Below are 144,179 nucleotides of genomic sequence, written 5' to 3'. Positions count from 1 at the left end.
GTCCGAGAGCGAAGGAGGGAGAAGCAATGGGTTCCGTCCAATCGATCAGCTTCTCAGGTTCCAGTCGGGTCGGGGATTGGACCAGAATACGTCGATCATCGTCCACCACACAGGATTAGTGGAGAGGTCCTGTCTCCCGATTCTGAACCAATGCAAGTAGGGCGGCACGGGTTAACCAAGGAGGAACGCCAACTCAGACGTAGGACTAACTGTTGCCTCTACTGTGGTGGTTCGGGACATTACCTCGCCACCTGTTCCCGGCGGTCGTCAAACTGCGCGGCTCGCTAAAGTTGGGAGGACTTTTAGCGAGCCAGTTTCGACCTCTCAATACCTCTGTCAGACCCCGTTTCCCGGCTACCCTTATGAACAGGAATCAGAGCTTAGCGATTAACGCTTTTATCGATTCAGGTGCCGATGGAAGCTTTCTTGATGCCGAGTTGGTGGAACAGCTGGGGCTTTCCAAGGAGCAATTGCCGGAAGCCATTGAAGCGACCACTCTGAACGGCAGTAGTCTGGCACGTATCACGATGAGGACTGAACCGGTTAAGATGCTGTTGTCGGGAATCATTCGGAGATGATTTCATTCTTCATTCTGCCGTCTTCCCATGTTCCTCTGGTCCTTGGATACCCCTGGCTGAAGGAACACAATCCCACGTTCGATTGGGTGACGGGCAAGGTAACGAGTTGGAGCCTTGATTGTCATGCTAACTGTCTCAAGACTGCCTGTCCCCATTCGGTTCCCAGTCAGGTGATTGAGGCTAAACCCCCAGATTTGTCCCTGGTTCCCGAGACATATCACGATTTGGGGGAAGTGTTCAGTAAGCAGAAGGCTCTGTCACTCCCTCCCCACCGACCATATGATTGTGCCATCAACCTGTTCCCTGGAGCTGTCTACCCCAAGGGAAGGTTATACAGTATCTCCCGACCTGAACGTGAGGCTTTGGAGACCTACATCAAGGAGTCCCTAGCTGCTGGTCTCGTTCGTCCCTCGTCATCACCCCTGGGGGCAGGATTCTTCTTTGTGGGTAAGAAGGATGGCTCTCTTCGACCGTGTATTGATTATCGGGGGTTGAATGACATCACGGTCAAGAACAAGTATCCCCTGCCCTTGATGAGTTCTGCCTTCGACTCCTTACAGGGTGCTACGGTGTTCACCAAGCTAGACCTACGCAATGCGTATCACATGGTCCGGATCAGAGAGGGGGACGAGTGGTTGACGGGTTTCAATACACGATGGCGTTTCTTCGCAGACGTTTTTGGTGGCCTGCCATGGCCGAGGATACTCGGGGTTATGTTGCTGCCTGTCCAGTGTGTGCGCAGAATAAGAGTACCAATCGGCCCAGCTCTGGACTACTTCACCCCCTTCCTATTCCCCGGCGACCATGGTCGCATCTGGCCCTGGACTTTGTCACTGGGTTGCCCGTTTCTGAGGGAAACACGGTCGTTCTGACTATCGTGGACAGATTCAGCAAGTTCGCCCACTTTGTGCCTATTGCCAAGCTTCCCTCTGCCTCGGAGACGTCCGAGATCCTGGTTAGGGAGGTTTTCAGGGTCCACGGTTTGCCCAGTGATATCGTTTCCGACCGTGGCCCTCAGTTTACCTCTGCTGTCTGGAAGTCCTTCTGTTTGGCCATTGGAGCTACAGTCAGCCTCACATCTGGTTTTCACCCCCAATCTAATGGTCAGGCGGAGAGAGCCAACCAGAAGATGGAATCCACGCTACGCTGCCTTGTCTCCTCCAACCCCACCTCCTGGGTCTCTCAGTTGCCTTGGGTTGAGTATGCCCACAATACTCTCCCTACATCTGCCACTGGGATGTCTCCCTTCCAGTGCCTGTATGGCTACCAACCTCCCTTGTTCCCTTCTCAGGAGAAGGAGCTCTCAGTGCCCTCTGTTCAGGCCCATATTCGTCGTTGCCACCGGACCTGGCATCGGGCCAGAAAGGCACTCCTTAGAGTTTCGGACCGGTATCAGCTCCAGGCGAATCGTCGCCGGGTCCCCGCTCCCACCTATACCATCGGAGATAGGGTCTGGTTGGCCACACGGGATCTTCCGTTACGGACTGAGTCTAGGAAGTTGTTACCGAAGTTCATTGGTCCGTTTGTGGTGGAGAAGGTGATCAATCCGGTGGCAGTTCGACTCAAACTACCGAGGACGCTCAGAGTCCATCCCACCTTTCATGTCTCCTGCCTCAAGCCTGTTCTCCTCAGTCCTCTGTTGCCTCCTCCGCCTCCTCCTCCTCCTCCTCGGATGATCGGAGGTGGTCCTGCCTACACGGTGCGACGCATCATGGATTCCAGACGGCGGGGCCGGGGTTTCCAGTATCTCGTGGACTGGGAGGGGTATGGTCCTGAGGAGAGGAGTTGGATTCGCGGCGACAGATCCTAGATGCTGACCTCATTCGTGACTTCTACCGCCTCCATCCTGGCGCTCCGGGAGTCCGCCCGGTGGCGTTCGTCGGAGGGGGGTACTGTAACGATCCCTGCAGTCTGAGTCGGTTTCTGTCTGGGTATTAGTTTTTCTGCTCGGGATCTCCAGTTTCCCGAGGGTTCTGGAACGCTCCCTGCCTGGTTGCCGGGCAACGTTGCTAGGCGGGAGCTCTCTTGATTTCCGCACCTGCATCCCATCAGCAATCTGCACACCTGGTCCTGATCATCACCCTTCTTAGGCTCTGTCCTAACATCCATTCCCTGCCGGATCGTTAGCCATGAACAGTATGTTTGTCCGTGTATCAGCCTTGGAACTTCTAGCGTTAGTTTTGTTGTTTTGCACCTTTTTGACTTGCTGTATACTTACCTCCGTTTTGTTCTATCTGCAGTCACTCACCCGGAACCTTCACCCAACCTCTGCCTGATGGTCGGCGGCTGCCGAGCCATTACTGGACCTACCACTGCACCCTCAACAACCCATCCACGCCACCCGCTCTGTTCCCTGGATTATTCAGCCTCACTCGTGGATCTATTAAATAAACACTCACCTTTGTTTCAATTTACCTTGTCCTGGTCTGCTTCTGGGTTCTGGCTTAGTAAACCGTGACAGGAGTGGCTTCCGTCTGGCCACTCTACCATAAAGGCCTGATTGGTGGAGTGCTGCAGAAATGGTTGTCCTTCTGGAAGGTTCTCCCATCTCCACATAGGAACTCTGGAGCTCTGTCAGAGTGACTATCGGGTTCTTGGTCAAGGCCCTTCTCCCCCGATTACTCAGTTTGCCCAGGCAGCCAGCTCTAGGAAGAGTCTTGGTGGTTCCAAACTTCTTCCATTTAAGAATGATGGCCACTGTGTTCTTGGGGACCTTCAATGCTGCAGACATTTTTTGGTACCCTTCCCCAGATCTGTGCCTCAAACACAATAATGTCTCGGAGCTCTACGGACAATTCCTTCGACCTCATGACTTGGTTTTTGCTCTGACATGCACTGTCAACTGTGGCACCTTATATAGACAGGTGTGTGCCTTTCCAAATCATGTCCAATCAATTGAATTTACCACAGGTGGACTCCAATCAATTTGCAGAAACATGTCAAGGATGATCAATGGAAACAGGAAGTACCTGAGCTGAATTTCGAGTCTCATTTCAAAGGGTCTGAATACTTATGTAAATAAGGTATTTCAGTTTCTTTTTTTATACATTTGCAAAAAATTCTAAAAACCTGTTTTTGCTTTGTCATTATGGGGCATTGTGTGTAGATTGATGAGAATTTGTATTTATATAATCCATTTGAGAAAAAGGCTATAACGTAACAAAATGTGGAAAAAGGGAAGGGGTCTGAATACTTTCTTAATGCACTGTGTATAACTAGCTAAGTATTGCAGACGGGGTAAGCACAGAGTGTATGAGCTGTCAGTGACATGGAGGTCTGGCTGGCCATCGCCCCTCCACTCCTCCCCACCATGCTGTGTTTGTCCCTTGTCCCTTTGTGTCCCTGTCAAAGGCCTGATCCCCCCATCATTATTTTCTCCTTTATCTCCCTGTCTGCCCGCTCTGATTAGGGTCAGTGGAGTCTGACCAGCAGTGTTCTGGGGGATGCTATCCATTACCGTGTCACTGTGGATAGGCCCAGCATGGGTGAGGTGTGGTGTCAACACAAGCCTCCCAGACAAAATCACCAACCCGTCTCCAGCTAATTATACCAGTCCAAGATAATTAAATAGGGGTCGGAGGGAGGCAGCGCGCGCGCGTGTGTGTGTGTGTGTGCACGGGTGCGTGCGGCTTATTAAGCAGGTCTCGTACTTATTTACATTTTAGTGATTTAGCAGACACTCTTATCTAGAGCAACTTCCAGTTAGTGTATTCATCTTCAGATAGCTAGGTGGGACAACCACACATCAGTCATAGTAAGTACATGTTTCCTCAATAAAGGAGCTATCAGCAAAGTCAGAGCTGGTAAATGGGGGAAAAAGTAAAGTGCTAGTGTTAGTTCACGAAAGGCTTTTTAAAAAGATTTTCAAGAGACCAGAGGTGGCCGAACGGCATGCTCAGGTCTTGTAGGGTTTGAGCATAGCCTGAAGGTAGGGAGGGGCAGTGCCTCTTGCTGCTCTCTTGGCAAGCACCATGGTCTTGTAGTGGATGCGAGCTTCGACTGGAAGTCAGTGGCGTGTGTGTAGGAGCGGGGTGACTTGGGAAAACTTGGGAAGGTTGAACACCAGGCAGTCTGCAGCATTCTGGATAAGTTGCAGGGGTTTGATGTCACAAGTAGGAAGCCCAGCCAACAGAGAGTTGCAGTAGTCCAGACGGGAGATGACAGTGGAGTTGTCAACCATGATGGAAAGGTCTTGGAGCGGGCAGGCCTTCCCTGGGAGGAAGAGCAGCTCCGTCTTGTTGAGGTTGAGCTTGAGGTGGTGGGCCGACATCCAAGCTGAGATATCTGCCAGGCACGCAGTGATGCGTGTCACCTGGGTGTCAGAATAATTTATATTGAATTTATTATCACTTAAACTCTGTATGTATTTCTTACTGTTCTTTTGAGTGGCAGCCTACAGGTACATGTTTTATAACCTTATAATTTGTAACCCCCCCCAAAAATTTTTTTTTTGCTGAGTGTCATCTGCATAGCAATGATAGGATAGACCATGTGAGGATATGACAGAGAAAGTGACTATGGGATCAAACTGAATTTCCAGGCTCTAAATATGTTATGGACAATCTCACTGGCCACACCACACCATTTCAACGTGGAGAATTGGGTAATATTTGGTAGATATGTTGATCAATGAGATTCCAACCTATTTTCACCCACTCAAAAAGACAGCCAAAAGTTTGTTCAACTCCGAGTGTGTTATCACAATGCTTTCAACCATCTAAAAGCACAACCAAATTCCAATGGAAAATCCATGTCTGATTTTTGGTTTAGTTGTCACCTAAATGTGTTATCACTGTGCATTCAACCATTTAAAAGCATACCCAAATTATAATGGGAATACAATGTCAGATATTTTGTTTATTGGTACAACAACTTAATGTGTTATCACTGTGCTTGATCTAATAGCGCAAACAAATGATCTGGATTACAGTTAGTTGAGATAACATTACAAGTACATGGTGCGAGTGATCAATGCCGTTAGAGATTCTGTGCAGATTATTACAGCAATTGTGAAGATGTCCACAGACCTGCGAACTTGAACATGCACACTTTCCATGATTACATAAGAAGACATAGTTACAGTAACCTCAATGTTACCATGGATGTGTTACTCATTTTAAGGTTGAATAAATACTGTGACATTCATTTGGAAGATAGCTTTACCATTAGGCTATTTACTTTCTTGCAAAAGTAATATTGAATTGTGTTTGTTTGACAACTCAACCAAATATCAACATTTTAAAGGAGATGTATCTTCTTATAGTGGATATTACGTTGACGATCTGGCGTTGTTTCAAAGGTAAAATTCAACATGTTTTATACAAGGTTTGTCTATGTTGAAAATTGGTAACTATGATGACATAATCCTGTGCTTGGAATTGTACCCTCAAAACAACAGTTTACGTTGATTACTTTTTTTCAAATCCAATGTATTTTCCACTTAGATTCCATGTCACAATACGTTGACAAATTAGGTTGAAGCAAAGTTGATTTAACCCGTTTGTGCCCAGTGGGATGTCTCTGTTATAGTGGGACCTGAACTACATCAGTATTACAGTATAAGACAATAGCAATAAAACATTGCATTGTGATAATTGAGCCCAAATTAATTCAGTGGGGGAACTAAAGCCCATTAGGTGGAACTCAGTGTCCCTGGACCATGGAGCTGTAGAGACATTTACAACATGTTGCACAGCACGTTTAATGATAGGAGTTCAACGAGAATGATCCTTGATGGAAAATGGAGAGAGTGAGGGAGAGAGAGAAATGGAGTGAGAGAGGGAGAGAATGAGTAAGAGTGAGAGACAACGTGAGAGAGAGAGAGGGATATAGGGATAGAAAGGTGGAGTGAGAGAGAGATGCATATCAAGAGACCTATGTCAGGAAGGTTCAGAGCGAGAGAGCCCTGGAAAGTGAATGACCAAGAAAACCGATAGAATGAATGAGAAGAGAATGAAGGGTGGTGATATTTTGCGGTCATACATATTCCCACTGAGCCAGGGGTTTGGCCTGCTCCTGCTTCTGTGTGCTTCTGTGCTGACCTGTTGCTGTGTGGGTGAATGCAGTGTGACCGAGCTCTGGCTATTGCTGCGGCAGCACTCACATCAAGCCTTTCTCTCTGCCTCTCTGCACTCCCCATTGTCTCACCGGGAGAAAGAAAAAACACTAGCCAGAGGAAACCAACAGAGAATCGCTTATGTCGTCGATTCTGGAAAACAAACAACATCCTGCAACTCATCTGTGGGCATTATTTGTCACCAAGTTTGACCTTCCCTTAACTTCATACTGTGTGTTCAGCTGTTAACCTCTGACTCTGGCCATTAAATCATTACATTTTATATTACATTTACATTTTAGTCATTTAGCAGACGCTCTTATCCAGAGCGACTTAGAGTTAGTGAATGCATACATGTTTTTTTGTTTGTTTTGTTTGTTTTGTTTTTAGTTATTTTTTCATACTGGCCCCCCGTGGGAAACGAACCCACATCCCTGCCGGCCAAACCCTCCCCTACCTTGGACGACGCTGGACCAATTGTGCGCCGCCCATGGGTCTCCCGGTCGCGGCCGGCTGCGACAGAGCCTGGACTCGAACCAGGATCTCTAGTGGCACAGCTAGCACTGCGATGCAATGAAGTTGTATTTAATGTGGGGTGGCATTATATCTCTTAACTCAGTTGTGCTCTTTGTGAGATCGAATTTAAAATGGTAATTCTATCAATTGTGAAGAGAAATTAAACAAGAGCAAAATATAGAGATTAAAATATGTATTTAAAGTGAATATGTTCGCCTTAGATATCTATAAGGTCAAAGGTCAAAATGATAGACTAGAATAATAACAGAAATAGCAAGTTATAGGGATCTACATTGACTCTGCCTGCGTTTCATAACAGTTGTGAAACGCAATGGACAGTACCTGATTCAAAATCCACATTTAGATCATTGTTTAAACTTCACACAGCATGTTGACCCAATGTCTTTTTAACACCCTAACAATAAGAAGTACTTTACATGATATCTAGTATACTGACTCTATACAAGGTATTGGAGGAGGAAAATGGATGTTCAATTACATGTTCCACAGTGTTTCATATGAAAATAAAAGGTTTTCCTATTAAGAAAAACTGATTTAAAATACAATTCTCCTGGAAAGCGTCTGAATATCACGTACAGATCCAGTTTGTTCCTCATTTCACGCGTCTCACAGTAGGTTACAATACAAGGTTTGGACAGTAAACCTCTTCTCTCACCCCTATGCATTTATTGTACATTATTCCTGGCATGATGATCTGTGCCTGAATGGAAGCGTAGGGCCTGAGCGCTCTCAGACTGTGGAGAATGGACCTGTGCCATTGTACTCTGGTAATGATCTGCTTTTCTCTGGCCGCCATGGGCTTATTTGTTTAGCCCCCCGTTCTCAAGGCTGCTGCCACAGCGGTGTGAGGATAATGGAGGAGTGTTTTTGTTCCGTCCCTGCGTTCGGGGAATATAATCTAGTGTAAACAGTAGCGTGTCTCTCAGGTTGAGAGAGGATGAATGGAGCGGTGTGGTTGATATTGACAGTGGAGAGAGGAGCGGTGTGTGGCTAGAAGAGAGAGAAAGGATGGGGGAGGAGAGGAGAGGATGAAAGTGGAGGGAGAGAGATGCAGATAGAGAGAGGAAATAGAGAGGGAGAGGTGCAGTGTGTGTGTGAGAGAGAGAGAGAGAGAGAGAGAGAGAGAGAGAGAGAGAGAGAGAGAGAGAGAGAGAGAGAGAGAGAGAGAGAGAGAGAGAGAGAGAGAGAGAGAGAGAGAGAAAAAAAAACAGGGAGGAAAAGTGAACAAGGGGCAGGTTGTAGGTTACACCCCAAATTAAACCAGGCCAACCCTATCATTTGGAGTGGCTCTTCCCTTGTGTGTGTCCGTGCGCGCGCAATGAAACATGATACACATCCACAGAGCAATGAATACACATATTGTCCCTGTCAGCTATTACACAATTAATTATGTCACCAAAACAAATCATTTATCTTCCTCTATTTCCTCTTAGCCAAAGTAGAAAACACTTTACAGATTAATTTATACTTATGTCACCCCATAGTGCGTAATAAGGGATGTTATAAGTATTCAGAACAGCCCATGACTTCTAATTACAGCATACTAAATGGAAGTATTCCTACTCATTATGCAGTACCCCCAAGTGGTTGAGAGAAAATATCCCCCCCAAAAAAAGAAAATTGCATGCATGCTGCTTTTCTTAAAATGAAAATTACAGAAGAATACTTTATTGTCGATTTATGGAAAAATATATATTTTCGATTTGTAAAAAAAAATAGGACAATGATTTTTCCCCACCTCCCTCCTGCTTGCTGCTCTGTGTCTGGCATGCAGCAGTGCACCCTGGGAGAACAAAAATAACAAAAGAAACAGACCCAGAGCCCCAGTGATAATGGTTCAACTGGGAGAATAAAGCTCCTCTCTGTTTCCCACATGCCATCCAGCTCCCAGCGTCCGCTCTGTTGACACTGGCAGCACAATGAGCCCTATAGTCCCCTCCAATACATCTTTTATAGGAGCATTCTGGCCCCTGAATGTACAACCGGGGCTGCCCTGTCTGTATAAGCCATGTGAATATTGGCCAAGACTGCCTCTGCTTTGTTCAGCATTATTCCCCATTATTCTCCACAATAGATATCAACACTTTGGAAGTAATTTAAAATAGTGGTACTTTAAGGCTTTTTGTTTCTCTTTTACACACACGCCCTTGCACTGCATACTCTCCCCCCACCCATCCATGGATCATTCAGCTCCAGCCACCTCTATTATTCGGACAAATTAAATAAACCACTCTATCAGGCTAAGAGGATCCACCGGTGGCCAGGGGCAGGCTAGTGTGGAAGAGCAGAGCAGAGAGCCAGGCAGGCAGGCAGGATAGGGAGGCAGGGAGAGGAGGCAGGCAGGCAGGCAGGCAGGGAGAGGAGGCAAGCAGGCAGGCATTTAAGGCTGGGAAAGAGAGTCAGCGAGGCAGGCAGGCAGGCATGGAAGGCTGGGGAGGAGAGCCAGTGAGGCAGGCAGGCATGGAGGCTGGGGAGGAGAGCCAGCGAGGCAGGCAGGCGGAGACGGGAGAGCAGGTATGCAGGGACGATAACCAGGTGAGCAGGGTTGGGAAGGCAGGCAGGCACTGTGAGGAGAGAGAGGCAGGTAAGGATGTAGGTAGGTAGATGGGAGAAATAAGGAAAGGCAGGCTGGCTCCCATTCCATAGCCCCCTGTCCAGCCGTCTCCAGGGTTACTGGGAAGAAGTGATGGAGGACTAGAAAGTACCTGGAAGTACCTGGATGAAGACAAGGAGCGGATGTCACACTCCTCCTCTTCTTTCTTAATTTCCTGTGATGAAGGAGCCCCATGGAAAGGAACCCCTCCCCCCAAAGAGCAGCAGGTACATGTTTTTCCTTTCCTCTGGGGTGGGGTGGGGGTAATGGCAGTCTTGGGGGTGAGGAGAGGAGGGGTAGGGTAATTGGGAGTGTGTCGAACGAACAGGGAGAGTGTGACAAGGTCTTGACAGGTTTGGTTAAGGGAGACTGTGTCTTCAAAGTTAATCAAGTTATCTCTGTGAGATTGGATTAGGTGCTTCTGTGGACCTTCTGGATGAGGAAAAGTGCATGGTTTCAACAAGGAAGAATATCTCCTTTCTATCACTCTATATGTTTGTGATGGTTAACGATATTTGACTAATATCTCTGTAAATCTTTTATTCCATATTTCTATGGGTAAATCACAAACCCCTAACGTACTACATTCTTATAGCCGCTCTGTGTAGGTGCAGTCTTCATGTTCGCAGTATTTATTGTCACTTGATTTATAATGATTCAAAGAAAGAGAACTGTTTAAGTTCTGAGTGATTTCTTGCATGAAGTGGCTGCTAGGAGCCAACTAGGATTTGATTGAAAATTAAACAAATTATAAAAATGTATAAAATTATTTAATCAATCTTGTATTTACTGAAATGAGGTATAGGTTAACTGAAACTAACTATATTATTATTATTATATCTGTAAGTCTCTTGTTCTTCCGTTTTGCTTCAATAATAGATACTCTACTTACTGTTACTCCAGTCTATTATTTTCAGAGGATGCATTTTGATCATGTGGATAAAAAAGAACCTAGAGATGAATCAGTGCATATCTTGATTTCCAAATGAGTTAAAAGGTTACATTATGAGAATGGCAACCAGAGGTCATGCTTTCTTCCTTCCCGGCTTCTGAAGGCATCCTAGAGGCAGTAAGGGTCTCTCATGAAAAAATAAAGGAGTGCAGAGAGAAAGAAAGGGGTTGTGAGGATGGGAAGGAAAGGGCAGGTGTAAAAGAAGGAGCTTTGAAACCAGCGGGTCTTGGCTGGAAGGATGACCTCATTTAGAATGCTGGAAGTATGACCTCATTTAGAATGAGAGGAGTCTGGAGTGGCGAGAGCAAGAGAGCCACCCAGCTGGGCCTGCTCAGCGAGCTCCGCTCTGAGGCCCACCACAGGGAACCCTCCGAAAATACACACACACACAAGCACACATACACCAGTCCCCTGCAGCCCCACGCCCCAGCCTCCCAGGCCCTTTATTTACCCAAAGAAAGGGCCCACAGCGGCCACCACACAGACGGGGGGCTGGGACTTCACATCCACTACAACAGGATGGAGTGAAGGGGAAAGGAGGAATGGAGGAGGGCAAAAATAAAGAAAGAAAGAAAGAAAGGTGAGTTTGGGTCCCTAATTTGGCCCAGGGGATATAGGGAGAGAAGGAGAGAGGGAGAGACGCCCAGGTCCAATGTTCAGGCTGGGGGACAGAGTTAGACACAGAGCTCCAGCAGCCTCCCAGGCACCAGGGGAAGCGGAGTAGGCTGAGTGGGCTGACGGAGGAGGAAGCGGAGGTCAGGGGGAAATGCAGCTTGACTTGACTTTCTAGCTAAAGAGCTTTTTATTTGTGTTGTTACCGTGTCAGATCCCATTTGCAGCGCTGTCAGGAGGGGGTTAAATGAGATTACCAGCTTTGGACACTGTCACCAGACTCTGCTGTCCCTACTGTTGCTAGCTGCTGGGCATGCTAAATGACTATTTAATAGTCAGCTGTTTTAGCCCTGCTGGGCTAGCCAGGCTGGCAGAAGGGCTGGGAAAAGCACTGTTCAGCAACAGTTTGGAACTGGGGGATTTTGTTTTGTTCATATTCTGCTACTTTTCACTTTTTTGTAACCTGTTTTGTCTCAAATGAATAAAGATAGTTCAAATGGATCATCATTGGCCTTGGTTGAATAAACAGACATTTTCTCAATCCCATTTTATGTTTGGGTTTGAATTGCAGCCCTGTTGATACCCCTGATGCATTTACCCTTGTGGGTAGTGAGTAGTATATTCACGTTCTCTCAGTGTCCATTAAGATTCTAAATCTCATACCAATTTTGCTGTATACTTTGACTCTGTAGTTCAGGTTACAGTAGGTTTGAGGTATATAGGTGGGGTTGTGATAGCATGGTTTGGGGAGGAGGTGGTGGTGGTTGGGGAGACAGGATGGAAAGGGGGAAAGGGGAAAGGGGGCAGTGGGATTGACATAAATCCTGTCGGGGGTGTATCATCTCTCATAATCCCTTCATGCTCCGTTAATCCCCCTTCCGCCAGGGTCGCCCTCGCCACAGCCCTCGTCCTAATAACCATAGTCTCATTACACAACAAATCAAAACGTTCCTATTTATCTGCAGATTTCAAATGAAACTAATAAGGCTTTACCATAGAGTCCCCCCCCCCCCCACCCCCGTAACCACCACCACCCCGCCGCCCTCCCAAAACCCTAATCATATTTCTGCCTATCTAAAAGCAATCAGTGATTGTGTTAGCTACGGAGTATGGAGCGCTACTGACAATACCAGGGGAAAGGAAAGAGCCCAGCTGGACTAATTAAATTAAATGCTAGGCTGCCAGAGCTTCGTCTCTCCTATCGCTAGCTCTCCCTCTCCGTCTCTCTCTCTCTCTCTCGCTCTAGCTTGTAGCTCGTACGGTGCGGGCCTGTTGAGAAGGGGTGCAGAATTAATAAGCATTACGGCGCGATGCGGGAGATGATATCATAATGGAAGCAGAGCTTTGATGTGAAGAGTCCCTCATTGAAATTCAATGTACCATAATGTACCATAGTGACAGATGCCGTGGAGATGTGTGGTAGCCGCTGGGCCAACCAGAGAGAGGTCTTTTGGAGTATCTGTCTCTGGTTGGGGGTTTTGGTTTTAATGTGTGCGTGAATGGGCACAGGTGTGGTAGCACAGGCAGTGTTGAGTTGTGGGTTGTGGTTTGTGTGTGCGAGGCTGGAAACAGGTATGATAGCACAGAGTGCTAGTGTTGAGTTGTGGGTTTGGGTGTGTGTGTCTGGACACAGGTCTGGTTGGTAAGACAGGTAGTGTTGACTGGTGATTCACACTCAACTTTGAGATGTCTGTGTTTCTTAAGTTAAGATAAGTCCGCCAACAATCTTCAACTGAGAGTGGCACAGCAGTCAGGGAGTAAACGGCACTTCCCTATAGCAGTTACAGTTCCCTTTCTCATGACATACATAAACTGTGTTTTCCTAAACGTATATGTCCATATATAATGACAGAAATATATGTTCTCCAAAACTGGACCTTCTGGCAATTTATCCTGAGACGACTCTGAGAGATCCGCCGTGCATTTTTACTTTTGGTGCTCCAACAATCCCGCTGAGCGAGAACCGAACCGCCGAGCAGTGGTCGGACTAATAGATGTCGCAAAAGTGCATTAGCTAATAAGCATGTAAGCAGCAAAGTGGTTAACAGGGATACTTTCTCTCTCTCCCCTCCAGACTGGCACATAGCAACCATTATGCCTTCTCTCTCTGAGTGCAAAGAGCTTTTAATATAGCCTCTGACCCAGGGTGACGAGACGTCGACAGAAAGACACTCGTCCTAGTTTGGGGCTTCGTGCTCTGCCCATTATGGACGGGGCCTATTACTTGAGTAATGAGTGACATGAGGTCTAATTATAAATGTGCTTGGAGATGCTGGGTTATTAAATGTAAAGAGCTAGCTGGCAGTGCCATTAACAGGGCCCCGCTAAGTGATGTCTGTGAACTGCTAAAAAGCCCTCACATTCATTACATATCAATCAAAGAAGGTGTAGTGATTAATTGATGAACGACTGAGACAATACTTAACAGCCCCTCAAAAAGCACTTCTGTAACGACATTAGAAAATTAGTAAAAATTAGAGGGGAAAATTAATATTCTGTAGGGGAGAGTGGGGTAAATTGAGCCATTTTTCACATTCAGCATCACTCCACCAAGGGAAATATAGTATTCTTTCTAACAAAGATATCTATATATATTTCAGGATGTTGTGTGTCCCTGGAAATAATCAGAATTCATGTAAAAAATTACAGTTTTGAAAAGCTTGTCCAAAAAAAGTGGTCTCTTGGCACAACTTACTCCGGGTATGGGGTAAATTGAGCATAAGGACAAGGTAGGTTGAGCCACCTTGGGGTAAGTGGTTGATGGTGTCCTGTGACAGTGGGTGATGGTGCTGGTAGTTCAAAGTTTAATTCATGGAATGGGGATGTGGTATATTGTATATCTTAAATGTATGCCTACATTCTGATATAGATCTCTCTGTTCAATATCACTTACCCTTCCATTTTTTGACCAGTTGTCTGGGACAGGGATGTTGTTGTATCGATGTGCTAATTTGCAGGCAAGTTCTCCGCATTTGAGGCTACTAAGCCCATGAAACTGGTCCGCGAATTTCTTGATATGTTTAGCAAGCTCAGACTCCATGTCATCAGATAATACCTTATGTGCCTCTGCTACTTTATCATTGCCTCTCTTTCACACAGGTACATGTTCATTTTCCTTTTCGTCAATGTACCTCTTCAGTGTCATTCAGTCTATGTTTTCATCCCTTGTTGCTGCTCTAATGGACTTCTTCCCTTCTCTCACTTCCTTGACTGCTCCCTCAAGGGGGGCTAGACCCTTGCTTGTTTTACGTTTGTATACACATATGCATGACACATTGCAAAAATACTACGCATATTATGCATAAAGCTGACAAAACATAATCATGATTTGTAGGGGTATGGTGGGTCATTGGCTCAACTTACCCCATGGTCACTGGCTCAACTTACCCCAAGGCAAACATTTTGAATATATTAGCCCACACAGCTACAAGGATGCACTTTCATGCTAGGTTTAGGACCTCATATTGTAGCTTATAGAGACCCAAACTGTTGTATAAAACAATCTTAAAACGATCTACTTTGGTTTAGATACAAGCGTCATGAAACCTATAACACAATAAATTAATTTGACTTTGTCACAATCCGTTTTTGGACCTAACTTGCTTACGCCTTTTTCCATGTAGTTTCTTCCTTCACAGACTCCATGAAATGATGACCTCATCCTAAACATTTGGTCAAATGATTCATTTTGTGTATGGTTTCCTGGAATAAAGGGGTGGCTCAACTAACCCTTTGGCTCAACTTACCCCACTCTCCCCTATCATATCCATACTTAATGTATCTGTGCATTCTGAATGTATGGTGTCAGATTATTATAGAAATAACACCTGAAGCTCCTTTTGAAGGCTGGATCTTTCTGCACTCTCAGGGTATGTATATGGTATTAATGGACAACCATCAAATAATAGCTCATTAATAAATATACATTTTAAAATTACTAGTGGCCATACTATAGTACCCTTAAACTCAACTCTGGACCTCGAATCCAGTTCCACTGCATTTGTTCATTGTTCCCTTCTAATTATGGACTGATTTAGACCTGGGACACCAGGTGGGTGTAATTCATTATCAGGTAGAACAGAAAACCAGCAGGCTCGTAGGGTAAGAGTTGAGTACCCCTGCTATAGTACAATATCTATTTAGTAATTCAGTTATATTATATGAAACTCTTAGGTGAAAATTGTACAATGTATGGGTTGCAAAACGGGCTGAGTTGGAAACCCAGTATACCGGTATATTCAGTGTATATACTGTATTAATATACTGATGTACTTATACAGTATATTAACAAGACCTTCAGTTACGTAGATAACATAGTCTATTCATCTAAACAATTAAAAAGCCATAGAATGACATTGACCTTACTGGATATTGAGTTCAATAAACAAGGAGAGAAAGCTCAATATGAAGAATGAAGCAGTGGGATTTAAAAAAATTATTGACAATGTTTTCGGATACATTACGTGCACTTTGACAGTATATGGAGAGTTGACCTTGAATCAGGAAGAGAAGAGCTTCTGTCCTGTTTTTAGTGGACAGCACTAGGTTCAGGAGCCACTGTTGCACTGGTTAAACCCCGTTTTTTATGTGCTTTGTTAAACTTTTTTCTTCAGATTTTTACAGTTAACTTTTTCATAAATGGACCAGATCACTTTGAGTTCAATTCACACTCACAATTTGCCACACATCACATTCAGTTGCTCCAACACCATGTAGTGAATTTTAAGGTCCTTATCCAAAAACAAATGTGGAACAAGTCATGTGTTAATCTGTATAGATTACTGTGTGATACAAAGTGTATGGATTATTGGTTACCCAAGTACTGCAGATAGACAGACAGACAGACAGAATCCATCTAGGCTGTATCTCAGTAGTAGTGTCAAGAAACCTCATCTCCTCTTCTATTTTGCTCTATCAGCACTGATCTGAAACCACGGAATGGTTCAAAAGTAATATGCTGGAAGTTTACCTTGGGGAATTGCTTTCACTAATTCAACTGTGAACCGGATTCATATGAGCCTTTGGCAGTATTTCAAACAAATTCCCAAATATTTATATATACTGTATATACAGTACCAGTCAAAAGTTTGGACACTACCAGTCAAAAGTTTTAGAATACCTACTCATTCAAGGATTTTTCTTAATTTTTACTATTTTCTACATTGTAGAATAATAGTGAAGACATCAAAACTATGAAATAACACATATGGAATCATGTAGTAACCCAAAAAGTGTTAAACAAATCAAAAGATAATATTTTATATTTGAGATTCTTCAAAGTAGCCACCCTTTGCCTTGATGACAGCCTTGCACACTCTAGTAAAAATAAAGAAAAACCCTTGAATGAGTAGGTGTGACCAAACTTTTGACTGGCAGTGTATGCAGTGTAGCTCTATACAGTAACCACATAGTACAGTATGAGAGAAATTTCATATAAAGTGTTGCCAAGAATTCAATTAAACCTATAAAAAACACAGGTTAAAGATCAGAGAGCCGTGTCCATGACAACAATGTGTCTTCTGGCTACGGGCCTACGTGTTCTAACTCCCAGCCCTGTCAATGCTCTTAAATCCAGCAGGAGCTGACATCTGCTGCGACAGCAAGCTTACACAAACTGCTCTGCGAATTCGGCCTTTGATGCCATTAGCCCCTGCCGGGCGCTAACATGTTGTTTCTAGGAGCTTCAGCTGATGCTACAAAACAGGGGAGAGACAGGGGAGGGAAAGGCTGTGTAGGGTGCTGGGGCTGTGGGCTTAGAGATTCCACAGCTAACAGGGGGGTGAAGCCAGAGAGGCAGAAGAGAGCTGTGAACATCCCCCGTGTGCTTATCTATCCAGGATGCTTTGATCCTCCAATGAGAGCCGGGGGTGGTGGTGGGGTGGGTGGGTGGGGGGGGTGGGGGGGGCTAAATAGTTATCACTCTCAGAACATAGAAATACACTTCATAGAATGGACCTTCACATTTTTTTACAAATGTCCTGTTGTAGATTTTGAAACTTTTGATGGATTTATTCTTATTACATCATGTCTCAGAATCCAGTGGATTTCTAGGTGTTCTTCACTTGCAGTAACTTCACCATGTTGGGTTAACAGTGAAACATGATGTTGTTAGAGCTATGTCTTTTCTATTTGTTTCGTACTACATATGTTGACACATATTGATAGTACCACGGAGAGGAACCTTTAGCAATAGCTTCAATTGTGGCTTTTTCTCTGGCCCTAATAGCAGGGGTGGCTCCCCTGTTTGATTTACGGTGCCCTTGAACACCATTTATTCAATGGCTTTTAGAGGGGGCTCGTGAGGGTTGATGTGTCTGAATATGGTTGGGGATGAAACAGGCCACTCCTCCTTTTATACGTTTGTCTCCCTCTTTTCTAGATGCCCCCAGGCCTGACCCCGAATGTCCTGCCTCTTAGCAACAAAGCGGTAGATAGGGGCTGGATAGGGGACCATTACACTGAGCACCGTGAACAGCGACAATGCAAGCCTTGATCGAGAGAGGAAAGTGGCGCAACAGACATAAAAGCAGAACTATGTAATTTAGCCTACATGGACCAGCTCTCTGATAGAAATGTATTTTATCTCAGGGAGACTAACCTGGCTAAATTAAGATTACATGGAAATATGAGTATTATGATCAATGCTCTTCAGCACAACATTGACGGTACTCAAAGATGTACTCAAACTAAAGACTCATACTGGTACCTGTATATAGGCTCGGCGGCATGAGAAAAGGCTTCGAAACCAGAGAATGCCAATGTCACCAACTGAGTTTGAGCAGTCCATCCTAAAAATTGTCTAAAAGTAATTGGCCATATTATAAAGTGATGATTCACTTGAATTTCGTATGGTGTTAAACACAACCTCTCATTGTGAGTAGTCTGAAGTGAAACTATCCCTTCAACATGAGGCATGTTGGGTAAAAGGTACTTCAGTGAGTGGACTGTAAACTCACTGAAGTACCTTGAAGGCTTGAGATAAACTTATATTGGTGATATTTCTATATCTCTGTCTCCTGTGTGAAATGGACAAATGCCAAACAAGGCTAAATTAGGTGAATGAAGTAGGACTCTATAAATGTCTATGGATAATGGGATACACATTCAGTCTGCTTCAGTTCAGAATGTGATAGAGACATCAGACTTTTAGCCCCCAAGGCAATAGCATATGACTGTCATCTTCACAAGGGGCAATATTTAAAAACAGATTGCAGACATGTTAAACCCAACTGCCATCACCTACCCTGGGTTGGCAATGGCAACAACAAGATGGGGGTTGATTAGACCGGAAATAAACACTTATCAAGAAAGAGTAAGCAAACATTTATCAACAAAGAGGAAACCCTATAGAGCTGGAATTGTTGATTAATAAACCCAATGAAGACTGAAAACAACACAACAATAATGAGGTTGGAATATGTCTTAAACAGGTATAACCTAGGCCTAACTACAGGGGGTACCAAGAAAACAGTTATTGGATCTCAAGAATGTTGAGACAAGAGGCTCCAATAAAGTTGTCTCTTGATATTCTCAGAGCATGTAACAATGACATAAAATAATACAAGGTTACTGAAATATCGGGTTTTATTTTTGCAGGTGCAAACCTGAAAATTACGTTGAAATTATGGAAAAACCCCTGTCACAAAATATAGAATGACTGTAGCCCATATGGTCTAGCCCACAACAGCCTGAGGTTATGTTATGATCATAAGATCGTACAAATTCCCAACAGGGACGAAACAGACGAATAGCCTAACAGTCGAGCTATATAGGATGAAAAAGCAGATTTCTTACCGTGAAAAGAATGGTGTATACAGTCGGTATTCCGCCTCCCCTGTCGAGCTTCCCAACTCCCAGCTGTCTTCACACCAGTGATTTGTTTTCATTCATCCGTCCGCAGGGAAGGAACCAAGAAGGAAGACACAAAAAGCTGTCAGATATATTTGAATACCCACGGAAATTCAATTTCGAGAGAAATAGCTATTTTAAATTGTCCATTAGATATTTCAATTATCTTATTTGCTTCTCGTGTTCTGTCAGTATGTGGTGTGAGTGAATTTGCGTTGGGCATGCCCATCAAGGCCACTGATGAATAGTGGGATTAGATTTGTTTATTTTCTTGTAAAGATAAAATAAAAAAGATGGGGATATTTTCTAAAATTCTTTAGAGTGAGACTATAGAGCTAGAATTCACATTACTTGGATCCCATTGAAAATACACTTTTATTTCATCCAGTTTATTATGTCCAATGAATAATGACGTTGCCCCATGACAGACAAACCGCCTCAAATAATGACGTCATGTGTGTGTGTGTAACATTATGTTTCGCGTGAATGTGTATTGTGTAGACCTTGCTGCTTGGAGTAATATAGTCATAATGGTTGTATAATGTGTAATTGTAATAACATACTGTAAGTGCCCAGACAGGATAAATTCCAACAATAAAGTTGGTCATAATACCGGCTTTAAATGCATAGATAACTCTGATAAAGACAAACATGTTCATTTCTAAAATATGGAAATTAATTTACAAAAAATACAGATGCATTTAAAGTTCTAATAATATCAAAATGTCTAGATCTATCCTATAATGTGAGTCTTCATGATGCGCGCTGTGTTGGAGGGAATAGAGCAACAAACACAGTTGTAGGCTAAAACTCGCAACATAGCATGCGCCGCTGTTATCCACGCCCGCCCCCACGTGCCAATTATCTTCCCAAAGCGCGCTGAGAGGCGACAGAAGCACCTGACAGATGTTGACCGTTTAAAGCCGCGCATTCTCGCGAGTTCAAGAGACACTCCACGTGCACTTTAGGGACGGGATGAAACGGAGAGACGGCACTTTAGCAGCATCGGATGAAGGTTTTGGAACAAGCTCTTGTCAATGGTTAAATACTGACAGAAGAAGTAAAGCATTCAGCAATATGATGAGGATTTTTCCTACACAGTCTATTTCCAAATGCTGATGCCAAAGATTATTTTTTTTTTAAACAGACTTTGGTTTTGGAGAAATACTTGGAAAATACTTTTGAAAATAATTTACCAAAGTGATGTTTTCAGCCCGAACAGGAACACAGACATTAATTAACATGACCTTTTAATTTACATTTGAATCAATTAAAAGCACAGAAATCATTAATTTAATCATTATTCAATAGTGTTCGTAGGCCATAGTAATATGATAACAATAGCCTAATAATAATAGCCCATTAATAACATAATAATCATAATAATCATAATCAAAATGATCATGATCATAATCATAATCATAATCATAATCATATTAATTGGGTATAAAATGCATCTGTGTTTTGTATGCTTTATTTTTGGTTTTTGATCGATTGTTCAATGTTTACAGTAACACTAGCAGGAAAGCACATTTAATGGAAAGCACATTTAAGGCGGCAGTCAGCCTAGAGGTTAAGAGCATCGGGCCAGTAACCGAAAGGTCGCTGGTTCGAATCCCAGAGCCGACTAGGTGAAAAATCTCTAGACGTGCCCTTGAGCAAGGCACATAACCCTAATTGCTCAGGATAAGAGCGTCTGCTAAATGACTATAATGTAAATGATGCCTTTTATTATTAATAACCATTATTATATTAACTATGTCTGTGATAGTGTGTACTGACAACAAGCATCATGTATGGTAGCAGGGTTGAGTCAAATCCGTTTTCAATTCAGTCAATGCAGGTGAATTCAAATTAAATTCCTGATTTGACCTATTTATTGTCATTGGTGGCGATGGAATTGAGAGTGCCAAATTGCCATAGCCGTGGCAGTTGCATGGAGGCCTGCCTATTCATTGCAACGTATATTTTACATCTCCTTAGATAACATGTAATTTACCCAAGCTTACAATGCTGAATGTCAGGTTGAAACGGGAATGGATAGGCAAATAGTCAGCGAATCGCACCTGACATTTGTCACTTTGATAAATCATGAATTTCCTATGTAAACCTGAGCTACATCTAGAATATAAATAACACCATCAAGTGCCTTACAGAATTCGACAAATTAAGAATAATGTTTTTGACATATCAGCTTTCTTTATTTAAAGACTCTGGCACTGTGTTTTAAGGGCTTTAATATAAAAAGGAGTATTTCGATTTGAGTTTGTATTTCGTTTTTTTCATATAGTTCTGTCTCAATGAATACAAATAAAAATAAATACTACAAACAAACACACACCAAAAAGCAGGCTATTTAGTGAGTGTTTGTTTGTAGTATGGACTCTTCATGACGCAGGCCTATAAGTAGCCTGCATGTGAGAGAGACCACTGAGAGCGAGTGCGGTGTGGTAGCCTACTGTGGGCTTCAGTTCTGTGAGCGCTGTCTTTCAGCACCACGGCGCGCGTTCATGGAATGAGCGCACCCGCCGAATTGAGTCTCCAGTAGACGGCGATCAAGCTCTGCCGCTATAGAACGGAGCCTTTTACCTGAAGATGTCCTTTCATACTCGGTGTCAATTGTGACCTTCTCTGTTTGGCAACGATAATAAAAATGTATTGGTGCAGCAAGGTATTGGCCAATAGGACTCTATACTTGTTTTGCAATCATTCGCCCTTTGAATTTACATTTAAGTCATTTAGCAGACGCTCTTATCCAGAGCAACTTACAGTTAGTGAATACATATATATTTATTTTTTTTGGCCCCCCGTGGGAATTGAACCCACAACCGCCATGCTCTATCAACGGCTACATCCCTGCCGGCCATTCCCTCCCCTACCCTGGCCCAATTGTGCGCCGCCCATGAGTCTCCCGGTCGCGGCCGGCTGCGACAGAGCATGGATTCGAACCAGGATAGTGGCACAGTTAGCACTGCGATGCAGTGCCTTAGACCACTGCGCCACTCAGGAGTTAGGTGAATTTGTGAATAACCACTCAAGGCCTGGTTCGGAAAACCTATTTTAGATAATTAATTGTGCATTAATGTTTTATGTTGAATAGTTTATACAATTCACAAGCATATTTTGAATGTAAAATATTAGATTACTGGTTGAGTTTCTTTCTGTCATTAATTCATTGATTGAAGTGGAATTGGTTTGGTGGACTGCCAACCCTTGAATAGACTATAGACAGACTGTGCTATGGGGCTATGGAAATACACAAACAAAATATATAGCCTTAATGAAATTAGGGGCATTTGAATCGACATAATCCACAATTACAATGTAAATGTACTTTTAATCGGTATGTCTGCATATTTCAAGACATGTCATATGAGGGTGCAGTGAGATACCCGATGGGTTGGACAATACTCTTCTCGTCAATTATCTTGAAATAAAACGTATACTTAAAAACGGGAAATCAACCAATCCTCCATCTTTAAGACAATGGAAAAATCATATGCTTCATTATCTAAATATTGAAAGAGCGTGGGCGACGGAGAGGAACAAAATGGTGCATTTGAGGACATGTGGCAGAGAGTAGCGTAGGCACTGAAAATAGGGGTGAGAACAGGTGGATATGGGCAGGTGTGATGTGGTTTATGTTTGTGTGCGTCTGTATGTTGTATTTTGTATGTGCATGCTTTGTATTGTAAAAAAAAAAAACGTACAAAAAGAAATGAATTAACATTATCTAAATGTAAAGTGATAGCATAGTTTTAAGTCTTGTTTTGTTTATTGAAGCCATATGTTTAGTAAAACCATGAGGCAGGTCACTCAGAATTGCATGTTGCAAAGTTTGACCTCAATTTATCTGTATTTACCCTGCTTGGCCTATAAACGCCCAGAGATTGCAGGGGGAGTAATGTCTCCCGCAGAATAGTACATCGAGGAGAAATACTATATGGCTTTCTCTCATCATGGGTGACTCCCATGTGGTTCTAGCACAATGCCAATTGTAGCAACCCCCCTACCCCCCCCACCCCCCCACCCCCCACCTCCACCTCCACCGCCACAGCTTTTGGACAAAAGGGGTTTGGCTGGCACGTGCTCTGGGCGTCAGTCACCTGTTTCTTAGCAACCAGCACAACAGGAAAACACCTGTGGCTCCAAATAGGCTGTTATTGAGAATGGGACTAGGCCTATCCTTTCTCTTATTTGCAGATACCCCAAACAAATTATCACTGAGAAATCCAAATTAAACCACATATAGATGTATTGTTGATTTCTCCAAGCAAGGGTTGTGTTTTATTTGTTCTCTTCTCGTGCTTTATTGTGCCTTTTTCTTGTCCTTGGTTATTATTGTCCATGGGCATTATCCTATTTCATTTCAATCTTGTGCTGATTCCAAAATAATTAGAATTGCTTTAAAACAACATAGAAGATTATTGAAGATTATTTCCTTGTTTTGACTATAGATAGCCAGACTACCAATTATAATTATGTAATCACCTGGCTATGAAATGCATATGTAACCTACATTCATTTTTGTATAACCAATCAATGTTATTCTCGACATAAGCTTTGTTTTGGAAGGGGGGGTCACACTGTAGACCGCGTGCATCTGTTTGGGAGCATTTTGGTCTAAAACTGTCCCTTTCCTTAAATGTATTATCATCACGACCATAATCTTTCTATAAGAGCCAAACTTGTCAAAGTAGGTTGTTATTATTTACGTTCCCTTTTGGGAGGTGGAGGTAACCCACTGCTTGGGGGTGAGTAGCTCTAGCCCTCCTATGTCACCTGACCGCGAGCCTGCATGCAAATCACGCCTTTCCTAAAGCGCCATTGGCCATCTCTACCTCATTTAGTCGCTGTCAAAGCGCATCATATGGGTATGCTCGGTTAACTTTACTACTATAGGCACAGAAAGTAGCTCAAAGAGACTCTTTTCATCGAGCTGGATGTGGAAAAAACAAGAGAGGAGAAAACGACTAATACAGAGAAGGAAGGAAAAGTTTATTGAAGTACCTTTTACTTTGGATTGTATTTCTTCGTTCCTTTTTTAATTTTTTTCCGGGAAGGTTGCTTTGCGCAACTGACGGTGTGTGCCAGCAGTGTGGAGGTGCCGTGACTGAATGTTTCCGTGTATTGGTTGAAAAAGTTAACGCCAGGTGAATGTATAGTATGATGATGGAGACTGACCTACACTCCCCAGTGCCCCAAACGAACACGAATTCGGGGCACACGGGAGGATCAAACAATGGGAACAAAGTCAACCAAGACCGCGTAAAGAGACCGATGAACGCCTTCATGGTTTGGTCCCGGGGCCAGCGGCGGAAGATGGCTCAGGAGAACCCGAAAATGCACAACTCCGAGATCAGCAAGCGGCTCGGCGCGGAGTGGAAGGTGATGTCCGAGGCGGAGAAGAGACCCTTCATCGACGAGGCGAAGCGGCTACGAGCTATGCACATGAAGGAGCATCCGGATTATAAATACAGACCGAGACGGAAGACCAAGACGCTGTTAAAAAAGGACAAATACTCTTTGGCCGGTGGGCTGCTCACCGGGACAGGGGGTGGGGGTGTCGGTCTGGGGATGAGCCCTGGGGTCGGACAGAGGTTAGACAGTCCCGGGGGTCACGGTGGTTCGTCTGCTGCCAGCTACGCGCACATGAACGGCTGGGCGAATGGTGCGTACTCGGGGCAGGTGGCTGCAGCTGCGGCGGCCGCGGCCATGATGCAGGAGGCTCAGCTTGCCTACAGCCAGCACCCGGGCAGCGGGCACCACCACCACTCACACCACCACCACCCGCACAACCCCCAGCCCATGCACCGCTATGACATGTCGGCCCTCCAGTACAGCCCCATCTCGAACTCTCAGAGCTACATGAGCGCCTCTCCGTCCGGCTACGGCGGGATCACCTACACGCAGCACCAGAGCTCTGGTGTCGCCTCGTCCGGATCGATCGGCACGCTGGGCTCTCTGGTGAAATCGGAACCGAGTGTGAGCCCTCCCGTCTCTACTCACTCGCGCGCCCCGTGTCCCGGGGACTTGAGGGACATGATAAGCATGTATTTACCGACGGGGGAAGCTGCAGGTGACCCGTCAGTTCAAAGTAGACTTCACGCGCTGCCGCAGCACTACCAGAGCTCCACGACAGGGGTAAACGGAACTGTTCCATTGACACATATTTAGCAAAAGAGAGAGAGAAAAACAACATGACTGTGAGATAGCGCAACAAAATCACATAACCAAATATTTACCTCTTTTAGATTGTTGCGACCTTTTTTGTACAGGCTATTGGTTATTGTACATTGAACGCGAATATCTTAATTTAAAAACAATAAGAATACATTAGACAAAAGGAAGTTTTTCAGTGGGGTATTGTCTGTCCACGTTTATGAAACGCGAGTAGGCCTAATTGCGCATTGGCTTTACTTGCTTTCTAACGGATGGGGATGCCAAGTTTTGAGACGATTTAGGTTATCTTGTGAAGGCTGGTGATTTTGAAGTATTTAAATTTTATTTGGAAACATAACCGTTAATAAGGACATTTCAATGAGATAACCGTGTGATTAGAATGAATGTGGAAAATGTTTTTAAAAGTTTATAAGATTTCCATTCATTTCACGTTTTATCTTGTTTGTAAACACGTGAGTTGCTGTATCTGAACCATTTGTTTTTGTTGTTGTAAAAAAATAAATGTAAATTGTGAATAAATGCTAGATGAGATTGATAAGCAACTGTAAATAATTTACTAAATGCAATTCTGGCAGGAAAGAAAATAATTTTGCGTTGAAGTATGAGTTAAATAAATTTCCCAGATGTTTCACTGGTTATGGAAAAACGTGTTAGTTTCGTTACTTTGGATTGTATAGGTTTTCTACTTGACACAGTTTGAGTTAACATAATGTTTAGGCTAATTAATATTTATATAATTGATGGGAGATCAATTGCTTGCTCAACGAGATGCTGGCTCTATTGGTTGTCTATCTAAACCAAAACCGGGTTAAAACGCATAGTGACCCAAATCGAGTAGATTACACATGGCAAATATGCGTAAGTAAGGATTAATTAGTAATGGTGGACGTAATTACTTGTCTCACAACCTTGACGGTTTGATGCTCGGTTTAAGCACGAGACAGGACATCAGACAGGGTTATATGCCTATACATTAATTTATTTGGAAGTGCAGCTGCCAATAGCTTTAATGATAATATAATATATTATATCAGTATTCAGCATGTTTGGAATAAATATGCTTCAATATGTGATAACTGGTTTGGCCTACTGAATTAAGATAGAATGCTCATAAATTGTTTATTTTCCTTGTACCAATGAAAAGGGAAATATAATGTAGCATATCATTATTATTAGCATGTCATTACTAGCATTATGCTATTGTTATTAATATTACTGATTAATTAAATAGCTGTAAAATATCTATCAAATGCTCTTTGAATGTAATTTAATAATATATCATATATCTTTCGTTTTAGTACCTAAAGAAAAGGACGACGTTGTGGTAGTCGCGTGGAAGGGAACAAGACAGGCTCGAGTCACAACACCTGTTGAGTTGACTAATGTCTCGTGGGAGGAACTTCGTCTCGTTTGACTAATGTTTTGATTTTCTTTTTTGAACGGGCTTCTTTTGATTATCTGTCAGGTCACATCTTTTTTGACCAACAGGAAGACGCTCACGCCATCGGTCAACACTAGTTAGGCCTACTGATGACAGAATCACCACTTTTAAAATAAGTTATTTGACTGTCTGTTTTTGCTCTTATAATATCCCATATAATTTGCCTAATAATGTAAACTTAATTGTGGACCAATTGTGATGATTTGACATGTGCGTTCTGGCTATTTGTTGATCATGCAATATAACTATGAATACTTTTTTTCACATTCCCTTTTTCATGTTTGTCATTATATTCATAAGTTAACACACAGTATTTCAGTCATTTCCAAATCTCGTGATGGGTGTAAAGATTTTACTTTTCATGGACATAATTATAATTTTCAAGAAGGTACAAAACACGTGTATTGGTCTAAAAAAAACTCATAAACTATAATATTCAAATGAGGGAATAAACAAAATGAGGGAATAATCTCTGCTCTCATTTTATTTCATTGAACATTCAGAAAGCGTTGTTATTCAAACTTTTCCAGCACTTGTTGCAATTTTGATGAAGATGACAGACACAAACTGGAAGAATAAGTCCGCCAGGATGGAGAAACATAGGCCCAATATGTCTCATTAACTACTGGTGCAATCTGCAATGGCATTCTTTTAACATGTTGTTTGTAGAGATATTTTCAGACGTGCGTCATATTGACCTTTCATACTCGTTTCCCCCATGATTTTTGTTCGCCGTCCAATAAAGTAAATTCATTGAAAAGTGAGAGGATTAAAAGTTAGAAGTAAAGATGCTTATTTTATCACGGTTGCTTGCTTTAGAGACGGGGATCTTGGCCGCAAGACTTGATCCCAAACTAAAGCAAATTCAATGAAATGTGAATGGATGCAGAAACAAAGAATATCACATTATTCATTGGTCAATAAATTTACATTCTCAATTTATTCTTGCTCACTGCTTCAGCGTATAGAGTAGAGACGCTATAAAGGCGCACATGGATAAAATCCTTTCAACTTCAGCTAAATCTGTCTGGAGACCTGGTGTGCCATTGACATGTCTTGGCCTATAGGTCTACCTCGGCAATGAAGTGTGAAGTTTTAAGGGGATAGACTTAACAAGTTAACAATCGATTAGAGTGGAGTAACTGATCAATAATCGGTGTGTATTTCTTCATTTACTCCGTGCGTACTCATTTTATTTCATTTTGCAAACACAATTGACTGAAGTTGATGATTGAATCAGTTTGCCGTCAAGACACCATCGCACAGGGCCTGTTTGGGTGTCATGGGGGATTAGTGTTACTGAGCGGAGTAGTGGAGAGTGTTTTGTGTCAGGGAGACAAGGATTAGACCACCAGAAAAACTAACCCCAGGGCCAGGGGCAAGTCTAAGTCTCCCACAATTACGCAAGCACCGGAAGTCCGGAACCATGACGTCAGTCCGGTTCCTCAAGCTTCGCCAGCCATGAAGCAAGTCGCACAGGTCCTAAACAAAATACAATATAGAAATGTGGGCAATTTATCAAAGAAAGTATTTCAGATCGCCTTTTATCGTTTCTATCATGGTCTTTGGACCTTCACGCTTCAGTCCTTTCGCGTCCGTGCTCTATAGGCTAATAACAGTTCAATAGCCAGGCATATAACGGTAACCTCTGGCCTTTGCCTTATGGTCAATACCGAACTGTTCATTAAAAATGATGGCTGAGAGTGGGAAAATCAAAAAGTGTGTATAAACTATTTTAGTGTAGCCTACATCCCACTTCTTATACAGTGATATTTTAGATTGGATTCCTATATATGGTGTGCAAATTGGATTGTTACTCTGACTAAACATACTTAAGAAATATTCAACCAGCCCTAGTCTAAATTCAAATAATAGTTTATAGAGCACTGTTCTATTCAATTACCATAGGCCATCAAACTGTTTATCCTCAACATTTGTACTCCTCTTGTCTAAGAGTTGTTCTCAGGAATCCAATCTTTAACGTAATAGAGGTAAAATGCCTTATTAAAAGCATCATCAGATAGAAATTACATTTATCGATTTAAATGTTGTTCTAACCTACCCTACTACACACAATGGAATCCCCACTACATTTGATTTGAGTCTTATCATGTTTCTAAAGTAGAGACGCACAAAGACTGGAGCAAGTCCATGGACCATTTCCAAATCCAAAATAAACGTTCTGCAAAAGTTCACCCACAATAATTACCCCATTCTTTGTGAAAAGTGTGTGTGTGAGAGCGAGAGCGAGAGCGAGAGAGAGAGAGGCAGTGGAGGCCCCTGACCACTAAATCTCCCCACCACGCGGTATTCTTATCTTGTAGACACCGATACATTCAGCACCAGGAAGCCTCCACCGCGCGCTAGTATTTGCCATCCAGTAAACCCCCGATCTCTTGCACTCGGTGTCCTAAATGTGGATAATTAGCATCACTTTATCACGCCTCCGCATATTTTCTTTTCCATCCTAAAAACCTCTTCGCTGCCATTGGTTGCCTTTCTGTCACAGGAGATTATGGAGACAGATTGCAAAAAAACGAATGTGCTGAAACCAGATTAGCGCGGAATAGAAATAGCAACCGGGCCAATAAATTCCTCACGAGGGCCTTATCGTGCAATTACACGTTGACATGTTTAACAATTTTTCAGCCTCTTAATCCTCCGCCCCTTCCAAGAGTCGATGTTTTGTTCCGTGTGTGTGTGCGCGCGTGCTGTTTTTCCACCCCAAATCGAATCCTCTAAATGTGAAAGAAAACTGCTAAAACTTGGGAAACATTTGATAACAACATTTAGGTAGGGTAGACCAGTTTAGATAATACATATTACTTATTTGAAGACGATTCACGCAATGGACGCATTCCAAAATAATCTGGGCCAATAGAGCACATGAGACCCAACAAGACACTTGATATGGGCATGAATATTGGACATCAACTCAGGTTTGCATATTGTCAGTTGACAATCTATTACATTTCAATATATAATATCACTAAAGCCCGTACAAAAAGTTTCAGTCAATATTCACTTTCTTCATCGTCGGCTTGACTGACTGGTATAGCCAGATACCCTTATTCAAGCAACACTGACAGATAAAATTTAAACAGAAGTATTTTAATGCGAACATTTTATGGACGGCTCTATGTAGTGATTTTTGGTGTTTTATAGTTTGCCCCCGTCTGCAGCGGGTCTTCCGCTCTTGTGAAGCCTGGGTAGAGGTGATTGTGAGCGGCTCTGCTGGAATTTGGCTGGGCATGGTCTTGGAGCGCTGCCCCATGCTGACTCCCCATGCATTGAACGGGGCCCTGTGTGTGTGAGTGTGTGTGTGTGTGTGTGTGTGTGTGTGGTGCGTGCGGTTGGAAAGTTTCACTCAGTCAACCGTGCTCTCATTGGCTTCACAAAGCAGATTACAGGCCTCAGCGAATTCCTGAAGGCAGCGAGATGCGAGGCAGGTGCAAGGGAGACCAGGAACCCCTCATTGGCATAGCGGGGCAACCATTGGGGACAATCCACGGGACCACACAAAACCCCTCACACTCTGTCCGAGCACAGCCGAGAGCTTGAAATGCAATGCATGGAAAGAAAAGCAACTAGAGAAACAGGGTAACACTTTGAGCATCCAGGAAAAAAACGTTAGTTACAGTTTATAATTGACCATTTTTATAGATGTGTCATCTTTCTTGCTTTTATTTTGATGTTAGACTACATCTCTTACCTCACCTGAACTGACTCATGAAATTAATGATTTCGATAATTATATATTATTGATAGGCATGTACTCAAGTCCATCACGCTGACAATAGTTTTATACATTTTCACCAAGCTATTTGCAAATTCCAAAATCATTATTTTACACAGAACTTGACAATTCATGACTAGGTTCTAGTTCCATTCCAATAGTGTTTTTTTGGAAATTGTGAATGTCAATTCAAAACCTTCAAAACCTTTAAATGATTTAAATCTCTTTATTTCTTTCTTTCTTTCTTTCTTTCTTTCTTTCTTTCTTTCTTTCTTTCTTTCTTTCTTTCTTTCTTTCTTTCTTTCTTTTTTTCTTTCTTTCTTTCTTTCTTTCTTTCTTTCTTTCTTTCTTTCTTTCTTTCTTTCTTTCTTTCTTTCTTTCTTTCTTTCTTTCTTTCTTTCTTTCTTTCTGTTTATCTTCCCCCACAAAAAGCTCCCATGCAGTCAGCCGGCGATGGAAAGCAAAGAGCGCTAGACCTATGCCATCATGATTTTATATTCAATTAGAACAATTTCTTATTATCAATTACCGACGAAAGCCACAAAATCCCCCGGGGACCGGTAATTACCGTGACCGGTCTCAGTCTGTCCACAGAGCCATTGAAAAGTGCGGCAGGGGGACTGGGCATAATTAGGATTCTCAGCGCGTAGCCCTCCCTGGTGGAAGAATGACTGACTGTTGCCTTCTATTTGATTTTACAAGAGTCCTCTCTCTAAATGATCAAGCTATTATAGGCCTACCACGATTTCATTGCTCATTTTTCTTAATTTTTAATTTAAAATGTGTTTATTATCGTTGTTGTCTCTCTCTCTCTTCTGCATTTGAATTATATCTACATTTCAGAAAAGTTCGTTTTCTTTCATTCCACAAATCTCGTGGATGTGATTGAAGTAACACGCTGCTGCATTTGCCTTTATTGCATAATAAGCCTTTATGGACTCAGTAACGGTTTGAAATCAGAGGTAAGGGAGAACTCCCCACTCTAACAATCTGAAGTGTCCGGATCAAGTCTGGGTGGTGGGGGGGTCTGGGAGTGTTTGAAAACGCCCCAATGGGACTCCATGGCAGCGGCGGCTTTTGTGAGTTCCCATGTTCATTCCGCTAAGGGAATCTGCCGAGTCCATCACCTGAGTTCTGAGCTCCAAGCCTCTGTCACCCAGCAAAACCCCCGCCATCCTCGGGTGATTAGCGGACAAAAGAGGTTCCCCTGGACCGGTTATGGTAGTCAGTCAAGCAGAGCGGGCTATGCAAATGACTAAGAAAGGCGAGAAGATGGCGAACAGTGCTCCCAATTGTTCGGCACATTTCACAGCACCACGCAGCTGCACCTCTGCGGTTGTCCGGGATTTAAGTGCTCCTACTAGGATACCCCCTCCATCCTCCCCGGTCCCCACCCCAATTTGGAAGAAAGAATTCAACTAATCAACGTTTGATACAATGCAAAAATGCAAAAAATTATAGGACCTATTTATCAAAATAACTACAATCAGAGAAGGCTGTATAACACGTTAATGTTACTTATTAGTACTTAAAAAAAAAAAAAGTTTAATGGACAATATTCTCTATTGTTGCCTGCGTTTCAATAAACAATATGTTTAGGCCTACATGTAATTTCCCCATTCTTCAAGCACAACAACTGCATTTTTTCAGCATGCAGCACAGAAAACAACGGAAATGTTAAGGTAGCCTAATGACCACTTAGGTGCTGTTCTATACAATTGCCACTAAGTAGATACTGTTCTCTCAGTTCATGTCACTCCAGGCGTAAATACCCCCTTTACTCCAAGCTGGGAGACCCACGGCCAGCAGGGTAAGCTCATAGAATTAATTCTATTTCTATGGTTTTAGCCCACATCTAACCTTACATGGAGCTGTCCAGGTGCTGAAATCATGTACAAGCAGCGATCCCTGCAGGTGCATTGTTTTAAGACCTTACCTTAAACAACATACAGTAGGTGACTGGCAATGACATTTTCAAATTCTGATTCTGATTTAGATTCTAATTCTATGAACTGTGAACTAAGAGCTTTTGGGTTATTATTTCTTTATGGAAAGGCAAACCTTTGCTTCGAAAAGTAGATTATGATAAGAAACGTATTTAATCTGTCAAATAAAATAATTATATAATGAGGGGTAGGCGTGGAAGATTGAAACATTCAATGTGGAGTTCATTAAAATCAAACCAACTGCTGCTCCAAGTGCCTATAGGCCAGGCCCAGCCAGCATGAGGCTCTCAGAAAAGTTGATCCACTTTTCAAAAAACTATACCTGACCAAAAGAGTAGAGCATTTATCCCAACGTGAGCACAACTTTGACTCACTCAGTAACCACTAATCACCCAGTCATAGGTGCTAGTGAGATGACTCTTTCTCTTTCCCGCTGGAGCAGGAGCTGCAGCTGGGTAATTTGCAGATAGCAGGTGGGTCAAACTTCACACATTTCCACGTCTTGGCCTTTTTTCTACCATCGAGCTGCCAAAAAATAAACGGCTGCAAATTAGCGTCAATTATGACGCTGGCTGTGTAATTTAGTGCCGTTTTGACATGGAAAGCCGGCAGATGTGGGGAAGTCAGAGGGAGCTGGTTCCCCTGGGGCCCTTAATTAACTCATAATAATCCACTGACCTGAGGGTTAAGGCACAGGGCAGAACTGCCTTAGTCTGCTGGAGACACTGGGAGAGGACAGGGTGAGAGAATGAGGGGGGGTGCTGTACTGTGTGTGTCTGTGTGTCTGTATGTGTGTGTGTGTGTGTGTGTCTGTGAGTATGTACGTGTATTTGCCTGTGTCTGAGCTTGTAAGTGTATTTGTCTGTGTGTGTGAGCCTGTAAGTGTATTTGCCTGTGTGTGTGTGTGTGTGTGTGTGAGCTTGTAAGTGTATTTGTCTGTGTGTGAGCCTGTGAGTGTGTGTATTAGCCTGTGTGTACCCTTAACATATGTTTATGTATGTGCCTACAGTGTATTGGTGTTTGTGTGTTGAGACTGAGGCAATATGCAAATCTCAGGGAGGGGATTTGCCTAACCAGAGAACCATGCTTGTTAGTGATACCCTGGCTAAAGATTTTCACAAACACCCACCTCCTTGATCCACTTTCATAGTTATTATTACACTGTCCGCACAGCGCAGAGGGAATCTTTATTGGCACCACTACACCATGGATCCATCCGGGATTAAACATGTTGGTGGGAACAGTCAGGAGGTATTTACGTTTTCTCATTATAGCTTTATAATCTGACTCCTCGCCGTATAAACAACACACACATAGGCTTAGTCAGCCCATGCAGCGCCCTGATACCGTTCCACATCCTCTTCCTCTTCCATCTAGTTCATTTCTGACTTGTAGAGGATCACATGTGATTTTACTATTCATTCTGGATTTCTTCTTGTACGGACATAAGTATAGAACAATATATTTTAGCGCAAATCGTGGCTAAAAAGGAAATCATAAATGAATGTAATATGTGATCTGTGAGTTTTTACCCACTCCTCTTTTGCAGAACTAAACAAATGACTGATCTTGAAATGTTGCTACAATGGAAGATGTGTAATCCATGTTGTTGCAGTCAACAGCTACAGTAACTTTACACTGTTGTGAGTGCGACTATGTTATAAAAGCCCATATATCAAAGAGTAAAGGAATGTGTTATAATTGTCTTATTCAGTATTGTTTTTATCCAAATGCAAACTAATAAATTAAACGAAATAACTAAATAAAATAAATGTATTCATTCTTTGCCTGTATTTTATTACATTTGACTGTGTATATTAAATTCTCAAATGTGTGTGTGTGTGTGTGCCATGTTTGCATGTGTGTCTGTGTGTGTTTGTTGAGGAAAAGCCATCCAGTGCATCAGCATATGCAGAGAATGTACATAACTACATAACACAGCAGAAGGCTGTCTGGACCTCTTTAAAGTCAGCTATTACATCATTACACTCAGTTTGTTTACAAAGCCCTGCTCCACAGGCTTCCAACTTACCTAACTTCACTGTTAAGATTTAAAATGGCAAGTTATCAAACCCATTCACAGGGTTGGTTAACTCTGGAGGCTCTTTTGGTGTAAATCATCTTTTAACTTCCTTGCACCCTATGTTTGGAATAATCCCCAAAATAAGTTTTGATTGGATGCTTTGGTGTCCCTAGGGCAATTCAGACAGCTGACAGAGGATTTTTCTAATGACGAATGTGTTTGTTTTAACTGACTGTGTTTTGTAACTTAATGTGTATTTAATCTGTATATTGTGTATATTTGTGTATCTATAGTTGCCTATTGATGTCTTCATTTTTGTATTGTGCAGGGCTCATTTGCAAAATAGACTTTAGTATCAATATGACTTCCCTGTTGAAATAAAGGTATGTAAAATACACATTGACACTGAAATTGTCACAATTGATCCACATTCTAGTAAGCAAAACAACACAACTATAGCCAGCAAATGAAATCCAAGGTGAGTGTATGGTGAGAGATTGAAAGGGACATACACAAGGCTACCCATCCCTGTAGCTGTGGGGAGTTATCACACAACAGCAGAGTGTTTAGAAATGCCTTAAAAAACATTTGAAGATGTATTAGTGGTTCCTCCATTGCTGCCAATGGGAGCCCAATGAGAAGTACATGGGTGTTTTTTTAGCGTCTCCAAATTCCCAGCGTTGCTAAGGTGCTTTGGGGAAAGGATTAGACAGTGCTGGCAGAGAGGAGCAAGCCTTGCTGATTTCCTACCAGCAAGAGGAGACAAAGAAGGAAGGAGAGAGGGGAGGAAGAGGAGAGGTGAGGGGGAAGAAGGGAGTAAGAAGAACAGGTTGTATAAACATGACTGGAGAAGAGAGGACAGAGTGGCTCTAAACAGTAATTAACACAGAGGAAAGGAAGGTTTCACCGTCTCACCACCAACGGTGTGAGACCTGTCACCACACGCACACACACACACAGACACACACACACACACACACAGACACACACACACACACACACACACACACACACACACACACAGACACACACACACACACACAGACACACACACACACACACACACACAGACACACACACACAGACACACACACACACACACACAGACACACACACACACACACAGACACACACACACACACACACACACACACACACACACACACACACACACACACACACACACACACACACACACCTGCTCTTTCTACCTCTTCAGGTACTCTTACTCAAGACAATCGCACAACTAATTCCCTTGCAGTGACATCACAATAAGGTAAGGTCATGTAAACTGTTAGAGGTAACATCACAATAAGGTAAGGTCATGTAAATTGTTACAGAGGTGACATCACAATAAGGTAAGGTCATGTAAACTGTTAGAGGTGACATCCCAATAAGATAAGGTCATGTAAACTGTTACAGAGGTGACATCACAATAAGGTAAGGTCATGTAAACTGTTAGAGGTGACATCCCAATAAGGTAAGGTCATGTAAATTGTTACAGAGGTGACATCACAATAAGGTAAGGTCATGTAAACTGTTAGAGGTGACATCACAATAAGATAAGGTCATGTAAACTGTTACAGAGGTGACATCACAATAAGGTAAGGTCATGTACACTGTTAGAGGTGACATCCCAATAAGGTAAGGTCATGTAAATTGTTACAGAGGTGACATCACAATAAGGTAAGGTCATGTAAACTGTTAGAGGTGACATCACAATAAGGTAAGGTCATGTAAATTGTTACAGAGGTGACATCACAATAAGGTAAGAACATGTAAACTGTTAGAGGTGACATCACAATAAGATAAGGTCATGTAAACTGTTACAGAGGTGACATCACAATAAGGTAAGGTCATGTAAACTGTTAGAGGTGACATCACAATAAGATAAGGTCATGTAAACTGTTACAGAGGTGACATCACAATAAGGTAAGGTCATGTAAACTGTTAGAGGTGACATCCCAATAAGGTAAGGTCATGTAAATTGTTACAGAGGTGACATCACAATAAGGTAAGGTCATGTAAACTGTTAGAGGTGACATCACAATAAGATAAGGTCATGTAAACTGTTACAGAGGTGACATCACAATAAGGTAAGGTCATGTAAACTGTTAGAGGTGACATCACAATAAGATAAGGTCATGTAAACTGTTACAGAGGTGACATCACAATAAGGTAAGGTCATGTAAACTGTTAGAGGTGACATCACAATAAGATAAGGTCATGTAAACTGTTACAGAGGTGACATCACAATAAGGTAAGGTCATGTAAACTGTTAGAGGTGACATCACAATAAGATAAGGTCATGTAAACTGTTGCAGAGTCATCTAGTTCATCATTCATCCGTTTTCTCAACAGGTTAACAGAAAGCACAAGTCAGAGAGCTTGTCCAGGGCCAAGGGGGTCAGACCAAGCCAGCAGGCCTCTTTGATAGGTGGAGCCCTCTCTCTCTGCGGCGTCCTATTACAGCCAGGAAGGAACTGGATATGGCCCTGTTTGTAAAACTTGACACAATGAACTTGACAGACAGACAGATTTCTCCTCTCTCCCCGCCCGTTTAGGGTTACTGTGATCTCATTATGGGGCTTGAAAGGGGACTGGTAATGCTAGCTGGGGTGGCATGGTGTGGCTCTATCAGGGCCCCGGCCCCAATACTTTATTCTCCAACCCAAGCCTTGATTACCTGAACCGCCCAGGCTCCATTTCAACCACTTATCTCATCCAGAAATAATCATCTGATCAGCCACTGCCAGGGCCACAGGGGGCCACAGAGAGAGACAGGCTGCAGGGGCAGTTAAATACTAGCCAGCCTCAGAACCATACTGTGTGGTGATAGACAACTCATATATACATGTATGGAGCATGGCAATAACAGAGTTGGCTTAAGCATATACAGAATGAATACATAGTGTACATACAACAACTGATCTGTTTTGGATCAAAATATTGCCTTGTAATTAAGTGTCAGAGCATTTCAGAGTGTATGCCCTAAATACTACACCCTTATGCCCTAAATACTACACCCTAATGCCCTAAATACTACACCTTATGCCCTAAATACTACACCCTAATGCCCTAAATACTACACCCTTATGCCCTAAATACTACACCTTGATGCCCTAAATACTACACCTTGATGCCCTAAATACTACACCCTAATGCCCTAAATACTACACCCTAATGCCCTAAATACTACACCCTAATGCCCTAAATACTACACCCTAATGCCCTAAATACTACACCTTATGCCCTAAATACTACACCTTGATGCCCTAAATACTACACCCTAATGCCCTAAATACTACACCCTAATGCCCTAAATACTACACCCTAATGCCCTAAATACTACACCCTAATGCCCTAAATACTACACCCTAATGCCCTAAATACTACACCCTAATGCCCTAAATACTACACCCTAATGCCCTAAATACTACACCTTATGCCCTAAATACTACACCTTGATGCCCTAAATACTACACCCTAATGCCCTAAATACTACACCCTTATGCCCTAAATACTACACCCTAATGCCCTAAATACTACACCCTTATGCCCTAAATACTACACCCTAATGCCCTAAATACTACACCCTAATGCCCTAAATACTACACCCTTATGCCCTAAATACTACACCCTTATGCTCTAAATACTACACCATTATGCCCTAAATACTACACCCTAATGCCCTAAATAATACACCCTAATGCCCTAAATACTACACCCTAATGCCCTAAATACTACACCCTAATGCCCTAAATACTACACCCTTTATGCCGTCCTTACTGGCACCATATAAATATAATTCAAATTATGTGACTGGCACCCTTACTGAAAGATAACTGTGCTTTCTTAAATAGATTTGTTATCCATTTTCCAGCCACTGTAAGTGGTGTGTGTGTACTGTAACGTTCAATTGGCCGGGATGCGAAAATATCGAACAAAAACGCTACACGGAAACCACCATAACAGACATGGAAAAAAGCATACTGCATGAAAGGAAGGAGTGAAGCAGGCTTCGGGAGGGAGCATTTGAGTGTATTTTTGACCTCCCTGAGGAAAGTGGCTGAAACTCCAACCTCTCGATCGCTACAGTCCTATTCTCCTGTACCAATTTAGCGGGGCCCCCTGCGTCCCTGCCTAGCCTCGAACACAGAGGCAGGGACAATAGGCCCCCACTGTGCTGGTTTGCCTGGCTCTCAGCTGCCAGGAGAAGTGCATGCTGGAGCCACAGGGACACATTATGGACATATTATTCTGCCCCACAGTCTACCAGGGCCTGGCCCAGTGGCCCCTCACGGCCTCCAGTGGCCCTCCAGCCACACTAAGTGCAGAGAAGGGAATTAAGTGACATTTTCTCCAAAGTTGTGACCTTTGTTTTTGCATTGACTGTGAGCGACATTAAAAATACACAGGCACACACATATATTTACAAGTACACACACTCTCTTGCGCGCATACACACACATTTTGCAAGTACAGTGGCTTGCGAAAGTATTCACCCCCCTTGGAATTTTTCCTATTTTGTTGCCTTACAACCTGGAATTAAAAGGGATTTTTTGGGAGGTTTGTATCATTTGATTTACACGACATGCCTACCACTTTGAAGATACAAAATATTTTTTATTGTGAAACAAACAAGAAATAAGAAAAAATAAACAGAAAACTTGAGCGTGCATAACTATTCAACCCCCCCCATCCTTCAAGGCAAAACTGCTCCAGCACCTTCAAGTTGGATGGGTTCCGCTGGTGTACAGCTATCTTTAAGTCATACCACAGATTCTCAATTGGATTGAGGTCTGGGCTTTGACTAGGCCATTCCAAGACATTTAAATGTTTCCCCTTAAACCACTCAAGTGTTGCTTTAGCAGTATGCTTAGGGTCAATGTCCTGCTGGAAAGTGAACCTCCATCCCAGTTTCAAATCTCTGGAAGATTGAAACTGTCACGGTTTCGGCCGAGGCTGCTCCTCCTCCTCGTTCGGGCAGGCTTCGGCGGTCGTCGTCCCCGGAGTACTAGCTGCCACCGATCTATGTTTCATGTTCGTTTGGTTTTGTCTGGATGTTGTACACCTGTGTCTTGTTAGTCCTCGTTAGTGTCCTATTTAGTTCTCGTTGTGTGTGTTTGTCGTTGTGTGTGATTGCGCTTCTGTTTCGTGTTTGGAGCTACTTTTTTCCCTCCAGTGTTTTGGAGAGGTTATGTTGCACATGTTTGTGCGCCGTTTGTTTTGTCGCCTGTGTGCGCCGTGTATTCGCCTTCGGGCTTATTGTGCTTCCGTCTTTGATATATATTGCACTAAAGCCTTTGGACTGAGCCTCTGCGTCCTGCGCATGATTCATACACCACACCCACCTTCAGCACGCCTTGACAGAAACAGGTTTCCCTCAAGAATTTCCCTGTATTTAGCGCCATTCATCATTCCTTCAATTCTGACCAGTTTCCCAGTCCCTGCCGATGAAAAACATCCCCACAGCATGATGCTGCCACCACCATGCTTCACTGTGGGGATGCTGTTCTCGGGGTGATGAGAGGTGTTGGGTTTGCGCCAGACATAGCGTTTTCCTTGATGGCCAAAAAGCTCAATTTTAGTCTCATCTGACCAGAGTACCTTCTTCCATATGTTTGGGGAGTCTCCCACATGGCTTTTGGCGAACACCAAACGTGTTTGCTTATTTTTTTCTTTAAGCAATGGCTTTTTTCTGGCCACTCTTCCGTAAAGCCCAGCTTTGTGGAGTGTACGGCTTAAAGTGGTCCTATGGACAGATACTCCAATCTCCGCTGTGGAGCTTTGCAGTTCCTTCAGGGTTATCTTTGGTCTCTTTGTTGCCTCTGATTAATGCCCTCCTTGCCTGGGCCGTGAGTGGATTTAATGGTGCTCCGTGGGATGTTCAAAGTTTCTGAAATTTTTTTATAAGCCAACCCATATCTGTACTTCTCCACAACTTTGTCCCTGACCTGTTTGGAGAGCTCCTTGGTCTTCATGGTGCCGCTTGCTTGGTGGTGCCCCTTGCTTAGTGGTGTTGCAGACTCTGGGGCCTTTCAGAACAGGTGTATATATACTGAGATCATGTGACAGATCATGTGACACTTAGATTGCACACAGGTGGACTTTATTTAACAAATTATGTGACTTCTGAAGGTAATTGGTTGCACCAGATCTTATTTAGGGGCTTCATAGCAAAGGGGGTGAATACATATGCACGCACCACTTTTCCGTTATTTATTTTTTAGAATTTTCTGAAACAAGTTATTTTTTTCATTTCACTTCACCAATTTGGACTATTTTGTGTATGTCCATTACATGAAATCCAAATAAAAATCAATTTAAATTACAGGTTGTAAATAGGAAAAACGCCAAGGGGGATTAATACTTTTGCAAGGCACTGTATACAAGAACAGGGAGTACAAATGAAATATCTGATGTGCTTATGTCTTTCTCTGTACACACACACGCGCGCACGCACGCACGCACACACACACACACGCACACACGCACACACGCACACACACACGCACACACACACACACACACACACACACTACTCCGGCACATGTTGAGCAGATTAATAAGGGGTGTATCTGCAGCATGCTGCACAGAGAGATGAAGTTAATGAACACAGCTTAGTTATTCTCTGTCTGTCTGTCAAATCAAATCAAATCAAATCAAATTTTATTGGTCACATGCGCCGAATACAACAGGTGCAGACATTACAGTGAAATGCTTACTTACAGCCCTTAACCAACAGTGCATTTATTTTAAACAAAAAAAGTAAGAATAAAACAACAACAAAAAAGTGTTGAGAAAAAAAGAGCAGAAGTAAAAATAAAGTGACAGTAGGGAGGCTATATATACAATAGAATAAAGTGACAGTAGGGAGGCTATATATACAGGGGGGTACCGTTGCATAGTCAATGTGCGGGGGCACCGGCTAGTTGAGGTAGTTGAGGTAATATGTACATGTGGGTAGAGTTAAAGTGACTATGCATAAATACTTAACAGAGTAGCAGCAGCGTAAAAAGTATGGGGTGGGGGGGGCAGTGCAAATAGTCCGGGTAGCCATGATTAGCTGTTCAGGAGTCTTATGGCTTGGGGGTAGAAGCTGTTGAGAAGTCTTTTGGACCTAGACTTGGCACTCCGGTACCGCTTGCCGTGCGGTAGCAGAGAGAACAGTCTATGACTAGGGTGACTGGAGTCTTTGACAATTTTGAGGGCCTTCCTCTGACACCGCCTGGTATAGAGGTCCTGGATGGCAGGGAGCTTTGCCCCTGTGATGTACTGGGCCGTACGCACTACCCTCTGTAGTGCCTTGCGGTCAGAGGCCAAGCAGTTGCCATACCAGGCGGTGATGCAACCAGTCAGGATGCTCTCGATGGTGCAGCTGTAGAATTTTTTGAGGATCTGAGGACCCATGCCAAATCTTTTTAGTCTCCTGAGGGGGAATAGGCTTTGTCGTGCCCTCTTCACGACTGTCTTGGTGTGTTTGGACCATGATAGTTCGTTGGTGATGTGGACACCAAGGAACTTGAAGCTCTCAACCTGTTCCACTACAGCCCCGTCGATGAGAATGGGGGCGTGCTCAGTCCTCTTTTTTTTCCTGTAGTCCACAATCATCTCCTTTGTCTTGGTCACGTTGAGGGAGAGGTTGTTGTCCTGGCACCACACGGCCAGATCTCTGACCTCCTCCCTATAGGCTGTCTCATCGTTGTCGGTGATCAGGCCTACCACTGTTGTGTCGTCGGCAAACTTAATGATGGTGTTGGAGTCGTGCCTGGCCATGCAGTCATGGGTGAACAGAGAGTACAGGAGGGGACTGAGCACGCACCCCTGAGGGGCCCCCGTGTTGAGGATCAGTGTGGCAGATGTGTTGTTACCTACCCTTACCACCTGGGGGCGGCCCGTCAGGAAGTCCAGGATCCAGTTGCAGAGGGAGGTGTTTAGTCCCTCTGTGTTTAGTCGTGCACCAATGAGATCCCAACTCCTCCACTCAGCACCGCTTTGCTTCCGCTGCTGCAGCCCAGATTCTGTGCCTCTCCTTGGGCTTGGCTCCCATCCATCTGGGGGGGGATTCTGGAAGCTGTCTGGCTGTGAAACGATTTCCACAGGAGCATTCCTTCCTTCACTGGGGTGGGGGAGACAATGTTCCTCTTAGTGTGAGATACAGTCACCTCCGTCACAGTTCCGCAACCAAAACATTCTGGATAAACCTGGGTGTCGGAGTCATGCCAGGGCCAGGAGTTCAGATCAGATCTGAGGGTACCCAGAGTTTGTGAAAATCTGAAAAATATTCTCTGAGTTGTTTCATCTACTTTTATCACAGAGCTCAGAATGGTTGTATAGAGAACATTCAGAACGTTCTGGAAACTATAGCAAAGTGGCCTGATGAAGAAGAGGGATTTGTAGTGTTAGTTTGTTTTACAACTGTTTGACACCGTCAGAATGTCACCCTGAAAGTCTGTTGTGACCAGACTGAGAGCCAGTCTGTGTGGTAGGATTCAGACCTTCAAAGGGCCTCTATTACCTCTGTCCATCTGCCTACTACTTGGCTATGGTACACAGCTGTGTCCAGGGAATCCTCATAGGCTCAAGGTGGATACAAAGGATCAAATAAATGACATATATGATCTTCTTTCATTTCACCCCAATGCCTCTTTCCCTAAGATTGCCTTCTGATCAATCTGTCCCACAAAGACAGACAGCCAGACAGACACACAGACAGAAGACTCACAGATAAGTCAGTCAAGACAAGACAAGACTTGATTCACACAGACTCGCTCTTCACAGCTATAAAACTCCTCCAAACCAGAGAGCAGCTCATGTACTCTTCACCGTAAGCTAAACGGGCGTCATTATCATAGGGACCGTCTTCTCTCTGCAATTGGTAGATCAGCAATCAGCCCCTGAACAATCGGCTCCCCTCCGGCTCCGGATCATTTTGTACCTTTTAACCTTGGAGCAGAGCAGAGCAGCCCCAGCTTTTAGTTTGACAAGCAGTAAGAGCCAGGAGAGTCAGTGTAATGGGATGCTCACAGCAGGGTGGATCTGCCTGAGTCTGCCTGACTGTAGCAGGGGAACAGGAGAGAGGAGAGAGGTAGAGGAGAGAGGGAGAAAGGGAGAGAGGGCCCTGGCTGCATAATGTCATCTCACTGCAGGAGAATATGGATCAGAGGGAAGATGATAGAGTGGACAGGTTGAGAGCTTCAAACTGGCTCCTGTGGATGGTGAATATAAAGGATAGATGAGATGGAGGGAGGGAGGGGAGATGGGGAGAGAGAGAGAGAGAGGCTGTCTCACCTCAACTCAACTGTGGGGCCTCCAAGACCAGAGATGACAAGGCTTTTTTGTAGTTGAAAATAAAAAGTGAGAGTGTACACTAACCTGTCTTAATTTTATTCATTCTTTCTCTCTTTCTCTCTTTCTCTCTTTCTTTCTTTCTTTCTTTCTTTCTTTCTTTCTTTCTTTCTTTCTTTCTGTTCTTTCTGAAGGAAAGGAGATAATCAGAGGGATCAGTTTCATACTATTGAGATGAACCGTGTGTAGAGAGAAAGCACTGTAAATGTTCCCATGTGCTGTGAAGTAACACTGCCCTCTCTTGAGTGAAGAACTCATGAACTGTACTTTAGGAGAACCATGACACAGGATGTCACGTAAAGTATTCAAACAGGGCAGGGAGTTGGAGACAGCACAGATATGGAAACGTGTATAGATCAACCAATGCCAAGACTGAGGTGGTACTCTACAAATGGCATCTTCATAGTGTAGTGACTCTGACTGGGTGGAACTCCCAGCCACCGGCTTTCTCTCTCTCTACACAACACTGGATCTGAGAAAAAACAACAACAGATAAATATCTTTGTTTTGAATCTGATGATAATTGTATATTTTCCGAGCTGTCGAGACAAAACGTCTCCCACCTGACTTCCTCTGGTTTTTTTCTATGCACTCCTAAAGCGGTACAATAAAACAATGCCTCACTTTCCTCTCATCACGCCGCTAGTAACACACAGCTTGACACTAATGTATGTGTATGCTGGTGTTAAAACATAAAGCCTCCCTGTACTCCCCTGTGACTTCCTGGGTAACACAGACAGCCAGAAGAGTCACTTTCCACAGAACGCTATGAATAAAATAATTTATTCTGCTTCTATTTTTCTACTCCTATGTGATTTCCTAAGAAGATAAAAGAAAGTTCATTCAATAGATTTACCTTCTAGATATAAATTAAGACTTCTAAAAGGTACTTGAGCACATGCATCCATTCTATTTCAGAAAAACAAAAGGTTGGACCAACCAACAAAGAGGACTTAGTTACGGACTACTTGGACCTGCAGTAGGCCTAGGTCCTACATCGATACATTAACACAAAGGAGTGGTCATTACATTAACTTTGATTAGGACCACTTCCTAATTAGTGATAAATAAGACCAATGTGTCTGTACGCTAAGTACCCATAAAGCCTTCTAATCAAGCGCTCCCAGTTGATGGTGTTATTGTTCGATGGTAGGACCACCACTTGGCTTCTCTGGGATCTGTTGTTCCACCACGACTAATTGCCTGATTGACGGCTCAGATAAACTCACGTTATCGGGACGTCAGGGGTGGCTAGGCTAACTACGGCCCACTCCATCTAATGAGCTAGAGGCCAGATTGCAAAGAGCGAGTGAAAGAGGTTTTATACTCCTAGGCTTTGTTTAGTGTGGTTATCAATTCCAATACTTACAAGGGGACAAAGACCTCCTCACTAATGTTTACAGTGGCTTGCAAAAGTATTTACCCCCCTTGGCATTTTTCCTATTTTGTTGCCTTCCAACCTTGAATTAAAATTTATTTTGTATCATTTGATTTACACAACATGCCGACCACTGAAGATGCAACATATTTTTTATTGCGAAACAATCAAGAAATAAGACAAAAAAACAGAAAACTTGAGCGTGCATAACTATTCAAACCCCCCCAATGTCAATACTTTGTAGAGCCACCTTTTGCAGCAATTATAGCTGCAAGTCTCTTGGGGTGTGTCTCTATCAGCTTGGCACATCTAGCCACTGGTATTTTTGCCCATTCTTCAAGGCAAAACTGCTCCAGCTCCTTCAAGTTGGATGGGTTCCACTGGTGTACAGCAATCTTTAAGTCATACCACAGATTCTCAATTGGATTGAGGTCTGGGCTTTGACTAGGCCATTCCAAGACGTTTAAATGTTTCCCCTTAAACCACTCAAGTGTTGCTTTAGCAGTATGCTTAGGGTCATTGTCCTGCTCGAAGGTGAACCTCCGTCCCAGTCTCAAATCTCTGGAAGACTGAAACAGGTTTCCCTCAAGAACTTCCCTGTATTTAGCGCCATCCATCATTCCTTCAATTCTGACCAGTTTCCCAGTCCCTGCCGATGAAAAACATCCCCACAGCATGATGCTGCCACCACCATGCTTCACTGTGGAGATGGTGTTCTCGGGTGATGAGAGGTGTTGGGTTTGCACCAGACATAGCATTTTCCTTGATGGCCAAAAAGCTCAATTTTAGTCACATCTGACCAAAGTACCTTCTTCCATATGTTTGGGGAGTCTCCCACATGCCTTTTGGCGAACACCAAACGTGTTTGCTTATTTCTTTCTTTAAGCAATGGCTTTTTTCTGGCCACTCTTCTGTAAAGCCCAGCTCTGTGGAGTGTACGGCTTAAAGTGGCCCTATGGACAGATACTCCAATCTCCGGTGTGGAGCTTTGCAGCTCCTTCAGGGTTATCTTTGGTCTCTTTGTTGCCTCTCTGATTAATGCCCTCCTTGCCTGGTCCGTGAGTTTTGGTGGGTGGCCCTCTCTTGGCAGGTTTGTTGTGGTGCCATATTCTTTCCATTTTTTAAATAATGGATTTAATGGTGCTCCGTGGGATGTTCAAAGTTTCAGATATTTTTTTATAACCCACCCCTGATCTGTACTTCTCCACAACTTTGTCACTGACCTGTTTGGAGAGCTCCTTGGTCTTCATGGTGCCGTTTGCTTGGTGGTGCCCCTTGCTTAGTGGTGTTGCAGACTCTGGGGCCTTTCAGAACAGGTGTATATATACTGAGATAATGTGACAGATCATGTGACACTTAGAATGCACACAGGTGGACTTTATTTAACTAATTATGTGATTTCTGAAGGTAATTGGTTGCACCAGATCTTATTTAGGGGCTTCATAGCAAAGGAGGTGAATACATATGCACGCACCACATTTAAATTACAGGTTGTAATGCAACAAAATCGGAAAAACGCCAAGGGGGATGAATACTTTTGCAAGGCACTGTAGTTGACCCTTTTATGTTAGGATATATCGCAGGTTAATTAACTTGGATTTGTTTATTTAGTCACTCTTCAACTACAGTATGTATTTGTGTAATAAACTTAATTTAAAACGTTGTGTTGTTTCAGGTGGGTTGTTTATTCTGAGGTTTACCTGCCTGACTTACATGACATTTGATGGTGATTGGCCTCACCTGTCCAGGTATCCCAGAGTTCCTGCTGTGGACCTGGGACCGAGGCCAATGCCTGTCAATCAGCTGTAAGCCAATCCTGTGGGCTGGGGCCGGGTGGGGGATCATGTTCAAGCTGATGGGGATCTGCGCAGGGATCGGCGTGGCACCAAACCGCCGACACTATTTACAAGGCCAAACTTCAACAGGCTCATGTTCACCGTGCAGCCGATGGGACTAGATAAAGCTGCTTTCCCTCCCAGCAGCCCAGCAGGCCAGCACTGAGACACCCAGCTGCCCTGCAGGAAACTGACCCTCTTAGATCCTGTTGCTCCACAACATACTGTATACCCCACTCAGTGTTTTTCTATCTCGCTCACACACCCTACTTCTCGCTATATCGCTCTCTCTGTCATCTCTCTCCTTTATCTTTCGCCTCGCTCTCTCTCTCTCTCCCTTTCTTTCTCACTCACTCTTGAATCGTTTTATTTTAATTGCTGCCACTATTTAGTTTCCATACTAAAGACTCCCAGTCAGCTTCTGTTCAGGGGTGATGGATGGTTCCTAACCACCACTGGGGCGTTGTTGTCTGGTGGGGAGTGGAGAGGGGAGACCACACCATGATGATCTGGTCCCAGATGAAAATATACTACTAATCCTTTAACTACCATGTAGAGGAACAGTCCACTGTCACTGTCCCCCTGGAGGGTAACATGAGAACCAAACTGGGACTCAACATGTAGCTGACGCTAACAGGACCTGTGTTTACCCTAGCTGTGTCCCAGATGGCACCCTATTGCCTATGGGCCCTGGTCAACTGTAGTGCACCACATAGGGAATAGGGTGCCATTTGGAATGCAGCGCCTCAGTGTTTCTAGATGTGATTTGGGTTCATTGTTAACAAGGTGTTGTTGATGATTTGGTTCAGAGGGACGTAATGGAAATACGTATTTGGACATTCATTCTTGGTTATTGGGCATGATTGTATCTTTTTGATCATAAACAGGAGCTAACTGATATAGCGGTGTGTGTAATATTTCTAAATGACACTAAAGTGAACTAGCTAACTAACTACACTGTCTAACCATAGACCTGGTGTAGTTCCATGCCCCAGGTCAGCCCTTGACCTCCTGTTCTGAACAACTCCAGCCTCACATTCACCTGTGTTTAGTGTCGCAGTGAACCACCATGGCAACTTAAAGTCTCCGCTAGTGGGCGTGGGCCGTATCAATGGTCCCGAGTCAAAACCTTTAATTCAGCTGTATTATTCTCCTAATCCTCTCCTGTCCATCATGGCTCAGTAAGTGTCTTTGCTGCTGGCCGCCCACAAGAAAAGGAGGAGGAGGAACTTTCATCTCGGATCGAGTGACGGGGAATGGAGGAATGCTCGGCCAATGTACGGTGGGTGTGTGGCTGTCCCTGGGCTATAGGCACCCTTGGGACCCTCCTCCCCTCCCCCCTCATCCCTCCCCTCCTCCTCCCCTTCTCCTCCTCTCCTCCCTTTATTCCTTCCTTATTCCCCAGCGCTGGCTGCCTGCTGCCTGCTGCCCAAACAGACAACAAACTGAATTATCAGAGGTATCAGTGACTGCCGTCTGGATAATAGCCTGTGACCCCTCACCACCACCACAACTACAACAATCACAATCACAATCACCACCACACACACACACACACACACACACACACACACACACACACGAAAACACAGTCTACAGGGGAATAAAACAATTTGAGTTGATGCAGGTAATGTTATTTGATAGTCTCCAATTCTATATACTAATGTCATAGCTGATCTATTCCCTAAAACACTATGTACAGTAGAGCTAAATCTTTACAGCATCATAGCCATGGATATAGAGCCCTGATATATTGTCTAAGATGGTAACAAACTAGATGGTAGGATAACCTCTACTGGGTCTCAGCTGCATTCAGCCATTGTGTCTCTAGACTGAACCATCTTAAGTCCTCCAAAGCTCTATAAAGTCTCTCTCTCTCGCTCTCTCTCTCCCTCTCTTTCTCTCTCTCCCCCCTCTCGTTCTCACCCTCTCTCTTCCCCCTCTCTCCCTCTCTCCCTCTCTTTCTCTCTCTCTCTCCACATCCTCGCTACATCACTCAAGAGACTATTGGATCGATGAGTGGATACTGAATGCACTGTCCAAGGCTGCTAGCAGATCAATCGATAGAGACCTTCTCTGGTTTGGCATCTCCTCCAGTACAAACAGAAGTCTTTATGATATTGTGGGTGTGGAGAGAAATGTTGGCTGTGTGTGGGAGGGTGTTGGGGAACGTTCATCCTCGACAGACGCAGAGATTCAACCTTGAGAAGGCCGAGACACGAAAGAGCGAGGGAGCGATAGAGAGAGATAGAGAAAAAAAAACAGGTCCAGGTCTTTGTCTTCAATTAAAAGCGGCGGAGCACTAGCTGAAACCTGGCATGAATAGAGGGAAATAGCTCAACATGTCTCTCCAATCACAACAACTAGATATGAATGTAAAATATGTGCACAGTTAGTAAACAGTGTCAAAGTGACTGGGCCTTGAATGTCTTGTATTATGCCCCTAAAGCCTGGATCTCCTTGCTAATGAGTTCAGAACCTCTCCTCCACCTCCACCTCTCCTCGATCCTCTCCGTCGCTCCTGTTGCTCTTCAGCCACTTCTTCTTTCAGGGCCACAGGAGGGAGAGAGAGAAGGTTGTGGCAGCCTTAGACACCGTGGCCTTGCTCTTTGTTCCTGTCTCTTTCTAGATGTTTCTCTTTCTGAAACTAACACATGGACGGATAAGGGGCCCTTTGGCAAACAACGCACAACATTGAATATTCAATAAAGACTGACTGCTTTGAGATTAAAAATACCCATGATGATTAAAAGAAAGAAGATATTGTACAGTATATCTTCGAGGTCCAGACAGACTGCATATAGAGCTAACTAACCTCTCAACCTGGCCACTGTTCTAGGTTGTCAGTCAAAAAGGGTGCTTTCAATAAGGTCCTCCTGGATTCCACTGCAATTATGTTTTTGTCAAATGTCTGTCATCTCAAAGGTTGAATAAAGGTTAAATGAAACAGAATTGAAATACAGCATATGCCGCAAAACTGTTCTTCCTAAACACACCAATATCCACTCAGGTCAGATGTCAACTGCTACAGGATGTGATGGAAAGACAAGAAAAACATTAAATAGGAGGGTGGAAGAGAGGGGTGATGGAGGGGGTGGGGGAATTGGGAGTGCTGGAGAGGGGTGTTGGGGGAAGGGGGGTTACTCTCAGCACCTGGTAATTAAAATGTCTAATCACAAGCAATTAGCGCCGCCAGAGAGACGTCCCTGTGCCCTGACTGGTCGCCCCAACAACCCTTCATTTTGGGGAGGTGAAGAAGAAGAATAGACAGGAGAATAATTGTGGTTATCTCCTGAGGAGGAGCGTTCAGGAGGAGAGAAGCCACCCAGTGTTTTTGTCCTGAGGAGGAGCGCAGCCACAAAGGAAGCAGAACATCTGCTGGAGGTGGTTGGAGGAGTGTGCCAAGAGAGCACCGGGGCCAGTGCAAATGTTTAGGCGGGGGGAATACTCTGTACTGGGAGGGAGGTTGTTTTTCTGTCTGTCTCTCTCCTGCTCTCTCTCTCTCTCTCTCTCTCTCTCTCTCTCTGTGTCTCTCTCTCCGTGTCTCTCTCTCTCTCTCTCTCTCTATCCTCTCCTCTCTCTCTCTCTCTCTCTCCAGCTCTGTCTCTCTCTCTCTCTCTCTCTCTCTCTCTCTCTCTCTCTCTCTCTCTCTCTCTCTCTCTCTCTCTCATTCTCTCCTATCTCTGTCACTCTCTCTCTCTCTTTCCTCTCTCCTCTCTCTCGCTCTCTCTCTCTCTCTCTCTCTCTCTCTCTCTCTCTCTCTCTCTCTCTCTCTCTCTCTCTCTCTCTCTCTCTCTCTCTCTCTCTCTCTCTCTCTCTCTCTCTCTCTCTCTCTCTCTCTCTCTCTCTCTCTCTCTCTCTCTCTCTCTCTCTCTCTCTCTCTCAGCACAGGAAACACATTCTCATCATCACCTATTTCTTTGTTTCAGTCAGACTGAGCATACAGGCAGTCCAGGTGGGACATGTATCCTGTCTGTCCTCAACAGCGTGCCTGGCATCCTGTCTGTCCTGTCCTCAACAGCGTGCCTGGCATCCTGTCTGTCCTCAACAGCGTTCCTGGCATCCTGTCTGTCCTCAACAGCGTGCCTGGCATCCTGTCTGTCCTCAACAGCGTGCCTGGCACAATGGTAAGTCATTTCATACATTTATGAATAGTTATTTTTTCAAGAATATTGCTAGCAACGACAGATTAAACCAGTTTTGGACACTGGATCCGTGGAAAAAGATTAGAAGGTGCAATGTAATATTATTAATGGGCCTGGGAGGCTCACAGGGATATTGGTATCCAAAGTACTACATTTTTGTATTCCCCCAAAATGTTGTTTTGAACATAAATGCACTGTAATTTAAGCTTCAAATCTGCAAATGGTACACTACCCCATGGAAAAATGTATATAATTGCAAGAAATGTGCTTTAAAACTGCAACATTTTCTCTCTGCCCAAGGCAAAATGTGTAGAATTGCAGGAAATTCACTTTAAAACTGCAACAACAACAAAAACATTCTGATGCCAAGAGGAGGGGCTTTAAAATGTTATTTCCAAGGGCCCAATGATTGATTGTTCCATCCATGCACTGCACAAGTCATAGTAAAACTGCTTGTATGCTATTTGTATCGCATGTAAGAGTTGTGTTCTGACAATGAGGAGGTCCCTGATGGATTTGCTATCACAAAAGGGGACGCCGACACAAACAAGTTTGGCCCTGGCCTAGTGGACCTTCAGGTTGTCATGCATTCAGTGCAGTTTTAAATTGGTGCAAAGTAGCCAAACACACAACAAAGCAACAGAAGTAGCCTGTGTAGTTGTACGCAGACATGAACAGACAGTTTGGAGATGTAAGAGGAGGTTGGAAGTGTCTTGAGTAAGGCTTGAGTAAGGGTTGAGTAAGGGTTGAGTAAGTAGCATTTGGGGGGCGTAACGGAGCTAGACTGGGTAACAATCACTCCCGCTGTCCCTCTGAGCCCCAGCCCGTTGACCTGGCTTAATTAGCCGTGTAATGATCTCGACCCGAGGGGGCCCGCGAGAGAGAGAAAGAGAGAGACAGAGAAAGAGAGAGACAGAGAGAGAGAGAGAGAGAGAGAGCGAGAGACAGATAGATAGAGAGAGAGAGAGAGAGAGAGAGAGAGAGAGAGAGAGAGAGAGAGAGAGAGAGAGAGAGAGAGAGAGAGAGAGAGAGAGAGAGAGAGAGAAAGCTGTCCCGGTTCCCACAGACGCGAGAGGACAGCGCCAATCTAGCCTCTCGCTGAAAGACTGGCGTAAAGAAAAGCGACACCAGGCACAATAGTATGGAGAGCCGTGGGTAACATATTTCACCCACTAATTAGGCAAGACCCGTTTCCATAGCTACACACGGCCCAGCGGGCAGCCAGGACCAGAAGAGAGGGGTGGAGAGAGAGAAAGGTGGAGGTGGAGAGAGAGAGAGGTTGAGAGCGACTGAGGCCTGGCTCGACCAAACTGTGCATGGTGCCGATTACGGCATTGTTCCTCAATTTCTCTCTCTCTCTCTCTCTCTCTCTCTCTCTCTCTCTCTCTCTCTCTCTCTCTCTCTCTCTCTCTCTCTCTCTCTCTCTCTCTCTCTCTCTCTCTCTCTCTCTCTCTCTCTCTCTCTCTCTCTCTCTCATCATTTGTTTCCATGGCAGATATTATTTATTAATGAGTTATAAGATCCAGTTTGTGATGGACATACTAATGAGTTGTTTGGTCCTGACTTTGGAAAGAGGTTGGTAGAACAGTGAGGGTGATGAACTGTACTGGGAGGTCAAGGCTACTTTTAGATGGGGGATTATGTTCCCATCAATCAACTGCACTTTATATTAGAATTGCATAGTAAATGGTGATTTACCAATTAATTACACAATATTTGCATAGTAATAACAGTCATCATTTGTTTCTTAGAAATTAATTGGAACAAGCACCACTCTGGTATATACCAGATTTCACTAAACTGGGTTTGCCAAAATAGTTATTTCCCTCTCCCTTCTGAACTACTGTGCTGGTTTGGCTCTATCTGCCATCCAGTGAAACAACGGCCCCCACTGGCAGAGGAGAGAAGGCAGTCTTCCCTCCATCCATCATCAGGCCTTTGACGGCCCAGGGCTTTGAACAGTGAGGCGAGGAGGACGAGGCAATTACCTGTGATCGATAGCAGTAAATATGAAACCACACAAGGCAAGGCCCCTGAGCCATCCAGCCATGCACCCAGCCACCCAGCCCTTTAGCTACAGGGCCACCCAGTTACCCAGCCACCCAGGCACCCAGCCCTCTAGCTACAGAGCCACCCAGTTACCCAGCCACCCAGGCACCCAGCCCTCTAGCTACAGAGCCACCCAGTTACCCAGCCACCCAGGCACCCAGCCTTCTAGCTACAGAGCCACCCAGTTACCCAGCAACCCAGCCCTCTAGCTACAGAGCCACCCAGCCACCCAGCCCTCTAGCTACAGAGCCACCCAGCCACCCAGCCCTCTAGCTACAGAGCCAGCCAGCCACCCACCCACCCAGCCCTCTAGCTACAGAGCCACCCAGTTACCCAGAAACCCAGCCACCCAGCCACCCAGCCCTCTAGCTACAGAGCCACCCAGCCACCCAGCCCTCTAGCTACAGAGCCACCCAGTTACCCAGCCACCCAGCCCTCTAGCTACAGAGCCACCCAGCCACCCAGCCACCCAGCCCTCTAGCTACAGAGCGACCCAGTTACCCAGCCACCCAGCCCTCTAGCTACAGAGCCACCCAGTTACCCAGCCACCCAGCCCTCTAGCTACAGAGCCACCCAGCCACCCAGCCCTCTAGCTACAGAGCCACCCAGTTACCCAGCAACCCAGCCACCCAGCCCTCTAGCTACAGAGCCACCCAGCCACCCAGCCCTCTAGCTACAGAGCCACCCAGTTTCCCAGCCACCCAGCCCTCTAGCTACAGAGCCACCCAGCCACCCAGCCCTCTAGCTACAGAGCCACCCAGCCACCCAGCCACCCAGCCCTCTAGCTACAGAGCCACCCAGCCCTCTAGCTACAGAGCCACCCAGCCACCCAGCCCTCTAGCTACAGAGACACCCAGCCACCCAGCCCTCTCGCTACAGAGCCACCCAGCCACCCAGCCCTCTAGCTACAGAGCCACCCAGCCACCCAGCCCTCTAGCTACAGAGCCACCCAGCCACCCAGCCCTCTCGCTACAGAGCCACCCAGCCACCCAGCCCTCTAGCTACAGAGCCACCCAGCCACCCAGCCCTCTCGCTACAGAGCCACCCAGCCACCCAGCCCTCTAGCTACAGAGCCACCCAGCCACCCAGCAACAGCAGGACCAGGATAGAGAGAGGAATGACATGCCGAATAACCCAGGCAAATGAGACCCATGTTAACCTATACCATGATGGCAGGAGGGACGTATACAGACATCTCTAATGAATTGTTGAGCAAAACCATTGTGGCGTGTTAACATTGAGCTATAACTTGTGTGCGTGTGTGTGCGTGTGTGTGTGTGTGTGTGTGTGGTTAGCATTGAGACATAATGTGTGTGTGTGTGCGTGTGTGCATTTGTGCATGTTCACAAATGCCAAAATGGTCTAACTAACCTGGATAAATAACAGTTAAACATATGGCACCCTTTTGTTCCCCCTTCTTTGAGTTGTTGATCTGAGGAACACCCTGCAGGTCTTCCCTTTTTGTTCCCTCCTGTCTGCTGTCTGTACACTGTCTGATCCCTGCCTGTCTGTCTGTCTGATCCCTGCTGTCTGTCTGTCTGATCCCTGCCTGTCTGTCTCTCTGATCCCTGCTGTATGTCTGTCTGATCCCTGCCTGTCTGTCTGTCTGTCTGATCCCTGCCTGTCTGTCTGTCTGATCCCTGCCTGTCTGTCTGTCTGTCTGTCTGTCTGTCTGATCCCTGCCTGTCTGTCTGTCTGATCCCTGCCTGTCTGTCTGATCCCTACTGTCTGTCTGTCTGATCCCTGCTGTCTGTCTGATCCCTGCCTGCCTGTCTTTCTGTCTGTATGTCTGTCTGTCTGATCCCTACTGTCTCTCTGTCTGATCCCTGCTGTCTGTCTGTCTGATCCCTGCCTGTCTGTCTGTGTGATCCCTAACTGTCTGTCTGTGTGATCCCTGCCTGTCTGTCTGTCTGTTTGATCCCTGCCTGTCTGTGTCACAAGCCGGGCTAGAAACTCCGGTCTCAGATGTGGAGAGCTGGGGGTACTACCCCTTAGCCACAGAGGAGGTGTTGTAGGACCCAAATGAAACACCCAAGGCAATACTCCAGGCAAGTAGATTTAATGTTCCAAAACAGGAGGCAAAACAAAACAACTCCACGAGGGGAGAAAAACAAACTAAAGATAACTTTGAACAACTTACTAGGACAGACACGGTGGGACAAAGCAGGAGACACATAGTCAGGACGCAATAACCAAGTGAGAAACAAGGGGAAAACACACAGCTAAAATACACAAGGGGAAACAAGGCACAGGTGACCTGGATCAAGCTAATTAGGACACATGAGGAAGAACTAAGGCAGAGGGGAACACAGATGACCTCTAGAGGCCCGGAGACAAACAGGAGGCAGGAAGCTGACACACACGAGGAAGAACTAAGGCAGAGGGGAACACAGATGACCTCTAGAGGCCCGGAGACAAACAGGAGGCAGGAAGCTGACAGGACCCCCTCCTCTAGGAACGACTCCTGACGTTCCTTCCAGAACACCCTGGCCCCAGGGTGCGAAAATCTCGGATCAAACCTGGGTCCAGGATGTCCCTGGCTGGAACCCAGGAGCGCTCCTCCGGCCCATAGCCCTCCCAGTCCACCAGATACTGCAGAGAGTTCTGGACCCTCCGGGAGTCCAGTATCCGGCGGACTGTGTAGGCTGGCTGGCCGTCAATGATCCTGGGAGGTGGCGGGGGTCTGCGTGGGGGGGCAAAGGGAGAAGACAAGACAGGTTTAAGGAGTGAAACATGGAAAGTGGGGTTAACTCTAAGGGAGCGAGGGAGAACCAAACGATACGACACAGGGTTAACCTTTCTAGCAATGCGGAACGGCCCGATGTATCTCTGGGAAAGCTTCCTGGATTCGACCCGGAGGGGCAGGTTCTTAGTGGCCAACCAAACTCTCTGACCAGCTCGGAAACTAGGGGCCGTCCGGCGGTGGCGATTAGCCTGACTTTGGTATCTCTGGGAGGTCCGAAGGAGGGCACGCCTGGCCTTCTTCCAGGTCCGCCTACAGCGTTGGACAAAGCGCTGGGCCGAGGGAACCCCAACTTGCGCCTCCTCCTCTGGAAACAATGGAGGGTTGTAACCGAACTGGCATTCGAAGGGGGACAATCCGGTGGCTGAGGACTGGAGGGTGTTGTGGGCATATTCAGCCCAAATGATATAGGTGGCCCAAGACGTGGGATTACTGGCCGCCATACACCGCAGGGTGGTCTCCAGATCCTGATTAATCCGTTCCGTTTGGCCATTAGACTCTGGATGGAACCCCGACGATAGGCTGGCTGTGGCCCCAACAAGCCTGCAGAAGGCCCCCCAAAACCGGGACGAGAATTGGGGACCTCGGTCAGAGACCACGTCCAGGGGAATACCAAATATCCGGAAGACATGGTTCATGAGGAGCTCAGCAGTCTCCTTAGCCGAGGGCAGCTTGGGCAGGGGAATAAACCGGGCAGCCTTAGAGAACCGGTCTACCACCACTAGGATGACGGTGTTGCCCTGGGATAGAGGAAGTCCCGTAACAAAGTCCAGAGAAAGGTGTGACCATGGCCTACGAGGAACAGGTAAGGGATGGAGCAGTCCCTGAGGTCGCTGGCGTGTCGACTTTCCCTGGTTGCACACAGGGCAGGCCTCAACATAGACCTGCACGTCCTTCTTGATGGACGGCCACCAAAACCGCCGTCGGAGGAACTCCAGTGTGCGAGCACTGCCTGGATGGCATGTCAAGGGCGACTCATGACCCCACTGCAAGACGCGGCCCCGAACAGAGAGAGGAACGTACAGGCGACCGGCAGGACCACCGCCTGGATCGGGCTCCTGGACAAGAGCTTCTCGTACCCCTCTTTCTAGTTCCCACTGAAGAGGTGCGACGATCCTAGACCTCGGAATAATCGATGCCAAGGGCTTCTCTTGTAACTCGGGAGAATAGACTCGAGACAGAGCATCCGGCTTGACGTTCTTGGTGCCAGGTCGGTAAGTCAGGAGGAACTGGAATCGATTAAAGAAAAGGGACCATCGTGCTTGCCGAGGGTTCATCCGCTTAGCCTGTTGGAGATATTCCAGGTTCTTGTGGTCTGTGAGAACCTGGAAAGGGTGCTGAGCCCCCTCAAGCCAATGGCGCCACTCTTCCAATGCCAGTTTTACCGCAAGCAACTCTAGATCCCCCACGTGGTAGTTGCGCTCGGCCTCAGACAGGCGGCGAGACATGAAGGCACAAGGGTGTAATCTCCCATCCGCACCCCTCTGTGACAGGACGGCTCCCACCCCCACCTCTGAGGCGTCCACCTCCACCACGAAAGGTCTCTCTGGGTCAGGGGTCACCAGAATCGGAGCAGACGTGAAGCGGCGCTTGAGATCCTCGAAGGCCCCTGCTGCTTCCGGACCCCAGTGAATCTTGGTCCCTCCTCCCTTGGTAAGCGTCGTCAAGGGGGCTACCACCGAGCTAAAATTCTTAATGAACTTCCGATAGAAGTTAGAAAAGCCAATGAACCGTTGAACCTCCTTGACCGTGGCAGGTGTGGGCCAATCGTGGACCGCCTTGACCTTCTTGGGATCCATCTCTAGGTGCCCGGGAGTGACAATAAACCCGAGAAACTGAGTCTGAGAAACATGAAATTCACACTTCTCAGGCTTAACGTAGAGGTGATTGTCAAGGAGTCTCTGGAGAACCCTGCTAACATGCCCCTCATGCTCCTTCAGTGACCTCGAGAAGATGAGGATATCGTCCAGGTACACGAAGACGAACAGATTAAGCATATCCCGGAGAACATCATTAATCAGGGCTTGGAATACTGCGGGGGCATTGGTGAGCCCGAACGGCATCACCCGATATTCATAGTGCCCCGTGGGCGTGTTGAACGCCGTCTTCCATTCGTCTCCTTGCCGGATCCGCACGAGATGGTAAGCATTGCGGAGATCCAGCTTAGTAAAAATGGAAGCCCCTTGAAGCAGCTCAAAAGCAGTGGCCATGAGAGGAAGGGGGTATCGATTCCGAACCGTGATCTTGTTGAGTCCCCGGTAATCAATACAAGGCCTAAGACCCCCGTCTTTCTTTTCAACAAAAAAGAAGCCCGCCCCAGCCGGGGAAGTAGAGGCATAGATGAGGCCGGCTGCCAAGGACTCCTTAATGTAGGTGTCCATAGCTGCGTGCTCGGGGAGGACAAGGAAAAGATCCGACCTCTAGGAGGGCAGCACCCAGGGAGTAGATCAATGGCACAGTCATACGTGCGATGAGGCGGTAAGGAAGTAGCCCGGGCCTTGCTGAACACTGCCTTGAACCGATGGTAAACACTGGGGACTCGGGAGACGTCAACAGACTCTTGAAACTGGGTACTAGGGGCTGAGGGACTCTGAAGCATGCAGGTGAGTTGGCAGGCGGGACCCCAGCTTAGAATGGTGCCCGTAGGCCAGTCGATCTGGGGATTATGTCTGCATAGCCAAGGGTGACCCAGGATAATAGGATACTCGGGAGAGTCAATGAGATAGAAGGTCTCCTCCTGCTGGTGTTGAGAGATGGTAAGTCGCAGGGACTGAGTCGCCTCGGTAACCTTTCCTGGTTCCAGAGGTCTGCCATCTAAGGCTGTAACTGCCTGGGGTTGAGGAAGTAGTTGGGTAGGGATCTTAAGTTCCTTAGCCAAGGTTACATCCAGGAAATCACCTGCGGCACCGGAATCGATCATAGCCTGGACCCGATGCTGGTGGCCCCCCAGGACAGAGTGGCTGGAATAGCCAGGACAGCGTTAGTAGGAGGCGCTCTAACTCTCCCCATCACAGCCCTCCTGTAGCTGGGCGGGGACAGGCGTTTCCCAGCTCGGGGCAAGTGGAGCGGAAGTGGCCGGCAACCCCGCAGTAGAGGCACCGACGTTCCCTCATGCGACGTTCCCTTTCGTTGGGAGAAAGCCTGGAACGGCCTAACTGCATGCTCTCCGGGGAATCCTGGAGCAGTTCAGGAGCCGGGAAGCTCTGAATGACGGAGTCCAAACAGGAGAAACAGAGCTGCTCAGAGGAACTTGGGAATGAGACACCTGACGGCGAGCCGTTCTCCGCTCTCTTAGACGATTGTCCAGGCGGATGGCCAAGGCTATGAGGGACTCGAGATCACCAGCTGGTTCTTGGGTGGCTAACTCATCTTGAAGGGGCTCAGATAACCCTCCCTGAAAGCAGACCCTCAGCGCTTCATCATTCCATCCGCTCCTTGCTGCTATGGTCCGGAAATCAATGGCAAAATCTGCCGTGCTTCGGGGCCCCTGACGGAGAGACAGTAGGCGCTTGGAAGCCTCCCGCCCACTGACAGGATGATCGAACACCCGCTTGAACTCTTCTACAAATGCAGCGTGGGAGTCACAACAGGCCTCCTGGGACTGCCACACCGCAGAAGCCCAGGCGAGCGCCTTGTCTGAAAGAAGAGTAATGATGTAGGCAATCTTGGAACGGTCTGTGGGAAAACTTGAGGGTTGGAGCTCGAAGGTGAGGGAGCATTGGGTGAGGAAACCCTGGCAAGAGCTTGGATCCCCAGAAAAGGGCTTGGGAGGTGGTAGTCGGGGCTCCGCCAACCGAGACGACCTGTCGTCACTGGGGGGTGACCTGGGGGAAGGGAGAGGACCAGGGAGGCGTTCAAAGAGCTGGTGGAGGGAACTCATCATTTCGGCCAGGAGTTGAGAATGACTAGCCATCAGCTCCTCTTGTCGGCTGAGAACGGCTTCATGGCGCTGGAAAGAAGCCTCATGTCGAGTGATCACCGCCAACAGGTCCGGGGAACTGAGTGTTTCTGGGTCCATGATTGACTTGGTTATTCTGTCACAAGCCGGGCTAGAAACTCCGGTCTCAGATGTGGAGAGCTGGGGGTACTACCCCTTAGCCACAGAGGAGGTGTTGTAGGACCCAAATGAAACACCCAAGGCAATACTCCAGGCAAGTAGATTTAATGTTCCAAAACAGGAGGCAAAACAAAACAACTCCACGAGGGGATAAAAACAAACTATAGATAACTTTGAACAACTTACTAGGACAGACACGGTGGGACAAAGCAGGAGACACATAGTCAGGACGCAATAACCAAGTGAGAAACAAGGGGAAAACACACAGCTAAAATACACAAGGGGAAACAAGGCACAGGTGACCTGGATCAAGCTAATTAGGACACATGAGGAAGAACTAAGGCAGAGGGGAACACAGATGACCTCTAGAGGCCCGGAGACAAACAGGAGGCAGGAAGCTGACACACACGAGGAAGAACTAAGGCAGAGGGGAACACAGATGACCTCTAGAGGCCCGGAGACAAACAGGAGGCAGGAAGCTGACAGTCTGTCTGTGTGATCCCTGCCTGTCTGTCTGAGCCCTGCCTGCCTGTCTGATGCCTGCCTGTCTGATCCCTGCCTGTCTGTCTGATCCCTACTGTCTGTCTGTCTGATCCCTGCTGTCTGTCTGTCTGTCTGATCCCTGCCTGTCTGTCTGTCTGATCCCTGCCTTTCTGTCTGTGTGATCCTGCCTTTCTGTCTGTCTGTCTGATCCCTGCCTGTCTGTCTGTCTGTCTTATCCCTGCCTGTCTGTCTGATCCCTACTGTCTGTCTGTCTGATCCCTGCTGTCTGTCTGTCTGATCCCTGCCTGTCTGTCTTTGTGATCCCTGCCAGTCTGTCTGATCCCTGCCTGCCTGTCTGATCCCTACCTGCCTGTCTGATCCCTGCTGTCTGTCTGTCTGATCCCTGCTGTCTGTCTGTCTGATCCCTGCCTGTCTGTCTGATCCCTGCCTGTCTGTCTGTCTGTCTGTCTGTCTGATCCCTGCCTGTCTGTCTGATCCCTGCCTTTCTGTCTGTGTGATCCCTGCCAGTCTATCTGATCCCTGCCTGCCTGTCTGATCCCTGCCTGCCTGTCTGATCCCTGCTGTCTGTCTGTCTGATCCCTGCTGTCTGTCTGTCTGATCCCTGCCTGTCTGTCTGATCCCTGCCTGTCTGTCTGTCTGTCTGTCTGTCTGATCCCTGCCTGTCTGTCTGATCCCTGCCTGCCTGCCTGTCTGTCTGTTTGTCTGTCTGTCTGATCCCTGCCTGTCTGTCTGTCTGATCTCTGCCTGTCTGTCTGATCCCTGCCTGTCTGTCTGTCTGATCCCTGCCTGTATGTCTGATCCATGCCTGTCTGTCTGTCTGATCCCTGCCTGTCTGTCTGTCTGTCTTATCCCTGCCTGTCTGTCTGATCCCTGCTGTATGTCTGTCTGATCCCTGCTGTCTGTCTGTCTGATCCCTGCCTGTCTGTCTTTGTGATCCCTGCCAGTCTGTCTGATCCCTGCCTGCCTGTCTGATCCCTGCCTGTCTGTCTGATCCCTGCCTGCCTGTCTGATCCCTGCTGTCTGTCTGTCTTATCCCTGCCTGCCTGCCTGTCTGTCTGATCCCTGCTGTCTGTCTGATCCCTGCCTGTCTGTCTGATCCCTGCCTGTCTGTCTGTCTGATCCCTGCCTGCCTGTCTGTCTGATCCCTGCCTGCCTGTCTGTCTGTTTGTCTGTCTGTCTGATCCCTGCCTGTCTGTCTGTCTGATCTCTGCCTGCGTGTCTGATCCCTGCCTGTCTGTCTGATCCCTGCCTGTATGTCTGATCCATGCCTGTCTGTCTGTCTGTCTGTCTGTCTCTGTCTCTGTCTTTGACTGTGAGAGGGGAGGCATAGCCCCTCTAAGACAACATTGTTATTGACGATGCCTGCTCCTCTTGATAAGAGGAGGCGTAAAATCAATCAACTTGATTGGGGGCCAAGAGGGAGCGGGAAGAGAAGAGAGAAAGAGGAGGGAGAGGGTTGGAGACAGAGGGAAGAGAAGAGAGGAAGAGGAGGGAGAGGGTTGGAGACGGAGGGAAGAGAAGAGAGGAAGAGGAGGGAGAGAGTTGGAGACGGAGGGAAGAGAAGAGAGGAAGAGGAGGGAGAGGGTTGGAGACAGAGGGAAGAGAAGAGAGGAAGAGGAGGGAGAGGGTTGGAGACAGAGGGAAGAGAAGAGAGGAAGAGGAGGGAGAGGGTTGGAGACAGAGGGAAGAGAAGAGAGGAAGAGGAGGGAGAGGGTTGGAGACGGGGGAAGAGAAGAGAGGAAGAAGAGGGAGAGGGTTGGAGACAGAGGGAAGAGAAGAGAGGAAGAGGAGGGAGAGGGTTGGAGACAGAGGGAAGAGAAGAGAGGAAGAGGAGGGAGAGGGTTGGAGACGGAGGGAAGAGAAGAGAGGAAGAGGAGGGAGAGTGTTGGAGACAGAGGGAAGAGAAGAGAGGAAGAGGAGGGAGAGGGTTGGAGACAGAGGGAAGAGAAGAGAGGAAGAGGAGGGAGAGGGTTGGAAACGGAGGGAAGAGGAGAGAGGGCTGTCCTTGTTCCTGGCAGACAGCCTCACTCTAATCTGGGAAGAGGGAGAGAACAGGGAGGAGAAAGAAGAGAGGGAGGAGAGAGAAGAGAGGAGAGAGGAGAGAGCAGAGAGCAGAGAGCAGAGAGCAGAGAGCAGAGAGAAGAGAGCAGAGAGGAGACCGCTAGCACACTTAAGATGCTGAAGTGACAGTGATGTGAAAAAAAGAGATACGTTCTAAATGGTTGATAGCTCCTGTCTTGACCTGGTCTCACTTCAAAAACACATGATAAAAACACATTCTTTACCACATTTAGCCTGGAAATATCACTTGAGATAAAGGCTAAGTGAATATAAATCCATAGGTCTCCCATATGCAGAAGTCTGTCATCATTTATTTAATATTCAGGTCTGGTTCTTCTGATTTCAAAGTGTCCTTTCTGATCGGTGTGATTAGAACTGAATTGGCATATTATATTTTAAACGTAGTCTCATAACTGAAGAGCTTATGAAAATAATGCTTTCAAATCGTGTAGGCTTTCATCTCCATTCTCCCTGTCTTCTTACATTGCAGTAAAATAGTCCCCTAACATGATTTACAATATCAATTGCATGTCTTTTTCTCCTTATTAGAATGGGAATAAATAGAAATACGTTGCCACTGGCACTTGGAAGCCATTCAACATTCTGGAATGGAACTGAATCCTAATTGGATTGAGAGTTGTGATTCTAATAGAACACTTAGATGTGGTGAACAAACTCCTTGTTGGGTAGATTTGAGGGAATATTGTCATCCTGGATTTTCCATGTATACCCCACATGGTTCTTAACATTCAATCAACCCACTGATCTAACTTTGAATAGAACCACAGTAAGCAGCCTCCTGTCTTCTTTCCCGTAAGGCAAATACCAGTCGTATTGAAATACAGCTTATTTCATTCTGATCATAATATCTTTCATAATGTATAATAATGATGTCATACTGATATACAAAACAATAGGGCTGTGTTTTGTATAAACATGTGTTTTGTCCAGCATTGTAGAACTGATGCGGCTAAATCACATGTAAAATAATAAAAGCTCTGTATGGTTATCGCTAGTCTAATTTTATTAGTCCTCATACAGTACATGCTTGTCTCTCGCATGAATGTTGAGACAAAGGGGTTGTCGTGGTATAATATACCATAATATAATTAATGCACAGCATGGATGTATCTATAGACTTACATAGAGTACGATGCATGCACAGTACATTGAGTATGTTTGTACTGTAATTGTGCTGTTTTGCTCTCAACGATTCCCTCTTAAATTGCTCCTTATAGGGGAATAATAAAGTTGTATTGTGTTGTGTAGTCACATCGAGATGCGCTCGCAAGGCTATGGAATGGAATTTCTGCACAATTGACTCCATTAAGGCGAGAGGTTAGGGGTGTTGTGAAGCTTTCTGCTCCTGCTCCCATTCTAGTCACTTCCTGATTTGAGTAAGCGTTCAGAGGCCATCGTGCCGGGCCCTCAGAGTCACAGGTGTCATAGTAACTGTCACAGGCTCAACCTTAATGGCTCCTGGGGTGAGGCGGGTCATGCAGCTTAATCTAGAGCCAACACACCCAGGCTTCTTCAGGTCACAGTCATTTGGGTGCAGGTAGAGACTTGGAATTCGGATGGAGTGATTTTATTCAAATGCAAATCATTACTGCGATATACTATTGTGCTGCTTGCCAGGTGTCATGGGAGTGTATGTACTGGATACCTATTTTTATATAGAGTGTAATTTAACCTTATCTCAATGATTTATGTGTGTTTTATTTACTGAATCATGTGTTATGCTTGCTTCACAGAGACTCAATCAGTCAATCATGTTTGCATTGAATAAAAATTCTACCCCCCACCTAAATAGAACATTTTAAAAATGTATCTCGTAGCTGAAAGTCCTATAACAACTGCATGTAGAGGGATAACTCCTAACAAAAAGTAGAGTTGAGTTCTGGTAAAACCCACCCTCCACCTCTACTCGACTCAGTGTGAACTGATCCATTATTAAAACACCATTAGAAGTCAGTAATGAACAGGCAATTCCACAGACAAAGAAAAAAAGTGTAATGATTCATAAACAATCTTAGCAAATAACAGCAATTTCAGACCTAATTCTGAGATTTCACGTCTGAATGCCTCGGCAGTACACACTCCATTAAACATTGTGAATAGCAGCCTTACTTTGAGATTACTACCTCAGCGAACCTCTAGAACTGAGATAACACTGTAGATGGTCCTTGAGTGCTTATTAGGATTAATTACTTTAATCCAGTATGTTACAGAATAATCAAGTCTACCTGCGGTGAATGGTGTGTTTTTACAACAGGTGACAAAATGTTTGTCAAAGACAGCTGAGAATTAATTAATCAAATGCCTGGCTTGTCAAGTCAGTTTGACTCCGTTATTAGCATGGAATCACACGGACTGACAACAGGGTAGAAAATGTTCTGTATTATAATGCACCCATTAAACTTTTAAAGGCTATAAAGGCTCCATTAGTGATATTTGAAGATGGGTATTTGGATAGATGCTAAAAGATGCCATGGTTTTGTACTAACAAACGTCAGACAAAAAGCAGAGACGTATATAAATGAAAGCCACCAATCGTTCATTACTGCCTTAATTCTGCTGGACCCAGGAAGAGTAGCTGCTGCCTTGGCAGCAACTAATGGGGATCCTTAATAAATACAAATACAAATACATGACATCTCTATGTTGCAATTCATCTGGGTTTATTCTCATGTACTGCAGCAGGAGGTTTCTCCCTTCGACCTGAAGATCTCCTAAGGCTCAGGCTGTTCTTTACCCCTCCACACACACACACACACACACACACACACACACACACACACACACACACACACACACACACACACACACACACACACACACACACACACACACACACACACACACACACACACACACACACACACACACACACACACACACACACACACACGTGTGGGCATCATACACACATACGCATGTAGGCAAGTATGCACACACGCATGCACACACACAAACACACACGTGCATACACACACGATCACACACACACACACACTCCTTTAATCAGAGACATTCCACCATGTATACCAGGACATGGGAACCACTCCAAACACCCCCTGATCATGATCCACACACCCTGATTAAATGTCATATTATCACAGACATCTGATGCTGTTTCAATACAGGGGTGTGTGTGAATGTGTGTGTCAGTAATGATGAAGCTGGACTATTCCTTAGTGTTGTTGAGATCAGAGCTCCTGTCTCGTTATTGGGGTCAGCACTAAACACACCTGGCAGCCTCTACTCTTAATTGTTTTGTTTAGAAATTATCTTTATTCAAGTTATTTACATTTTACAATAATAATAGTTCATGTAAATAGAATGTAGCTTTCACATCAATACATGGGTCCATAATTACATAACATGGTTTACAGATTTAATAATACTACTCTTTCCATCTCTCCGCTATCGTTCTATCTCTCCTCTATTTATCCATCACTCCTCTATCTTTCTGTCTCCGTCTCCTTCTCCCTTACTCGGGCTTTCTCTCCCTCCACATCCCTCCCTTCTATCTCTCCTTCTCCATCTCCAACTCTCAGTTCTGGGTAAATCCTATTTTCTGCTGCCAGACATCCATCCTCAGGGATGTGAGGAGCGGAGAGCGTTTTTAAGTGTACGTTAAAACCTTCTCCTGGCACACAGCGGAGCAGGGACCGCTCTAAAGAGGACAATCCCTCTGCATGCACATGGCCGTGTTCATGTTCAGCACATTCAAAAATACCATAAGTGTTTCTCCCAATACCACTTTTACAAGGGAGGAAATATGAGGGTCCTAGGAATAATGTGCTGGCTAATCAACGTTTGAAGTGTGAAAATAAATGTATGTTTACGGATATAGACTTAGTTCACTGTGTGTCTTTTTCCTCTTTAAATTAATATGAGAGCCCAACAATAATTCATTTTCAACAGCATAAATTCTGGAAGTCTTAAATTCTGCCATAAAGAGCGCTGGCCTAGATATTCTTTATCCGTGACAGACAGATTGACAGATCTTGGATCCAGAAGCCTGAGGACGGTAGAGGATACAGAGTTGACGGAAACTAAAAAGGATGTCCAAATCAAATCATCTCACACAGTCGTTCTAATCATTATGACATCTTGAACATTAATGAGTTATCACAGTCTCTGTTCAACGCTAAGGGTGGTCTTGGGCATACGCCTCACAATAAAGCATACTGCAGCACCACCTTCTGGCTGTTGTGTGAAGTGCAGCTCTATTGTGCATGATGGAAAAATGTCTGAAAATGGAATATAATATGACTAAATATTATAATAGTAAGGCTAATAGCACTGCAATAATAATGGTTCTTTCATAATCTTCTTTCAAAAACAACAAACTAATGTTGTTTTATTTTTGGTTTTATTACAAGCACATGTACAGTTGTTTGCCATTGATAGCTACAGAAAGGCTGGCAAAAATCCACATGTATCTACAGATATCAATCTGTTAAAAAAACTGTATAGAAAAAGACCCCAAAACTGTACATTAATTACCTTTACTACATACAGTATATATATATATATATATATCTTAAAGAGTGTACAGAAGTATACATATATTTAAATATAGTCAAAGTTATGAGTGATGTCATAACGCTATGTGCTGATGCATTGTTAAAGAGAAATACACATTCTGTTAAACTGTAAAGGCTGGCTGTAAAGTCCAAGCCCTACTAAGTCAGTATAGCTATATATTAGAACAATAAACATCTACTATAGTTATTCATCTGATCACACCTTAACCCATAGTCAATGGCTTTCAAAATGTCTTTAAAAACAAACCCATATTTCATGCGAGAAACATGTGTTATTTCAGTGCAGGAACACAGAAGAGACAATTGTACTTGGATTTCTTAGTATATTAACTGACACAAAGCAGAATTGTAAAGCTATATCGTTCATTTGCATGATGTCTCTTCTCGTGACAGTTGCAACGATGGTAGATCAATTAAGATAGTTCACGCAGGCTGTTTACCGTTTAATAAAATGATAAGTTCCGGTCTACTTAACTGGGTGTGTCTCCCATAGACACCAATGCAAAAGCAGCTGGGTCTGGTCTACTTAGTTCATTGACTTTATTGAACCTGAAAAAAAATACAGTGAGTGGGGTATCTTGTTTCCTCTTCCGTCTCTGACAGTTCCTCTCTAGCTGTTTTGGTTATTAGAAAACGGAATATTAATTCTCTAAATTAATACAAGTCAGCGAACAGGTCTTCTCTTCTGAATACAAAAGTAGCAAAACAGGATTGTTCTAAGATATACAAAAATACCTACATCTGAGTATTCTGATCAGAACAGGGTTGCTGCTTGAAAAACCCTTCTACATTACTACATGTCAGTATTTGGTGATCATTTCCGTTATGGATCATGGAAACGTTCTGATGCACTGAAGTGGTTTGTCCAACCAAATTCTAACAGCAACAAGCCAGCTCACAGTTGAACACGTGGGACTTTTGTTCAATAGCATCCATCCATGTTTGCTGATATTATTATAATCATAAAACACAGATATATGATGTCATGTCTTCTTATACATTCAATATTCTGTAGCATATTCAGCAACACTTACAGGACTAAAACTGTCAAATGCACATACTCTCTCTTTCTGAGAGTTTGTTGGTCTCAAAACCAACATTTCTCTCCAAACCAATTGACTATTGAGTTGAGATCTAGGCCTTTTCAAACAGGAAATCTAACAGAGACAAAATGTTACACAGAATATCAAAAAAAGAATCTCAATACAATCAATTCTAGACAATACAGTCAACTTATAATAGTGTAGTTTGTTTCAAGTTTCCAAGCTTTTATCGAATAGGTATTTTACTGGACTAGACATCAGAGCAATAAAAAGAGAGACGTCATATTTCAGTTTGGAGAGTTTTGAACTGTCAGAGAAAGATAGGTTATGCCTGTTCGATTCATAAACCCACTGAGAAACTCAGTACATCCAGTGGTATGACAGAGACAGAGCATGCAAACAGTCCATGTCAATCAACATTAGACACCCTAAACAACTGCCTAAGTACCAGTGTCATTCATCCTCTAACTAATTAACAGATGACCACAGAAGTGCTGATAAAAACACTAGTTCTCACTATTTTTGTAGTCATCCATTTCCTTACAGTCGGTCACTCATCATTTATTCATCCATTGTCATAATTCATTCATGAAACATTCACTAAGTCGTTTATTATTTGTAAACGTTGTCATAGCAATGTCCAGTGTTATAGTTCTGATTGTGGCGTAATGTGAAGATTTCAGTATCTTTACATTTCAGTGAAGATTCATAATACCACCTAATAACAGATGACCATCTTAAATATCATTACCGCTTTCAATGAAAAAGACATCTGCACACACACACACACACACACACACACACACACACCACACACATACACACATACACACACACACACAAATACAATGTGTATAACAACATCCTTATCTATATATGGGACATCCATATACTTTTGTTCCTCTCGGTTTGAACAGATCCCACAATGCACCACAGGACCACAAGCCATCTACTATCAAGCAGCTAAATGTGTCTAGAAAAACCTTGGTTTTGGTACAGTCCTCCCTCCCTCCCTCCCTCCATCTCCCTTTCCTCGTTCTCTCTCTCCTTACACCCACCACACAGACTGTGTTCTTATGAGACGGATGGAGGGATGCGTGACCAGACGAAGGAGTGAATGGATGAATGGATGAGAGGATGAGCGGAGGATGAGAGGAGGTGTAGTGAGGCTCGAGAGGACAGATCCACACGAGCATCACTTCAACAGGAACAAGAGAGGAGAAAGGTTATAGGTTAAAAAAAAAACATGAAGAAAGAGGAGGAAATGGAACATAGAAGCATTAGAGAATATCTGAGGGAGAGAGAGAGCACACAGTGACAGATGAAATGCTAAGACCCCTGCCAGACTCTTGTGAGACAATTATAACACTCTTATAACACCTTCATAAGGCTCTCACGCATCGTGAGACTTCTATGGGTATGTTCTATATGCTTTATGCCAAGGGACAGAGCAAAGCAGCTAAACATAACGTCTACATTCTACACGTTTCTGTGACAGAGATCCACTGCTCCCTTAAGGCTTCAGGTCTGAGTGAGAGAGATGTCAGATATCTGCATGGACAATGTTAAAGCCCAGAAACACAGTAGGTTCTCTCTATCTAATACAGTCCACCAATCCTGGTGTGGTGTAAGGCAGAATGTATCTTCCTCTGTCCCACCCAGTCTCAGTGTAAGGCAATAACCAGTAAGGCAAGCCATTGAAAAGGTATTTTCTGATGCTTTGGTTCCAGACTACTGTGTATTTCAAAGGAAACACTGTGTAGATGTTAAGGCGGAAAAGGATTCCCATGCATACTAGTTTCCCACTGTAGTTCCTTAGCACTAGGTGCGGCAGGATGCCTTAGCTTCCATGTCAGGAAATGGGACGGTTACAAGGGGGAATGGGGGTTTAATCACACCACTCTACAGTAGACACAAGGACAGTCTATGACACGGCATACCACACACACACACACACACACACACACACACACACACACACACACACAGAACTGTGTCTAGTCCAGCAGAGATAAATCACTATCACGGCCTAGCCACTTACAACTGAATCGGAAAAGACTATAGTGTCTTATGGAGTGTTCCTGGATAAGAGATTTGCACAGAGGCAACACCAGTTTGTTCTATAAAAAGCAGGACAGGAAGAGAGGAAGAGAAGAGACAAAACAAAGACAGGAAGGTGTGGTCAGTTAAAACATGCCTCTGAACATCCTCCATTCACATTGGACCACTGCTTTATGACAAACACTTGAAATGACATCATCACTGACAGACAGTTGACAGTTGACAGGGAGATACGGGGGAGTGACATACTCTATGACAAATACTTTAAATGACACCATCATTGACAGACAGTTGACAGGGAGATACGGGGGAGTGACATACTCTATGACAAACACTTGAAATTACATCATCACTGACAGACAGTTGACAGGGAGATATGGGGGAGTGGCATACACACGTACTCTCACACATACTCACACACACTCACACACACACACACACACACACACACACACACACACACACACACACACACACACACACACACTGCAGGGTGGGTCTGAGGGGTCGGACCCACAGTAGACATCATTGGGTGGAGCCAAGGGCCTTTCCACCAATCCACAGCCACTGCTAGTCTGGAGCCAAGTCTGTTTAGTTCACTCAGCTCCTTGTGCTAACACAACACAGCCCTAGGATCGTCCTCCTGTGTGTATTTGGTGTTTGTATGCTTTTTCACAAAGACATTGGTAACTGTAAGCATCTAGATTAGGTATCTATTGTCTAGAGGACAGATTGTTCCAGTGGTCAATTGCTCTACACTGCAATCTTGGTCTAGACTTGCAGTCTTTAAGAGATGGTCTAGACTTGCAGTCTAAATCAGACTAAACTCCACTCTAGACTACACCGAGGTCTCAGGCCCTGCCCCATTGTGGGCGTAGCCTCCCCCAGAGTGACGGGAGTTGCCGGCGAATCGGAGGAGGGGGGTGAAAGTGCAGTAGTTGGGCCCGCCCCTCCAGTGGGTGAACATGAGTTTTTTGGTGAAGGGTTCAGACCTTCTGGGAATGGGGTTTTGGTGGTCGGCCCTCCTGCGCGTGGGCGCGTGGAGAGATGCCAGCGGGGTGAACTCCGACAGCTGGCCGTTATACAGCTTGTCTGCATTCTGTAAAGGAGGGATGGAGAGATGGGAGGAGAGAGAGGAGATATAGAGAGAATATAGGAGTTATTATCTGGATCAAGGTAAGTGGTAGCCAATTCAGGTCCTCGAGGGTGTGGTGCGTGCAGGGTTTTGTTCCAGCCCAGCATTAACCTGATTCAACCAATTCAACTATTTCAACTTATCGTGGTCTTTAATTAAAAAACATATTTTATTTAATCCAGTGAGTCTAAGCAGGGTAGGAACAAAAGCCTGCACTTCCTGCTGTCCCCCAGAACCAGGATTGACCACATGGTGGACCCAGAAGACGACAAACCACGCCACAACCCCTACCCCAAAACCACATCAACACAAACACACCAGACCCTGTTAGCAAAATATGTCAAGGAGCAAAACATGAGCAAACTGAAGAAGTGAACGGTCGGTCAAAGCATGCAGCAGGGGGAGGGAGATTCTAGCAGTATGAGCCTTCTGATTAACTCAGATGGGACTTTGGGATAGATCGAGAATACGTCTGGTCAGGACAGGAGTCTAGCCTCGCAGTCTCAACAGACACACTACATTGTTTAATTAAGGAGAGGTCTGGCCCAGAGACTTAATCCACTACATGGGGAGCCACCTACTCATTTCATCTGATGCCCATTGTGTTATCTTGAGCTCATTATTAAACACAGGCTGCAGTACCTTTTGTAGACACTGGAGGGGGTAAGTGCTCTACTTTAAAATAGTACTTGTTCTGCTGTCACTAAACAATTGCTATGGCACTGAAGATAAACGTATTCAGCATTCAAAAGGAGAATGACGCCTATTTGATATGTTCAACTAGTTGTCATAACTTTACCAGGAAATATATTACATTAATTAGGTTTAATTAGGGTAACGAATAACTCTTAGACTGATGGCATAATAAATCAACTTCATCTGGGACTGGACAGCCTGTCAGTGTGTCACACACACACACACACACACACACACACACACACACACACACACACACACACACCCTGTGTTAGTGCACCCGTTCATCTAAGGAAACCCCAGACGGAAGGACAACCTGTAAAAATCTGTGTATGTTTATATGTGTGTATCCATCCCATAAAGTCACACTGTTCTTGTGAAGACAAAACAAAGCAGGTCCAACAGTCAAAGACCAACCAACCCCCACAGCCTCACAGCAAACCCCACACAGTGAACCTTGGTCCCAGCCCTTCGCCCCACTCTTCACCGCACTCAGAGTCGGTCCCGCCTGTCTTTACCGTGGTGAGGCTAGGCCTCTGAAGTGGACAGGGCAACAACCCCATCTAGCATGGAGTCCCGGCTGTAGGTCATAACCCCATCAAAGTTTCTATCAGTCCTCATCCACTGTGGACAGCAAGATACACACGCTTAACACACACAGATCTAAACACACACACACACACACACACCGCTCAACATAAATAGATCCGCACAAACACACACCAAGACCGACACTTGCCATTTTGAATGGGCTTCGAAAATCTGTTTAATGTCAGATACGTTGTTTCTGCATTTATGAATTAGCATTCTAACCAATGCTCTTTCAAGGTACACTTAAGGCACAGACATGGACATGCAAGTCAACAGGCCACCGTAAGCATGCAGCACTACATGTCCATGCAGAGACACAGAGGGAGGAGAGGGCATGCGGATAGGTTGAGAGAGGGTCACCTGACAGTCAGGTGATAGTCAGGTGGTTGGGTTAGAAACTGATTCTGCTGGAAGTCTGGGAGAGCATGAAGATGGTGGACTGCTCAGAGGTAAGACATGGCCGCTTTGTCTGCCATTCCCAAGGAGACAGAGCCAGGTCAGAGGGGTCAGAGGGTAGAGGTTAAAGGTCACACAGGCCAGGAGAGAGGGCAGGCAAAGACAGAGGAGAGGAGAGAGGGGTTAATAGGAACACTTTATATCTGAAAAAACACTTGATGTTCACTATCAATCACTATTTCAGGAAGAGGAAAGAGGAGGGTGTTGGAAGCTCTTCCGGGTCATGGTGAGGTGAACTGAGGTCAGTTGGGAAAGGTCAGAGGTCAGAGGAATCACTGCACACAGTAGAGACAAATGGTTCATTCAGTAGCGAGAGACATGCCAGACACACAGACGACTCTCAGCCTGTCAGAACAGTTAACACAGGTTATACAGTGATTCTCCTCCAGATGAGTTCTTTAAAAAGAAGAAGTGAACACTGCACACTGATGCAACAGCTCACTTACTTCAAGAACACCTGGAATATATCCACAGGCAGCATACAGCTGAAGTCACAGTGACACATATATATGATATACTGTATATACAGAATGCACATTTAATCCTCTGATTTTAAACATATAACCAAGTGTGTGTGTCTGTGTGCAAATGTAAGCATGTGTGCACGTCTGTGCATGCGTCTGTTCATAATGTGTGTGTGTGTGTGGTGTGTGTGCGTGTGCACTTCTGTGCATAATGTGTGTGTGTGTGCGCTCGCCCACCTGGATGCGTTCTGTGGTGGTGGGCCACAGGGCCCTGCAGACGACCTTCTTGACCACGTCAGGCAGCAAACTGGTGACGATGAGCAGGATGATGCTGAGCCAGGCCGGACCGCTGGACAACATCTGAATAAACACATAGTACATCCTCTGGTAGTTCAGGAAGGGCCTGGGGAGAGGAGAGAGGATCTATGTATTATACATCTATAACTTCTGCATAAACACATAGCACAACCTCTGGTAGGGACATAGAGAGGACAGGATCTATTTTGCCTATATCTATGTTCATAACATATGCAAAAACGATGGTAGCTTGGAGAATAGAAAACAATAGAACAGACTAATACAGACCAAATGATGCCTCCCCATAGCAGAGAGAAGATGACGAAGAAAAGCAGAGAGCCCCAGATGACAAAGTGGTTGATCCACGTCCAGTAGTGTGTGTCCAGGGCCAGCTGTGAGATGGAGAGACAGAGAGAGACAGAGAGAGAGAGAGAGAGAGAGACAGAGACAGAGACAGAGAGAGACAGAGAGAGAGAGAGAGAGAGAGAGAGAGAGAGAGAGAGAGAGAGAGAGAGAGAGAGAGAGAGAGAGAGAGAGAGAGAGAGAGAGAGACAGAGAGAGAGAGAGAGAGAGAGAGAGAGACAGAGAGAGAGAGACAGAGAGAGAGAGAGACAGAGAGAGAGAGACAGAGAGAGAGAGAGACAGAGAGAGAGAGAGAGACAGAGAGAGAGAGAGAGAGAGAGAGAGAGAGAGAGAGACAGAGAGAGAGACAGAGAGAGAGAGAGAGAGAGAGAGAGAAAGAAAGAGAGAGAGAAAGAAAGAGAGAGAGACAGAAAGAGAGAGAGAGGGAGAGACAGAGAGAAAGAGAGAGAGAGAGAGAGAGAGAGAGAGAGAGAGAGAGAGAGAGAGAGAGAGAGACCATCAACTGGTATTTATATCAAAGCAGTAGAATTCACTCTAATAACGAGTCCCTTTAACATTTAGCATAAAGTAGTGCCTTAGAGGGGGTGATGGGTAGGATGTTACTGTACCTTTAACGTGACTGTGAACACCAGCACAGTGAAGACCAGAGTCCCAAACGTCCAGTTACCAAACATCTGTGGAGAGGAAGGTATTACAGAGAGAAATCACACATACTATTAGACCTACAGCCATTTCAGAGGAGGACAGTATGCTACTGTAATTACAGTCAGCCTGGACTAACTCATTTCCTTTGCATTACTACATATTTTAGTGGCCGTGTTTAGCTTTTAAAAGTGAGCAATTATCCAGGATTAATCAATACAAAATCACACAGTTTAGTTGTATTTTCCACAGATGTTTTTTTCATACAGTTATATGAAGTGAAACCAGTGCAGAGATGGAAAATGGATATTAAACTATTTTCAAGCTGCTTTTATTAAAACAATTCTGTATTTAAAGTACAGAATAACCTGAAATTACCTAAATGTGTCTATAAAAAAATATTGTAAAAAATAAAACATGTTCTGTGAGTTCAAATAGCTTGTGATGTTGATGGAATGCTAATACCCAAACCAACGGTGATGAGGGTCAACAACATGAAGATACCAGCCAATACATTAACCCACCTGCTTTCCTCAAGGGTGCTTAAAGGGACAATTCACCCCATTGTATGAATACAGCTGGCAAACTTTGACTTTGAGGGTGAACCATCTCTTTAACGGTGTCAAAATGAGCCGTGTCTTTAAAACTACTGCACGGGCAAATTAAATTCACTGATTGAAGAGAACGTTGAAAACAGACTCCTTCTGTCTGCGTTGTTTTAACTTCCTCTTTTTCTGTTTTCTTTATTTTATTTTTCTGCCAAATATACCACCAAGACAATAAGTTAGAGATAGAAGTCAAGCTCCACAGACGGTCATTTTGTTTCAAATTGCATAACTATGAAATATCCAACCTGACATGTCCTATACAACAATATTCGTCAAATGTACAGTTGAAGTCGGAAGTTTACATACACCTTAGCCAAATACATTTAAACTCAGTTTTTCACAATTCCTGACATTTAATCCTAGTAAAGATTCCCTGTCTTAGGTCAGTTAGGATCACCACTTTATTTTAAGAATGTGAAATGTCTATGTAATAATAGTAGAGAGAATTATTTATTTCAGCTTTTATTTCTTTCATCTCATTCCCAGTGGGTCAGAAGTTTACATACACTCAATTAGTATTTGGTAGCATTGCCTTTAAATTGTTTAACTTGGGTCAAACGTTTTGGGTAGCCTTCCACAAGCTTCCCACAATAAGTTGGGTGAATTTTGGCCCATTCCTCCTGACAGAGCTGGTGTAACTGAGTCTGGTTTGTAGGCCTCCTTGCTCGCACACGCTTTTTCAGTTCTGCCCACACATTTTCTATAGGATTGAGGTCAGGGCTTTGTGATGGCCACTCCAATACCTTGACTTTGTTGTCCTTAAGCCATTTTGCCACAACTTTGGAAGTATGCTTGGGGTCATTGTCCATTTGGAAGACCCATTTGCGACCAAGCTTTAACTTCCTGACTGATGTCTTGAGATGTTGCTTCAATATATCCACATAATTTTCCTTCCTCATGATGCCATCTATTTTGTGAAGTGCACCAGTCTCTCCTGCAGCAAAGCACCCCCACAGCATGATGCTGCCACCCCCGTGCTTCGCAGTTGGGATGGTGTTCTTCGGCTTGCCAGCATCCCCCTTTTTCCTCCAAACATAACGATGGTCATTATGGCCAAACAGTTCTATTTTTGTTTCATCAGACCAGAGGACATTTCTCCAAAAAGTACGATCTTTGTCCCCATGTGCAGTTGCAAACTGTAGTCTGGCTTTTTTATGGCGGTTTTGGAGCAGTGGCTTCTTCCTTGCCGAGCGGCCTTTCAGGTTATGTCAATATAGGACTCGTTTTACTGTGGATATAGATACTTTTGGACCTGTTTTCTCCAGCATCTTCACAAGGTCCTTTGCTGTTGTTCTGGGATTGATTTTCACTTTTCGCACCAAAGTACGTTCATCTCTAGGAGACAGAACACGTCTCCTTCCTGAACGTTATGACGGCTGCGTGGTCCCATGGTGTTTATACTTGCGTACTATTGTTTGTACAGATGAACGTGGTACCTTCAGGCGTTTGGAAATTGCTCCGAAGGATGAACCAGACTTGTGGAGGTCTACACATTTTTTTCTGAAGTCTTGGCTGATTTCTTTTGATTTTCCCATGATGTCAAGCAAAGAGGCACTGAGTTTGAAGGTAGGCCTTGAAATACATCCACAGGTACACCTCCAATTGACTCAAATGATGTTAATTAGCCTAGCAGAAGCTTCTAAAGCCATGACATCATTTTCTGGAATTTTCCAAGCTGTTTAAAGGCACAGTCAACGTCAATGTAAACTTCTGACCCACTGGAATTGTGATACAGTTAATTATAAGTGAAATAATCTGTCTGTAAACAATTGTTGGAAAAATTACTTGTGTCATGCACAAAGTAGATGTCCTAACCGACTTGCCAAAACTATAGTTTGTTAACAATAAATTTGTGGAGTGGTTGAAAAACGAGTTTTAATGACTCCAACCTAAGTGTATGTAAACTTCCGACTTCAACTGTACCTTGGCCATTCATTTCCTTTGTCACATACTCTAGTCTATAGTGTATGGTTGGAACTGTGTTAACCCTAAGCTCTAATGTACTGCTGCCTGACCGTCTCACAGTCTTTTGCCTTGCAGTCTGACAGGAGATGACATCTTAGAGCAGGGGTAGCCAATCCTGGTCCTGGAGGGTCGCAGCATGTGCAGGCTTTTGTTCCAGCCCAGCTCTGTGTTAATGTTGGGCGGAAACAAAACCCTGACCTAAAGACTCTATATGAGCGGTTCTCTACCACCATCCATGGTAGATGTGTACTAGCAGAAACCACTGTTGTACTGGACACACAAACAACATGACGAAGTCTGGACTACGGCAGCTACACAATGAGACAAGGAGACATGAGTGGGGTTGGAGGATGGGTTTACTACTACTACACTGATATACCTACAGCTCATTGGCCTATAGCAGGCAGTAGGGGTTGGATATGAGGGGATACCTGCTGGATGATGTGATGACGGGCGGTTTGGTTACGCAATGCGACTGGCAGTGGAGGAGGAGGGGGGCGGGGAAACAGTCCAACTAAAACTAAAGCAGGGTGACAGACAGATAGGGACAGGCTTACCATCTGTGTGTTGGTTGTCATTAGCTGAGGAGAGGAAGAGAAGCATAAAGAACAAGCAACATAAAGGTAAGAGGAGGAAGAAGAGGAGGAGGAAGAAGAAGAAAATAAAAGAAAGAACTGGAGGCCGGAAAACTAAAACTAAAAAATCTGATGTTCAAAGGAAATAAAGCAAAAACAGGCAAATCAAAGCAATCCAAAAGGTTAAAGTAACATAAATTAAGAAATAAAAAACGATAAACGGCACAGAGAAAGATGTCTGCAGACTCAACATGCTCTCCTTTCGTAGATATGGATGGGAGAGCCGGTCATGCTGTTATGCAAAGGATCACAGGTGAATCTGCAGTCCAGGAGATCTTATGTCACCCATTTACCTAAAATCACCACACTTTCCACTGGCCACAGACATCAGCTGTCCTGACTGAAGTTTTAGAATGTTGTTCACTAACATGAATTCAATGTCAAATGAACTCAAAGGTCCATGTTGAATTGTCGGTAAAAGCTGGGTCAAAACTAGATGAAAAGTATGTACATTGATGACAATTACGTTTTCCACGTTGACAAAACATGGAAACAACATCGATCCAACCTGTGTGTGACCAGTGAACTCACTCATAACCCACAGTGACAATCATCCACTCCACATCACCGGACACTCCTTCATGGCAGTAAAATAAACACTTGACATAGGCTTGGAGAAGTGCAGTATGAACAGACGATCACTATATACTTCACACCAACATATACTCTTTAACGCAGCACTACAGGTAGCCACGGCGACGGTGTCTTTACCTGTCCGTTGCTGGTGAAGGTGCTGTTGTTGAACAGGAAGTAAGCACCAAAGAAGAAGACGACGGCGTCGAACACCCCCAGGAAGGTCCAGTAGATGAAGATGGGCCAACGCAGGAGAGAGTTCTTAGCTATGTCCCTATAGAGAGGACACATTACAGTACACATTATATACAGTAAATATAGGAGGGAGTTCTTAGCTATGTCCCTATAGAGAGGAAACATTACAGTACACATTATATACAGTAAATATAGGAGGGAGTTCTTAGCTATGTCCCTATAGAGAGGACACATTACAGTACACATTATATACAGTAAATATAGGAGGGAGTTCTTAGCTATGTCCCTATAGAGAGGAAACATTACAGTACACATTATATACAGTAAATATAGGAGGGAGTTCTTAGCTATGTCCCTATAGAGAGGAAACATTACAGTACACATTATATACAGTAAATATAGGAGGGAGTTCTTAGCTATGTCCCTATAGAGAGGACACATTACAGTACACATTATATACAGTAAATATAGGAGGGAGTTCTTAGCTTTGTCCATATAGAGAGGAAACATTACAGTACACATTATATACAGTAAATATAGGAGGGAGTTCTTAGCTATGTCCCTATAGAGAGGACACACAAGAGATCCATGTTATCTGATGACCAGACACCTGAGCATACTGCTTGCATTACATTAGTCTATTATACTATGTATTTGGGGATTGAATTAGATGGTTCTATGTTTTTCCATTCATCTGTAGATTTCTTTCAATTCATACTAATGTCTGACACATTTAGATTTTGGGGTGAATTGTCCCTTTAACCAGAAGAATTCCAAGCTAACATCAATCACACTTTCTATTACTCTCTCGAGCTAAAACAGCATTCCTCCACCACAACCGTGAGCAAGGCAGCATTGATTTAACAGTTGGCTGACAAATCTAGGCATGGAGGAATGACCTGACGCCAGTGACATGCCTTTCTGCCTGCTGCGTTGTTAAAGTCTAAGTTTTCCACACAATTACCCACAGGTAGCTAGCAGGAAAATTGAGTATTGATTGTCACCAGGCAGAGAGAGGAAAAGCAAACAAAAACATGTACCGGCAACACCACTGAGCAATGTGAGCTTTATATATATGGATTCACAAACAAGTGAGTCTACGTGATTCTATTATAGCATCTTGTAACGCCTTATAACATCTTGAGAATGCGGATTCGGCTGTTGTTTAGTAACAGCGTTCATATGGGGAGAGAGACAAAGTCGCAGTTTGCCAAGAGCTGATAGGATTTTCCAAGAATCTACCTCAGTATGTTCTGAGAAAACGCTGTGGAAGAGATCAACTGAGGAACATTCCCAATGTGAGATGATCTGAGAGTCTCTCTCTCTCTCTGAACCCTACAGAGATGTATCACATCCCACTATTGCATCCTGGGACATGCAGTTTGTGGGTAACACCTACCTGTAGAGGGAGGGGTCTTTCTTGAGGATGTCCATGTTGATGTGCTGCTCGATGAGGCTGAAGAGCAGGATGGGCAGAGAGGTGAAGCTGATGTTGTACAGCGTCAGATAGGCTGTGTCATACAGCGGCTGGAGGGAGACAGGATGGAGAGAACAGCCAAGATCAGTCATTTTAAACTATATTTATATCTTAGTAATTTATCATGCATTCTTAACCAGAGAAAAACAATGACAACTTCTCCACAAAGTCATAGTTTAAAGTACTAGAATTTTGGGCACATCTTTTATGTACCTGTTGGGAGAAGCCACAGAAGAACTGGTAGAGGAACTGAGGGAAGATGAAGGCGACGTTCTGAGGAAAAAGAAAAGAACAACGTTTTAATGCTTAATCATCAGTAGCCTGTGTATTCCCCATAGCATGTTACATTTACTGAGAAAACACTCACTTTGTAGAAGAAGTACTGGACGAGCTCTGAGATGCGGATGTAGTAGTAATGTCCGTGAACCAGCAGCATCTTCTTCAGGTGTTTGAACTTTGGGATGGCGTAGTCACTGTTCCGCGCCGCCTGGCGACCCTCTTTACCCATGATGCCTTGGGGGAGGACAGGACTGAGCGCTTTTACCATTTGTTAGGTGAGTCATATACATGAATAAAAAAATATCAAAACTATATTCAAATATATATATAAAATCAACCAAAAGCCTAGGCATTCTAAATCGTATTCGAATTCAATTAACTTTATTGAAGAGAGGTCCATTTACAGTGAACAGGGTAATACTAACCGATGCCCACGTGAGCCTCCAGGATCATGCTAACATCATTAGCTCCGTCTCCAATGGCTAGCGTGATGGGGTGTTCTGGAGACGCTTTGATCAGCTTCACAATCTGGCAACACAACATTTCAGGATCAGCGAGATAACAGTTTTTAAATCTGTATAATTCATCAAGAAGATATGTCTTTGTTTAAAACAATCTTTGTAAAGAGAGTTAGAGCCAAACCCACAGACGTTGTTATATGAACCTAACCACTCTTGTGTATTAACGTGACAGAGAGGATACATATAGTAGTAAGACTTCCTGGGTGAAGGTCACGCCATATTACATCACAGCCCATATCCCTCTCCCTCCTAGCACAGCGGAGGAGAACTAGAGGGAAGAGTGGTATTGTGCAGTAAGAGATAGTGACAGTCATGTCAGACAGAGCTCAATAGAACTCCTCAGTAAGAGATAGTAACAGTCATGTCAGACAGAGCTCAATAGAACTCCTCAGTAAGAGATAGCAACAGTCATGTCAGACAGAGCTCAATAGAACTCCTCAGTAAGAGATAGTAACAGTCATGTCAGACAGAGCTCAATAGAACTCCTCAGTAAGAGATAGTAACAGTCATGTCAGACAGAGCTCAATAGAACTCCTCAGTAAGAGATAGTAGCAGTCATGTCAGACAGAGCTCAATAGAACTCCTCAGTAAGAGATAGTAGCAGTCATGTCAGACAGAGCTCAATAGAACTCCTCAGTAAGAGATAGTAACAGTCATGTCAGACAGAGCTCAATAGAACTCCTCAGTAAGAGATAGTAACAGTCATGTCAGACATATGCTCAATATAATATACTGTAACTCCTCAGTCCCCAAAAATGTATCCTATGACAGGTGGGGTCTAATGTGAGAGAAAGAGCGAGAGAAGAGAGGGAGAGAGAGACAAAAAGATACTGGGTCGGAGAGAAATAGCGAAGTGGAGAGACGGATAGAGAGAGGGAGAGAGGGGCAATAGTCTGGAGTGGCACTAATTGGTGACCAGAGACCAGAGGCGGGAGAGGGAGGGGAGGGAGGGAGGTGGTGGAGTCCAGTAGAGAGGTAAAACATCAACCAGCTCAACACTCCATCAGACTGTGTCAGTGCATCCTTCAGTTAACCTAGCCATGACGGATCACATGACTCGAAAGTCATGTTGGTCGGAAACAGGTGTGGAAACGTGTCGTTTGAAATAACAAGGCCTGTTAGGCTACCTGTGCTTTCTGGAGGGGCGCCATCCGGCAGCAGAGCACAGCACTGCAGTTCCTGCAGATCTCCAGGAAGATCTCCTTGTAGTTCCCCTGACTGGAGTCCTCCTGACTTGGCTTCAGCACCGCAGACAGGGTGGCCCCATCGATGATCAGACCGTAGTCCACACAGTCAGCAGACAGACTGGGGACACACACACAGAGACACACATGCTAATACACACAGTCTTTAACTAACCTTGTGGGGACACACCATTTATAACCATTCAAAATCCTATTTTCCCTAATCCTTAAACCTAACCCTAACTCTAAACCTAATTCTAACCCTAATTCTACCTTAACCCCAAACCCTAACCTTAACCCTAAACCTAACCCTACCCCTAAACCTAATTCTAACCCTAATTCTACCTTAACCCTAAACCCCCTAGACTAACAAAATGTCCCCATTTAGTAAAAGTTCTGTAAGTTTACTATTCTTGTGAGGAATTTCTGGTCCCCACAAGTATAGTTAAATACATCCAGGTGCACGTGTGTATGTGTGTTGGGTTGCCGGCACCCACCCTGAGAAGGTGTCTCTGGTCATGCTACCATGCTGTCTGAGTACAGTTTTTCTCAGGTCAAACAGAGCGTCATGTAGACTCTGCTCCTCGGTGCGTTTGGTGGTCAGCTCCAGTATCTGTGTGGACCGGCGGAACAGCTTGCTAGCGTAACAAGTAGCCGCCGCTGTCTCCATCTTATCCCCGGTCAGGACCCACACCTTCATCCCAGCCTTCTGGAGAGACTCGATGGTGTCTGCTGCCTTGTCCTGGAGCCTGGAGAACAGGCAATATAAAGTCATCAGCAGTCAATGGAGCAACGCTGTACATGGTCATCAGCAGTCAATGGAGCAACGCTGTACATGGTCATCAGCAGTCAATGGAGCAACGCTGTACATGGTCATCAGCAGTCAATGGAGCAACGCTGTACATGGTCATCAGCAGTCAATGCAGCAACACTGTACATGGTCATCAGCAGTCAATGGAGCAACGCTGTACATGGTCATCTGCAGTCAATGGAGCAACACTGTACATGGTCATCTGCAGTCAATGGAGCAACACTGTACATGGTCATCTGCAGTCAATGGAGCAACACTGTAAAATAAATAAATAAATAAATATGCCATTTAGCAGACGCTTTTATCCAAAGCGACTTACAGTCATGCGTGCATACATTTTTTTTTTTGTGTATGGGTGGTCCCGGGGATCGAACCCACTACCTTAGCGTTACAAGCGCCGTGCTCTACCAGCTGAGCTACAGAGGACCACACTGTACATGGTCATCAGACCAAACGCTGCATTCTAAATCTCTAATTCTACCACATCCATACAAAGCAGATATGATTTGTTCAGGTTTAGATTAGAATGGAATGGAATGGTGCAGACACAAGATGCACAAACAGTTTATAATAAAAGTGCTACAACAACTATCTCCAGTAAGATACACTACATTTTGACAACAGTAGTGCTGCTTTACACTGTCAAAGTATCACTCACTATCTAAATGTAGTTAAGTACAGTACACAGGAGGCTGGTGGCACCTTAATTGGGGAGGACGGGCTCGTGGTAATGGCTGGAGTGGAATCAGTGGAATGGTAGCAAATACACCAAACACATGGTTTCCATGTATTTGATGCCATTCCATTGGCTCCGTTCCAGCCAATATTATGAGCAGTCCTCCCCTCAGCATCCTCCACTGGTACAGTAAATTGGCTTTGGAGTGCTGTGTTGACCTGGAGTGGGTTTGGGGAGTTGGTTTGTTGCAGCAGCAGTCCAACGTCACAGAGCAGTGAAGTCCATAATGAAGCCGCAGTGCAGTTAGGATTCACAGCTCCCTACAGTGCTGCCTGCTGCCTGCCAACCAGCGAATTACTACCACAGCCCAGGAGTCACAGACAAACACACAGACGGAGGGACGGACGGACAGACGGACAGAGGGACAGACAGACAGAAAGACGCATACACACATGCACACACACACACACGTGCACGCATCAACATGCACACACAAAGATAGAGGAAAACATGACACACACACGCTAGCACACCACTCACACACGCTAACACACACTAGCACACACACTCACACACACTAACTCACACTAACTCACACACACTAGCACACAGATAGACAGATAGAGAAGTGAGTGAGAGAAAGGAACAGTGATGGGCTGTGACTGACTCTCTTTAATGGGGCAGAAGCAGACCTGATACCAGAGTAAAACCGCTGATGTTTTAGCATGACGTCTGTGCTGACAGACAGACAGAACGGCAGTAAGAGACCCCACTTCATCAGCTGCTATGGATGTCTGGCAGAGATCAATAACAGTGGAACTCTAATGTGGTTATCTGCTCATTAGCTGGCTGCACTGGAGCCTGACAGACACAACATATTGACTGACTGACTACTGCCGCTACTGTTCCTGTTGAGGTTAATGTTAGCCTGAGAGACTGCAGTCCTGCAGCTAACTAATATTACTGGTTTACAGGCTGCTTTGGGAAAGAACAAGTGCCATCACTACAGGAATGCTCAGCCCTATTGCTCAACAATGTGATTAGTTCAATAGCCAACATCACTACAGGAATGCTCAGCGCTTTTGCTCAACAATGTGATTAGTTCAATAGCTAACGTCCTAGACCGGGTCAGTGAGTCCTATTGTCATTAATTAACTAGGCAAACTAGGGCTTGGAGAGTGGGGTTGAGTTTCAGTTGAATACTCTACTGTCACTACTCTACTCCCTGTCTCTCTAGCCCCATACATTGTTAGCTCTAAAAAGAGTTGCCTGTAATATAACTCTCTTCTGTCCAGAATATAGAAATAGAATTAGTAGAAACAATAGATCTAAAATCCACAAGATAGTGGTTCTGATTCTACGTTGTGATTCTAGATCGGTACCTGTCCTCAACAGCGGTGGCCCCCAGAATATAGAAATAGAATTGGGTAGAAAAGACTATGCAGATTCTATGATCCTGTGATTCTACACTGTGATTCTAGATCTGTACCTGTCCTCTACAGCAGTGGACCCCAGAAAATATCAATAGAATGGGTAGAATAGACAGTGATGATTCTGTGATTCTACGCTGTGGTTCCAGAACGTTACCTGTCCTCCACGGCGGTGGCCCCCAGCAGTATGAAGTCCTTCTCAATGATGTCATAGGCCTCGGCCAGCTTCCTGTCTCGGTCCTGCAGGGCTAGCTTGGCGCTGTTCAGCAGGTGACATGTCTCCTCGTACTGAGCCACGCTCAACTTCCTGTACGCCACGCACAGTGTCCGTAAGCCCTCCTGAAGAGAGAGCGAGAGAGATAATTATGTTATGAGAGGCAAATAAGTTATGCTTTGATATGATTACTGGACACTTTGATGTTGCAATTGCCAATCCGATAAACATTTTTATTCCACTGTTCTGTTTGCTTTTTTCCCAGCTAAAAACAGTCAATGACATAACTGACAGAGCAGTGGGTTACAAAAAGCTGCAGTTTGCACAGACTGGCATCGAAGGATGTCCCACTGGGCAGAGTTCCCATACCAGTTTAGTCTGTGGCAGTAGACTTATGACCTTGACCTTTCACATAAACAAACACACGCACACACACAAACATGCGTACGTGCACGCAGATGTGCGCACACACACACACACACACAATGACACGTCAGTTCTGACATTCTCTCAGTGCCAGTCTGGTTCACACCAGCATCACCGCTGGCCATCCCATTGTAACGTAACCAGGGAAACGCATTCTCCATGACAGTCAAAAGAAACGGGTCGGCGCCGCTGCCAACGGCAACCCAAACTGCATCCAGAATTATGGCAACCAGCCTGTCCTGATTCTGTCAGTGTAGCGTTGGAGAGATTGGGCCAGAGCCATGGATACACAGGGATCAGTAGACTACCCTCCACGTTGGCACCAAACACTCCATAATGACAGTCAATCAAATTCTCAGTTACATTCCATATACAACTGTCTTGGAACATTTGGTGGCCAACATCTTAAGTAAGGACACTATCAGGACTCAAAAGGACACAATAATCAGTTAGCATTTAGCAGGGTCTACCATACAGCCATATGACAATATACACCTCAAACAAAGCAAACATGAAAGTCAAAAATGCATTTGAGGTCAGAAACTCTGAAAGTCTGATTTTGGAGATACTTTAGGACAACGGCCTCTAGTGTCTGATAATGGCTTCAGTGGGTGTATGTGTGTGTGTGTGTGTGTGTGTGTGTGTTTGTGTGTGTCTGTCCTTACCACAGCGTTGTGCTCCACTCTGGCTTTGACCTGCTCCACCTTGCCAGAGATCACCCTGGGGAAGATGGATGAGTCGGCCCCTTTACAGAACAGGTAGTACTCCCCTGTGGACACACAAACACACACCCACACACACACACCCACACACACACACAGTTAAAACAGGTTCCTCATTAGTAGAGAGAAGCATCATTAGGTTGCAGCAGTCTGTGGCAGACAACACTAGAACTGTTCATCAGTGAGACTGACTCTACCGTCATTAGTATGCCATCTGCCTGTTGACCCCCTCGCCCACATACGACCCTCTCTATTAGCATACAGTACACACACACACAGACACACATACAGGCTTACAGAATAATGACCGGGTTGCCGTAGTAATGACTGCACTCCTCTATAAAAAGCACCAGCCACTCCCATTCAGATACAGATACCTCTAGTTTCTACAGTGAGGGAAAAAAGTATTTGATCCCCAGCTGATTTTGTACGTTTGCCCATTGACAAAGAAATGATCAGTCTATAATTTTAATGGTAGGTTTATTTGAACATTGAGAGACAGAATAACAACAACAAAATCCAGAAAAACGCATGTCAAAAATGTTATAAATTGATTTGCATTTTAATGAGGGAAATAAGTATTTGACCCCCTCTCAATCAGAAAGATTTCTGGCTCCCAGGTGTCTTTTATACAGGTAACGAGCTGAGTGCTCCTAATCTCAGCTTGTTACCTGTATAAAAGACACCTGTCCACAGAAGCAATCAATCAATCAGATTCCAAACTCTCCACCATGGCCAAGACCAAAGAGCTCTCCAAGGATGTCAGGGACAAGATTGTAGACCTACACAAGGCTGGAATGGGCTACAAGACCATCGCCAAGCAGCTTGGTGAGAAGGTGACAACAGTTGGTGTGATTGTTCGCAAATGGAAGAAACACAAAATAACTGTCAATCTCCCTCTGCCTGGGGCTCCATGCAAGATCTCACCTCGTGGAGTTGCAATGATCATGAGAACGGTGAGGAATCAGCCGAGAACTACACAGGAGGATCTTGTCAATGATCTCAAGGCAGCTGGGACCATAGTCACCAAGAAAACAATTGGTAACACACTATGCCGTGAAGGACTGAAATCCTGCAGCGCCCGCAAGGTCCCCCTGCTCAAGAAAGCACATATACAGGGCCGTCTGAAGTAGTTTGCCCATGAACATCTGAATGATTCAGAGGAGAACTGGGTGAAGGTGTTGTGGTCAGATGAGACCAAAATCGAGCTCTTTGGCATCAACTCAACTCGCCGTGTTTGGAGGAGGAGGAATGCTGTCTATGACCCCAAGAACACCATCCCCACCGTCAAACATGGAGGGGACAGGACAATTCTAAGGGGACAGGACAACTTCACCGCATCAAAGGGACGATGGACGGGGCCATGTACTGTCAAATCTTGGGTGAGAACCTCCTTCCCTCAGCCAGGGCATTGAAAATGGGTCGTGGATGGGTATTCCAGCATGACAATGACCCAAAACACACGGCCACGGCAACAAAGGAGTGGCTCAAGAAGAAGCACATTAAGGTCCTGGAGTGGCCCAGCCAGTCTCCAGACCTTAATCCCATAGAAAATCTGTGGAGGGAGCTGAAGGTTCGAGTTGCCAAACGTCAGCCTCGAAACCTTAATAACTTGGAGAAGATCTGCAAAGAGGAGTGGAACAAAATCCCTCCTGAGATGTGTGCAAACCTGGTGGCCAACTACAAGAAACATCATGTTTTGCAGAGGGGTCAAATACTTATTTCCCTCATTAAAATGCAAATCAATTTATAACATTTTTGACATGTTTTTCTGGATGTGGTTGTTGTTTTTCTGTCTCTCACTGTTCAAATGAACCTACCATTAAAATTATAGACTGATCATGTCTTTGTCAGTGGGCAAACGTACAAAATCAGCAGGGGATCAAATACACTGCTCAAAAAAATTCCCTCACTGTATGTTCTAGTATTATACTGGTAGTAATTGTACTATAGTACAGTACCTGTAGTTTCTATGTTCTAGTATTATACTGGTAGTAATTGTACTATAGTACAGTACCTGTAGTTTCTATGTTCTAGTATTATAATGGTAGTAATTGTACTATAGTACAGTACCTGTAGTTTCTATGTTGTAGTATTATACTGGTAGTAATTGTACTATAGTACAGTACCTGTAGTTTCTATGTTCTAGTATTATAATGGTAGTAATTGTACTATAGTACAGTACCTGTAGTTTCTATGTTCTAGTATTATAATGGTAGTAATTGTACTATAGTACAGTACCTGTAGTTTCTATGTTCTAGTATTATAATGGTAGTAATTGTACTATAGTACAGTACCTGTAGTTTCTATGTTCTAGTATTATACTGGTAGTAATTGTACTATAGTACACTACCTGTAGTTTCTATGTTCTAGTATTATAATGGTAGTAATTGTACTATAGTACAGTACCTGTAGTTTCTATGTTCTAGTATTATAATGGTAGTAATTGTACTATAGTACAGTACCTGTAGTTTCTATGTTCTAGTATTATACTGGTAGTAATTGTACTATAGTACAGTACCTGTAGTTTCTATGTTCTAGTATTATAATGGTAGTAATTGTACTATAGTACAGTACCTGTAGTTTCTATGTTCTAGTATTATACTGGTAGTAATTGTACTATAGTACAGTACCTGTAGTTTCTATGTTCTAGTATTATAATGGTAGTAATTGTACTATAGTACAGTACCTGTAGTTTCTATGTTCTAGTATTATACTGGTAGTAATTGTACTATAGTACAGTACCTGTAGTTTCTATGTTGTAGTATTATACTGGTAGTAATTGTACTATAGTACAGTACCTGTAGTTTCTATGTTGTAGTATTATACTGGTAGTAATTGTACTATAGTACAGTACCTGTAGTTTCTATGTTCTAGTATTATACTGGTAGTAATTGTACTATAGTACAGTACCTGTAGTTTCTATGTTCTAGTATTATACTGGTAGTAATTGTACTATAGTACAGTACCTGTAGTTTCTATGTTCTAGTATTATAATGGTAGTAATTGTACTATAGTACAGTACCTGTGGTGGACCTGACGATAACACTCATTCTCCTCCTCACTGAGTCAAAGGTCAATACCTCCAGCAGCTCAAACCTGGATGCAAGAGAGAGAGAGAGGGGTTGGGTTACTGACCACGCACACACACACACACACACACACACACACACACACACACACACACACACACACACACACACACACACACACACACACACACACACACACACACACACAGTCAGTAAGATAAACTGATGCCCACAGGCCATGGCTGGAGTAATGGACACACACTGACCTCTCGACCTCATCCTCCCTATTCAGAATCTCCATGTGACTGTCCTTCAGCCGCAGATAGGTGAAGCCAAGCCTGGGGGAAAGAGGAACGTACCATTACTGTCAGTTCTATTTTTATTTTTTTATAAATTTGCAATCACAAAAAAAAAGACTTTTTGCTTTGTCATTATGGGGTATTGTGTGTAGATTGATGATGATTTTTTAAAATTGTATCCGTTTTAAAATAAAGCTGTAACATAACAAAATGTGGATAAAGGGAAGAGGTCTGAATACTTTCCGAATACACTGTATATTATCTATCTATCTAGTTCATTTGAAATGCCTGGGAGTAGGAAAGACTTTCTGCCTGTTGCATGTGTGTGCATGAGTCAGTGAGTGAGTGTGTGAGTGAATGATTGAGTGAGTGAGTGGGTGTTTGGGTGATTGAGTGTGTGAGTGAGTGGGTGATTGAGTGAGTGAGTGAGTGAGTGAGTGAGTCGGTGATTGGGTGATTGAGTGTGTGAGTGTGTGAGTGAGTGAGTGACTGGGTGATCCAGGCTCTGTCGTAGCCGGCCGAGACCGGGAGACCCATGGGGCGGCGCACAATTGGCCCAGCGTCGTCCAGGGTAGGGGAGGGAATGGCTGGCAGGGATGTAGCTCAGTTGGTAGAGCATGGCGTTTGCAACGCCAGGGTTGTGGGTTCGATTCCCACGGGGGGCCAGTATGAAAAAAATTAAATAATGTATGCACTCACTAACTGTAAGTCGCTCTGGATAAGAGCGTCTGCTAAATGACTAAAATGTAAAACATGTGATTGAGTGTGTGAGTGTGTGTCATGCCAATCACCTCTTCATGCCCTCCACCAGAGCCACCTCATCAGGTGAGGATGATATGTAGAAGGAGGTGGCCTTGTTCTGATGGATACCCATCTTGATGCCATCCACTGTCACCTCCTCCTTCACCTGTACCGTGTGGCACAGACACAACGCCCGGAAGAACAACTCCTCAGTCTCCTGGCATGCCAAGCACAGAGAACACGTCACACAACACACACATACATACGTATAAACACACGAATACAGGAAACATACGTTTGAATACATCATTAGGATCCATAGTAAAACACAATCCACATTTCCTGAAAGTCATGCTTCTTAGTCCTCGTACACACAGACACACACAGACACACACAGACACACACAGACACACAGAAGACAAAGGAATGGCACAGGCTGGTCACCGGAGTGAAGCGGCCCTCTCTAGTCCTGGCACACAGCAGTGTGTGTGTGTGTGTGTGTGTGTGAGACACTGGATCCCTGGGTGGCTTAATGTGTCATCCTTAGAGAGAGTATCAGTGTCACTCTGAGTTTAGGGTTCACCCAGGACATCCAGGTAAAAGCTGCTAGTATCCAGCTGGTCTTCATAGGGATAGGGTTAGGGTTCACCCAGGACATCCAGGTAAAAGCTGCTAGTATCCAGCTGGTCTTCATAAGGATAGGGTTAGGGTTCACCCAGGACATCCAGGTAAAAGCTGCTAGTATCCAGCTGGTCTTCATAAGGATAGGGTTAGGGTTCACCCAGGACATCCAGGTAAAAGCTGCTAGTATCCAGCTGGTCTTCATAAGGATAGGGTTAGGGTTCACCCAGGACATCCAGGTAAAAGCTGCTAGTATCCAGCTGGTCTTCATAAGGATAGGGTTAGGGTTCACCCAGGACATCTAGGTAAAAGCTGCTAGTATCCAGCTGGTCTTCATAAGGATAGGGTTAGGGTTCATCCAGGACATCCAGGTAAAAGCCGCTAGTATCCAGCTGGTCTTCATGCTGGTCTTCATAGGGATAGGGTTAGGGTTCACCCAGGACATCCAGGTAAAACCTGCTAGTATCCAGCTGGTCTTCATGCTGGTCTTCATAGGGATAGGGTTAGGGTTCACCCAGGACATCCAGGTAAAACCTGCTAGTATCCAGCTCGTCTTCATAAGGATAGGGTTAGGGTTCACCCAGGACATCTAGGTAAAGGCTGCTAGTATCCAGCTGGTCTTCATAGGGATAGGGTTAGGATTCACCCAGGACATCCAGGTAAAAGCTGCTAGTATCCAGCTGGTCTTCATGCTGGTCTTCATAGGGATAGGGTTAGGGTTCACCCAGGACATCCAGGTAAAACCTGCTAGTATCCAGCTCGTCTTCATAAGGATAGGGTTAGGGTTCACCCAGGACATCTAGGTAAAGGCTGCTAGTATCCAGCTGGTCTTCATAGGGATAGGGTTAGGGTTCACCCAGGACATCCAGGTAAAAGCCTCTAGTATCCAGCTGGTCTTCATAGGGATAGGGTTAGGGTTCACCCAGGACATCCAGGTAAAAGCTGCTAGTATCCAGCTCGTCTTCATAAGGATAGGGTTAGGGTTCACCCAGGACATCCAGGTAAAAGCCTCTAGTATCCAGCTGGTCTTCATAGGGATAGGGTTAGGGTTCACCCAGGACATCCAGGTAAAAGCCTCTAGTATCCAGCTGGTCTTCATAGGGATAGGGTTAGGGTTCACCCAGGACATCCAAGTAAAATCTGCTAGTATCCAGCTCGTCTTCATAAGGATAGGGTTAGGGTTCACCCAGGACATCTAGGTAAAGGCTGCTAGTATCCAGCTGGTCTTCATAGGGATAGGGTTAGGGTTCACCCAGGACATCCAGGTAAAGCTGCTAGTATCCAGCTGGTCTTTATAGGCTTAGGGTTCACCCAGGACATCCAGGTAAAAGCCACTAGTATCCAGCTGGTCTTCATAGGGATAGGGTTAGGGTTCACCCAGGACATCCAGGTAAAAGCTGCTAGTATCCAGCTCGTCTTCATAAGGATAGGGTTAGGGTTCACCCAGGACATCTAGGTAAAGGCTGCTAGTATCCAGCTGGTCTTCATAGGGATAGGGTTAGGGTTCACCCAGGACATCCAGGTAAAAGCTGCTAGTATCCAGCTGGTCTTTATAGGCTTAGGGTTCACCCAGGACATCCAGGTAAAAGCCACTAGTATCCAGCTGGTCTTCATAGGGATAGGGTTAGGGTTCACCCAGGACATCCAGGTAAAAGCTGCTAGTATCCAGCTCGTCTTCATAAGGATAGGGTTAGGGTTCACCCAGGACATCTAGGTAAAGGCTGCTAGTATCCAGCTGGTCTTCATAGGGATAGGGTTAGGGTTCACCCAGGACATCCAGGTAAAAGCCTCTAGTATCCAGCTGGTCTTTATAGGCTTAGGGTTCACCCAGGACATCCAGGTAAAAGCCTGTAGTATCCAGCTGGTCTTAAAGGGGGATGAAACAATATCTGACCCTGTATCAGTGGTTAGGGAGGGGTAACTTGTCCTGTACATACTCGTACAGTACATCAAGTGACAGTGAGGCTCTCTGTCTCACCTTGCCCCCTGGTCCAGGTGAGGAGTCAATCATGTCCATGCTTGTTGCCCCTGGCATGACCTGTCCGTTGCAGATGGCATCAGGGATGTAAACATAGCCGTCCACACAGCACTCTATAAACTCCATGTTGTTCTCTGTCAGGGTGCCTGTCTTGTCTGTAAACACGTACTCCACCTGGAAAACACACACATTCAGGTAAGAGTGGTGAGTGTGTGTGGTGTGTGTGTGTGTGTGTGCTTCCATGCCTGTGTGTGTGTGTGTGTACTATGTGTATAGCCTACCTGTCCCAGTTCTTCATTGAGGTCAGATGTGTTAACCTGAGCCCTCTCTCCCAGCTCCTCGTCAAACATCTCATCATCCCACATGATGAAGTAGGACCCCAGGAACTTCTGCATCTCCACGGTAACGTACATGGACACGGGAATGATGTAATTAAACAACACCATGAAGGCCAGGAAGTCTGTGAACGCCCGGATCAACTGGAGAGAGAGAGAGAGAGAGAGAGAGAGAGAGAGAGAGAGAGAGAGAGAGGACGGAGGTAGGAGGAGGGAGAGAGGGGAGATGAGGGAGAGAGAGAGTCAGTGGTGACAGAGAGAGAGAGAGAGAGAAAGTGAGAGGTGAAAAACACATCAGCTATTGCATAAAAATTACACCCAGAATGCTGAATTGTGGGTATTGTAGTTTTATAACCTACTATATGGCGTTGCCTCTCTATGTCAGTCTTCTGGTTGTAGAAGGGCTCATCTCTGTCTGGGTCAGCCTGCCACACATACTTCATCACTGTGTTGATCAGAGCCTTGCTGATCAGGATGCACAGGTACACTATCAGATACGCATTCATTGACCTGGAGGGGTGACAGAGAGGAGGGGGAGACAGGGAGGAGAGGGGGACAGAGAGGAGGGGGAGACAGAGAGGAGGGGAGACAGAGAGGATGGGGAGACAGAGGAGGGAGAGACAGAGGAGGGAGAGACAGAGAGGAGGGGTGACAGAGAGGGGGGTAACATAGAGGAGGGGTGACAGAGAGGAGGGGAGACAGAGAGGAGGGAGAGACAGAGAGGAGGGGGAGAAGGAGAGGAAGGGAGACAGAGAGGAGGGAGAGACAGAGAGGATGGGGAGACAGAAGAGGGAGAGACATAGAGGAGAGGAGACAGAGAGGAGGGGGAGACAGAGGAGGGAGAGAGAGGAGGAGGTGACAGAGAGGAGGGGTGACAGAGTAGAGAGGTGACAGAGAGGAGGGGTGACAGAGAGGAGAGGTGACAGAGAGGAGGGGTGACAGAGAGGAGAGGTGACAGAGAGGAGGGGTGACAGAGAGGAGAGGTGACAGAGAGGAGAGGTAACAGAGAGGAGAGGTAACAGAGAGGAGGGGTGACAGAGTAGAGAGGTGACAGAGAGGAGGGGTGACAGAGAGGAGAGGTGACAGAGAGGAGGGGTGACAGAGAGGAGAGGTGACAGAGAGGAGGGGGAGACAGAGAGGAAGGGAGACAGAGAGGAGGGAGAGACAGAGAGGATGGGGAGACAGAAGAGGGAGAGACATAGAGGAGAGGAGACAGAGAGGAGGGGGAGACAGAGGAGGGAGAGAGAGGAGGAGGTGACAGAGAGGAGGGGTGACAGAGTAGAGAGGTGACAGAGAGGAGGGGTGACAGAGAGGAGAGGTGACAGAGAGGAGGGGTGACAGAGAGGAGAGGTGACAGAGAGGAGGGGTGACAGAGAGGAGAGGTGACAGAGAGGAGAGGTAACAGAGAGGAGAGGTAACAGAGAGGAGGGGTGACAGAGTAGAGAGGTGACAGAGAGGAGGGGTGACAGAGAGGAGAGGTGACAGAGAGGAGGGGTGACAGAGAGGAGAGGTGACAGAGAGGAGGGGTGACAGAGAGGAGAGGTGACAGAGAGGAGGGGTGACATAGAGGAGGGAGAGACAGAGAGGAGGGGTGACAGAGAGGAGAGGTGACAGAGAGGAGGGGTGACAGAGAGGAGAGGTAACAGAGAGGAGAGGTAACAGAGAGGAGGGGTGACAGAGAGGAGGGGTGACAGAGAGGAGGGGTGACAGAGAGGAGAGGTGACAGAGAGGAAGGGTGACAGAGAGGAGGGGTGACAGAGAGGAGGGGTGACAGAGAGGAGGGAGAGACAGAGTAGAGAGTTGACAGAGAGGAGGGAGAGACAGAGAGGAGAGGTAACAGAGAGGAGGGGTGACAGAGAGGAGAGGTGACAGAGAGGAGGGGTGACATAGAGGAGGGGTGACAGAGAGGAGAGGTGACAGAGAGGAGGGGTGACATAGAGGAGGGAGAGACAGAGAGGAGGGGTGACAGAGAGGAGAGGTGACAGAGAGGAGGGGTGACAGAGAGGAGAGGTAACAGAGAGGAGGGGTGACAGAGAGGAGGGGTGACAGAGAGGAGGGGTGACAGAGAGGAGGGGTGACAGAGAGGAGAGGTGACAGAGAGGAAGGGTGACAGAGAGGAGGGGTGACAGAGAGGAGGGGTGACAGAGAGGAGGGAGAGACAGAGTAGAGAGTTGACAGAGAGGAGGGAGAGACAGAGAGGAGAGGTAACAGAGAGGAGGGGTGACAGAGAGGAGAGGTGACAGAGAGGAGGGGGTGACATAGAGGAGGGGTGACAGAGAGGAGAGGTGACAGAGAGGAGGGGTAGACAGAGAGGAGGGGGAGACAGAGAGGAGGGGTGACAGAGAGGAGAGGTGACAGAGAGGAGGGGTGACAGAGAGGAGAGGTGACAGAGAGGAGGGGTGACAGAGAGGAGAGGTGACAGAGAGGAGGGGTGACATAGAGGAGGGAGAGACAGAGAGGAGGGGTGACAGAGAGGAGAGGTAACAGAGAGGAGAGGTGACAGAGAGGAGAGGTGACAGAGAGGAGGGAGAGACAGAGAGGAGGGGTGACAGAGAGGAGAGGTGACAGAGAGGAGAGGTGACAGAGAGGATGGATGAGAGGAGGGGTGACAGAGAGGAGGGAGAGACAGAGAGGAGGGGTGACAGAGAGGATGGATGAGAGGAGGGGAGACAGATGCAGAGGAAATTACATTTGAATGTCTTCAGGAAGGGTGGACGGTCTCAAAGGGTCTTTATGGGGAAAGCGGATATGATGCAATTAGACGGTAATCAACGTTAAGTGAACCTGTCCGGAAACATGGTAAACATGCATCATAAAGTGGAAAACACAACCATGTTGGTGGGCCTTACTTCTCCACTGCAGAGCGTTTCTGGGACTTGGACTGGTAGTTGAGCGCCATCTTGGTCTCCATACCAGTATAGATGGCAACAGCTAGGAGACACAAACAACAGGGTCAACTTGGGGAGATATTTCACATCAGTGGAGATGAAGGAAAGAGACTAGGAAAGGGAACAACTTTGGACTATTGAGATGCAGCCCTGGTGGCAATAATATCAGTCAGATCTGACAAGTCAAGTCTCTGTCAGTATTGAATACTATCATAGTGTCCTACAATTATCTGTGAAATCAATTCCCATCCCAGTCATCTGATTTCATTATAAGACTTGGCTTGCAGTCATGTCATCTCATGCAGTGTACTGACTGCATTCCTGCTTGACAGGTTGTAATATTCTCACTCATACAGGTCTGTACAGGCTTCATTATACAACCCACAGGAACTTAACGATTTGGAGTGGAGTCTCTAAACATTCCACACCCATTCTATTAATGAAAACTAGGAATCTATTTTTGATTCTACTAGTGATGTCATTACAAGGTCACCCAGTGTAGTGTCTTTAGATTCTACTAGTGATGTCATTACAAGGTCACCCAGTGTAGTGTTTTTAGATTATATTAGTGATGTCATTACAAGGTCACCCAGTGTAGTGTCTTTAGATTCTATTAGTGATGTCATTACAAGGTCACCCAGTGTAGTGTCTTTAGATTCTATTAGTGATGTCATTACAAGGTCACCCAGTGTAGTGTCTTTAGATTCTATTAGTGGTGTCATTACAAGGTCACCCAGTGTAGTGTCTTTAGATTCTATTAGTGATGTCATTACAAGGTCACCCAGTGTAGTGTCTTTAGATTCTATTAGTGGTGTCATTACAAGGTCACCCAGTGTAGAGTCTTACCATATATGTGCTCTGTGTTTTTCAGTGTCGCCCCTCTGAGAAGTAGGTTCTCAGATCCCAAAGGCCTGAAACAAACACAGAATACACTTCTTTGTTAGAATACACATTGTCTTTTTTCTGAATGCAAACGAGCATTGACCTCCTGAATTTGGAGTGAATTTCCTGGGTCTGGATTTACCTCGCGATGGGCTCGTTTCTGTCCGAATAAATATTGATTCGGCCCACGAATCTGTCCAGGGAGAGAGGGAATGCATGTGTGAGTTAGTGTGTTTTGCGTTGTTTTTCTCTATACACATACATTTACAACCAGTACTGATTGTCTGGATGGGGTGTTGTGTGCAGGGTTGTCACTCACTTGTAGAGGTCTGGTTGTGGTTGTTCACATTCAATAGAAGCCTGTAGAGTATCGAAATCCTCCTCTGTGTTGAAGGCCTTAGTGTCCTGTACAGCATAGTAGGTCTTTGTGGAGGGATGGAGAGAGTCACAGAGAGGTCAGGAACACATCGAGCCACGATGCATCTCACACTACCCCTCTAATGAAACAGAATACTAACTCTCTCTCTCCATTTCGCTCCATCTCTCTCTATCCCTCACATAAACACACTCACCCCCTCTCTCTCACTCACTCTTTCCCCTGTCTCCCACTCTCTCTCTCTTTCACTTTCGTTTTCCCTCAACTCTCTCCCATTCTTTCTTTATCTCTGCCTCACCCACCTCTCTCCCTCTCCCCCTCCCTCTCCCCCTCCTCCTCTCTCTCAGTCAGAGTAGTGTTACCTTGTGACTGGATTCCCCGTCCAGACTGGCTGTAGTGACAAAACAGGTCCCGTCCTCCCTACTGGTGGAGAGAAGGATGAGGTCACAGGGGAACGTCTCATCTTCCTTCATTAGCACCACATCACCCACCTGGGAGAGGAGAGAGGGAGGGAAGGAAGGAAGGAAGGAAGGAAGGAAGGAAGGAAGGAAGGAAGGAAGGAAGGAAGGAAGGAAGGAAGGAAGGAAGGAAGGAAGGAAGGAAGGAAGGGGTGGGTTGGAAGGTAGAGAGTGAGAGAGATGTATTTAGTTCAATAGGATAACACAGTCTTGAGTTGTCTAAAGCAGTGGTTCCCAAACTGTGGATCAGACCCACTTGTGGGTCACTGTAGGGGTCCAGGTTGGTTGTGGGATGCCATTTGTTGTGCATTGCCACATTTTTTACTTTAAAACAATTAAATACATTTAAATACACTTTCAGGATGTAAAAAGACATAAACAACTAAAACCAAATAGAAAGTGTGTAGAAAAGATAATGGACCTATATATTTTGTAATAATAGTCTAGAATCTTTGAGAACTAACAATCAATGTTTTGAGCATAAGAACACAGCATTAGCCATCTCACATTTTTTTGAATTGCAGGAAATTTGCTTAACAAATGTGTCACGCCCTGGCCTTGAGAGGCCGGTTGTCTTTAGTTGGTTTGGTCAGGGCGTGAGGATCTATTTTATTATTTCTATGTTTAGATTCTAGATATGTTTTTCTAGGTTTGGCCGGTTCCGGCCAAACCTGACAGTGACAGCCTGAGGACTTCACGTTACGTTGTTTCTTGTTTTGTTTATGTTTATTGAGTTTAATAAACATGTTCGCATACCACGCTGCACCTTGGTCTGACCCGTCTCTCAACGATCGTGACAGAAGATCCCACCAAAAATGGAACAAGCAGCGTGCCCAGGAGCAGCAGACACCCTGGACACAGGTGGGGAAGTCATTTTGGACTTGGGAGGAGATATTGGCAGGTAAAGGACCCTGGGCGAAGGAGGAAGCCCAGGCAGGAGAGGATCAACGGCGACATCAACGGTGCCGGCCGAAGAGGAAGCCCGAGAAGCAGCCCCATACGTGTCGTGCGAGAGTGGGCATCCAGCCAGGACGGGTTGTGCCAGCTGTACACTCCAGACCTCCAGTACGCCTCCAAGGTCCAGTATATCCTGCTCCGGTTCTACGCACTGTGTCACCAGTGCGCCTCACCAGCCCGGTAAGCACCGTACCTGCTCCTCGCACCAAGCCAGTGGTGCGTGTTCCCAGTCCGGTACGGCCCGTGCCAGCTCCTCGCACCAAACCAGTGGTGCGTGTCGCCAGCCCGGTACACCCCGTACCTGCTCCCCGCACCAGGCCAGTGGTGCGTGTCTCCAGTCCGGCCCGGCCCGTGCCTGCACCTCGCACCAAGCCAGTGATGCGTGTTCCCAGTCCGGTACGGCCTGTGCCTGCTCCTCGCACCAGACCAGTGGTGCGTGTTCCCAGTCCGGCACGGCCCGTGCCCGTTCCACCGGTGCCTGGTCCAGCTCCGGTCAGCGGTTCCAATCCGGAGCCAGAGCAGTCCGCGCCACCGGGGTCCAGTTCAGCAACGGTCAGCTGCTCCACTCCGGAGCCAGAGTAGTCCGCTCCACCAGTGCCCAGTCCAGCACCAGTCAGCGTCTCCATTCCGGAGTCAGAGCATTCCGCTCCACCGGGGTCCAGTCCAGCTCCGGTCAGCGGTTCCACTCCGGAGCCAGAGCAGTACGCTTCACCGGTGCCCAGTCCAGCTCCGGTCAGCAGCTCCAGTCAAGACCCAGAAGTCAGCCCCTCTCCAGGGTCGGGGTCTCCCACACCAGGGTCCAGACAGGGCTTGGTGCTTCGTGGGAGGATTACCGATCCAGGCCCAGACGCACCTTTGTGGGGGGGGGGGTATTGTCACGCCCTGGCCTTGAGAGGCCGGTTGTCTTTAGTTGGTTTGGTCAGGGCGTGAGGATCTATGTTATTATTTCTATGTTTAGATTCTAGATGTGTTTTTCTAGGTTTGGCCGGGTGTGATTCCCAATCAGAGGCAGCTGTCGCTCGTTGTCTCTGATTGGGGATCATACTTAAGTAGCCTGTTTGCCTACCTTAGTTGTGGGACCTTGTTTATGTTCTGTGTTTAGGCTTGTATGTGTACAGCCTGAGGACTTCACGTTACGTTGTTTCTTGTTTTGTTTATGTTTATTGAGTTTAATAAACATGTTCGCATACCACGCTGCACCTTGGTCTGACCCGTCTCTCAACGATTGTGACAAAATGGCACAATTTTCTCTCAGCTCCATGACAAAATGTGTAGAATTGCAGGAAATGAGCTTTAAACTGAAACATTTTCTCTCCACTGCCAAGATGATATTTTGTACTTATTATAGTTTTTCACTGCTCAGCCCTTATGGTGGGACGCCACTCAAAACACACCTTAATTGGTGGGTCACAAAGAAACAAGGTTTGGGAACCCCTGATCTAAAGAACCCAGGTTTGATCCCTGGTCATTTTCAGTTGTAGGATGATACGTACCCTCAGTTTACGACTCTGTTTCCTGATCACCTTCCCATGCTGCACCTCGTGTACAGGACACTGGTTAATAGCATTGTCTGCTTTGTGCCTGAGCCAGTCCTCATAGCCCTGTTTGATGGCCGTGACCGTGATGACGAAGAAGAGAGGGAGTCCGCTGGTGATGGGACTGGTGGGCGTGTCAATGATCAACTAAAGTGGGCGAGAGAGAAAGGGAGAATGATCTATTGTCATCTGAAACTTCTGCGTTTGCAAGATTTATATTTCTTGCCAACAAAGCCTTGGATTGACTTAAATTGAATCTACCCGTCAATATCTTTTAATTTTATTTGTAACTTTTTTTTTGGGGGGGGGTAGATCAGCTTTCGTATTGCAAGATCTTACCTGTACAAGAAATATGATGAGGAAGTAGAAATTGGCAATTCTTCTGAACTGCTCAAACAAATTCTTCGGTACAAAATTCCAGAATGTGTACTGTGGAAAGGGAAGCAACAGCACATGGTTATAACATGGTTGAAACGTGGTTACCACATGGTTGTAACATGGTTGTAACGCAGTTGTAACGTGGTTGTAGCGTGGTTGTGGTTCTCACCTTGGAGGAGATGATGCGGTTGTCGGGGTACCTCTGGGGGATGTAGGCCTCTGCTCCCGGCGGGGGCTCTTTGTTTCCAATGTACACGGTCCTGGTGTCCACCCAGTTCTCCTCTCCAGCACACTGCACAGAGGCCAAGAGGTCAAAGGTCAATGCCAGGTCGGCACACAGGTCAGGTCAGATCATGACAGGACAAATCAGGGCAGGTCAGGTTAGGTCAGGACAGGAGAAGACACAGGGGCAACAAATGTAGCCTCATTGCCTGGCTGGCTGGCTGGCTGGCTGGCTACCTGGCTGGGTGGCTGGCTGGCTGGCTACCTGGCTGGGTGGGTGGGTGCCAGGCAGTTGTTTCCTGCTCCAGCCAACATGTCTTTGTCTCACTAAACTTGGTTAGTGTTGTTGAATGCACAGACAGTCTGGCAGACACAATAGCATTACAGTCGCAAACAGTATAAATGACTGTGTTGAGTGTAATAAGCTGCCGACCTAACACAACACAACAGACCTAACAGTGAGTAAGTGCTCTGAGTCATGTAACAGTCATGTGGGGAATGACTAATGAGGGTTGGATATAAGCCTTCCACCTTCCAATAACTCTCCCATTCAACACTAACTATGACACACACCTTTATACAAACACACACCACAACACCATAGGAATGTCAACCCACTGATGTTAACCCTGTCTGGAATAGTCAAATAGAATAGAATCTGTTCAAACAGAATAAAATACAAAAAGAGGGAAATCAAATAAAATATAATAGAATCGTATTAAAGCAATTTCCTTACTGGCTTAGCCTTCGGTAACTAAATGGGTTGCGTCCAGTAGAATGCTACATGTTTGCCCATGTCTGTTTATCACCCAGTGAGCTAGCTCATGGTTGAGAAGCTGGACAAGCCCAGACAGAGAGACACTGAGGGGATTTGATTCATGCCCCGGGTGAACTGGGTTAGCGGTGACTGCATTCCATTTAGAACAGGGCTGCATCCCGGGCGTGAGCCGGACGCCCCGTATGGACGTTCTAACGCTAACATTCTAGCCTGTATGTTTATTGCCAAACAGAGCGTTTTTATAATGCTATACTTTCCTTAGAATACCTCCCTTGTCTGAATATAGTGTATATCCTGAGTTCCATAGATACTGGTCATGTCCTTTGTCTGAATATAGTGTATATCCTGAGTTCCATAGATACCGGTCATGTCCTTTGTCTGAATATAGTGTATATCCTGAGGTCCATAGATACTGGTCATGTCCTTTGTCTGAATATAGTGTATATCCTGAGTTCCATAGATACCGGTCATGTCCTTTGTCTGAATATAGTGTATATCCTGATGTCCATAGATACTGGTCATGTCCTTTGTCTGAATATAGTGTATATCCTGAGTTCCATAGATACCGGTCATGTCCTTTGTCTGAATATAGTGTATATCCTGAGTTCCATCGATACTGGTCATGTCCTTTGTCTGAATATAGTGTATATCCTGAGTTCCATAGATACTGGTCATGTCCTTTGTCTGAATATAGTGTATATCCCGAGTTCCATAGATACTGGTCATGTCCTTTGTTTGAATATAGTGTATATCCTGAGTTCCATAGATACTGGTCATGTCCTTTGTCTGAATATAGTGTATATCCTGAGTTCCATAGATACTGGTCATGTCCTTTGTCTGAATATAGTGTATATCCTGAGTTCCATAGATACTGGTCATGTCCTTTGTCTGAATATAGTGTATATCCTGAGTTCCATAGATACCGGTCATGTCCTTTGTCTGAATATAGTGTATATCCTGAGTTCCATAGATACCGGTCATGTCCTTTGTCTGAATATAGTGTATATCCTGAGTTCCATTTATACCGGTCATGTCCTTTGTCTGAATATAGTGTATATCCTGAGTTCCATAGATACTGGTCATGTCCTTTGTCTGAATATAGTGTATATCCTGAGTTCCATAGATACTGGTCATGTCCTTTGTCTGAATATAGTGTATATCCTGAGTTCCATAGATACTGGTCATGTCCTTTGTCTGAATATAGTGTATATCCTGAGTTCCATCGATACTGGTCATGTCCTTTGTCTGAATATAGTGTATATCCTGAGTTCCATAGATACTGGTCATGTCCTTTGTCTGAATATAGTGTATATCCTGAGTTCCATAGATACTGGTCATGTCCTTTGTCTGAATATAGTGTATATCCTGAGTTCCATAGATACCGGTCATGTCCTTTGTCTGAATATAGTGTATATCCTGAGTTCCATAGATACCGGTCATGTCCTTTGTCTGAATATAGTGTATATCCTGAGTTCCATAGATACTGGTCATGTCCTTTGTCTGAATATAGTGTATATCCTGAGTTCCATAGATACCGGTCATGTCCTTTGTCTGAATAAAGTGTATATCCTGAGTTCCATAGATACTGGTCATGTCCTTTGTCTGAATATAGTGTATATCCTGAGTTCCATAGATACCGGTCATGTCCTTTGTCTGAATATAGTGTATATCCTGAGTTCCATAGATACTGGTCATGTCCTTTGTCTGAATATAGTGTATATCCTGAGTTCCATAGATACTGGTCATGTCCTTTGTCTGAATATAGTGTATATCCTGAGTTCCATAGATACTGGTCATGTCCTTTGTTTGAATATAGTGTATATCCTGAGTTCCATAGATACTGGTCATGTCCTTTGTCTGAATATAGTGTATATCCTGAGTTCCATAGATACTGGTCATGTCCTTTGTCTGAATATAGTGTATATCCTGAGTTCCATAGATACTGGTCATGTCCTTTGTCTGAATATAGTGTATATCCTGAGTTCCATAGATACCGGTCATGTCCTTTGTCTGAATATAGTGTATATCCTGAGTTCCATAGATACCGGTCATGTCCTTTGTCTGAATATAGTGTATATCCTGAGTTCCATTTATACCGGTCATGTCCTTTGTCTGAATATAGTGTATATCCTGAGTTCCATAGATACCGGTCATGTCCTTTGTCTGAATATAGTGTATATCCTGAGTTCCATAGATACTGGTCATGTCCTTTGTCTGAATATAGTGTATATCCTGAGTTCCATAGATACTGGTCATGTCCTTTGTCTGAATATAGTGTATATCCTGAGTTCCATCGATACTGGTCATGTCCTTTGTCTGAATATAGTGTATATCCTGAGTTCCATAGATACTGGTCATGTCCTTTGTCTGAATATAGTGTATATCCTGAGTTCCATAGATACTGGTCATGTCCTTTGTCTGAATATAGTGTATATCCTGAGTTCCATAGATACTGGTCATGTCCTTTGTTTGGTTAGCATGTTATACTTTGTATGTCTCCTTAGTTCTGCCACTTTGTCTTGTATGTGAATGTGTTGTATCTATCTCCCTTTGTATCCCTCCAGACCAAAACCTTACCTACCGGCCTTACAAGCCATTCCATATCGCCATCCTACCCCCCATGTGCTCCTGTGTCCTTGTGCAGTGCCTTTTTTAGTTAGTTAATAAATACCCTGAACTGGAAACCTTGTCTTCAACCATCATTCCTGCATTTTTACAGATGCTGCACCATGGTGGCAATATCACTCCTCAACCTAGCCTAAGATACAGTCAACCTAGCCTAAGATACAGTCAACCTAGCCTAACATAGAGTCAACCTAGCCTAAGATACAGTCAACCTAGCCTAAGATACAGTCAACCTATCCTAAGATACAGTCAACCTAGCCTAAGATACAGTCAACCTAGCCTAAGATACAGTCAACCTAGCCTAAGATACAGTCAACCTAGCCTAAAATACAGTCAACCTATCCTAAGATACAGTCAACCTAGCCTAAGATACAGTCAACCTAGCCTAACATAGAGTCAACCTAGCCTAAGATACAGTCAACCTAGCCTAAGATACAGTCAACCTAGCCTAAGATACAGTCAACCTAGCCTAAGATACAGTCAACCTAGCCTAAAATACAGTCAACCTAGCCTAAGATACAGTCAACCTAGCCTAAGATACAGTCAACCTAGCCTAAGATACAGTCAACCTAGCCTAAGATACAGTCAACCTAGCGTAAGATACAGTCAACCTAGCCTAAAATACAGTCAACCTAGCCTAAGATACAGTCCGGCCTAGTTATTTTCTATAGACTCACTGGAGCCAGACAGAGGCTGCAGGGAATTATCTTATCAATACCTGAATGGTTGCTACTCTGCATACCTAATCAATCAAACCTCAGCTATTAAAAGGTCAGTTTGTAGCAATGTTTGGTTTGATTTGAACTGATTTCACTGTGAGGATATTCTGCAAAGTTCCAGAGTGTCCAGTGTGGTTTTTCAGTATGACCTGTAAGACAAGCCAATGTGTTCAGCCAGACAGGCTCTGGTTAGCTGTGGTTCATAAGAGGCCAGTGTGAGGTGATGAGTGTGGTTTCCTAATATGGCCTGTGAAACTGTGCTCAGAATGCCCCTACCGCACCACTGGTCCACCCATCCATCCCATTAGACAGGGATTACAATGAGCCAGCATTTGTAGCATTAGCATCTTTAGCTAGCGGTTATGTCATTGGGGCGAGTACAGGCTACTATCCCTTTAGATATTATTTTTACCCACAGAGGGCACTGTGGTATATCGGCCAAGCAGATTAAACATATGTTAGCTCTTGTTCATTCATTATTCCTTTGTAGTTCAGTTGGCAGAGCATGGCACTTGTAACACCAGGGTAGTGGGTTTGATTCCCGGGACCACCCATACATACAAATGTATGCACGCATGACTGTAAGTCACTTTGGATAAAAGAGTCTGCTAAATGGCATATATTTAAGCAATATGGCCCGAGGGGGTGTGGTATATGGTGAATATACCACGGCTAAGGGCTGTTCTTAGGCACGACGCAAAGCGGAGTCTCTGGATACAGCCCTTAGCCGTGGTTTATTGGCCATATACCACAAACCCCTGAGGTGCCTTATTGCTATTATAAACTGGTTACCAACGTAATTAGAGCAGTAAAAATAAATGTTTTGTCATACCCATGGTATACGGTCTGATATACCACGGCTGTCAGCCAATCAGCATTCAGGGCTCGAACCACCCAGTTTATATTATTATTCTAAATAAGGCAAATTCGGCACAGGAACAATCGGGCTTACAGTTTCATTATACAGTATCATTGTTGCATCACAATGTACTGTAACAAAACGTAACCCTGTTACTTATCTTGTCCAGGGCAGTGTATCTCTCTTATAAAACGTTCAGCTCTAGTGCCCTACATGATTTCATTCATAGAACCAGATTTTAATTAAATAAAAGGTTCATTTTTTTGAGCAAATAGGAATTAGGTGTCAGAAGTCTAAATGTTAGCTTGTATTCAGAATACCAGCGATTCTGTATTAAAGTGAATGACTCACTTTTCTCTTCCCTGAATAAGATCTCCTGTTACTTTGGTTGGCTGCTGAGCACAAGCCTGTGTTTCTCACAGAGGAATGCAGCCTCGAAGACTGAACAAAGAACACACACACCCATCCGGTCCTACAGATAAGACACCTGAGAGCCTACAAGTCTTCAGACAAGATCCTTCTCTTTTTCAACTTAAGGGGCTTTATTGGCATGGGAAACATATGTTTACATTGCCAAAGCAAGTGAAATAGATAATAAACAAAAGTGAAATAAACAATACAAAAATTAACAGTAGACATTACACTCACAAAAGTTCCAAAATAATAAAATACATTTCAAGTATCATATTATGTCTATATACAGTGTTGTAATGATGTGCAAATAGTTACAGTACAAAAGGCTTTGAAGTACAAAAGTCTCTCTCCCTCTCTCCCTCTCTCCCTCTCTCCCTCTCTCCCTCTCTCCCTCCCTCCCTCCCTCTCATAAAGTGGCTTGTAGCCCCATGCTGTAGACTCTATAACAGCTGGTGAGGGGCCGTGTGTCCACTGAGCCTCTCTAAGCAGCTTTCATCCTCTGTTCTGCAGGCCTCCCACTCTGCCCTACACCATAGTAGTACTATACTACAGCTGTCTCCATACCATAGTAGTACTATACTACAGCTGTCTCCATACCATAGTAGTACTATACTACAGCTGTCTCCATACCATAGTAGTACTATACTACAGCTGTCTCTACACCGTAGTATTACTATACTACAGCTGTCTCCATACCATAGTATTACTATACTACAGCTGTCTCTACACCGTAGTATTACTATACTACAGCTGTCTCCATACCATAGTAGTACTATACTACAGCTGTCTCTACACCATAGTAGTACTATACTACAGCTGTCTCCATACCATAGTATTACTATACTACAGCTGTCTCTACACCGTAGTATTACTATACTACAGCTGTCTCCATACCATAGTAGTACTATACTACAGCTGTCTCCATACCATAGTAGTACTATACTACAGCTGTCTCTACACCGTAGTATTACTATACTACAGCTGTCTCCATACCATAATAGTACTATACTACAGCTGTCTCCATACCATAGTAGTACTATACTACAGCTGTCTCTACACCGTAGTATTACTATACTACAGCTGTCTCCATACCATAGTAGTACTATACTACAGCTGTCTCCATACCATAGTAGTACTATACTACAGCTGTCTCCATACCATAGTATTACTATACTACAGCTGTCTCTACACCGTAGTATTACTATACTACAGCTGTCTCCATACCATAGTATTACTATACTACAGCTGTCTCCATACCATAGTAGTACTATCCTACAGCTGTCTCTACACCATAGTAGTACTATACTACAGCTGTCTCTACACCGTAGTATTACTATACTACAGCTGTCTCCATACCATAGTAGTACTACACTACAGCTGTCTCTACACCGTAGTATTACTATACTACAGCTGTCTCCATACCATAGTAGTACTATACTACAGCTGTCTCTACACCATAGTATTACTAACTACAGCTGTCTCCATACCATAGTAGTACTATACTACAGCGGTCTCCATACCATAGTAGTACTATACTACAGCTGTCTCCATACCATAGTAGTACTATACTACAGCTGTCTCTACACCGTAGTATTACTATACTACAGCTGTCTCCATACCATAGTAGTACTATACTACAGCTGTCTCTACACCATAGTATTACTATACTACAGCTGTCTCCATACCATAGTAGTACTATACTACAGCTGTCTCTACACCATAGTATTACTATACTACAGCTGTCTCCATACCATAGTATTACTATACTACAGCTGTCTCCATACCATAGTATTACTATACTACAGCTGTCTCTACACCGTAGTATTACTATACTACAGCTGTCTCCATACCATAGTAGTACTATACTACAGCTGTCTCTACACCGTAGTATTACTATACTACAGCTGTCTCCATACCATAGTATTACTATACTACATCTGTCTCTACACCATAGTATTACTATACTACATCTGTCTCTACACCATAGTATTACTATACTACACCTGTCAACAATGCTCTCTTTACTAGAGTGGCTTATTGCCTTTGCGTCAGTTTGTTGCTGTTGGCAACTCATTGTGATTTGTTTGTTGTTTGATATGAGTTAGTATATTATCCTGAGTAAAGATAGCATGGAATGTTATGGCAACCTTCACAGGATGAAAAGTGAAATCATTATCACCCCTTGCCTAGACAAACAGACATCAGACACCCACACCCACACCCACACCCACACCCCCACACCCACACACACACACACACACACACACACACACACACACACACACACACACACACACACACACACACACACACACACACACACACACACACATATCCTGCTGTAGTATAAAGAGAGGTGACAGTAATCCCTGTCCGGTGAATAGGATTGTTTTTCCCGAGCACCGTGCCCTAGTTTTCAGCCATGTCTCGTGGGGTAAAGTCACTGAGCACTCCTAGTCTCCTAGTTTTCAGCCATGTCTCGTGGGGTAAAGTCACTGAGCACTCCTAGTCTCCTAGTTTCCAGCCGTGTCTCGTGGGGTTAAGTCACTGAGCACTCCTAGTCTCCTAGTTTCCAGCTGTGTCTCATGGGGTTAAGTCACTGAGCACTCCTAGTCTCCTAGTTTCCAGCCGTGTCTTGTGGGGTTAAGTCACTGAGCACTCCTAGTCTCCTAGTTTCCAGCCGTGTCTCATGGGGTTAAGTCACTGAGCACTCCTAGTCTCCTAGTTTCCAGCCGTGTCTCGTGGGGTTAAGTCACTGAGCACTCCTAGTCTCCTAGTTTCCAGCCGTGTCTTGTGGGGTTAAGTCACTGAGCACTCCTAGTCTCCTAGTTTCCAGCCGTGTCTCGTGGGGTTAAGTCACTGAGCACTCCTAGTCTCCTAGTTTCCAGCCGTGTCTCGTGGGGTTAAGTCACTGAGCACTCCTAGTCTCCTAGTTTCCAGCCGTGTCTCGTGGGGTTAAGTCACTGAGCACTCCTAGTCTCCTAGTTTCCAGCCGTGTCTCGTGGGGTTAAGTCACTGAGCACTCCTAGTCTCCTAGCCTGCTCTGGTCACCCCCACTAGTGTTCAGCTATTTTGAGCTCACCTGTCCTATACACACCTCAAACAGGACAGGAGGAGACTCCACCTCTGGATCATTGAGCCTAAGGAGGTTTAAGGGTCTTATCTGACCTTATCTGACCTGAAACAAGGGTGCATCTCAATAGTCTGTAGTGGCACCCTTTTCTAGTCTCCTTACCTTTTGACTGGTGATTCTGGGGGTGCATCTCAATAGTCTGGAGTGGCACCCTCTTCTAGTCTCCTTACCCTTTGACTGATGATTCTGGGGGTGCATCTCAATAGTCTATAGTGTCACCCTCTTCTAGTCTCCTTACCCTTTGACTGGTGATTCTGGGGGTGCATCTCAAAAGTCTATAGTGGCCCAGTCTTCTAGTCTCCTGATGATGCTGCATCACCAATCAAAGGGTTAAGAGTGGAGAAAAGGATACCACTATAGACTATTGAGATGCAGCCTCAGCTGGCCTGCTTCAGTGATCTGAGCAGCAGAAGAGATGAGAGAAGACATAGCATGAGGAAGAGAGAGGAGAGAGGAGCAGCCTTCTGGTCTGTGTGTATCAGCAGCTGACTGGGAACAGCTGTGATCTCCTCTCCCCAGATAAGAGCTGGTCTGCTCTCTCTCACGGTCAGCCCTCCTCTCAACTAACCTCTCTCTGAATGTGTGTCTCTGTCTTTGCTATCTTCCATTCTATCACTCTCTTGCTTTCTCTTTCCTTCTCACAATCCCTCCATTTCTCTTGCTCACTCAGCTCACTCTCAGACACACACCACTCCCTATCTCAGAAGAGTCAGGAGAGAAAGAGCGGGTGTGAGAGAGAGAGAAAGAGGGAGAGAGAGAGGGAGAGAGAGAGTGTTCATTGTTCAGGAGCAGAGGAGGCGGCTTCTACCATGAACACTGTATTGTCCTCTGCATGACAGAGGAAAGGGAGTCACCCTCAACCAGAGAAACAACCAGCACAGACTGCAGCCATTGAGCAATCCACACAACTAGAACCAAATGACCCTATATGAACCTATTGACACAGACTGCAGCCATTGAGCCATCCACACAACTAGAACCAAATGAACCTATACAGTGGGGGAAAAAAGTATTTAGTCAGCCACCAATTGTGCATGTTCTTCCACTTAACCCTCCCGTTGTCCTAGGGTCAAAATGACCCGCCACTGTGTTGAACCAACTTTATTTAATTTTTATATTTTTGGGATCATTTGTGAGAAGGAGGCAGTGAGACTTTAAAGAAAGTATCACTGCCTCCTTCTCACAAATGATCCAAAAAATATAAAAATTAAATAAAGTTGGTTCAACACAGTGGCGGGTCATTTTGACCCTAGGACAACGGGAGGGTTAAAAAGATGAGAGAGGCCTGTAATTTTCATCATAGGTACACGTCAACTATGACAGACAAAATGAGAAAAAAATATCCAGAAGATCACATTGTAGGATTTTTAATGAATTTATTTGCAAATTATGGTGGAAAATAAGTATTTGGTCAATAACAAAAGTTTCTCAATACTTTGTTATATACCCTTTGTTGGCAATGACACAGGTCAAACGTTTTCTGTAAGTCTTCACAAGGTTTTCACACACTGTTGCTGGTATTTTGGCCCATTCCTCCATGCAGATCTCCTCTAGAGCAGTGATGTTTTGGGGCTGTCGCTGGGCAACACGGACTTTCAACTCCCTCCAAAGATTTTCTATGGGGTTGAGATCTGGAGACTGGCTAGGCCACTCCAGGACCTTGAAATGCTTCTTACGAAGCCACTCCTTCGTTGCCCGGGCGGTGTGTTTGGGATCATTGTCATGCTGAAAGACCCAGCCACGTTTCATCTTCAATGCCCTTGCTGATGGAAGGAGGTTTTCACTCAAAATCTCACGATACATGGCCCCATTCATTCTTTCCTTTACACGGATCAGTCGTCCTGGTCCCTTTGCAGAAAACAGCCCCAAAGCATGATGTTTCCACCCCCATGCTTCACAGTAGGTATGGTGTTCTTTGGATGCAACTCAGCATTCTTTGTCCTCCAAACACGACGAGTTGAGTTTTTATCAAAAAGTTCTATTTTGGTTTCATTTGACCATATGACATTCTCCCAATCCTCTTCTGGATCATCCAAATGCACTCTAGCAAACTTCAGACGGGCCTGGACATGTACTGGCTTAAGCAGGGGGACACGTCTGGCACTGCTGGATTTGAGTCCCTGGCGGCGTAGTGTGTTACTGATGGTAGGCTTTGTTACTTTGGTCCCAGCTCTCTGCAGGTCATTCACTAGGTCCCCCCGTGTGGTTCTGGGATTTTTGCTCACCGTCCTTGTGATCATTTTGACCCCACGGGGTGAGATCTTGCGTGGAGCCCCAGATCGAGGGAGATTATCAGTGGTCTTGTATGTCTTCCATTTCCTAATAATTGCTCCCACAGTTGATTTCTTCAAACCAAGCTGCTTACCTATTGCAGATTCAGTCTTCCCAGCCTGGTGCAGGTCTACAATTTTGTTTCTGGTGTCCTTTATAATATATATAATAATATAATATAATAATATATAAGAACAGAATATAGAATAGAGTAGGGGAAAAAAGTATTTAGTCATCCACCAATTGTGCAAGTTCTCCCACTTAAAAAGATGAGAGAGGCCTGTAATTTCATCATAGGTACACGTCAACTATGACAGACAAATTGAGAAAATATTTTCCAGAAAATCACATTGTAGGATTTTTTATGCTTTGACAGCTCTTTGGTCTTGGCCATAGTGGAGTTTGGAGTGTGACTGTTTGAGGTTGTGGACAGGTGTCTTTTATACTGATAACAAGTTCAAACAGGTGCCATTAATACAGGTAACGAGTGGAGGACAGAGGAGCCTCTTAAAGAAGTTGTTACAGGTCTGTGAGAGCCAGAAATCTTGCTTGTTTGTAGGTGACCAAATACTTATTTTCCACCATAATTTGCAAATAAATTCATAAAAAATCCTACAATGTGATTTTCTGGAAAATATTTTCTCAATTTGTCTGTCATAGTTGACGTGTACCTATGATGAAATTACAGGCCTCTCTCATCTTTTTAAGTGGGAGAACTTGCACAATTGGTGGATGACTAAATACTTTTTTCCCCCACTGTATGAACCTATTGACTTTATGGACGATAAAGTTCTATTCTATATTCTGTTCTAAAAAACAACCCTCTTCCAAAACAGATTATTTTCCGGGGTATAAAACATGTCCTCTAAGAAATAGCACATCAAAGACACAAAGTAATGTTCCGGTCAGAACGTGTGGCAGGGCAACGTTAATGAGGGTACAAGCCCACGCATAAATACACTCCCCTACTGCACATCCTCCCAGCCTGAAGGGAACCAGTAATCACTGATCTAACATGACAGGATAGGTGGAAATAAGAGTTCCTCTACATTGTTTTCACCCATCCAGTAAGGTGTGAGATCTGTGATGAGGCTACTAAGTGGGGGAGAAGGGAAGAATGCCTTAAGTATTGGTACAGGACCACTATCTCTTGTACATGATGTATCATCATGGCATGTCTGCTGATCGTACACAGTCTGTTCTGGTGCTCTCATGGAGGAGAGGAGAGGGGAACACATATAGATAGGCTGGTTAGCTTGAGTCTTGAGATGCCGACAAGGGCTGCAAGTAGCCTAGCGGTTAAGAGCGTTGGGCTAGTTCGAATCCCCGATCCGACTAGGTGAAAAATCTGTTGATGTGCTCTTGAGCAAGACACTTAACCCTAATTGCTCCTTCCTGTAAGTCGCTCTGGATAAGAGCATCTGCTAAATGACTAAAATGTAAATGTGAAACACTCTCGTCTCACCCACACTCCTCTCCTCTCTGTCTGCCTCCTGACCTCTTCTCCCACGTCTCTCCTCCCAGCTAGCACTTTTGGTTCCTTGGAAGTTGTGGGAGCATACGTTTTTGGTTTCCCATTGGTTCTGGGAAAAAAGCCATACGTTCCCTGATGGTTAAAACTGAATTTTTTTTACCGTTCTGAGAACGGAAGTGAAAATTTCGCCTGTTCTGGGAACATTAATTTTTAGGTTGCAGGGAGGTTCTGAGAACGTTTATCTATGGTTCCCTGAAAGTTTCCCTGGGAGGTTTTATTAATGTTCTGAGAACGGAAATTATAGGTTATTTAAAGGTAATGAATTAACGTTCTGAGAACATGTTTCAATAAGACTTTTAATAACACTGCTAGCTTAGTTTGGGTTAACTATTTTGAACTCTAAGCACAGATAGGACACATGGAAATTAATGTGCTTAGACATGAATCATGCAAACACATTAATTGTTTATTGTGGCATGGTGTCAGTGAGATTTAAACCTATGATCTTCTGCTTTCTATCTATGGAATTAGTCCACTGCGCCACCAGGATGGAGCTAGCATGCCATGTTTTTTTTTACTCATTCAAAGCTGTTCATTTTATTCTATTCAAACCCTATTTCAAAGAAACAAGCACTCATTAAGATCACTTAACAAGATAGAGGATAGATACAAATAGTTTTGTTGATGCTGAGAAAGGAATGTATATGTTTTTAAATAACATTCCTAGAACGTTCTTTGAACGTTACTAATGTTTTCTTGTGGTTTTATGGAAAGTTTTCTTAATGTTCTGAGAACGTGACTTTAAATAGAACCATGAGGAAACCTGTAAAAAGGTTATGCTGAAGTACTGAAGTTCCCATAGAAGAAAGTTGTTTCTTAACGTTCTCTGAACAATTTGAGAACATTACTTTTAATAGAACCATGAGGAAACCTGTAGGAAACGTTATGGGAAGATTTAATGCAAAATAACCATAGGACAACCACGCTCTCACCAAGCTCTAAGAAACGTATGGTTCTCAGAACGTTATGTGCTAGCTGGGCTTCCTCCATTCTAAAGAAGACAACACTGTTGCTACAGGACCTCTCAGTCCAACCAAGGTGCATGGAATGAGGAACAAACTGGATTCATAAAACATACCTAGTAATGAGGGCAGTTGAGGGTCTAGGATAGTTGGGGGTCTAGGATAGTTGGGGGTCTAGGATAGTTGGGGGTCTAGGATAGTTGGGGGTCTAGGATAGTTGGGGGTCTAGGATAGTTGGGGGTCTAGGATAGTTGGGGGTCTAGAATAGTTGGGGGTCTAGGATAGTTGGGGGTCTAGGATAGTTGGGGGTCTAGGATAGTTGGGGGTCTAGAATAGTTGGGGGTCTAGGATAGTTGGGGGTCTAGGATAGTTGGGGGTCTAGGATAGTTGGGGGTCTAGGATAGTTGGGGGTCTAGGATAGTTGAGGGTCTAGAATATTTGGGGGTCTAGGATAGTTGGGGGTCTAGGATAGTTGGGGGTCTAGAATAGTTGGGGGTCTAGGATAGTTGGGGGTCTAGGATAGTTGGGGGTCTAGAATAGTTGGGGGTCTAGGATAGTTGGGGGTCTAGGATAGTTGGGGGTCTAGAATAGTTGGGGGTCTAGAATAGTTGGGGGTCTAGGATAGTTGGGGGTCTAGGATAGTTGGGGGTCTAGGATAGCTGGGGGTTTGGCTCTTGCTTACTGAGACATCAAGTGGGAGAGGAATACAGATTCCTGTAACCATTGATACTTGTAATTCCATGCATGGTCATCCCCAACCAGGGGTCAAACCATAATGCCCAACTGGGTCACACACACTTCACACAGAGGTGCATTCTGGTTAGCAGAGTAATTAAAGGGGTATAATGGCAGGCAGTGCTTAAGAGTTGCCTCCAAATGGAATGCTGAAAGAGGTCAGCCTGGCCCTGCAGTCAGAGATCTAATCAATGATTGTTGTGGGCTTACTCACCAACGATCCTCTAGTCCAGTGTTTCCCAACTCCAGTCCTCCAGTACCTCCAGCAGCACACATTTTTATTGTAGCCCCCCAGACAAGCAGACCTGATTCAATTCATTGAGTGCCTGATGAGCAGCTGATAAGTTGAATCAGGTCTGCGTGTCTGTGGCTATAGTAAAAACGTGTACTGTTGGGGGTACTGGAGTTGGGAAACACTGGACTAGAGGATCGTTAGTGAGTAAGCCCACAACAATCACTGATTAGATCTCTGACTGCAGGGTCAGACTGACCTCTTTGAGCATTCCATTTGGAACTTAAGCACTGCCTGCCATTATACCACTAGTATAGTCACTTCACTGGGTTTTAATCAAGCCCTCTCCTCTGTTCTAACACACTACTCTGTTCTCTCACACTACCCCATTCTAACACACTCCTCTGCTCTCACACACTAGGCCCTGTGGCCCGCTAGTGACCTCTTCTAATTACTCCCTTTGCCTGTTCATGGTCTTCTCAGTTTACAATATGGCCCTGTTCGTCAGTGACCGATACTCTAAATCATGCTGGTAAATATTCAATACAATTTGGCACGGTCAAATTAATTTGTAATATCAAGATTTGAATGGAGTTAGATACTGTAAGTTCTCATTCGCCTGAGGCCTGAGACAGCGTCGTCCAGGGTAGGGGAGGGAATGGCCGGCAGGGATGTAGCTCAGTTGATAGAGCATGGCGTTTGCAACGCCAGGGTTGTGGGTTCGATTCCCACGGGGGGCCAGTATAAAAATAAAAAAATGTATTCACTAACTGTAAGTCGCTCTGGATAAGAGCGTCTGCTAAATGACTAAAATGTAAATGTAATACTGTAGATGACAGTTCAATCCTCGTCCCAGGAGACAGTGTGTCCTGTCATCAGTGTTCTGTAAGGTCCCCTCCCCAGGTAATGCAGCTCTAACCTTATTTGTGTCTCTCTGTTCCAGACCCACTCTCTCCCGCCACAGACAACCGTTTATATGGTGATAAGCCAACAACATTATTTTATTGATTACGTTGAAGCTTTTAGAATTTTAAGACATTTTGCATTAAGACCTGTCCGCGTCTAATCAAATCAAAGTCCCACGATTAAGCCCGACTTCTGATCCATTCGGATGTAATACTAGACTTCTGGAGGTTTTAATCATAGTTAGTGCTGGGTCAGGTTTCAGGACGGGAGCGTATTTATAGTTAAAGGAAAAAACATTGGGAGAGAAAAATCAATGGAGAACCTTTTGCTATTGGACCCAAAGTGGCCGCCTTTTCTCTGTGGTCGTCACTTAGTGGACGCATCGTCTTTCTCCCTGCTTCTCATTGGCCGCCCAGGCCCTTTAAAAGATCAGTCACCGCTTCCTGTTGATGACCAAGGATTTCCTGTTAGTGTGTAGTAGCAGGAGGATACATTTAGCCCCGCCCCATTCCCTCTAGTCTTCTATTGGCTCTATTCCCAGATTACTTTTCTGAATTCAATGGCAGTGATTGTTTTGACATGGTCCACCTGAAGTAGATTTCCTGTGACCTTCCAAGTCAACAAGAAGAATGTTTCTAACCAGGTTTCAGTCCACAGTCTCAATCCAAAAGTAATCAGTCAAAGTCAATTAAGGGTACCCCAACCCACCAATTTGTGAACCACTGTTCTATGATACATAAGTGTAGGAATGTGTTTAGTGAATTACAGGTACTATACTAGATAGTGACAGTAACAGTTACACAGGTGGAAACAGTGATAAACAGGAAGAGCAGGATAACCCCTACCCCACCGCTGGGCCAATTCCTGGATTCTGATAGACAGGCACTTAATATAATAATATAATATAATAATATGCCATTTAGCAGACGCTTTTATCCAAAGCGACTTACAGTCATGCGTGCATACATTTTTTGTGTATGGGTGGTCCGGATGATATGTTGTAATGCCTCTTCAGTAGAAGAGAGAAAGAGAGAGAGAGAGAGAGAGAGAGAGAGAGAGAGAGAGAGAGACAGAGAGAGAGAGAGAGAGAGAGAGAGAGAGAGATAAAGATAAAGAAGGGAGAGGCAGTGTTAATATTTGATGGGAAGCATCTGTGGAGATTCAGGCTGACTATCGACAGCAGCATTATGGGAGAGAGGGGGAGAGGAAGGAGGAAGGAGTGAGGGGGGAGTTGGGGGTGGATGGGGAGATTACATTTCTGCCTCACTCACTCTGGGACATGACTGCCTGCTGGCCCATTCGCAGTCACACAGAGAGGCCAGGGACCAATCCAACAACACTCACTATGCAATCAGCAGCACAGCAAAACTCATTTGTGGGTAGACGGGTTTCAGATAGAAACAGGCTGTTAAAGTGTATTACTGTCCCCCACTACACAAGGTCGTGTGAAAGATAACGGTGTGGTGTACAATACACCCACTCTTCCGGCCATATAGCCATAGCAGAAACGCTAGCTTCGAGAACCGATAAAAACAGTTTAAAGTGGTGATCTATGTATGTCATCCCACCATCACAGAGGGTGAAACACTAGCTCTGATAGCTAGGAACAATGGAACAGAGAATAGAGGGTGTAATGTAATGTCAGTACTGAGGTAGAGAGATAAGGGGAATCTCTACTGTCCAGCCCCCAGCTCTTCAATAGCTGACCGTCTCACAGGCTTGAAATATCAGGGAGGAAGACAGGCAGAGAGAAGAGCTGGGTAAATAGCATTGTTACATGGGCATAAAGTCAAACACTATGCCGACACACAACACACACAGTGTGTGTGTGCATGTGCGTGACTGCATGAATGCGTGTGTGCATATGTATGTGTATTTGTGTGTGTGTGCCCATGTGTGTGTGTATGTGTGTGTGATTCTGGTCTCCTTGTTGCTCCAGAGATTAGGAGAGGAATGTGTTGGCAGGCAAGGGAAGCCACGGAGAAAAGGATTTACACCACAGTCTGCTTTCAAGGTACCCATGTTCCTCTGTTGTCTCTGCACTCTCTTTTCTCTCTGTCCAAGACATTTAGAACTGAGCACTTACTGTAAATCACCGGATCTCCTGGGAGTCCTGCTCAAGATCTTGACAACTCCTGAGAAAATTGTAAACTTTCAGTTTTTCAGTCCAAGCTTTGGAAAACTACAAGTTGTGTAGTTCCAAAACAATCAAATTGTAGAAATGTTCAGTCAAAATGGAGGATAGTTAGCTGAACTCAGTAGCTCAGCAGGTGGGCCCTACTGTACTCTATCTGTGTGTTGAGAAGCTGAGTCACAGATTACACCCCAGCTGTGCTCTCCATCTGTCAGCGTCTTGTACTGCCTGGAGATAAACAGCCCTACCAAACGAGCTCAGACTGATCCACAATACATCAACTGCCTTACTGCCACGGCCTCAGAGTCACCGTGTATAACAACATGATGCAAATATGCTGTCACTACTCTTTACCATGTGGCTCTTCTACATCCTGTACATCTACCCATTGGAGGGATTTGCAAAGGGGAGTGGTCAAGGGCAAAGGGAATGCGAGAGGGGACAACTTTTTGGGAATGCAATACAGGCCTGATCTACCATGGTGTTTCTGTCTATATCTTCCCCTCCCTGTGGGACCATGGGGGCCAGCCTCCCGGGCCTGGTAACACAGCTAGTAGGCTTTACTGAGCCCAGGAGCATGGCAGGCCAGATGGGCCGGGTGTGTGTTCTAGCGTGGATGTGTGTGTGTGTGCACAGCCAGCGTGGCTGGCCAGATGTTTCAGCAGCCATAAACCCAGTGTGTGTGTGTGTGTGTGTGTGTGTGTGTGTGTGTGTGTGTGTGTGTGTGTGAGAGCGAGAGAGAGAGAGAGAGAGAGAGAGAGAGAGAGAGAGAGAGAGAGAGAGAGAGAGAGAGAGAGTGATAGAGAGAGAGCGAGAGGCCATGTAAAGTAGATGACATGAAACTATAATCACTTAAAACCCTGAGAGCAGAGCAGAGGCAGGCAGGCCAGTCTGTAAGACCCAATCTGGATGACCGGCCAGGCCGACCGCGTAAGAACCCCCAGGGCTTTGTCGTTCCTCACTGACTGTCACGTCTTGAAAATGTGACCGTCCCAACCGTGCCAACCGTCACCTTCATATGACTGTTACTGCTATTATAGTAATAATCTGTCTCTGTCTGGAGGCCAGGCTAATTTTCAAACTACCAAATAACATGTTAGCGTGCCAGAATTGTGTTCCATATATGTGGTGAACTGAGACTGTTGATGTCACTCATTCTAGGCAACCGTGTGGTAATCTGAAATCAACACCCTCTCCACCGCTTAGAACCACAACCGTGTGGTAATCTGAAATCAACATCCTTTCCACCGCTTAGAACCACAACCGTGTGGTAATCTGAAATCAACACCCTCTCCACCGCTTAGAACTACAACAGTGTGGTAATCTGAAATCAACATCCTTTCCACCGCTTAGAACCACAACCGTGTGGTAATCTGAAATCAACACCCTCTCCACCGCTTAGAACCACAACAGTGTGGTAATCTGAAATCAACATCCTCTCCACCGCTTAGAACCACAACCGTGTGGTAATCTGAAATCAACACCCTCTCCACCGCTTAGAACTACAACAGTGTGGTAATCTGAAATCAACATCCTCTCCACCGCTTAGAACCACAGCGTGCCTGTGCGTGTGTTCATATGTGCCTGTGTCAGTGTGTGTGTTTGGTTTGGCTCCACCAGTTGAGAGATCTCAGGCTGATTACCTGTTTAGCTCCAGTCCTGCACCTGTGTTGTGTCCTGACATGACCTGACCTCACCTGACCTCTGTAGAAACACTACATCACCTGGCTAGAGAGAGAGAGAGAGAGAGAGAGAGAGAGAGAGACCGCAGAGGGACAGATAAAGAGAGAGAGTAACCGAGAAAGAGAGAGAGAGGGACAATGAATAACCACTCCCTTCTCCACTGCCAGCCTGAACTGGAGGACTGTAGTAATTGATAAATGGAGAGGCAGGATGGTAACTATCAATTTGCAGAGGTAATAGAAGGTAATATAAGGTAATAGAATTTACTGTCGTCCCCACGTAGACCTCAGAGCTACTACACGCAACAGCAGGTACACTCTCCTCTCCTCTCCTCTCCTCTCCTCTCCTCTCCTCTCCTCTCCTCTCCCTCTCCCCTCCCCTCCTCTCCTCTCCCCTCCCCTCCCCTCCCTCCCTCCTCTCCTCTCCCCTCCCCTCCCCTCCCCTCCCCTCCTCTCCTCTCCCCCTCCCCTCCCTCCCTCCCCCTCCCTCCCTCCCCTCCTCTCCTCTCCCCTCCCTCCCCCTCCCTCCCCTCCTCTCCCTCTCCCCTCCCTCCCCTCCCTCTCCTCTCCTCTCCCTCCCTCCCCTCCTCCCTCCCCTCCTCTCCCCTCCCTCCCCTCCCCTCCCCTCCTCCTCCCCTCCTCTCCTCTCCTCTCCTCTCCCCTCCTCCTCCCTCTCCCCTCCCTCCCCTCCCCTCCCCTCTCCTCTCCCTCCCCTCCCCCTCCCTCCCCTCCTCTCCTCTCCTCTCCTCTCCTCTCCTCTCCTCTCCCTCCTCTCCTCTCCTCTCCTCTCCTCTCCTCTCCTCTCCCCTCCCTCTCCCCTCCCCTCCTCTCCTCTCCTCTCCTCTCCTCTCCCTCTCCCCTCCCTCTCCTCTCCTCTCCTCTCCTCTCCTCTCCCCTCCTCTCCCTCTCCCTCCCCCTCCTCTCCTCTCCTCTCCCTCTCCTCTCCCCTCCTCTCCCCTCCTCCCTCCCCCTCCCTCCTCCTCCTCTCCTCTCCTCTCCCCCTCCTCTCCCCTCCTCTCCCCTCCTCTCCTCTCCTCTCCTCTCCTCTCCTCTCCTCTCCCTCCCTCCTCTCCTCTCCCTCTCCTCTCCCTCTCCTCTCCTCTCCTCTCCTCTCCTCTCCTCTCCTCTCCTCTCCTCTCCCTCCTCTCCCCCTCCTCTCCTCCCTCCTCTCCTCTCCCTCTCCTCTCCCTCTCCCCTCCCCCTCCTCTCCCTCCTCTCCTCCCTCTCCTCTCCTCTCCTCTCCCTCCTCTCCTCTCCTCTCCCTCTCCTCTCCTCTCCTCTCCTCTCCTCTCCCCTCCTCCTCTCCCTCCTCTCCCTCCTCCTCTCCTCTCCTCTCCTCTCCTCTCCTCTCCTCTCCTCTCCTCTCCTCTCCTCTCCTCTCCTCTCCCTCTCCTCTCCTCTCCTCTCCTCTCCTCTCCTCTCCCCTCCTCTCCTGTCCTCTCCTCTCCTCTCCTGCCTGCTGTCACTGTGGGAGACAGAGCGCTGAGCCCAGAGATCTATAGTACTACCAGCTGAGTCACTCATTACACACACACTTGAGTTTTCCAGTTGAATAGTATTCCGTGACACTGCACTGTTTCCCAGCCATGAGCTAACAGTGAACTAAGGAGTATAAACAGTCCTAGAGAAATTGTCTTTGGAGAAAACTTGAAGGTGCATCTCGCCTGTCCAGTTGTTTCCTATCACTGAAGAGGAAAGGAAAGGAGACATGGAGAGGAGAGGAAGCCAGGGTGACTATTACGTAATCATCATACCTGCTCTGGGTTCCCATTAGACTTTATGTCACACTGAACCAGCCCAACTCTGGAACGCCATAACTACACTGCTGACATATCATGAATCCTCCTGCACGCTGAAGGTGACAGTCTGTTGCACTCTGAAGGTTGCATTAAAAAGCCAATAGAAGAGGTTTATGACTCTGTGTTGCTATAGCTACAAACCACATATGTTCCCTATCCGTTTTTGTGGCTTAATGCTACAACAAACTCATCAGCACCGTATTATTAACATGCTGGTTATTCACTGGGGACAGAGTTTCATAGAGAAAACTATTCCCAGATATTCTACTACTTCTGTCTGTATCTGGGTCACCAGGGCAGAACACAGTAGCAGCTGATCTCTATAAAGCCCACCTGAGAGAGGTAGAGGAATCTGTCTATAGAGCCTTATGCTGAGGGAGGCTACAGTAACTCACCCTACTTATCCACTCCTGTCCTATTCAATCAAAAGCAATGGTCACACTACATTCTTCCATTATCATAGTTGCACATACAGTAAGTCATTTAGTCAGCTACATATATGGAGTTGTAATCCTGCAGTGTAATGACAATGTAGGCCTAGGTACTAACTGCATTCCACACATGTGGTTCATAGAATGTGTAGCCTAGCGTTAATGAACTAATACAGCATCCATGCATGGTGTCATACAGTAGTCTGCTGTTAGGCTCAGTACAGGACAGCTCCATGCATGGTGTCATACAGTAGTCTGCTGTTAGGCTCAGTGCAGGACAGCTCCATGCATGGTGTCATACAGTAGTCTGCTGTTAGGCTCAGTACAGGACAGCTCCATGCATGGTGTCATACAGTAGTCTGCTGTTAGGCTCAGTACAGGACAGCTCCATGCATGGTGTCATACAGTAGTCTGCTGTTAGGCTCAGTACAGGACAGCTCCATGCATGGTGTCATACAGTAGTCTGCTGTTAGGCTCAGTGCAGGACAGCTCCATGCATGGTGTCATACAGTAGTCTGCTGTTAGGCTCAGTACAGGACAGCTCCATGCATGGTGTCATACAGTAGTCTGCTGTTAGGCTCAGTACAGGACAGCTCCATGCATGGTGTCATACAGTAGGCTGCTGTTAGGCTCAGTACAGGACAGCTCCATGCATGGTGTCATACAGTAGTCTGCTGTTAGGCTCAGTACAGGACAGCTCCATGCATGGTGTCATACAGTAGTCTGCTGTTAGGCTCAGTACAGGACAGCTCCATGCATGGTGTCATACAGTAGTCTGCTGTTAGGCTCAGTACAGGACAGCTCCATGCATGGTGTCATACAGTAGTCTGCTGTTAGGCTCAGTACAGGACAGCTCCATGCATGGTGTCATACGGTAGTCTGCTGTTAGGCTCAGTACAGGACAGCTCCATGCATGGTGTCATACGGTAGTCTGCTGTTAGGCTCAGTACAGGACAGCTCCATGCATGGTGTCATACGGTAGTCTGCTGTTAGGCTCAGTACAGGACAGCTCCATGCATGGTGTCATACGGTAGTCTGCTGTTAGGCTCAGTGCAGGACAGCTCCATGCATGGTGTCATACAGTAGTCTGCTGTTAGGCTCAGTACAGGACAGCTCCATGCATGGTGTCATACAGTAGTCTGCTGTTAGGCTCAGTGCAGGACAGCTCCATGCATGGTGTCATACAGTAGTCTGCTGTTAGGCTCAGTACAGGACAGCTCCATTCATGGTGTCATACAGTAGTCTGCTGTTAGGCTCAGTACAGGACAGCTCCATGCATGGTGTCATACAGTAGTCTGCTGTTAGGCTCAGTACAGGACAGCTCCATGCATGGTGTCATACAGTAGTCTGCTGTTAGGCTCAGTACAGGACAGCTCCATGCATGGTGTCATACAGTAGTCTGCTGTTAGGCTCAGTACAGGACAGCTCCATGCATGGTGTCATACAGTAGTCTGCTGTTAGGCTCAGTACAGGACAGCTCCATGCATGGTGTCATACAGTAGTCTGCTGTTAGGCTCAGTACAGGACAGCTCCATGCATGGTGTCATACAGTAGTCTGCTGTTAGGCTCAGTGCAGGACAGCTCCATGCATGGTGTCATACAGTAGTCTGCTGTTAGGCTCAGTACAGGACAGCTCCATGCATGGTGTCATACAGTAGTCTGCTGTTAGGCTCAGTACAGGACAGCTCCATGCATGGTGTCATACAGTAGTCTGCTGTTAGGCTCAGTACAGGCCGGCTGCTGAATCTCCCTGTTAATAAACTCCTTCCTCCATGCTACAGAGGTTAGTACAGGTACAGTAGTCCCCTGTAGCTCAGTTGGTAGAGCATGGCGCTTGCAACGCCAGGGTTGTGGGTTCGTTTCCCACAGGGGGCCAGTATGAAAATGTATGCACTCACTAACTGTAAGTCGCTCTGGATAAAAGCGTCTGCTAAATGACTAAAATGTAAAATGTTAGGACAGAGGCTATACTAGCCCACACTTCCTGGGCCTTCACTACACCATCTTCTCACTTCCTCCTTTAGTTCCAGGATACACAGACACACACACACAGAGACCATGGCACAAGATGATATCGTAGCCATCTTGAGGTATCACATGGGAAACCCACAGTGATAAATTATTGTGTTTGCTGCTCATAGCGTTTTCTGGGATCTGCTCAGCTGATTGGGGTTAGCAGTAAACATCTCATTTGTGGTAGGCAAGTGTTATACCTCTATCCCTCTAGTCAGGGATACTGTAGTCAGTAGGGAATGAGAAGAGCACAGAGTGATAGGAAACAGCAACACCTAAGTCCCAGCATCCCAGGCCCTGTGTTATTGTAGAGGCTGACTTGTCCATTCCCAGGGCTATAAGTCAGTCCACCCAGAGCTGAGCGTTCCCAAGGCTGTGTTTTGTACCAGGCAGGACCAGGCAGGCTCCAGGGGTGTGGGTGTGGCATGGTAAACATTGGTGTGTAACAGGATGGAACCAGACTAATTAATCTATTTCCATGAATTGCCGTCTGGCCGTCTGCTACATGCGGAGAAGACTGATCATATTATCATACTGATTCATGGCACACTGTGACAGACACTGTTTCACTGCTTGGAGGGGAAACAGAAATGCTGTTCCTCAAAATATGATGCATTACTAATGTCAAGTAAATGAAGCAATCTTTATTATAACGGCCGGAGAGGTTCACAAACTCAATACAAGTTTGATGAAACTCTAAATAGGAGTTCCCTTTTCAGTCCCTTTATCCTGCTCCACCAACAAGTCATATACACATGGTTCCTGCAGGAGACTGACTGATACCACACCAGGCTTCTTACCGTGAAACTGAGATACTCCTTGCAATGTTCTGGGCGTACTGCCAAATTGCTTATCAGTGATAGTGTGGTTGACTCCTTTGCACTCGCATGAACCCAACCAAGACAGGTTATTAGAAAGCAACATTATTCTAAACATACGATTGGATACACACAGAGAACATTTCCATCACAATGCATTACTAATGTCAAGTGCAAAAGGTACAGAGTAACAAAGGCTCTGGTTACATGAAGGTTATCAGGGTGTTAGTGTGGCTTCATAAGCAGTATGACTCCCAGCTACTCTGTTTGTCTGTAGAGTGGTGCCAGGTCTGGTCCTCTCTGCTCCTGCTCTGTCTCCCCAGCTATCGTCTGTGTGTGTGTGTGTGTGTGTGTGTGTGTGTGTACGTCCGTGCGTTCTCCAGACCTAAGAGGCAGTGTATTTCAGAGAGCAGCATTAATCCCAGGACGGCCACAGCAGTCATCTACTCACATGGTCTCTGTGTGACTTCCTCAAACAAACCCCCTTTGTCTAAAGCTACAGCGCGCGCACACACACACACACACACACACACACACACACACACACACACACACACACACAACACCCTTACTCAGAGGATGCACTGCATTCCAGAGACAGGAAAACACTGAACTCAACTCCATTCAAGTCAACCCGACAATACTCAACCCAAGTGCACATAAAAACCCTAGATGTTGTCGCCAAAAGATTTGAGCCTTTGGAATCCTTTGAACACAGATCTGAATCCTAACAAAGCTCCCCCATGACTGACCATCTACATGTCACATTAGTGCTCATGTTACACCACAGCGGCAGTTCTGTTCTGGGCTAAACAGACATGTGATCACACAGGCCATAGTCATGTGATGGGGGACTGACCGTGTGGTGGGATCAGACCAGCTGACCTTTCAGCAGGGTTAATATGTTAAGACCTGATCTGAGGTTTGATTATACCTCCACTCCCATCAAATCAAACTGTATAAACTACACAAGCTTCCAACTTTGTTGCTAACATATAAAATAATGAGATACAGGGTTGGTTAACTCTCCACGGAATGAGGTAAATCCGCTTTTAGTTTTCACGCTCCACATTTTTGGAATCACTTACAAAATTCATTACATTTGGATTCCCTGGTGCCACAAGGGCAGTTTGAAACCCTGATGATAAATGACTTCACAGAGGTGTGCAATTGTTTTGACTGATTGATAGTAACTTGTTTATGAAGGCTGTGATGTCGGTGATGTTCTGGTGTAGTGTACATGTTATTGGATCTTGTTATATTTCTTTATCTTTTGCTTTGTGATCTCAGGTGTCACGGATGCCGCCGAGGCTGCTCCTCCTCCTTGCTCGGGCAGGCTTCGGCGTTCGTCGTCCCCGGAGTACTAGCTACTACCGTTTGATGTTTTCGATGTTTGTTTTGTCATGTCTAGTTAGTGCACCTGTTTCGTATTCTGTATTGATTATGTCACCTATAAGTTCCCCTATGTTATGTTTGTATTTTGTGTGTTATTGTCCGCCTGTCTTGAATGTATAGGTTCGGTACCTTGGCATGTCGTGTGATTTTACGCACTCGCGTATTTGTTTCGCCTCTTGTGTTTTTGAGGTCGTTTATTTGTGTGTACCTATAGAGGTGATTAGTAAAGTCGTCTTCACTTATTCCTCTGTGTCCTGCGCTTGACTTCACCACCGCATCCACATCAGCACCTTGACATCAGGCCACCATTGAAAATGAACCCTAGTCTCAATTGGGCTCCCCTGATTAAATAAAAAGTGCAAATCACAATAGAATAGACCATAAGAACAGATATAATAGATGCCAAAACAGAAATGCCAAAAATAGACCTGTCAATATTTTTGTCCAGGGCCGTGTTCAAAAACCTTGCGACAGAGTAAGTGTCTCTCTGGTCTCAGTGTAGAAGGTTACATCGCCGTGCGCCGCCCACATTTTCTAACAATACGGAGGGCTCCGTATAGCTCCGCATTGACATGATTGGTTGACGGTAGATGGGGGCGGGAGGTCCTGTATAAATACAAACTCACTTCCTTGACAACTTCCTTCACAACAGCTCTCCTCTGCTCCGCGAAGCGCAAGAAGCATAAATGCCCTGACTTCTGCAGAGGCAGTTTCTCAGTAAATGCTGTACAGCCACTGCAGACGATTGACCATGCAGAACCTTTAAGGCCATGCAGAACCTTTAAGGCTGTCTGTGGTGTTATCTAATCCTCCAGACTAGAGCCAGGCGTGTGTGTGTGTGTGTGTGTGTGTGTGTGTGTGTGTGTGTGTGTGTGTTGGCCCTGTGGCTTCACTACACCCTCACCTTAGCAGCAGCAGTCAGCCAGTCAGTCATCCAACCAGTCAGTCATCCAACCAGTCAGCCAGTCAGTCATCCAACCAGCCAGTCAGCCAGTCAGTCATCCAACCAGCCAGTCAGTCATCCAACCAGTCAGCCAGTCAGTCATCCAACCAGCCAGTCAGCCAGTCAGTCATCCAACCAGTCAGCCAGTCAGTCATCCAACCAGCCAGTCAGCCAGTCAGTCAGCCAGTCAGTCAGCCAACCAGCCAGTCAGCCAGTCAGTCATCCAACCAGCCAGTCAGCCAGTCAGTCAGCCAGTCAGTCAGCCAACCAGCCAGTCAGCCAGTCAGCCAGTCAGTCATCCAACCAGCCAGTCAGCCAGTCAGTCAGCCAGTCAGTCATCCAACCAGCCAGTCAGCCAGTCAGTCAGCCAGTCAGTCATCCAACCAGCCAGTCAGCCAGTCAGTCAGCCAGTCAGTCATCCAACCAGTCAGTCAGCCAGTCAGTCAGCCAGTCAGTCATCCAACCAGCCAGTCAGCCAGTCAGTCAGCCAGTCAGTCAGCCAACCAGCCAGTCAGCCAGTCAGTCATCCAACCAGCCAGTCAGCCAGTCAGTCAGCCAGTCAGTCATCCAACCAGCCAGTCAGCCAGTCAGTCAGCCAGTCAGTCAGTCTCCTACTACCTATAAAACATTCAACAGCTAAAGCCAGGACCAAAAATAGTATACACCTGTCAGGAACCTCCCTGTCATAGAGCTAGGAGCCAGCTAGGGGACAACACAGACCACAGAGTCACAGCTCTGACTCGTTTAACCAAACTCAAAGACCTCTCTCTCTCTCTCATCGCTCTCTCATCTCTCGCTCTCATCTCTCTCTCATCTCTCTCTCTCTCTGCAGGATCCTGAAGGTGCAGCCAGGCATAACAACCTCTCAGTCAGATCACTGATATCAACCTGACAGCAGCCTCGCTCTTCTCTCCTAAACGCTTCCATTGATCTGTGGGCACCTCACCAGGCGTTGGATAGAAAGAAAGGCTGTCAGCAAGAGCCAGCTATCTTTAAATAGATCATTTAGCAGATTACAGGCCTATACTGGGGAATTTCTAAGCACGCAGAGACTAAAGGACATGGTAGGGAAGTGATACTGAAACAATGGAAATCTGTTCTGAAGTTCACTGAGCTCGCAAAGAAAGAGATGAAAAATAATGTCTTTGTGAGATCAGATTAGGCGATTAAGCGAATTGAAATACTTGTATCATTACGGTGCCTCAGCCCACTCACAATATGTGGACAACGAATATGATCATCTGTGATATTTGATCACAGGATATGACACAGATATACACACACACACACACACACACACACACTGAGTGTACAAAACATCAAGGACACCTGCTCTTTCCATGACATAGACTGACCAGGTGAATCCAGGTAAAAGCTATGATCCCTTATTGATGTCACTTCTTAAATATACTTCAATCAGTGTAGATGAAGGGGAGGAGACAGGTTAAAGAAGGATTTTTAAGCCTTGAGACAATTGAGACATGGATTGTGTATGTGTGCCATTCAGAGGGTGAATGGGCAAGACAACATATTTAAGTGCCTTTGAACGTGGTATGGTAGTAAGTGCCAGGCACACCGGTTTGTGTCAAGAACTGCAACGCTGCTGGGTTTTTCACGCTCTACAGTTTCCCGTGTGTATCAAGAATGGTCCACCACCCAAAGGACATCCAGCCAGCTTGACACAATCCCTGTGGAACACTTGACACCTTTAAGAGTCCATGCCCCGACGGATTGAGACTGTTCAGTGGGCAAAAGGTGGGGATGCAACTCAATATTAGCAAGGTGTCCTTAATGTTTTGTACACTCAGTGTATATTTATGTCTATTTCAGTCAGTGATGATACAATGCCCTCAGAAAGCCCCCATTCCAGCACTTTCCATGTCCTCACAATCCACTCAACCACATTTCAGAGCATGAAGAGATAATGTTCTTATTACCCAGACAATTCAATTTGAGATCCATCACCACATTATTCTAAAGCCTGCCTGCCTGCCTGCCTGCCTGCCTGCCTGCCTGCCTGCCTGCCTGCCTGCCTGCCTGCCTGCCTGCCTGCCTGCCTGCCTGCCTGCCTGCCTGCCTGCCTGCCTGCCTGCCTGCCTGCCTGCCTGCCTGCCTGCCTGCCTGCCTGCCTGCCTGCCTGCCTGCCTGCCTGCCTGCCTGCCTGCCTGCCTGCCTGCCTGCCTGCCTGCCTGCCTGCCTGCCTGCCTGCCTGCCTGCCTGCCTGCCTGCCTGCCTGCCTGCCTGCCCGCCTGCCTGCCCGCCTGCCTGCCTGCCTGCCTGCCTGCCTGCCTGCCTGCCCGCCTGCCTGCCTGCCTGCCTGCCTGCCTGCCTGCCTGCCTGCCTGCCTGCCTGCCTGCCTGCCTGCCTGCCTGCCTGCCTGCCTGCCTGCCTGCCTGCCTGCCTGCCTGCCTGCCTGCCTGCCTGCCTGCCTGCCTGCCTGCCTGCCTGCCTGCCTGCCTGCCTGCCTGCCTGCCTGCCTGCCTGCCTGCCTGCCTGCCCTGCCTGCCTGCCTGCCTGCCTGCCTGCCTGCCTGCCTGCCTGCCTGCCTGCCTGCCTGCCTGCCTGCCCTGCCTGCCTGCCTGCCTGCCTGCCTGCCTGCCTGCCTGCCTGCCTGCCTGCCTGCCTGCCTGCCTGCCTGCCTGCCTGCCTGCCTGCCTGCCTGCCTGCCTGCCTGCCTGCCTGCCTGCCTGCCTGCCTGCCTGCCTCGCCTGCCTGCCTGCCTGCCCGCCTGCCTGCCTGCCTGCCTGCCTGCCTGCCTGCCTGCCTGCCTGCCTGCCTGCCTGCCTGCCTGCCTGCCTGCCTGCCTGCCTGCCTGCCTGCCTGCCTGCCTGCCTGCCTGCCTGCCTGCCTGCCTGCCTGCCTGCCTCGCCTGCCTGCCTGCCTGCCTGCCTGCCTGCCTGCCTGCCTGCCTGCCTGCCTGCCTGCCTGCCTGCCTGCCTGCCTGCCTGCCTGCCTGCCTGCCTGCCTGCCTGCCTGCCTGCCTGCCTGCCTGCCTGCCTGCCTGCCTGCCTGCCTGCCTGCCTGCCTGCCTGCCTGCCTGCCTGCCTGCCTGCCTGCCTGCCTGCCTGCCTGCCTGCCTGCCTGCCTGCCTGCCTGCCTGCCTGCCTGCCTGCCTGCCTGCCTGCCTGCCTGCCTGCCTGCCTGCCTGCCTGCCTGCCTGCCTGCCTGCCTGCCTGCCTGCCTGCCTGCCTGCCTGCCTCTCTCTCTCTCTCTCTCTCTCTCCCCTCTCTCTCTCTCTCTCTCTCTCTCTCTCTCTCTCTCTCTCTCTCTCTCTCTCTCTCTGAGATGTGTGTCCTGATACAAACCAGAGCTGTGAGCAAATTCTTACATAAGGTTTTACAGTTTTTCTGAATTGCTAAAACACTAAACCCCATTCTCTGAACCAAATGCTCAGTGGCCTAAACCCATGTCGAGTCAATCAGTCTTTTTGCAAAACTCTAAACACATTCTCACTCACTAAAACACATTTCGCACTGTGATGCACTTGTGTTACAAAATGGTAAACACAGGCGGCAAAAGTTAAACACAACTACAACACAGTTGTCATCGTTTACACACAACCACTCCAAATTGTTCACACTTGTTCCTAATGATGTGATCAAACCAATTGTACAGAATATAAGCCAGTTCAGAGTGCACAGGTGGCACAGGTGGCACAGGTGCCATCCAACAATGGATGGAAACAATCTGAGAGGCAGAGGAGGAAGAGTACGTGTAAGAGGTGGTGGACGAGGAGGAAGAGTACGAGGACGAGGAAGAGCAAGACCAAGAACAGTAATTTCAGAAGAAATTCGAGCAACTGTGATAGACCATGTTGTTGTTCATGGAATGACAATGAGGGAAGCAGGACAAAGAGTACAACCCAATTTGAGCAGATTCTCTGTGGCCACCATAATCAGGACATTCAGAGAAGAGAACAGGTCATTGTTTCTTTTTATTTTGGTCATTGAAAGTTTACTGTATACATTTGATTCAGTACATCACTTTGTCAATAGAAAGGGGACTGGGGAAAAAATAAAATAAAATCTTACCATACAATATTTTACGTATAGAAGTAATGTCCATTACTATTTTTACTATATGTATATGTATAAGTGCATTTTCCCTTTTTGTAGAATTGCAAGACTACCACATGAGGAAGGCCTGCTATGTTCTCCCAACAGCAAGAGGTTCTCATTGTTGATACGGTCCTTCAAAACAATGCCATCCGACTGTGTGAAATACAGCAAAGAGTTGTTGAACACAATGTAAACTTTGAAGGAATCAACAGTGTCAGCCTTTCTACCATTGACCGTGTCCTCCAGCGCAACAGGGTACGCATGAAGCAAGTGTACAGAGTACCCTTTGAGCGCAACTCAGAAAGGGTCAAAGATCTACGATTTCAGTATGTGCAAGTAAGTGTACACTCAGACACTTTCAGCGCTGATGCTTACAGTACAATGCTATGCTACTAGCCTACTGTTACTGTAAACTGCACTATATTGTAGTGTATGTAAATCAGGAGTGCATACAAATGCACTATTGCAGAAGTCTGTCTTTCTGTATCACTTACTAAACTACTTATTTATATATTTTTATATCGAGAGTGTTTGAATTGGATTCCATGGAAAGGCCCCATGAATACATTTTTGTAGATGAAGCAGGGTTCAATCTGGCGAAGAGGAGAAGGAGAGGCAGGAACATAATTGGCCAACGTGCCACATGCCCTGGACGCTGTGTTCTCCATTTTTTGATGTAGTGTCTAATGAACGCTCTGTAGTGTTTATATATTGACTGGCTGTGTGTATGATCTGAAAGCATTTTTTGATTTTGAGCACAGATTAAATGATTTTGAAGCGATTGTTTGATTTTGCCAGAAGAGTCAGGGGTTTTGTGAATGTAGTTTGAAGATTTGGTTTTGTGTTTAAAGTTTTGAGAAAATGGGTGAAGGTTTCAAGAAATGTGTCTTAGCAATCGAGAAAAACTGTAATGTGTCATTTAGGGGACGGATTCAATCAAAACTGCACTGCAGCATCGATCCATTATCCAAACCAATAAAACTGTATCCATTACTATCAATCAAACTCACAATTCAGAATAAAAGACTGAGAACTACTGCAAAAAATCATGCAATGAAACAAAAGAGCTTTACCAATGGAATGTGAAGGCTACCTGTTGCAGCGTCTTCATAGTTTCTCCACTCAGTGAGGCTTCCCTATAGCTCCATTTTCATCCCAATTCCAAGGCCCTTTAACCCAGTTATTTTTGTTTATGCCTCTTCTTGCTTGCTACCGATACTCTCCACCCCTAGTTCTAAGACCCCTTACTCCGTTTCAGTTCCTTCTTCTCTCTCGTTACCAGCTTCAGTCGACGCACCCTTTCCTTTTTTCGTGTGTGTGTAATGCTGCTGTCTGAGGCTCCTGCTGGTCCCTGGTCTGATCTCACCCCAGGCCTCCTGACTGGTGGGAGGTCACATGATGATCCAATGACCCAGTCCTCCAGGGGAAGAAAATCCCTCTGTCTACACTGAGGCTTTCCTCTCTGAGACAGGTCTTCCTCTATGAGACTGAGATCTTCCTTTCTGAGACTGAGATCTTCCTCTATGAGACTGAGATCTTCCTCTATGAGACTGTGATCTTCCTCTATGAGACTGAGCTCTTCCTCTGATGATAAGAGACAATAAAGATAGGAGGATCTTGTTAGAAAATCGGTACAACTTAGGAAAATGTCATTCTCTTCGATTAATAGGAGATGGTGTGTGTTTTCGATTTCAAAACGGAATGAGGCGAAGAAGATGAAACTTTGACACTACTATTTTTCTGCCGTAGAGAACAGATCCTAAAGTGATGAAGACCATGAAGTCTTTGTTCTAGTTTTCCCACAACCTTGCTTGTACATTATGTACGGCAGACAAACCAGAGACAAACAATCACATGAATGTTTAACATGTTTTCTATGACGACAACCAATGTTGAAAAGTCAGAGGTCACAGCCTAAACACGCCAGCAACGTGACATCTATATAACCAACCCATGACTTCTAATCAAACTAGTCTTTGCGTTCCATTATAACCCTGAAAATAGTGTTTAAGGGGATCACACACTCATTTTCCACTCCGCTCGTCTGGACATGGGCCAGAGTGCTGGGTGCATGAACCCTGATGTCCTTGGTCGTCATTGTGGGAACAGGAGGGACTATATTATGGTATGCTGCACCACGGCTCTAACCTATGGTGTTGACACTGTGGATAAAATAGTACTACGCCTCAGTGTGTTTCATTAGCTCCCGATCAGCCGTGAAATAAAGCTGCCACCTGTGCCCTCAGCCACTCCCCCCTCACTTTCACTTTCTCCCTCTCTCCATCTCTTCCTCTTTTACTTTTACTCAAGACACCCCCCCAGTCTCCACCGCTTTCTCACTTTCTCTCTTTCTCTCTGTGTTTCTTTCTCCCTCTCTGTCTTACACTCCTTCACACAACTTATTCCAAGGACAGACAGTGTGTCTCCAAGTTGTCATGGTACATTTTTCAAGAATTTAGACAATTATTTATCCATTAGCTCCTCATTTCCATCCCAGCAGGGGACCGTGAGGGGGGACGGACCATATCCTGGAAATTAGGATTAACATCCTGTTGTAACTAGTCGCTCATCAATAATCTGAATGGAATATCATTATTAATAGATCAAATGGAATGTCAAGTTCTCTCTCTCTCTAGCTCTCTCTCTCTCTCTCTCTCTCTCTCTCTCTCTCTCTCTCTCTCTCTCTCTCTCTCTCTCTCTCTCTCTCTCTCTCTCTCTCTCTCTCTCTCTCTCTCTCTCTCTCTCTCTCTCTCTCTCTCTCTCTCTCTCTCTCTCTCTCTCTCTCTCTCTCTCTCTCTCTCTCTCTCTCTCTCTCTCTCTCTCTCTCATAATGTATTTCCAGGCTGAGCATACAGTTCATTAAGTCTAGAAGTTGAGAATCTCTCCTATTAGAACAGTGAGGAAGGAGAAGACTTTCACGCTTCACTTCACTAAGGTCCTATCAAACTGACAAACGCTCATCCACCATCGCTGTTACATCACCACGGTCTGCTGTGCTAGGCTGGCTCATTCTCATCTGACACTGCTGTGGATAGGTAGAGGGGCTCTGTTCTCTAGGACACAAGGTCCTGGACGTTCCATCCACATAGAAATGTATTGTGTAGAATGGACACAGTGGTCTATCACGTGGGAATAGAGGGTCGTGTCAGTTCCATGCAATGCATTTCTATCTGCATTCAGTGTATGAATGTGTCGTGCTGGGCTGCTTTCATCCTGACATCCCTGTAGATTAGAACAGTTTCAGTTGGATCACATGGAACAGGTTTTGAGCAGTACTGTCATTCCGATTTGACTGAATTGAGCCCAAAGCCATTTCAGACTATTGAGATCCACCTGATCAATGTTCCTGTCTCTGTATGATCTATAAAGAATGAGTGTGTGCTGTGTAGTGAGATATGATTCTCTGAGGGGGGACGGCATTAAGGGTTCTGCCCGCCTTTATCAGCACTCTTTAGTGGTCCTATCCAAGGGCCCGGAACCAACACGTGGAACATTACCAAGTTCAAACACTCACCGGCTCACTCTCTCCTGATATGGCCTTTTCTGCTCCATTAAATCACTGCCATCCATCATCAGCCTCTTGGTCCATAGGGCCCTCCCTGTGTAGGCTAATACTCAGCAGGACTGTTGGAAATACTGCTGGAGCTGGAGCAGCACCATAGTTAAAGGCAGGGCCAAAGATATACAGAGTTTTGGTGGTCAACTTGCTTTGAGATTCTAGAATTACGATGGGCACCATGTTGGCACCAAACGAACGGAAAGTGGAATGTTATTGTTATTGGAAGGAAAGGAATTAACCGGATACTTAAAAGAGAACAACCAGACTAAATGGATTAAGGAGGAGCTCTGTTCAACAGACAGACACACGTACAGTATGAGGGTGTTAAGTCATGATATGTTATTAACACCTGGCTGACAGACCCTGGAGCGAGAGAGACGCAGAGGGCGGGTGTTGCTGGGTGAGTGCACTGGGGTGCAGCGAAGTGGGATAACACTGTAATTACACAGTTCACACAGTCATAATGCTGCTATTTAACCTGGCTACAGCTAAATCAATAAGGGAAGCTTGAGTCGAAACTCTATGAGTGAGGTCATTAGGAGAAATACGTACTAATGTCCAATGAGAGCTGCATAGTATTTTCATACAGCAAGCCTACATCAAGGAAATTAAATGAGCTTTTGTTCTTTATCACAGACAAATGGTTTTAAAGAGACAAAGCATATTACATCATACTGTAATGTACAATACAGATTTTGAATTTATGTAATTTACACAACTAAAATGTTATTTTTTTGCTCACATAAAATGTTTGTGTGAACTGTAGAAACCCCTGACCGGATTGTAAGTCTAACTACTAATGACAAGTGGTGTCATGGCCCTGAGGAGGGCTGGCTCTTTATCCGTTTAGCTCAGATCCTACTAATCCCAAAACGTCCCTCCTGTCCCGTTCTGTCCCTAGAAACACAGCACAACAGTCACAACACAATACATAGGCAGTAGACACTGTGTAAATATCCCACTAGTGGACACAGATGCTATAGTGCTGTATTACTGCATTGCTGACTATCATTAATAATTAAACACTAAGAACATGCTATACAGTACATATAATGTAACAGTGTGTAGGCTAAGTTACATAATGGTAACATTACATGCTCATACAGTTTCCCTTTCAAAGCAAATGAATTCAATATCTTATTGTCCCAGTTGGAGAAATCCATTATGCAGTCAGGAATTATCACCTCATAATCACCTCTCAACAACATGACCTTATTTTGTCATGACATTGGTCTAGTGCTTCATTAAGGTTGCTCCCCGTGACAAGTATAAATGGGATTATCTATCTATGTGGACAGAGAGAGAGAGAGAGAGAGCTCCCCCACTCCTAACCTAATCCCCAGGAGACAGGAAGTCAGCAGGAGAGAGACTTCCTGTCCAAACGAGCAGATTAGTCAGCAGCAAAACTGCCACGGCCGAGAGTTTCAGGCTCTCTCCCACCTGACTGCTAATGACCAGTGTGTTACTGTCTCTATGTTGTTGTGTCAGTATGTCTATCGGTCTGTCTGTCTGGCGGTCGCCCGATCTGCTGCATAGATGTTTCATCTCTCACCTTTGAGTTCATGAATAATGTATTACTGCCTCTGTTGTTTCTATGTTTCTGTCTCTGTGGATGTTTTTGTACTTGTGTTTTGAGTGAACCCTCAGGAATAGGGAAGAGTAGCTGTTGCGGAATGCAAACAATTGAATAGATGTCATTGGCTGAGACTGATGACAGAATCATTGATAATTTTTATTTTATTTTTTTAGTCATTTTAGCAGACGCTCTTATCCAGAGCGACTTACAGGAGCAATTAGGGTTAAGTGCCTTGCTCAAGGGCACATCGACAGATTTTTCACCTAGTCGGCTCGGGGATTAGAACCAGCGACCTTTCGGTTACTGGCACAACGCTCTTACCCACTAAGCTACCTGCCGCCCACTAAGCTACCCCATAATGTCCTGATTCCTGGCTGATTTCCCCTGAGGCAGAACACGTTCCCCGGGGACATCTCCAAAATCAAAGCCACGGTCCGCACAGGAATAACCCCAAAGGAATCATGTATTTATCAATAACAAGCTCTTGTCAGAGGATGAGCCAAAAACATGGTGCTATACACGCAAACAAAAGTCTGCATAACGAGCCTCATCATTGTAAGAAACAGCAATTTCACTCACGGCTTCAGATCTATGGATGAATTAGTATTTGGGTTTCATAACCCACCAATACGCCATAGATAGAGTGGGGGTGAAGAGGACATGTTGACCAGGAGGAGATGATGAGAGGATAAATGCATCAAATATGACCAGGAGAGGAACAGCGGGCACCTTGTTCCTAACTCTGTGTCAAGATGTGCACGCAAGGACTATCTTTTAGAACAAACTGATAGGTACTAAGATTACAGTGCTGTCTTTGAACACTTTTGTGGCAATGACAATTTGAAATTGTCAACCTAAAAAAGGTACACTTGCATAACTGTGTGTGTGTGTGTGTGTGTGTGTGTGTTATCTATATCTAGTCTGATGTGCAACAGAATATGATCCTCCCCTCTTCTCCTCTCCTATCCTCCTCTCATCTCTCCCATTCTATCCTCTCCTCTCTCCTAATCGTCTCTCCTATCCTCCTCTCATCTCTCCCATTCTATCCTCTCCTCTCCTAACGCCAGACAGCATTACTACGCATTAGATCAAAGTTCAGGGGGGACCGAGCTTTTCGTTACACATTACACTCTCGCTCTCTAAACAGTCCCCTCGTGACTAACTAACCCAGTGCGTACTGCATCCAATGGCTTGCCTCTCTCTCTCACTGTCATGGGAATGCTTTATAATAGATATAATTGATGCCCATCAAAAGTTACAGTATGTTATTCAATAGTTATCTATGTAATGAAGTCCTATGGGTGTAGGTTTGTAGCTAATCACCATGACGACATCACTATTTGCTATTGTTTAATTCCCGCCCACCATCCCTCAGCAGAGCAAGGCTGTATGAATCAGAGCACTAGTCTGTCTGTCAGCCCGTCTGTTTGCTGATAAACACGTCTCAACACGTGGCTACAGTCATGGATGTCTCGTATGGGCCTCCCGAGTGGCGCAGCGGTATAAGGCACTGCATCTTAGTGCTAGAGGCGTCACTACAGACCCTGGTTCGATCCCCGGCTGTATCACAACCGGCCGTGATTTGGAGTCCCATAGGGCATCGCACAATTGGCCCAGCGTCATCCGGGTTAGGGGAGGGTTTGGCCGGGGTAGGCAGTCATTGTAACTGACTTGCCTAGTTAAATAAAATAAAAAAATACCCGACTAGTCCATTGATGTTTTGTTGTGAGCCAAAGATGCCATGTTACTAAGGTGTTCCAACTTCATGTGAACCATCACAAATAATCACTGAGGCACAACATTTTATAAACTGAAGTTTCTCTCCGCCACAATTCAGATCTGCAAGCAGTAAGTATATTAAACCCAGAGAGCCAGGTGTGTGCCCTGGGCAGCTACCCCTTAACACCTGAGAGCACCACACTATTTCCCCTTTATTGAGTTATTGGCTACAGTCAGTAATATGCCCATTAGCTTCTCCACATTCCTCGGACCTCGTGGGCTCATGCGAGCGGACCTCGTGGGCTCATGTGAGCAGCCCTCTGGATTAGTGCTAAACACCCATTACTCTACTGAACTGGATAACCCACAGCCCATAGGCTCTGCTGTAACCTATTGATTTCCCCAGCAGCACACATGAGCCCTAAAACCACTGGATTACGTAATTCTCCACACAACTACGCTCGTCATATGCTCTAATGTGTGGTAATAGGATGTGTTCCTGCCTGGTCATAAAGACATAAGGAGTGTTTGTTTGCTATAGGTAAATCAGAGGAGGCTGGTGGGAGGAGCTATAGGAGGATGGGCTCATTGTAATGGCTGGAATAGAATAAATGGAATGTATCAAACGCATGGAAACCACATGTTTGAATCGGTTCCATTTATTCCATTCCCATTCATTACAATGAGCCCGTCCTTCTATTGCTCCTCCCACCAGCCTCCTCTGATGTAAACTTATGAACAGGTGGTTTATGGACATAGGCTATTTGAAATATTTTTTTTCTACATCTTTTAACATGCAACACATAAACAAATTATATTTGCATTCTTGAAAAAAAAAAAAAACTTGATTTGAATTTGATTCATGGGTTGTTGTTGTTGTTTTACAGAACCTTACCAGGGGTCTCTACCTCGTGAGTTCAATTCCATTATTATTATGTTTGCATTTCAGTCAATGATTCAGTTTTCAATCATTATTCTTCCTAAATGAAAGCATACTGAATTGATCGTTTGGCATGTGCTGTCAATTACGTCTGTCATTGCGAGCATCAGTTTGACTGTAGCCTACTCTGCCGACCAATGTGTGCTTATATCATTATCTATTTCATGAAAAAGACATGAGGTGACATTGATGCTGTATCAGCAGTCAGCACTGGTTCCTGGTGATGACTGAAGAAAATGTACAGTACCAGTCAAAGGTTTGGACACACCTACTCATTCAAGGGTTTTTCTTTATTTTTACATTGTAGAATAATAGTGAAGACATCAAACCTATGAAATAACACATATGGAATCATGTAGTAAACAAAAAGGTCCAAATATATTTTATATATTTGAGATTCATCAAAGTAGCCACCCTTTGCCTTGATGACAGCTTTGCACACTCTTGGCATTCTCTCAACCAGCTTCATAAGGTAGTCACCTGGAATGCATTTCAATTAACAGGTGTGGCTTGTTTGAAGTTAATTTGTGGAATTTCTTTCCTTCTTAATGCATTTGAGCCAATCAGTTGTGTTGTGAGAAGGTAGGGGGGTTTACAGAAGATAGCCCCGTAAACCCCCCTTACCTTGTGAGAATGCCAAGAGTGTGCAAAGCTGTCATCAAGGCAAAGGGTGGCTATTTGAAGAATCTCTTTGGATTTGTTTAACACTTTCTTGGTTACTACATGATTCCATATGTGTTATTTCATAGTTTGGATGTCTTCACTATTATTCTACAATGTAAAAAATAAAGAAAAACCCTTGAATGAGTAGGTGTGTCCAAACTTTTTACTGGTAGTGTACAGCGACAAACTATTTTGTCAGCAACTAGGCTATAAATTAATTACACAATTATAATAGGCTACAATTGAATACTCTGCCAAGCTCAACGAAACTGAATTGTAAAACCCTATAGACTTAAATGGTGGTTTAAATGCAACTAAGCTGACTTGCTCTTTCCGTATTCTAAGTGTGAAACCATACTCCACCTTACAGAGTCAAGATGATAGTGACATTGTGCAATTCAAAAAGTGTAAACCGACCAATTACAAACTCTGCTGAATTATTATTTTTTAATGATGTTGCCTATTTAACCATTTACACTTGTGGGAATTGGCCTTTATGGATAGGGCTAAATTTAAATGTTTAGTACCGAATAAATATTTAAAGCATAACCATTGTAGCAATTGAAAGGGAACGGTTTGGAGAAAATGTAGTCAAAAAATTATTGGACTAAAGGTGAGTACACAAGAAAAAATCCAAACATTACACTGTTGATTTTATATACATTTTCCATTTACTGTACTTTTCGCCACATTTGTTGATAACGAAATCTGAAAATACTCTGAATACATTCAGTAACCTGATAAGACTATTCCTGGAAAATGTGGGGTAGGTGCAACATAAAACAAAAACATTACAAGGGTTTGAGTGAGAGGACTAACTGGTGTCTCCAAGTCGGCACACTTCTCCAAAGTGTGCACAGTTCCTAAGCAATTTCAATGCACTTTATGACTCAAAGAAGAGTCTTCAACTATAAGGTACTTTTTTTTAGCTCTCCTAGCTGTGCCGTTGAGGAACTAGAGCAAGCACACTTGTAATTGTTTCCTTTGGAACACAACCCAGCATCCCCGCCATCACACAATTACTGTTGTTATTTACGCTTTCCAAAAACGATCCGTTATAAATCGCAATCTAGGTCAGGTGGGCATGATTTGAAAGCTTGTTCTATTGCCAACATAACTAGCTAAGTTATAAAATACGATCTTACAGCTTTCACAAGGCAATTCAGAGAAATAGATCGTAATTTTGGTGCACATACAAAGGAATCATGCGTGCATTCTGGTGCATGTGCCACAACGAATTTCCTTCACAATAAACAAGCATAGGCTCATTCTGTTCAGAACAACCCAGGGTATGACAACATGTCATCTTGTAACTGTACACCAAACATAGTGATCATAAACGTTGACAATGTATATGACATGAGTTTTATCATTTGGAAATGTGAAGTGCACATTTGGACTTGCTTGTATGACATCAAAGCGGTATTTACTATAATCCTCAACGTCTCATCTTTCAAAATACATTGAGTCATCTTAATTTACAGCATTTCCCTCACTCTGACAACAAAACATTTGCAAAAGTTGCCCAATTAGCGGGAGGGATGGGGCAACTTCTTGTCGTGCGTGGTACTCAAGTTCAGAAAGGCTGTCATCAAAACCCATATAGCGCTGTAAAGCGCAGAGACAGATGTCTGACTTAATGTATAGCGTGTTGCTGTACAGCCACTACGTTCCAATTTAGTCGCTTATTAGGGCCCAAATCTGCCATTTTCAACCCGTAAATGGGTACGAGTGTAAAGGGCTACATGGGAAACGGAAACCCAACAATTGTTCATAGAAACGCAACAATGTTTCGTTGAGAATAAACTGTCAAGCTGCAACCACCAGACCAACAAAGTTGGTAGCCTACTAGGCAATAGTAGGCTACACCGCATAGACTTTTGTTTTGGCACTGCCAAATGGATTCCAAGAAAGTCATTCAGTGCAATAGGCTACTTACCCATCTGGTAATGAACTTGCGAATAGAGCTAAAATCCATTCTTTAACAGGTTCCAGCTGCTCCAAGCGATTTCTTTTTTGGCGTCTTCTTTAATCTTTTGACGCTAGCTAATTTTTATTTCAGCTCTATACTCCATGACTTTCGGACGGTCCCCTTTTTCTGCGTAAAAACTATATTAGTCCGGGTGCGACTATTGTAATCCTATCGATCAGTCACCTATTGGTCTCGCTCTATGAAAGGTAAAGCTCAAATGCCCACGCGCTTTCATAGTTATGGTTTCATGCATATGTTAGTCTATAATTCAGCAGCCAGTGCGGTCTTCTTTTTCCCTAATGTTTCAGACGCAAAGTCGCCTACTTCTTTCTAGTCAGAAGTAGCGTCTTCTTTTTCTTCTCCTGTCTTCTCTTTCTCACCTTCCTCGCGCCAGTAATCTTCTTGGCTCTACGTTGTGGGAAAGAACAGTTTTTCTTCCATCATAGGCTACGTCACTGGGAGCCGTAAGCGCTTGCGCGCTCTAGTGTCACACACATGCCTAGGGGAATGTATCAGTTTCGGTCGGGCATGCATTATCATGTCTTTTCTCAGCAGAATCGCTTAACTAATTCACAAAACTGTTGCATTCACTAAGAGTTAGTTAGAAACAAAATGGAACGGCAAATTCCCCATTATTGCATGGCAGCGCACCATGTCAAAGTTTTGGACCATGAAGCCTAATTCATTTTGGCACGTGTAGGCTACAATAAACTTAAATCAAAAAGGTGTGTGTGTGTGTTTGTGAGAGGGAGAGAGAGAGAGAATTCACCAACCAAGAATTCACAAAATGGGACAAACACCAAATTGAGACTCTGCACGCAGAATTCCGCAAAAATATTCACCGTGTACAACGAAAAACACCAAATAATGCATGCAGAGCAGAATTAGGCCGATACCTGCGAATTATCAAAATCCAAAAAAGAGCCATTAAATTATATAACCACTTAAAAGGAAGCGATTCCCAAACCTTCCATAACAAAGCCATCACCTACAGAGAGATGAACTTGGAGAAGAGTCCCCTAAGTAACCTGGTTCTGGGGCTCTGTTCACAAACACAAACAGACCCCACAGAGCCCCAGGACAACAACAACAACACAATTAGACCCAACCAAATCATGAGAAAACAAAAAGATATAACTTGACACATTGGAAAGAATTAACAAAAAAAACAGAGCAAACTAGAATGCTATTTGGCCCTAAACAGAGAGTACACAGTGGCAGAATACCTGACCACTGTGACTGACCCAAACTTAAGGACAGCTTTGACTATGTACAGACTCAGTGAGCATAGCCTTGCTATTGAGAAAGGCCGCTGTAGGCAGACCTGGCTCTCAAGAGAAGACAGGCTATGTGCACACTGCCCACAAAATGAGGTGGAAACTGAGCTGCACTTCCTAACCTCCTGCCAAATGTATGACCATATTAGAGACACATATTTCCCTCAGATTACAGAGATCCACAAAGAATTAGAAAACAAATCCAATTTTGATAAACTCCCTTATCTACTGGGTGAAAAACCACAGTGTGCCATCACAGCAGCAAGATTTGTGACCTGTTGCCACAAGAAAAGGGCAACCAGTGAAGAACAAACACCATCGTAAATACAACCCATATTTATGTTTATTTATTTTCCCATTTGTACTTTAACCATTTGCACATTGTTACAACACTGTATATATACATAATATGACATTTGAAATGTCTTTATTCTTTTGGAACTTCTGAGTGTAATGTTTACTGTTCATATTTATTGTTTATTTCACTTTTGATTAGTATCTACTTCACTTGCTTTGGCAATGTTAACGTACGTTTCCCATGCCAATAAAGCCCTTAAATTGAAATTGAATTGAATTGAGAAAGCTGTCCACTACTAAGGTCATGAAAAGCTTGCCTTTTACCCCAAGTCTGGGAGCTGTCCACTCTCCTGGTTCTGAAATGCAAATATGCAAAATAACTGTCT

At 45.2% G+C, this 144,179-nt stretch overlaps 2 protein-coding genes across 10 annotated transcripts; one reads left to right on the top strand and one right to left on the bottom strand.

Annotated features, from left to right (window-relative positions):
* Window positions 1-23,886: 23,886 nt before the first annotated feature.
* Window positions 23,887-27,295, top strand: sox1b (SRY-box transcription factor 1b). Its single transcript, XM_041840781.2, has 2 exons — window positions 23,887-25,319; window positions 26,657-27,295. Exons 1-2 carry the CDS (start codon window positions 24,333-24,335, stop codon window positions 26,684-26,686), a joined length of 1,017 nt encoding a protein of 338 aa, XP_041696715.1. The 5' UTR covers window positions 23,887-24,332; the 3' UTR covers window positions 26,687-27,295.
* A 39,696-nt stretch (window positions 27,296-66,991) lies between these two features.
* Window positions 66,992-142,613, bottom strand: atp11a (ATPase phospholipid transporting 11A). 9 transcript variants are annotated; one of them, XM_045205641.1, is made up of 31 exons: window positions 142,187-142,613; window positions 101,297-101,419; window positions 101,089-101,178; window positions 100,708-100,896; window positions 98,162-98,290; window positions 97,743-97,846; window positions 97,566-97,616; window positions 97,388-97,452; window positions 96,503-96,584; window positions 94,013-94,163; window positions 93,600-93,797; window positions 93,319-93,492; window positions 90,770-90,936; window positions 89,946-90,017; window positions 89,673-89,746; window positions 86,591-86,694; window positions 85,443-85,624; window positions 82,866-83,117; window positions 82,312-82,489; window positions 81,089-81,191; window positions 80,752-80,897; window positions 80,598-80,657; window positions 80,307-80,434; window positions 78,851-78,986; window positions 78,062-78,085; window positions 74,898-74,963; window positions 74,215-74,318; window positions 73,867-74,032; window positions 71,280-71,386; window positions 70,268-70,346; window positions 66,992-69,424 (listed from the first exon to the last, which is right to left on the bottom strand). In XM_045205641.1, the coding sequence occupies exons 1-30, from the start codon at window positions 142,223-142,225 to the stop codon at window positions 70,295-70,297; spliced, it is 3,516 nt and encodes a 1,171-aa protein (XP_045061576.1). In that variant the 5' UTR covers window positions 142,226-142,613; the 3' UTR covers window positions 66,992-69,424; window positions 70,268-70,294. The 9 variants fall into 9 exon arrangements, 8 of the variants coding, with proteins under 8 accessions (XP_045061576.1, XP_045061575.1, XP_045061573.1 ...); XR_006657132.1 differs by having other exon boundaries at window positions 70,268-71,386; XM_045205640.1 differs by having other exon boundaries at window positions 66,992-70,346.
* Window positions 142,614-144,179: the final 1,566 nt, after the last annotated feature.

This window comes from Coregonus clupeaformis, chromosome 20, assembly GCF_020615455.1.
Source record: "Coregonus clupeaformis isolate EN_2021a chromosome 20, ASM2061545v1, whole genome shotgun sequence".
NCBI lineage: Eukaryota > Metazoa > Chordata > Actinopteri > Salmoniformes > Salmonidae > Coregonus > Coregonus clupeaformis.
Note: the sequence above shows the minus strand (reverse complement) of the source record. Positions and strands in the feature narration are given on the sequence as shown.

Coding starts and splice junctions, on each gene's coding strand:
- sox1b (XM_041840781.2), top strand. CDS start 24,333: ATGTATAGTATGATGATGGAGACTGACCTACACTCCCCAGTGCCCCAA. Junction 25,320..26,656: donor ACCAGAGCTCCACGACAGGG/GTAAACGGAACT, acceptor CTTTCGTTTTAG/TACCTAAAGAAAAGGACGAC.
- atp11a (XM_045205638.1), bottom strand. CDS start 142,225: ATGGATTTTAGCTCTATTCGCAAGTTCATTACCAGATGG. Junction 98,291..100,707: donor AACAGAGTCGTAAACTGAGG/GTACGTATCATC, acceptor CTCCTCTCCCAG/GTGGGTGATGTGGTGCTAAT. Junction 80,658..80,751: donor TCCAGTACTTCTTCTACAAA/GTGAGTGTTTTC, acceptor CTTTTTCCTCAG/AACGTCGCCTTCATCTTCCC.